The sequence below is a fragment of the Xyrauchen texanus genome, chromosome 50 (assembly GCF_025860055.1).
Source record: "Xyrauchen texanus isolate HMW12.3.18 chromosome 50, RBS_HiC_50CHRs, whole genome shotgun sequence".
In the NCBI taxonomy this organism is placed as follows: Eukaryota; Metazoa; Chordata; class Actinopteri; order Cypriniformes; family Catostomidae; genus Xyrauchen; species Xyrauchen texanus.
Genome location: NC_068325.1, coordinates 3,798,963 through 3,920,226, shown reverse-complemented (window position 1 = coordinate 3,920,226; position 121,264 = coordinate 3,798,963). Strand labels below are relative to the sequence as shown.

Genomic DNA, 121,264 nt, shown 5'->3' with positions numbered 1-121,264 from the left:
GAAGTTGTTATCTCTTTTGATTTCCTTTCTCTTCTTTGAGATTTGTAAAACTGAAACATTGACATTACAGAAATAAGCAAATGAATCAGTACCCAAACATTAACATATGCATATAGTAAATAAGTATTCTAGCCTACACATGACTATGTTATTCACAAAGTATAAAGCAAGCACTGTACAGCAAAACACAGCTCAACTACCACAACAGCTAGAACAAGCTACAAAGAAAATCAGAGCTAGCTACATAAGTGCTAGCTAACAGAGCACGTTTTACCAAAATTATAGAAAGTCTCTAACATGACATGTCCTAAAAATGCGAGTGTTTGATAATAATTTTCACATCACTTACAGACAAATAGTCTCCAAGGCAGAAGCGTATCAAAAATACATTAATCAGAAACATGAATCCAGCACTGTCTGTCTTGTCTGGCTGTGTTCAACTGAAGTGAGTTACACTGATTATTCACTTCTGACCAGTAGAGGGCAACACATAAACATAAACCAATGCAATTTGACACAATGTTATTAAGCTCACTTTCTAACTTAAGTAACTAATAACTAATTTAGATTATTAACTTTAAAGACAGCACATACCCTATTCTTAAAACGTATACAAATTGACCTGGAATATTCTCCCTGGTTCATTGAAGAGGTTTGTGTAATAGCGTTTTGAATTGATCTCAATAATGTGTTGTGAGCAGAGTAATAGTCTGTGTATTTGCAAGGATTTGCTTGTCACCAATATAACATTTAATTTTGATGGAAGTGAGTAGCAGATGGTTTTGAGTGAAGTGATTGATATTGACATGGAAGCTTGAGGATTTTCCAAACAGATATGCAGATTTGAGATTGTGTTTATAGTTTATGGAATATAGGTAATTGTTTCTTGAAATGTGTCAGTCTGACACTTGTTATTTTTCACCAAGATAGAACTACACATGGCACCCAGAGTGTCAGTGTGGAAACTGTACAATCTTATACCTAAAATTGGATGGAAACTTGGTTATTGAGATAAATTAGAGAAATGTTATAAAGCTAATGATGTTCTTGATTCTTCAAGAACATTCTTGTAGTTATCTGTCACACAATCTTCTGTTGTACAGTCAGGAGATGGCCAGATGGCGGCAGACTCCTCAAGCAAGAACTTTGAATCAGTCATGTTGTCTGCAAAAAGTCAAGGAAGGCATTTCCAGAAACAATATACTGAACATGGAAAAGTGGCATGTACAATCCATGATCTAAACTGTTTAATTGTGTACTTTGTCTGAATAGATAAATGAAACTCATGTCCACTCATCTTCTCAGTTTATAAACCTAAAGAATCTATTTAGATGTTGACAAACAGCTTGATTGTGTTGATTGATTGTATATGTTTGTTACACTTTTACTCCAGTGAATATTTCTAATGTTGGGTTTATTTTTGAAAGTTAATTTCTGGATAGACACATAACTTAAATCTTGGCTACAAATAAGCTATCAAATATGTCAATTGTTATTTTTCTCTAAAAGATCATTTAAGTTTGCTGAAGACACATTGAACTTTTGTGACAACATGCCCCACTAGTTCCAGAGCTGGTTTAATAAAAGTGGACTGACTAGATATGCTTTAAAAGCATTTTAAAAGTTTCAGCTGTCATTTTCAGGCCTGAAAATAGTATATTATACTAGAGATATTATATACACTGATGAGCCAAAACATATGCTGTTGGCCCTCTGCATGCTGCCAAAACAGCACCAACTTGCTGAGGCATGGACTCTACAAGACCCCTGAAGGTGTCCTGTGGTATCTGGCACCAAGACATTAGCAGCAAATCCTTCAAATCCTTTAAGTTGTGAGATGGAGATTTGTGGATCTGACTTGTTGGTCCAGCATATCCCACAGATTTGGAGGCCAGGGCAACAGCTTGAAATCTTCATCATGTTCAACAAACTATTTCCAAACAATGTGTGCAGAGTGGCAGGGCGGATTATCCTGCTGAAATGCCATCAGGGAATACCAATGCCATGAAGGGGCATACTTGGTCTGCAATGGTAAATGGTCTGCCCTTTTTTAACCTTACCGGTATTCAAAGCGCTTTTCACTGTGGCTCATTCACCCATTGCCGTCTGCACTGTGTGGGTGGCCGCTTTTACTGATTTTTCTCTCCTCTTTATTTTGCAGACCGATGCATCTGACAGGGGCCTGGGCACGGTGCTCTCACAGGAGCTGTTCTTGACCTCTGCTACTACCTGCTGGTGCGGGCCTTCACCCTCTGTTCCGATTACTCTCCTCTGCATGAAGGATACTGTAACACTATACTAGTGAAGGAGGACAGAAAACAGGTCTTCCTCTCAAGGTACGTCCTTTTTAATTATGTTTTGCACACACAAATACACGAACACACACAAACACTGGGTCTGCTTGTCTTCTCTCCCTGTCTGGAGGCTCTGTTTTTATGCCGCTCTCCTCGTGCTCACTGGAATTAGAGACAGGTGTTTAGGCATAATTTAGCTCAGGTGTAAGCGCCCTTACCGCTTTCCTCTCCCGGACGGGCGCTTGACCATGCCCCCGCTGCCACATACCCCCACCGCCCGACTCAGGCCGGGGCACCATCTGGCCTGTCTACCACTCCCCCCCCATTCCTGGAGAGAAAGTTGGCGACAGCCATCTGCACCCCCGGTCTTTGGACCACCTTGAATTTAAAGGGCTGGAGAGCCAGATACCAACGGGTGATCCGGGCGTTAGTATCCTTCATGCGGTGGAGCCACTGGAGTGGGGCGTGATCCGAGCAGAGGGTGAAGGCCCGCCCCAGCAGGTAATACCGGAGGGTGAGGACCGCCCACTTGATGGCCAAACACTCCTTCTCCACAGTGCTGTACTTAGTCTCCCTTAAGGAGAGCTTACGGCTAATGTACAGCACCGGCGCTCCTCCCCTCCACCACCTGCGAGAGTACGGCCCCCAGCCCTCTGTCTGAAGCGTCTGTCTGCAAAATAAAAGGGAGAGAGAAGTCAGGTGCATGAAGAAGCGGCCCCCCACAAAGTGCGGCTTTAACCTGCATAAACGCCTGTTGACACTGCTCCGACCATTGAACCGGATCTGGAGCCCCCTTTTTAGTGAGGTCAGTCAGCAGGCTGGTGACGTCCGAATAATTAGGCACAAACCTTCTATAATAGCCAGCCAGCCCCAGGAAATGCCTCACCCCCTTTTTGGTCTTCGGTCTAGGGCAAGTCGCAATCGCCGCGGTCTTATCAATTTGGGGCCGCGCCTGGCCATGACCCAAGTGGAACCCCAGATACCGTACCTCCACACGCCCAATCGCGCACTTCTTAGGGTTTGCCGTGAGCCCCGCCCGCCGCAGCGACCTCAGGACGGCCCTCAGATGTTGCATGTGCCGCTGCCAATCATTGCTATAAATGATAATATCATCTAAACAGGCAGCGGCGTACGCGGTGTGCGGTCTGAGGATCCGATCCATGAGTCGCTGAAACGTGGCTGGTGCCCCAAACAAACCGAAAGGAAGCGTCACAAATTGGTGTAACCCAAACGGCGTAGTGAAGGCTGTTTTCTCACGGGACATTGGTGTCAAGGGGATCTGCCAATAACCCTTTGTTAAATCCAAGGTCGAATAAAATTGAGCAGTGCCTAACCGATCAAGCAGTTCATCAACACGGGGCATTGGGTACGCATCAAATTTAGACACCGCGTTGACTTTTCTGTAATCCACACAGAATCGAACAGACCCATCACTCTTGGGAACAAGAACAACCGGGCTGGACCAATCACTGTGGGATTCCTCTATTACGCCCATATCAAGCATCGCATCTAATTCTTCCCGAACTATTTTCTTTTTATGTTCGGGTAAGCGATAGGGTGGCAACGCACCACCGCGCCCAGCTCGGTCTCGATGTGGTGCTGTATGATGTCTGTACGGCCCGGTAGAGGGGAAAACACATCCGCAAATTCCTTTTGTAATTCAGAAACCTCTGTGAGCTGCCGCGGTGAGAGTTGGTCTCCACAAGTAACCGGAGTGTTGAGATTGTAGTTTTTGTTTACCTCCGGCCCGAGCTCCGCCCTCTCCGGAACTACCGTGGCCAACGTCACAGAGGCTGCCTCCTCCCTCCATAATTTCAGGAGGTTGAGGTGATAAATTTGACGTGCGCCCCCTCTATCGGTACGTTTAACCTCATAATCGAGATCCCCGACTCGTCGTGTGACCTCAAAGGGCCCTTGCCACTTGGCGAGTAATTTAGAGCTCGATGTTGGGAGTAATACAAATACCTTATCTCCCGGTGCAAATTCCCGTAGCCGAGCACCCCTGTCATACAGCCGGCGTTGGCGTTCTTGAGCTTGGAGCAAATTCTCCTGTGTTAATCGCCCCAGTGTGTGGAGTTTTGCTCTAAGATCGAGAACGAACTGAATTTCATTTTTACTATTAGAAGGTCCCTCCTCCCACGCTTCGCGGATGACGTCAAGGACACCGCGGGGGCGTCGCCCGTACAGCAGCTCAAATGGGGAGAACCCGGTGGAGGCTTGTGGGACCTCTCGTACTGCAAACAACAGGGGGTCTAGCCACTTATCCCAATTTCTAGCGTCGTCGTGTACGAATTTACGAATCATGTTCTTGAGCGTTTTATTAAATCGTTCCACTAGGCCATCTGTCTGCGGGTGGTAAACGCTAGTGCGAATCGATTTGATGCCCAAGAGCTCGTAAAGTTCGCGAAGTGTTCGTGACATAAAAGTCGTGCCTTGATCGGTGAGGATTTCGCTTCGGAATCCCCACCGGGAGATTATCTTGAAGAGTGCCCCTGCAACACTACGTGCAGAGATGTTGCTCAGAGGCACTGCTTCCGGATATCGCGTCACGTAATCCACTAGGACTAACACGAAGCGATGTCCGCGTGCTGACCGTTCTAATGGCCCGACGAGGTCCATCCCAATTCTCTCGAAGGGGACCTCGATTAATGGTAGAGGGCGCAATGGTGCTTTTGGGGTGGCTGGTGGGTTTACCAGCTGACATTCACAGCACGCCGCACACCACCTGTGGACGTCACCGCCAATGCCCGGCCAATAGAAACGGGCTATTAGGCGGAGAAGTGTTTTCCGTTCCCCTAGGTGACCGGCCATAGGATTGTAGTGAGCCGCCTGGAAAACCATTTCCCGGCGGCTTCGTGGAATCAATAATTGTGTCACTTCCTCCTTTGTTTGAGCGTCCTGCGTCACTCTATATAACCGATCTTTAATCAACGCAAAGTATGGGTATGCAATGGCGATGCCCGGCCGGAGCTGTTGACCATCAATCACTCTCACTTGGTCAAGAGCATGTTTAAGAGTTTCGTCCCGCGACTGCTCTAGAGGAAAGTCCCCTTCAGGGAATTCCCTGAGAGGAGGGGCGGCCACCTCGCCCCTTTCCTCGTCATTCCGGGCAGCCGAGGACGGTCCCGGCTCCGCCTCCCCTGCCAAAGCATCGCACACCGCACACCTCTTTATGCAGGACCCATCCGCACAAATACCCTCTAATATATCTTTAAAATTCGACCAATCAGTACCCAAGATTAGCGGATGGGTGAGGCGGGAACTAACCGCTGCCTCCACACTATGTTTTTTTTCCCCTAAATATAATCGCCAACGTCACCATGGGATATTTGTGCACATCCCCATGCACACACCTCACCCTCAACAGTTTAGATAAACCCAAAGCCCCGGGTTGAACCAAGCGTTGGTGGATGGTGGTCTGATTGCAGCCGGTATCCAGCAAAGCTTGGTAAATACCCCCCCTGATCCTTACCGGGAATCCGGTATGCTCCAGCCTGACAGGGGGCAGCCTGCGGGACGTCGGAGACCCGCACCACCGTCCCCACCTCCATCAGCGGACACTGATCCCGGAAGTGGCCCGGGTCTCCGCACCTCCAACAGGCCGGCCCAGGCGTTGCGGCCGCACTTGTGCTGGCGGGCGCCCCCACCTGAGGAGGAGAGCGGCTGAAAGACGGGGAATGGGAGGGCGCATTCTCCCACGGCCGGGGAGCAGGTCTCTGGAAGCCTCCACGCCTGCGCGGGGCAGTAACGGGCCCTGGGGAGAGAACAGAAGGAGAAAACACAGGGGAGGGGCGAGGGCATGGGCAGATACAAGGGAAGGGGAGAGAGAGAGAGAGAAGAAGAGGGCTCGTCCGCCCTCGGGATCGCCGCCAAGTGGTCCTCCGCTAGCCGAACAGCTTCCTCCAGCGACGCCGGGCGATGGCACTGGACCCACCCCGCCGTCTTCCGAGGCAGCCATTGAACGAACTGTTCCAGTACCACCTGGTCAATCACTCCCTCGACGTCATGGTCCCCCGCGAGCAGCCAGCGCTGACAGGCGTCCCGGAGCCGTTGGGCAAACGCGAACGGGCGATCGGACTTCTCCAGCTTCATGCCCCGGAAGAGCTGCCGATTCTCTTCCGGGCTCCAACCGACCCGTTGCAGAATGGCCCTCTTCAGGTCAGTGTAAGCCAGGAGATTTGTCGCCGGCAGTTGTTGTGCCGCGAGTTGAGCTTCCCCGGACAGGAGAGGAATTAGACGGGCTGCCCACTGTTCGGGCGGCCAGCCCCAGATTTCGGCCGTCCGCTCGAACAAGTCGAGGAAGGCCTCAGGATCATCTGCTGCCCCCATCTTATGTAACGTGGGCGGGGGTAGCGTAGCGTGGCTGTCCGGGGTCGCGGCTGTGGCCGGCTCCGTCTCCTGGCTGAGGAGGCTCCGGATGGCGAGCCGGTCCTCTGCCTGAGCCCGCATGATCTCAAAAAACCGGCGATCTTGGTCCTGCCGGAGCTCAAGCAGGGATTGCTGGTGGCCTTGATGCAGCGTCGCGAGGGATTGGAGGACTTCTGCCAGCTGGGAGGACTCTATGGGGCGACTTTGCTCCATAATTTCCTGGGTTTCGGCACCAGTGTAACACTATACTAGTGAAGGAGGACAGAAAACAGGTCTTCCTCTCAAGGTACGTCCTTTTTAATTATGTTTTGCACACACAAATACACGAACACACACAAACACTGGGTCTGCTTGTCTTCTCTCCCCGTCTGGAGGCTCTGTTTTTATGCCGCTCTCCTCGTGCTCACTGGAATTAGAGACAGGTGTTTAGGCATAATTTAGCTCAGGTGTAAGCGCCCTTACCGCTTTCCTCTCCCGGACGGGCGCTTGACCACGCCCCCGCTGCCACAGATACTAACACACGGATCGCCTGTTGGTATCTGGCTCTTCGGCCCTTTATGTTCAAGGTGATCCACAGACCGGGGGCGCAGATGGTTGTGGCTGACTTTATCTCCAGAAATGTTGGGGGGAGTAGGCAGACTGGATGTTGCCCTGGCCTGAGTCAGCAGTGGGGGCATGGCAGTATCAGTCTGCGGGAGAGGGACAGCAGTAAGGCTCGTCACCTGGGTCGTAATTATCTCTAACAACTGTCTCTCATTATAGTGATTGCAGAGAGAGACATGAAAAGGCACGCCAGAGCATCAGAGAGAAGAGAGTGACCAGAAAGCACGACACCCTGAATAGAGAGAGAGTGTTCATTATTTTAGAGTGCTTTCATGTATTTACTATTTTCCTTTGTTATCGACGGTTACCATCGATTGTGTGTAAAAAGAGAGAAAATAAAAGGACTGACCTTGAAACTGCTTCGTTGTCTCCTGACCCACAAACTTAGAACGTTTCACAAATACTTTATCATATCCAGGTATAAATCATCAACACTTTAACAATGTTGCTTGTTAATGTGTCTTTATAACAGCAAATATGCTTAAATCTCTTCAATAGATTCATAGAATGATGAAAAAGTGAAACACTCTTATTTTACTGTTTCATTGTTCTTATGAATATAGGCTACTTAACACAGTTAAAGGATGGGCAAGGAGGAGGCGAGAACCGGCTTGTCAACATAAATAATATTTAATGAAAACTTAAACCAAAAGCACAAACATAAACACACATGACGGACATGCCCGTATTTCTGTCTCTCTCGAGCCATCGTCACTGGCCGCCTTTATCCCTCGCGCGCCTCATCAGGCCGATTGGGGACCGGGCGCACGATATTCCGACCCGGCCCCGCCCCCCCTCCACTCCACAATACTGTAAGCTGTCATGCATATCTTTTTATGATCTCAGTTAAAAAAAAAATATTATTCACAGGTATTGAAACACTATACGTTATGTTAGATTATAATTTTGGCATATTATAATATATTTTAATTATACATTTAATAATAACAACACTATATAATTAATAATATATCTGAACAATCCCTCTGTTATTGTCTTTCTCAGCAGTATGTTGACAAACACACATATAATCAATTATTTATAGCCATGATTTTGTGATGTTAGTATTCAGGAATTTAGTATTTTACTTGTTTCTTTATAATGCAGTATATTTATATTATATATTAATATCAAGTTAGAAACAACAACATTCAGAGTTTGTTGTAGAGTAAAATAAGGGAAAATATTTTTCAAACAAGCAGTTTAAGACACTCAATTTGTTTACTTGTTAAGAAACTAAATGTGCTAATGTTTTTACATTGAGTCAAAAGTTAAATTGTATATTTATTTAACACTGCATAAGGATATTTAAAAGGAACAAAGAAACACATTGGTCTTTTTAAGGAAAGGTTTATTTACAAATATGAATGCATTTTCATCACAATTTGTTCATTCCAGTCCTTTTGTTGTTTACACAATCACACCACGTAGTCTGGATTACAAATGTCAATGTTTTACGTAACCTTAAAGTACAATTAAATATCCTACACCAAACTCCACCCTCCCAATCCAAGGAGGAATTTCATAAATTAATGAATCATTTACATGTACCAGCAGTTTGTTGTTTCACAGTTTTAAAGTAAACCCTCTACCAAACGCATCTCAAGCCTATGAGAAAATCAAATAATCTGTTACACTTCATATGACCATAAAGGTTTACATTCCTTCAATTGTATGTTAATAACACAATGCCATGTAATTTGAGAGATGTACATCATTGCATCACTAGTAACATGGTACATTTTCTGAATGCACTTTAAAAACAAATGTTAAGATAACATTCCTCCACAGAGGGGCAGCTGAAACAAAATTGGTGAGGTAGACACTACGTTTCCTCCTATTTGGGACAATCACATACTTGGTGAGGTCTGAAGCCTTAATGTCCTTGAAAAAGTTTGAATAAATTCCATAAACCCTTTAAACATTTGCACATATTGTGCCCCATTCATGAAATGTGAACAGAATTAATTTCTGAGTAAATTGCCTGTAAAACCAGTGTTCGAACTGAGGGGGGGATGGGTGAGTTAAGGGATCCCCCCAAAAGGCGTTTCATTGAAACTAGATTACTAAAAACATAAAACTATAATGTTTTTCAATGTATTGTCCTGCAATAACACAACACTGTCTATGATCCCACCTATTTTAGATTTTTTTAATCGGAAAATGCTTTTGACAAGGCATGTCGCGTCCTGTCAAAAGCAATAGAACCCTATTATAATCAGTGATGCTGTCCACACCGGAAGCGTCCATCGCGCCGACAGTAAACGGGTGTCCCGTTCCATTTTGAACTGCATGCGCTGGCTCTACTACTGCCAACAACACAAATAAATGGTTTCGAATGTTCGAAACGACGCATCCAGTGTAGACAGCCTCAAGCTGTTGCGGTGCATCGCGTAGCATCAACGGATGCGCTCGGTGTAGACAAGGTGTGAAACTATAGAATGGATCCTCATTTAATGAAGCGTTCACGTTATGTCGGAATTACCGTAATTATGAGATTTCAACTTGTAAAAAGCTTTCACGCCTATGTACAACTCACAATTCCATGTTGTAAACTCTGAATTCTTTCACAAGATCATTAATTAATGTAATGATATTTTGGCATTATGAGTATCGCCATTGAACTAATATCTTCCCAAAGACATGAACAGCTCCAAGCAGAATTTCAAGAGTTGTCATACTGTAATAACAGTAATTCCGACACAAAGTGAATGCAGCATAAAGGCACCACCAAGAGCACAATTTGAACACTGCATAAAACCATTCTTGAGTAAATTATGTGACAATTTACATAATAATGGTTTTGCAAACTATTTTAACAGAAATTCGAAATTTGTGAATCAGAACCATCATTCACATTATTCAAATTACATTTCTGTTCTTTGGTACATAAATTAGGTTAAAATATAGTCCAGTAATATCCTCAAAAAAGGAATACTTTGCATTTGAGTAACCTCAAATTTCTTCTTGCACATTCTTCATTTAGTTTCCTTTGATTATCAATTCAGAGACTCGGTCTTGATCTATAAAATGTCAATTTTTTCCGCACAGACCAAGTCACTATTGACCAGTTCCCACATGTTTATGAGATCTGGAGGGAGCAATTTATGTACCACTATCATGCTCCTAAAAAAGCATGGCTCTCTATTCAGCTTACTGGCTTTATTCTTGACCAGCCCAAATGTTTTGAAGGCATCGTGTTTTATTGGGGCCACTGCAAGCACCTCCAGACACATCCCAAGAAACACATCATCAATGGGATAGAGGTCCAGAGTTTCACATGCTCCGTAGAGTTTACGTGCAAGAGGGCCGCCCATCAAGAAACCGCCTCCACCAGCATACGGTGGGTAGTGGGTCTTATTATACAAGGCATGTGGGATGTAGTACTTGTTGTCCTTTTTGCGAATGGGCTTGGCTTTTAAGAGAACATCGCCAACAAAGATTTTGCCCATGTCTTGGCTGTCTTCCAGGTACTCCAAGATGTTGGGAACGCTGACAAACACATCATCGTCTCCTTTGAAGATGTAGCGGGTTTTGCTGCAGTAGGTGGTGAACCATTTCAGGAAGTGGATCTCCTTGAGGGTAAGGTTGAAGAAGCTATCCATGAAGTCCCATTGTAGGATGTCTCCAAAAATGTAATCCTCATATTCCAGAAGCTTCTGGTGGTTCGCCCTCTCTTTGTCATCGGAAGATGTCCCAAGAAGGAAGAGGGTTTTGATTCTTTTGCCGTTTATTACTTGCTCTTTGCCCCAGGTTTTCCTAATCACCTCCCTTCGATCGTATTGCGTTATTACCGATTTGATGACCATCAACAACTCGATATCCCCAGCACACTTTTCTGGATGATTCATAAGGATAGGGAAGTATCTGCAGTGCCTGTAGAGCAGGAATTGCTTGAAATTGGGTTCAAGTCCTGTGAACCACTCAGAAGAAGAGAAGTTGAGGTTGGCGCTGCAGTTGGAATAGGTGATATCCCAGGTTGTGGGACCTTGGTCTTGGGTGATTCTGGTATGTTCTGTGGTGGCCTCCACTTTTTGCACCTTATTTTTCCAGAAGTTCAATGGAGCCAAAAGGTGACCCTTTTCCTGCAGATTGTTTTCTGCCATGAGCTCCATACGTGTCTGTCTCTCAATGCTTTCTGTCTGTAAGTCTTGTAATGAGTTGATGTTTCCTTTCTGGACGACGGTAAGTGTCACTATGGCCAAGAAGAACATGAGGCTAATGCGCCTGTAAACTCGCCATCGCTCTCTGGTGGTCATCCTAGTTAAAAAAAGAGGAAAGCAAGAAACGTAAGCTCCTTCTCACAATGAACAAACATCCTGAACATTTCTGACTCATATTAAATGCCTTTAAACTAGACATGGTATCAACACCTTTTTCACGCATCGATAAACTGAAGATTTTCCTGTTGGTTATCTAGATATATTGGCCAAAGTTGCATAATAAACATTGCCATTTCTAATCGTTCAGTCTGCGCATTTAAAGAATTGAAGAAGTAAAATTTGTAAACTTTCGTAAATTTGGACTGCCATCTAATGTGCTGCTTCAAGTCATCCTGTGTGTTTGTATGTGTGTTGGTGCTTCAGTCTATCGCCCTCTTGTGGTCTCCCAACACAATTATGCCAGACTGTTATACAGAGCCCAACTGAGTGTTTAGAAAGCAAGCAAATTGGGCTTCTAATTTAAATGTCGGCAAATTTTAATATATATATTAAAAATATATCAATAAAATAACATGCCAATCAGTTATCGATATATTTCGTATTTTATGACATCCCTACTTTAAGCATATTCTGGTAGATCACATGACATTTTTTTGTCCTGCGGTGTGACACTCTATACTCAGCATTTTGCTTATTCTTTTATAACTAATATGCATGCAGCTAAAATTACCTTAAAGTAATTGGGAGACTACATGAACAACTAATGAAGACAAAAGGCACCTTAGATGACAGGGAGGGAATTTATTTTCTGAAATAATTTTACATTACCTTGCAATAGTTTGCGTTTCCATGCAATATGTTTTGTTTTTATTTGTAATATACAATTAACAATGGTTTTACTACAGTAATATTGTAGTAACCATAATTGTTGGAACCATGTTATTATTCATTTATTTATTTTAGCAGAAATAATGGTTTTGAATAATTTCATCATGGTTTTATTACAGTAATACTGTAGCACCCAGGAGTTTTTGTATTTTTTCAAGAATCCATGGTTTTGATATAATTAACCATATTTTTCCTACAATAAACCTCTAGTATCCACAGAGTAACCATAGTTTTATCATGGTAATATTATAGTAACTATGGTTAATCTTGTGGTTACTATTGTTTTACCACAAATACCAAGGTTAAACTACGGTTATTGTAGTAAAACTAAATTATTCATTTATTGCAAAGGGAAACTCAAATAATTAAGGACTGAAAAAACTATTTTCGAAAATTAATTCCCTCACTGTTCTCTATGTGGCTCCCTACAAAGGTGATTACATTGATTAAACATTTTATTAAAAGAACACACAAACCAAGCAAACACTCACAACACATCAGTGGGATTGATTCAAAACACTACTACAAAAATCTTGATCAACCAGGGAGAATTGTGCAGGTCAATCACTATATGTTTTGCAAATATATACCATAATACGTAGTATTACTATATAATATATGGAAGTGTTCAAAACGTTTATTTGAGAGTAAACCAACATACAGTAAAGAGATGCTGACTGAAAAATGACTGCCAAAAAGAACTTTACTGATTCAACACTAACAAATTGTTTTAAAGTACAGAGAGATTAGAATAAATTAAGGAATATAATATGCTGTAAAACTAAAAAGTAAGAATACTATGCATTTTAAGATGCTCCTCAGTTCTACAGTAGAACAAGTACTGTCGGGTTAGACCAAGCAGACATCCGTTTTCATAAATGATCAGAGCAAGTGATTATCACTATCATGAACATGTAATACATTATATACACTACACAGTCCAGTTCATGGCTTCTAAACTGGAGTAAAGTAGGATTAGGGGTGTAAATCACAAGTTTCATCACGATACAATCTTATATCGATTCTCTTAACCAGCGACCTGAGTTTGCCGATACCTCAAAGTCTGCCGTGATGCGATTTCGATTCGGTTCAGGGGGCTTTGATCGATATTCTGATATTATGTGCCAATTTTACACAATCAATTACATTTATACTCTCACAAATGCAACCAAACTATTGAGTATTTTATTGAGCTCTCTGAAAAGTGCAAATCCACAACAAAACCAGGTACTTCAGTTCTTGAAAAAAATGATAATACAGAAAAGTAAATGACATCGCATCATTGGTTATTTGATCAATATATTGATACAGATCGATGGAGCGTTATACCCCTATTTCGTATCAAAGCCCTATATATTACATATTTGTCTGCAGTCAGTTACTGTAGCACCTGTTTTCGTAATGATAGATATCCAGTAACCGTAAAATGATTCAGATTTAGCTGGACTTGTTGCAGGCATTGCTGTGCCATGCTGATGAACAGTAAAATAATGTAGAGCAAATATTATCTGCAACAGAGGTTATATTGTATTTTTTTTTTTTATCTCATATTACATCAGTATCAGTATTAACCAGAAATGCTAAAGTGAAAACAAAAGCTATACTCACATTTTGAGACTTAGTCTTGTCTGTGTTTTATTCATTTTAAACAGGTCTGCTTCTCTTGCGATGGATGGATGGTCTCTCATCAGGCAGTCCGGTGTGTGATCGTAGGAAATAGACATTGATAAAACGAATTAGGTTAAAGCCTAATTTACTTAGAAGATGACTTTATTGAAGGATGTGAAAGATCGACATCACTGAAGAGTCCGGCTGCTGCGCGAGTCATTTAAAGCGTGAGTGACCTATATGCAAATGAGAGGAGACATGGCCCCGCCCATAAGACGCATTTTGTCACATCCGAATCCAGCAGGACATTTGCATCTGCGTTGAATGTTGTGTTTAGGAGACTTCAAGCTTTCTGCTTCATGCATGTTTGTTTAAGATGATACATGTCATCTTTTATTAATGCTATTATTCACATCGCAAGTATCTCTAAAAGTTAGCATTAGTCAGCAAAGTGAATGTCTGTTAGATTATTAATATTTCCCTCCAGCAGTCTAGAGTAGAAGTAAACATTTAAACCATATTTAATATGCACTTACGTCAGGATTTATGGACTGTCAATCAAATAACAAAAGGCCCTGCCTCACATGCAACATGAAACATCTTTTCACCCAGAAATAAACTCTGCCCTCTTGGGCGTAAGCATAATTCATCTCCCTGAAAGGAAATGTCAACACTTGTGATTAATCAGGGAAAAATGTAACACGTGCATAAAAAGTATGATGTGGAACACTAGCACAACTTTTCACTTCAATGAATTCTCATTTCTATCAGGAAGACTCGCAGACTTGAGTGAAATTGAAGATGAAATTTATTTGATGAATATAAAACAGAAAAGTAATGTCTCTCAAAAGTAATGTCTGGCGTAGGCCCCGTCTGGCGGTCCGAAGTTGTAGTACACGGACCCGTCATATCCTGCCAGAGATAGGAGGCAGGGGCGAGGAGCCTACCCCTGTGCAGGACGGGACTCAACTGGTGGTGGTGGGGTGGTGGAGGTTGCCGTGTTAGCACACTGAAACAGCAATGTGATAGATTGTGAGCAGACTTATAAAGCAATGACTTACATGTGATTGGCTGGGAATTACCCAGCTAATGCTGCGATGATGTACAGCTGCTAGTCTTCCTGCTAGAATTACGCTGCACTTACATTTAATTCAGTTTTAGATTTAGAATAAGCTTAATGTTATGAATACCCTGTCTTGTTTCACTGTTGCCCTCTTGTTTGCCATCTTGTCACTTTTTGCACTTCTTAGTTTTCACTTTAGTCCCTTATGTAACTCCATAGTCTCTTTGTTAGCGTTCGTGTTTCCTCTGTTCATTGTTTTCACCTGTCCTCATTAGTTTGCCTTTTACTTCTGTTAATCACCTTGTTATCTTGTTTGAGTTCTGTTTGTTCATTGGTCCCTTTTTCCTATGTTCATGTATTTATACCCTGGCTTTTGGTTCAGTCCTTGTCTATCGTTGTTTGGTGTTAACCCGGTGTGTGTTTCCTCCTCGAGTCCCCTGTTTTGCTCACGTTGTGTGTAGTTTACCATTTTATGTTTATTTCCCCATCGTGGGTTGTTCCTTTGTGTTTTCCTGTTTTGGTTCGTTTAATAAAGTTCAAGCTGCGTTTGGATCCGCATTTCCTCGTCTGCCTCGTTACTCAAGCATAACAGAACGATAGACCACCCATGGATCCAGCAGTCCAAAGAGCGAACTACGAACTGCTCTGCCTGAAGCAAGGGGACCGACCGATAGAAGACCACATCCACGACTTTCTTGTCCTGGCAAACGTTTCAGACTTCCCTAATTCCTCCCTTGTGGTCTTCTTCCGAGGCAACCTGAGTGACGGGCTGAAGGAGCGGTTGCCACCGCCAACGCGCGACTGGACGCTCCGCGCGTTCGTAGAGGAGACCCTACTGACCTGCGGTTCTCCTCTAACAGTGGACATCATCGAGGAGAACCCCGTAGCGCCTCCCACAGTATTGACCCTCCATTCGCCCGTGGTTCGTCCTTTCACGCCTGTCAACGAGCCAGCGCGGCCCTCTTCGTCTGCCCGGAGGAGGAGGAGAAGACAGGCTTCCGCCTCCCGGCCCACGCCTGCCCCGGTCTGCGAGCCAGAGCCCACGCCTGCCCCGGTGAGCGAGCCAGCGACCACGCATGTCACAGTGAGCGAGCCAGCGGCCACGCATGTCACAGTGAGCGAGCCAGCGGCCACGCATGTCACAGTGAGCGAGCCAGCGGCCACGCATGTCACAGTGAGCGAACCAGCGCCTACGGCCTCTACCGTCAGCAAGCCTGAGCCCTCGTCAACCACGGTCAGCGAGCCTGAGCCCTTGCCAGCCACGGTCAGCGAACCTGAAGCCACGCTGACCAGGAACAACATCCCAGCTTCGCCAGTCGCATCAGCCCGGAGGAAGAGGAGAAAGGGAGAGGTCTCTGCACTCCAGCCTCCGCCTGCCACAGCCCCATGCTCTGAACCCCCCTTGGCTCTGCCCTCAGCGCCCAGCGAACCCAAGCCGGCGCTTACCACGGTAACCCAGCCAGAGCCCGTAGCCTCAGACGTCAGAGAGCCAGTACCAGAAGCCTCGATCGTCCAAGAGCCCGAGCCTGAAGCCATGACTGTCCAAGAGCCAGTGCCAGTAGCCATGACCGTCAAAGAGCCAGTGCCAGTAACCGTGACCATCCAAGAGCCAGCGCCAGTGGTCGTGCCCATCCTAGAGTCAGCACCTCCCGAGCCTTCCAGGGCTCCCCCTCTCGAGCCTACCAGGGCTCCGCCTCCCAAGTCTCTCAAGTCTTCCAGGGCTCCTCCTCCCGAGCTTTCCAGAGCTCCGCCATCCGAGTTTCCCGAGCTTTCCAGAGCTCCGCCATCCGAGTTTCCCGAGCTTTCCAGAGCTCCGCCATCCGAGTTTCCCGAGCTTTCCAGAGCTCCGCCCTCCGAGCTTCCCAGCGCTCCACCTCTCAAGCCTCTCGAGCCTTCTAGGGCTCCGCCTTCCAAGTTTCCCGAGCTTTCCAGAGCTCCGCCATCCGAGTTTCCCGAGCTTTCCAGAGCTCCGCCATCCGAGCTTCCCAGAGCTCCACCTCTCAAGCCTCTCGAGCCTTCTAGGGCTCCGCCTCCCAAGCCTCTCGAGCCTACCAGGGCTCCGCCCCTCAAGCCCCTCGAGCCTTCCAGGGCTCTGCCTCTCAAGTCTCTCGAGCCTTCCAGGGCTCTCAAGCCTCCAAGCTTCCAGAGCCCTCCCTCCAAGGCTCTTCCCTAGAGCCTTCCAGGGCTCCACCTCTCGAGCTCTCTCCAGAGCTCCGCCTCTCAAGCCTCCAGCTTCCAGAGCTCTGCTTCCAGGGCTCCAGCCTCTCGAGCTCTCGAGCCTGCCAGGGCTCCGCCCCTCAAGCCTCTCGAGTCTTCCAGGGCTCCGTCTCTCAAGCCTCTCGAGCCTCCCAGGGCTCCGCCTCTCGAACCTCTCGAGCCTTCCAAGGCTTCGCCTTCCAGGCCTCTCGAGCCACCCAGGGCTCCGCCTCTCGAGCCTTCCAGGGCTCCGTCCCCAGAGCCTCTTGAGTCTCCTACGGCTCCGCCCCCAGGGCCTCCTACGGCTCCGTCTCTCGATCCACTCAAGCCTTCGACGGCACCGCCCGCCGAGCCTCCCGAGCCTCCTACGGCTCCGCCGATCGAGCCACTCAAGCCTTCGACGGCTCCGCCCTCAGAGCCTCCCGAACCTCCTATGGCTCCACCTCCCGAGCTTCCTCCGGCCCCGCCTCTCGAGCCACTCAAGCCTTCGACGGCTTCACCCTCAGAGCCTCCTACGTCTCTGCCCCCAGAGCCTCCAGAGTCTTCCTGGTCTCCGCTCCTAAAGCCTCCCACGGTGCCGCCTACCTCGGCTCCGCCTCCTGAGCCTCCCTCAGCCCTGCCTTCAGAGCCTTCATCGCCCTCGCCTCCTTCGGCTCCGCCTCCTGAACCTCCTTCAATTCCACCTCCGGAGCCTCCCGAGCCTCTCCCGGCTCCGCCTCGAAGCCTCCATTGGCTCCGTCTTCAGAGCCTCCTTCGCCCTCGCCACCTTCGGCTCCACCTCCAGTGGCTCCACCTTCTGAGCCTTCTACACCATCGCCTCCCTTGGATCCGCCCAACACTGTTCCGCCTCCTGACCTGCCCAAGGCCTTACCGCCTGAGTCTGCCACGGCCGTGCCTAAGCCTCCTTTGGCGCCGCCTCCCAAGTCTTCTACGGCTCCGCCTCCGAAGTCCTCCTTGGCTCCGCCTCACACGGCTCTGCCAGCCTCTGTCCTGTGGCCTCTTCCCAGACCTCCTGACCCAGTCCCAGTCCCATGGCCTCTTCCCAGGCCCCCTGACCTAGTCCCTGTCCGGTGGCCTCCACCCAGGCCTCCTGACCCTGTTCCCGTCCTGAGGCCTCCCCCCAGGCCTCCTGACCCAGTCCCTGTCCAGTGGCCTCCTCCCAGGTCCCCCAAACCTGTCCCTGCCCGGTCGATACCACCCCAGCCTCCTAATTGTCCCTTGTGCCCCCGTGGACGGTCTCATCTCCCTTTGTGCCCCCCGTGGACTGTTTCATCTCCCTTTGTGCCCCCGTGGACTGTCTCATTTCCCCTCGTGGCCCCCCCGGACTTCCTGCCTGCCCTCTGTGCCCCTTGGACTGCCTCCTTGTTCTTATGCCCCCCCTGGTCTGCCTGTCTGCCCCCGGTGCCATCATTTTGTTCTCTGTGGGTTTTTTGTCTTTTGTCTTTGTCTTCTAGGATCGTCTGGAAGCCGATCCTTTGAGGGGGGGCTCTGTTATGAATACCCTGTCTTGTTTCACTGTTGCCCTCTTGTTTGCCATCTTGTCACTTTTTGCACTTCTTAGTTTTCACTTTAGTCCCTTATGTAACTCCATAGTCTCTTTGTTAGCGTTCGTGTTTCCTCTGTTCATTGTTTTCACCTGTCCTCATTAGTTTGCCTTTTACTTCTGTTAATCACCTTGTTATCTTGTTTGAGTTCTGTTTGTTCATTGGTCCCTTTTTCCTATGTTCATGTATTTATACCCTGGCTTTTGGTTCAGTCCTTGTCTATCGTTGTTTGGTGTTAACCCGGTGTGTGTGTTTCCTCCTCGAGTCCCCTGTTTTGCTCATGTCGTGTGTAGTTTACCATTTTATGTTTATTTCCCCATCGTGGGTTGTTCCTTTGTGTTTTCCTGTTTTGGTTCGTTTAATAAAGTTCAAGCTGCGTTTGGATCCGCATTTCCTCGTCTGCCTCGTTACTCAAGCATAACACTTAATAACACACCGCAATAAAGATACTTTGCTGTTTGAAATTCAGATTATGATTGATTATAAGCCCGCTATGCACTATTTTAAATCACATACATACATATGTATGTGAATTTATTTTTTGAAACTCCATGTACAGCACTTTAGTACCCAGTGTGGTTTTTGAAAGTGCTCTATAAATAAAATTTAGTTGAGAGTTGAGTTGAGTTGTAGACATGTAAATAATGTTGCATGTTATTCTTCATGATTTGTGAATTCAGATGACATCATCCTCTGCTCTGGAATCAGTCATTTAAATTGAACGACTCTTCATATTCTAATGAAAATAGCTCCAAAATTTGAACATCTGAAAGCAGGGCCATAGCAAGAAATTCTGGGCCCCCTGACTATTGCTCTGGGCCCCTTACCTATTAAAATAATACAGATTGGAATTTATTGTGGGCCCCCCTGGAACTTTGGGCCCATAGAATTGCTACCACCTTTCACCCAACTGGCTATATCCCTGCCTAGAAGACTGAAAACACTCTCATCTTGACCAGTCTGATTTGTGAATTATTTCACAGCAGTTTGTTTTTCTGTCAACATTTTTAAAATGGGGTCCATGAGTCAGGACGGTGACAAATAAGCGCTCTTCACTTTCACATTTCCAGTTGCAACTGTTGGCTACAATTAACTAAATTTACAATTAAATGTACTTGTTTTAGATAGAGTCTGATTTGGGAAATTTTTCACAATCACATTTGATCACGTTTGATTGTGTTTTACTGCTCTACCCCCATTGTCTTGAGTAATAATAGGAAATAATTGAAAAAACATTTCATAGATCAGTTTTTGTCTTTGTTTGAGTGCTTGAGTCAACAGTTTACCTGACAAATCAATGTTATAGGCTTTGAGAGGTCACATTCTTGAAACACAATAATTATGATGGAAAAACACTATTTTCACACAAAACTGAATTTGTGAAAACTTTCAGATTGATTTTACTCAGTTTGATGATTTCATGAATATTGGCATATTTAATAATTCATAAACTAATCCATAAAAACCAATAAACTTCATAGAATTCTACAAAATGACAAACTAGACGGGTTACACTAGGCTTAAATAGACCATCTTGATTTGGGAATTTTTTTTCACAGATAAGTTTTTGTAATTTAACCCTTTTTTTCAGCATTAAAGGGGCCCAATTACACTCTTATTGTAAGTTATTACTGGTTTTTACTAAGAAAATTATATCAAACAAGATTTTTAAACTAGCTTGTAATGTGTAAAGCTACATTTGTTTAACAGACATGAATGAAACCTCAAATCGTGTAGCATATTGAGAAGACTTTTCTAAGCCACCAGACACACAGTAGATTTCGGGTAACACTTTACAGTAATATTCTCTTTGTTAAGGGCTTATAAAGGGGTTAATTGATAACCAATAAGACATTTGCAAATGCAGTATAAATAATTGATACGTGGTAAAAACAAGATGAATAAAAAGGGTGGCTCTCATACAATCCTTGCCAAATAGTGAACCATTTTACCTCACATTATCTAAATGCTTAATAAAACTTATTCAACATGAGTAACCTATGAAAAGGTACCTTAACTTAAAGTGGACATACATGAAGCCTTTTTGAATGAGTTGACAACATTAAAAACTACATACAGTAAAGTTAATTATGGTTTAATGCTCATCAGGCTTTATTATATTATATAGGTGAATGAAAAGTGAATTTGCAAAAAATCCCACAGACTATGGTCCAGTAAGCAAGTACCTGGCAACCACCAAGAAAACACCAAGCAACTGCATAGCAATGTGCTTAAACCATTCAAAACTCCTCAGTAACTGCTTAGCAATGTCCTGGCAACCACCAACTACACCCTAGAAACTACAGCAATTCCTAGCAATGTGCTAGAAAACCACTCAACATCCTAACAATCACCCAGAACAAAGTAGCAACTGCATAGCAACATGCTAAATACAACTCTAAGCACCCTTGCAACCACCTGCACTGTAACATACTTGTAACACAATAAATCAACTGCACAGCAATGCTGGAACATTGTGGCAATGAGTTTGACATGGGCAAACACCTCTCACATTTTCATAGAAAAATGCCAAAATATTGTTTATATCAACTATAGTTTCCACATGGCTAAACTGTTTTCTGTTTGACAGTGCTTTATCTTAATGCTGGAAGGGGGGTTGATGAAAAAAACAAAACACATACCTCTCTTCCTTTCATTCTCCCTCCATATCCTGTATTCTGGCTGTCATGGTCTGTCCATGTGCATCCTGTGGTTTGGGGTGATTTTTCCTGTCCCCCCACCTTTGGCCTTAAAGTTGAACATATTTGGACCAAAATTCCCTGTTTCTGTCCCCAAAAACAACACCTCCTTTGCCATCAGTTCCTCAGTATTGGCGTGTACACACACACACACACACACACACACAAGCATGGAAACAATGAAACGACCAACAAGGCTGATCTTGTTTTTGCAGATTCCAATATATACCAAAGGGCATCTGCCATGAATATGGCACACTTTATTGTCTCATGACTTGCTTTTAAAGCAATAAAGGTACAAATCCCTTCCCTTAGAAAAATCAAGAATGCATGGCAATTTCGCCACAAACACATTCGCCATTGATTATTTTCACATACAAATGAGCTTTGCGGCAAACTTGCAGAAAATTGTCCATTGGTGCCAAAGGTCTGCTGCAGGTTCAACACTACCGGGGAAGAGCTGCAAACTTCTGGCAAACATTTGCCGCATCTCAAGCTCATTTGCATGTGAAAATTATGAGTCTAAAATGTAATGTTACTGTGAAGCCAGCGTTACGTGCTATGACCATTTTCTAAACTATTATTTTTCATAAAATAACCTAGCATAAAAGGTAGCTAGTATAAAAAACATTAAAGGCTTTATTTTCATACTCGTGTTATGGGACGATGATGCCACGGTCCTGTCAGACCAAAACCCAGACTTTAAATTAACCTACCATGAAAAGTAGCAAGTTTAAAAAAATAAATGGCTCTTTTTGTATCTGTGTTTGGTGCAATGTGCTATGACAATGTGCTACGTTTCATTTTCGGAACTATTATTTATAAAAAAATTATCCTAGCATGAAAAGTAGCATGTTTTAAAACAGTAAGGACTCTATTTTCGTAATCACATTAGGCACAATGTTATGCCCTATGACCGTGCGCTACATCTTGTTTGATAAACTATTATTTAGCATTAGATTAACCTAGCATGAGTTGAAGCTAGTTATATACAATAAGGTCTCTACTGTTGTACCCGTATTAGGTGCAATGTTACACCCTTTGACCATGTGCTGTGTCTTGTTTGCTAAACTATTATCACAAAATTAACCCAGCATGAAAAGTAGTTAGTTTAAAAAGATAAAGGGCTCTGGTTTTTAATCCGTTTTAGAGACAACATTATGTGCTATGACCATGTGCTACATTTCTTTGCTAAACTGTTATATGTTATAAATTTAACCTAGCATGAATGTATCTAGTTTAAAAACATTAAGGGCTCTATTTTCATACGAGCTCTAAATCTAAGTGCAATTTTTAAACCCGGGAAGCGCACAGTTGGGAGTTGGTTGGATTGCTTGCGCTATCTGTGGGTGGATGCGCACGAACAGTGGGTGTATTCGCGAACATATATGGGAGGTCATGTTAAGAAAATGTTTTTTTAAAGCCTTTATTTTTGTGAGAAACAAACTGCGCTGAAGACATGTAAGAACCATGTCTTTTCTTGGCAAAAAGAACGCAGTCTGCACATTTGCACTTTTGGGATTCACCAGCAGGTGCCAATTTTGTTCTCAAAAAAGAAAATGAAGCCTTGCACCATTTTTTTTACATGAACTCCCATTTTTGCGCATCCACAGATTGCTCTTTGCCCAAGTTTAAAAAAAAAGATTTAGAGTTCATGAAAATAGTATGTAATTATAAATATAAACATCTAGTTTGAGCTCCTGAAGATGACAGTCAACACTTTCTGAAGGTTAAGTAACTCCTTTCACTGACCATTTGAACCCATATTGGTGGAAGGTGCTAAAGAGTTTGTATAGTGAACATAGCAGGAGATGTCCAGTTAGTTGAAGGATGGCAGCGTCCCTCTCGAGGAAACTGTCCAGCTTATTGAGAGCTGTGCACTTTGGAACTGAATTCCTGGCAAGGTTAGACATGTCTGCAGGGGATGAGTTTTCTGGTCATGTTTTTATGACTCAAGCTGAGCTGTTTTGCACTTGGACTGATGGAGAAACAATCATCCGAATACTCAGCTGTGCTGTAACTCATATTTTATTTTCAGCAGGCCTTGTCCTTGTGACAACCTCATTAACCAATGTTAAAAATCTTGTGTGTTGTTGATTTGCTCAATGAGAAAGAAAACATTTGAGACACTTTCACAAACTATTTCAATTCGCCTGCAGGACGACTGACAGTATTATCATGGATACACAGTCTGAGGGGTGATTAGAAAGAATTGAATGTAAAAACTCATATTAACAGTTAAAATATGTTATCATGTATTGAAACAATACTGATTGTATCTTATTGCAATGTACTGTACATCTACTTGTATTATATATATTTGCTCAAAGCCCTGTATGTTACGAATTAAACGTGACAAAATCGAAATGCTCAAAAAATAAATAAATGATGCACCATAAAGAAAAAATAGTTTTTTCAGAGCACAAATATTTGCTCCAGGTGTGAATGGCTTCACAGAAATCCATTGTTTCTATTCAAAATTGTAATCATGGTGAGAAATCAAAGACCTTAAGACAGCATTCTAACAGCAATGAAACAGCTTAAGAGACTGATTTGGAACCATCTACAAGGCAGCAACTCCAAACACACACAAATAGTGCTTTTCAAATTTGGCAACAATTGATTCTAAAAGAGATTGACGTTAGCATGTTGCTAAGCTAACAGCGTAATACTGTAATAGAGGGCAGCAATGGGGATCCAGAAGTAAAAATTGTTTTTCAAATTAAGGGGAATTTGATTATTATCGATAACTTACTGAACTTTAAAGACAGACCTACCGTGAACATCGTGAGGTTGTTGATATTATAGGCTTCTGTTGAAGCCATCAGTCCTTGTTATTTCAGCTTCATGTTTAATAGTGTAATCTTGTTGAAGAACTATACTACCCTTGATCCCAAACTTTACTACTCCACCAATCAAAGATTCACTCCAAACAAAGTGCACCAAAATAACCTTGCAGCGACCATCCACTACCATGATGCACTTTGATTGACACAATCGTGTCAGTCTCCCTACACATTAAGTACACAGTCTTGTAACTTTGTCTTTTTCTCCCATTTTTAAATACTTCCTGACTTCAAATTAAAGTTTGTTTTCATCTTGGAATTGGTTGATTTGGTTCATGGCCTAGAATACTTTAATTAAGGATTTAATGAAATGGAAGAAAATTAATGGGAAACATACTTCCAGAACCAAGACGGCTGAAAATGTGTGCGGGTACTGTTGCGTTCTATTGATTCTAATAGAGTTTGACATTAGCATGTTGCTAAGCTAACAGTGTAATAATCTAAAGGGCATACAAATTAATCTTACACAAATATTGTGGAGAAAATAGACTATTTTAATTAGATTCAACTACTTTTATCATTATTTTTCATTTTTTGGTCTCGTCTGACATATTGGATGGATTTTTTAACTCTTGCTCATAACTGGGATTCTGGGATTCCTTCTCTGGAAATTATCCACAGTTTTCCTGATCAACTACTGGGCAGTACCATAATGATTCTGATTGCCACTGGACTGTTTTCTGGGTCCGTTATCTATAAGAAGTAATGTAAAAACTACAGAAACAAGCTATCCTAATGGAGAACAACAACCTTTTCAAGTGTTAAATATGAGTACTAATGAGTTCAGGTTCAACTTGAGCAGCTGCTAGCTGTAATGACAACTCAAAGTAGTTCATGATATCAACATAACTAACTAACCATCAACCTTCTCAGGTGAGGCTCTGTCGAAACATGAACATTGCGACTTATTGGCACTAAGGAGCCATATGTTTTTTGTTTGGCAATTTAAATAAAATGTATATGGTAAACTTGTCTGCGTTCAGGAAATGGTGGAAAAATATGATGCTTCATATGAACACCTATGATGATGCCTCAATAGGCCGCTCACCAGGTTTTGAAACAGAGCTAGTGTGTTTATGTGTTTGTGCTATGCTTGCGTCATACAGAGACTGTTCAGGAAGTACCAGGGGAAGCCTCCTATGTTGAATTAGCAAAAAAGCCAAAAATGTTCTTATCTTCTTCCTTTGTGGACCACAGACCAGAGGCAAATAAAATCATAGTAATCCAGTTGTCCTTGGGTCATACATCCAAGATTTTTATGTGACCATCACATGTATCTTAACAAACTGTATTGAACTGAACAGTCTATAACAATCTCAAATACGTATTAACTGTGCTTGCTTAAGCAAGGTTAAGCACCACTGTTGCTTAGAGATGTTCCAAAATTCCAAAACCAATTCTTCTTCTTCCGTACAAATTTCGGCATCTAACGCACCCTGCACCATTTGTCGTATGGAATGGATTGTACTTTATTGTCCCTGTTGGGGGAAAATTGGGGTGGACTCAATTGGCAACATTTCTACATCTCAGCATCACCCGAAAAAGCAAGTAAAATAACAATACAATGGGTACATTAAATACACAATTCACCACAGCATACTTTCAATCATAAAAATACATAGAAATTCAAACATGATAGAAGCATACAATCTAAATCATTTGGCATCATTAACAATTTAATAGAAAAAGGCACAAATTAATTTTGAAATCTATTCAATTTACACCGAAGGGTTCTAAAACGACTGTCCAAAGGTAGCAATTCATAATTAACAAAAAGAATGTGAGATTGATCACTTAAAATTCTCCTAGCTTCCCTTAACGTGCACTGTTCATACAGAGACTGGATGCTATAATAGTCCATCTGTCCAGTCAGTTTCATCAGTCTAGATTTTGACTTCCCAGTAAGGTTTCCATACCATGTGGTTAAACCATAACTGATAACACTCTCTAATATAGCTTGGTAATAGCAGAAGGATTTTGTTGTTCACCCCATAGTATCGTAGTCAACGCAACAAATACAGTCTTTGATAAAGTCGACTACATACCAAATCAACATGTTTGTCCCAAGTGAGCGAACTATCTCTATAGACTCAGAGATACTTGAAGGACTGCACTTGAAAAATTTCCTGTATGGTCACCAATGCCTCTAGGATCAAATATAATCTGTTAAATTTAAATAATTGATATCACACCGACCAACAAACGACTCAATTTCAGAATGATAAATAGAAGTGCTATCATGATTGTTTAATAAACTTAATATTGCAGTAACATCGAAATATTTAGAATATAATTTTGGGAGTGCCTGTTCGAGCAATTATTCGAGTAAAGAGGACTGGAGAGGACTGGAGTGCTAACACAGTACACCCGTACTGCAGTATTTTGATTCTGACAGACTTTTGTTTAGTTTGACGCACTGAGTTCTATTTGTTAGAAAAGAATGATTCCAAAACATAATTGCAGGGTTGACACCCATTTCATTAATCTTTCTAATTATGATGTGTGGCTGAATAGTATTATACGCAGAACTAAAATCAATAAAAAGCAGCCTGGTGTAAGTATCTGACTTGTCGAGACGTTTTAAAATTTAGGTGCATTAAGCTATTGATGGCATCACCAGTTCCTCTGCCTTGCTGATAAGCAAACTTGAATGGATCCAGTTTGTTTGTAACATCTGTCCTTAGCATTGACACCAAACATTTCTTGACACATTTCATCACTACGGAAGTTAGAGCTACAGTATAGGTCAAAAGTTATTCTTTTCTAAAGGACGAGCTATCTTTGGCACAGGAATAATAAGAGACTTCTTCCAAAGAGATGGTACAGGTGGACCTGTATCTAAGGACTGTTGAAATATATGGCACCCATATTCCCATGACTGAGGTGTCAAACTGACTTTTTTTTGTTCTGCCGTGGTAGCCTATGACTTTTATAAGCGATTATATGCATGATGTCTGGGAAATCTTGCATCAGATTGTCATAGAGATTTGGGGGTCAGCTCATTTGACTCGGGATAGCAAGCAAGTGCCTTCAACTATAACCTTGGTAACTGCCTAGCCATGCCCTAGCAAGCATTCAGAGCACTCTAGTAACTGTATAAGCAACATGACCCAGCCATTCTTTTAGCAGCAAAACATAGCAGTTTACTTTGTCCAGTAGCGGGACATAGTGATGAAGAATTTTGCTACGGGAAGCACCACTCACATTTTTTTTCAGATATTGTACCCATCTAGTTTTATGCTAGTGGTGTAAAAATCACACACCTCACTCTTAAATTAAACACAAACAAATGTTACAGTGTTTAATATGCACTGCATAACAGGAATGACTCAAGCTAGTTAGTCAGCGATTTTTGACTAGAAATTGCTTATAAAATCATGACTTCAGTGTGTGCATCTGTGTTGGAAAGACAAGGAATTCATGATGGATGAATGCAGGGAGGGAGAGCGTTGGCTCTAGCATGGCATCGTCTGTTATCAGTAAAGCTCACCGCCGTCTCAAGATAAACATGGCTGATGGAGTGTTCATGAGCCCATTGACATTGAGGGCCCTCCATGGTTACACCACACATAAGGTCTAATATCCACAATAGTAAACCAGTGCTCTCAAACCTGTTTCTGTACTTCGAAAGATACATTTCAATGAAAAGACATAAAGATTTTTTTTATACATGCAAAATAACAATAAATCACCACCTGTCTTTTGATGAGCATAATTTTTTTTACATTTAATGAGTTTTGTTTCAAAACATAGTGAGCCGAGTTGTTGTCTACTACCTACATAAGGCTCCAATACACTCATGGTGAAGTTCTTCTTCATTCTGCACTAAATGCTAGAAAGAAGGACACAACGAATGAGCAACAGTATTATATCCATGTAGTATTATATAGAGATCACCTTATTCAGCCCTGGCCCTTTTCAGTGCTTCGTTCTTCAAAAATGTTGTCATCTAACTTCCTGTTTGTATTGAAACTACTGAGAAGAGTCAGATTACTTGTGGGAGCACAGAAAGTATTTTTTCACCAAGAGTAGATGAGTCTACAGCACCCCTTTACTGCGCGACATCGCGCTAGTCAGCGACACCATCCCATTCATTTTCAATGAGAGCACAGCGACTTCTGGCGACATGAGCTGTCATGGCCGTTGGCGACTAGATGTGGGCGTGTCCAGCCAAGTTTAACTTTATTCAAATGAAGAGCGACTTACGGGAGCGACAGCCAACACGAGAGAATACGGTAGAGCTCACGTGATCCTTCTCTCAGCTCCTGCAGTAATGGAAAGATCAGGGGACCCACCCTCTGTAGCAGCTCATCAAACTGGGTCCTGTCAAGCCTGAAGTACTGCTGGAACCGGACTTCCTCCAGCCGCAGCTCCTGCACCAGCCGGTGGTACTCACCGTGCTGACTCCGAGATTGAATGGTTTTGTGGACCCAGACAGACCGGCGTTTGCGTTTTCCCTGCAGATAAACAGCCGCTATGGCAAAGCGCACGCCTTGTTTCTCGTTCATCTTTGATATAAAGTATTTTATGTACTGATTCCATTTATATTTAGTCTTTTCCCTCCAAAATGTTTGTTTTTAGCAGCAAGAAAACTGATTCGCTGTCAACAGCAATGGAATGGCATCCGTGAATGTCATTTATAAACGTTACTAGGCAACCAGTAGTGGGAACTACTGTGGGAAAAATCTTGACATGAAGAAATTAACCAAAAATTATGTTAGGGTCAAAGTAGGTGAGGCACTGGGTCATACCCACCAATAATATGGACCAATGGCTGTTTTTTATTGCCCAAAACACCTTTTTGGCTAGATTTTGTCCGAAATGACATCACACACCATCTGTCTTTGGTTTCGCTATCTGGCCTTCATGGAGACAGTGAGAGGGACCCTGGAAAAGGTACAAACTGGGGATATATATATATATATTCTTGTTGCACTCTAAGCTGTCTTGGATACTACTATTCTGATGCCAGTGAAACTTTCTCAAGATGAATCGCTTATGATATATTATTCCTCTTTTGTAAGTCCCTTTGGATAAAAGCATCTGCCAAATGAATAAATGTAAATGTGGTTGGATGAGAGTCAGCACCTCTAAATCTGAGGCCATGTTTCTCTGTTGGAAAAAGCTGAATTGACCTCTCTGGATAGGGAGTGAGCAGCTTCCCCAGGTGGAAGTTTTTAAGTATCTTGGGATCTTATTCACATTTGAGGGTAATTTGGAGTGTGTGATCGGTAGGCAGAACTGTGCAGCTGTTGCAGAAATCCAGACGTTGTACCGAACTGTGGTGGTGAAGAGGGAGCTGATCCTGCTGGCAAAGCTTTCAATAAACCAGTGTTCCAATCTATGTTTCAACCCTCACCTATGGTCATGAGATTTGGGCAGTGACTGAAAGAATAAGGTTGCGGAAACAAGTGGCCAAAATGGGCTTTCTTCGCAGTCTGGTTAGGGTTATCCTAAGGGATAGGGTGCAAAGTTCAGACATCCAGGAATCTCAGAGTAGAGCACTGAAAGGAGCCAGTTGAGGTGGTTTGGTATCTGGTCAGGATTCCTCCTAGGTGCCTTCCTAGGTATGTGTTCCAGGGATGTCCAACTAGGAGGAGACACTGGGGCAGTCCAAGAACTTGCTGGAGATATTATATCTCTAGGCTGGCCTGGGAACACCTTGGGATCCCCCAGGAAGAGCTGAAGGATGTGGCCGGGGAAAAGGACAAATGGACTGTCCCGCTTATTCCTCTTGCCACCAGGACCTGTACTTAAATAAGCAGCAGAATATGGATGGATGGATAAAAGTACAAATATTTATTGTTATAGTTCTCGAGATTGCTACATATGTCCCTTTATACACAGTGGCTTGCATGTTTTCAGCATTTAACAATCCAAGTTCTTATGTGATCAATCAAACATCTTCTTTTGTGCGTTATCATGTTGTAAGCTTAGCAACATGCTAACCTCACACTCTACTTGTCCTTCATGGAATAAAAAACATGATCATAATAATTTGATGATAACAGTACAATCTGTTTAATCTATATTCATTATCTGAAAACAGAATATTTACCCAATTATTTGTATTTAATGTGTATTTTTATACTTTTTAGAATATTGTTTTATTAGCTTAGCAGCATGCTAACATCCAACTCTACTTGACCGTCACGTGTGGAGTGCTATTTAAGTGGTGCACATGGTTTCTGCCAATTTAGAGCTTTCTAAATGAGGGGTATGAGGTTCAATTTCAGTTAAGATGCTGTAGACAGCTCAATGTGATTTGAAACAAAGCTCATAAAAGGGGTAAATGATGTAAAGAAAAATTTACACTTGTTCATCTTCCTGTCTCAATCTATGACCATTGAAAGATATGGACGCTGCCATGCTAGGCGACTCAACGACCACCTGGATTGTGACTCATTATGTCATGTGCAGCTGGTTTCCTTGTATTGTTCGTTGATCCCATTTCCATGATTGGTGCATCAGTAAACAATGCAAAGCCTAAAGTACTCTAAAAACATGTTGATTCTGCTAAAGACCCACACAATAAGGTGCACTTTTGCCTTGATTTCACTCCATATGTGCGTTTAGATAATTAATGGTGTTTTCCAAGACAATCCTCACTTTTAAAACTGCTCACACTTATGGTTAGTGATTTGAACAAAGCCCTGACACTACGTCTTTTGCTTTCTTTCATTATTAAACTGACGTTGCTCAATACAAATCATTTACCAACAGTAAAACTGGCACTTGAAAGAGATTTTCGAGACTAGATATGTGTAATTAGGCAACACAAGCGAGAAAAAGGACATACAACACCAGCATTACAGACATGTATCCAGCAGTTCACTTGAGTTTTCAACACTGTTGTGCTCAGTTGGGTGTTGAGTGCGTTCAGATGTGCAGATGTTAAGGCCGGAAGGACATGACACACAGCAGGGCACTGATCAAAATATAATGAATCCAAAATCGGCTTTTAGAGCAAAGTGAAGTGCAGAGTAAAGTTACACACAACATACCTTAGGTGTACATATTACTATTTAAAAAATAATGACCTTGTTCTTGTGATTTCTCATCAAATGCATATTATATCATTTTAGGCTGCAATATCCTGACACCAAAATGTACTTTTCTTATATAAAATTTATTGCAATGTACAAAAATATTCACAATTCATAACTACGAATCCATTTCAAAACACAAATAAGACTAAAACAGCAACAGCTACAGTACTACAAATGAACACCACCTCATGCCAAACAATTATGGTTAAATATGGTTATACAATTTAAAACAATCCTATATGAAGGTAAAACCATAAGCAGGAAACCACAAAAGCTGAAAAAAACACTAAAATACCCATCACATGTGCAAATACAGTTCATAAGCACTATACATCTACATTCACTAAAACAAGCTTCATTCGTCTATGTTTTGAAATAAGTATGCTCCCTGTGAGTGAGGGTGATGGAGATTTAAGAGTAACAAAGCAAGAGCAGAGCGCCAGGCGTTTGGAGGCTTGTGGCATAATGAAAGTACTTGTTGTGATTATTGCTAAAGCGTGTTGTGTTACAGCCAGGGTTGAAAAGTCCTCGGGGGCCACAATCCTGAGCCTTGTTCCACCAGCCTCACTGTCATCTCTGTTGGCCTGATCCTGATAAGAACGCTGGATGCTGTTACAGGAAGTTGGATGCCCCTCTGGCGATAGACCCCTTCTGATGAAAGGTTCCCTTTTCACTTCCTGTTGGATTGACTGCCTGGAAGGTGAAAAGACTATCAAATGATTGAACATCAAAACAAGCATGTAGAGAACATATTAACTTGCTAAATAACCTATTTTATTTACAGATTACCTAGTTTATTCGTAACAAAGTTAAAAAGAAGAATTAAGTTTATACCTACAGTATAGTACAGCATATTGTATATGGATGATTTTCACAATACCAGTCAAGAAAATGTTTTACCATTTCCATTATTTCGAATTATGATTCTCATTATCATAATTCAGTATGTATATTTTTTTCACTGTATTACAGTTAAAAATAAAAAAAATTTCCACATTGCTGTAATGAGAAATGAGGAGTAAATTGTGAAAATGTGAAAATGTAAAAAATGTTAATGGCTCTAAAACAGGCTTCATTTTCTATATGCAAAATACAAATTAAAAGTTTGGAATAATGTACAGATTTTGCTGTTTCGGAAGGAAATTTGTACTTGTACTCAGCAGGAAACCGATGGAGTGCATACTCCAGGTAGGGAAGGAGGTATTGCCCCAAGTGAAGGAGTTCAAGTACCTCGGGGTCTTGTTCACGAGTGAGGGGACAATGGAGCGGGAGGTTGGCCGGAGAATCGGGGGCGGTATTGCACTCGCTCTATCGCACCATTGTCACGAAAAGAGAGCTGAGCCGAAAGGAAAAGCTCTCGATCTACCGGTCAATTTTTGTTCCTACCCTCACCTATGGTCATGAAGGCTGGGTCATGACCGAAAAAACTAGGTCGCGAGTATAAGCGGCCGAAATGGGCTTCCTCAGAAGGGTGGCGGGCTTCTCCCTTAGAGATGAGGTGAGGAGCTCAGTCATCCGTGAGGAGCTCAGAGTAGAGCCGCTGCTCCTTTGCGTCGAAAGGAGTCAGTTGAGGTGGTTTGGGCATCTGGTAAGGATGCCCCCTGGCCGCCTCCCTAGAGAGGTGTTTCAGGCACGTCCAGCTGGGAGGAGGCCTCGGGGAAGACCCAGGATTAGGTGGAGAAATTACATCTCCACACTGGCCTGGGAACGCCTCGGGGTCCCCAGTCAGAGCTGGTTAATGTGGCTCGGGATAGGGAAGTTTGGGGCCCCCTGCTGGAGCAGCTGCCCCAGCGACCCGACTTCAGATAAGCGGTTAAAGATGGATGGATGGATTCACCAAAGTGGCATTCAATTGATCACAAAATATGGTCAGGACATTACTGATAAAAACAGCACCATCACTATTTAAAAAAAGTTATTTTTGATCAGTTCTAGACAGGCCACATTTCCAGCAGCCATCACTCCAACACCTTATCCTTGAGTAATCATGCTAAATTGATAATATGGTACTAGAAAGCTATTTGGTTCATTAAATGAAGCTTAACATTGTCTGTGTTGTATTTGAGTTGTCACAGTATGTAATAGACTGGCATGTCTTAAGGTCAATATTAGGTCAAAAATGGCAAAAAGGAAATGGCTTTCTCTAGAAACTCATCAGTTTTGAGGAATGAAGGCTACACAATGCTTGAAATTGCCAAACAACTGAAGATTCCATACAAAGGTGTACATTACAGTCTTCAAAAACAAAGGACAACTGGCTGATTGACTGATGGACAAATTGACTAAGAAATCCATTGTATGTGTACATATTACAATAAAAGTTCTCCACTATTATAAAATTACTCAGATACTGTGAACGATGATTACATTTCCCATAGAATCCCAATACTGGCCAATGAAGAGCTAAATCTTCCTCATATTTCAGAAAGCCATTCAAGTACAAGATACACAATATGTGTCATGTCTGTAACACCAAGACCTTGAAAGAAAAAATGCAAGCATATTTGACTCCAGGGTAAAAAGAAAACACAAAGAAATATCAGGGTCATATTTCATATTTCAATTTCAATTGATCAGCTTGTGGTCAAAACAGGCATTGTGGATGCACTTTAGTAAGATTAGTAAGATAAAATGATGGCCCACTTACAACAGGAAGTAAACATAATGTGGACCATGTGTGCATTATAGAGGATAATTGACTTTCTACTAATGCATCAACAGGAAGGAGTCACCACCAAATACAATATGGACAATAAAGACGAGTCTAATTTCATCTTATTTCTGAGAAAAGCAAGTTAGATGGCCTGACCTCACAGTGGAGTAAATATAAAATGTTAAAAGAGACAAGATAAACGTTTAATGTATTAGAATCATAGAAAAGAAGAATAGAATCATTTATTTTGGTCACACATTATACACACAGTTTTTAAGTGTGCCATTTTCAATATACGCCTGAAGCCGGCAGCTGCAGAGGGACGCACGAGGGAGGTGCATGAGGATGGGGTAGAGTGCAGATATTTGAGGAGGATTTGTCGCCGGCCCAGGTTTGCATGACTCTCTCCTCCAGCCAGGGAGCACGCTGACACAGCGCTCGATGAGATTGTTTGTGAGTGCATGAAAACTTGAGAAGCTTCGCTTTCGTTTTCGATTTGAATAAAGAACTACACTCCACTACGTCCATAGTAACGCCACTCACTCATCAGCTGTCGCCTGGATACGTGTCCTCTGTGCCACGGTTGTTTGTTAGGCATGCTCATTAGCTGACACAACAACACACGTAAAAGTACTAACACAGGAATGAAATGCATTTTAAAATGAATTCTACTTAATTCATATTGTTATATAAAATTTGTCATCCAAATAACGTAATTTATTCATGTCTGTAACTGTAATCAAATTACTTAATTTGAAAAGTAACTAGTTACATTACTGAATGACCCAAAATTGTAATTGGAGAAATGCAGCCTTAACACCAAAAAACCAATTAGCTGGCAAGACTGACTAGCTAGCACCAGGGCTAGAATGGAAAGAGTAATTGGCCCCGGATTTTACATAGCAACTAGCCCAAAAGGTGTTCACTGTCCTTTTCGGCGTTTTGTGGTGCTGTTTTGTGGTCCGTTCTGCATAACGCGGTGGCTCATTTGAGCTTATTGCAGCCCATTCGGCCCGTTTCGCGGCCGACCCACCGGCCTGCTCAGTTCTCCCGAGGGCCAGTCCGCCCCTGATCGGCCCCAAAGTGCGTCGGCCCACCGGGAAAATGCCCGGTATACCAGATTACCAGTCCAGCCCTGACTAGCACTAATGTCCATTGCTAGTGCTAACACTATTTAACCCTTACCAATGCTGTTTTATTCCTTCATGTTAATTGAAGGCAGACTTCTAGATAACAATAGCTAGTGAACTCGCTAACGGTAGTTAGCCTAGCTCGCTAACTGGCTGCTGACTAGTTATGCTTTTCCACAAAAGTTGCATGTCAGAACTTCTAATATAGAGGTACTGTATAGAAAAATATGTACAACTAATATTCATTTCACTACTATTTACACAAAAAATAACCCAAATACCTTTGACTTAAACATATATAAACACGTTCTACAACTAAAATGCAACAAATGACACCTTTGATACTCTTAAAGACATGCTTTGACATCATAAAGACCCTCAGCTGTTCTGCAGCTGTAGTTCTCTTACGAGAGGTTCTCTCGTATTATGTAAGCTAGCTTACGCTACGGGAAAGATTAATCTTTTCTGAGATATTGAAGCCAAAACATTATCCTTAATTTTGTATCCATTGTCAACGCAGTGCGGCAGCTGCAGACCTTGAGCGGGCTAGCTAGCGAGCTCATTGGTTGCTCTGCGGCAACTGCTGCAGCCTATAGACGAGCTTGGGCGAACTCGCATCCAATGAGAGGCGTCCGCGCGCTCACTGCATCAAAGCCCGCCAAAAAGGGCGTGACTAGAGTGCATATAAGCTTAGTTCGTAGGCTGGAACCCTGATTTTCATCTCTTCAGCGAAGCTCTTCGCATCTCTGAACTGGAAGCTGCGTCGCCGTTCGAGGGGCATCTAGCAAGCGTGGACAGCGCTCGAAGAAGCCGGCCGTCTTCGCCACCTTCAGCCATCCGGCGACGTATCCTTTTTTAGAGCAAGCCAAGTTCCTCAGCGAACTTCACAAAAGAGTATCGAGCGTCTTTTTAAAGATGCCTCGCACTTCCTGCGGCTCATGCCGCGCTCCTCTCAGCGCCGGAGACCGACACATCATCTGCGCTCTCTGCCTGGGACTGGGGCATGCAGAGCTCGCCCTCGCTGACGGCTGATGCGACCTCTGCGAGGAGCTTCCGATGTCGACCCTGCGGGCTCGACTCGAAGTATGCAAAACCGGAGCTGCCGCGCCGCCTTCTGTTTCGCCGCGCCGGAAGAAGCGCCGCACCCAAAGGCTGCCGGAACCGGTTATAGAAGCGACTGTCTCGCCGGAGCCCCTCCCTCGAGCATCGCGTTCACCCTCCCCGCCCCCCCGGGACGCGCAGTTGCCGTCGAGCGGCCGCACTGCTGCCACCTCGAAGAGCGAGGCGGAGGACAAAGGCTGCTGTTCCATCATGGCTTCGGACAGCGAGGAGTGGTCACAAGCCTCCTCAATGGCCCAGGAATCCAGCAGGACCCGCGCCGGAGTCGAAGGGGAACTGATACGCCTCCTCACACAGGCCGTCGACCGCCTCGGGCTCGAGTGGTCACCGCCCGTGAGCAGGCTCCCAACAGACTTGACGGCTGTTTTCTTCAAAGCCGTCACCGCGCGGCGCCCGCGGCCCGGGCCGCTCCCTTCCTGCCGGAACTCCACGCCGAGCTCTCTAAATCGTGGAACGCGCCTCTCTCGGCCAGGACTCGATCCCACGTCTCCACCGCTCTCGCTTCAGTGGACGGCGCCGCCGAGAAGGGCTACTCTTCCATCCCCCCCGGTCGAGGATTCGGTAGCAGCACACCTTTGCCCGCCCTCCGCGAGATGGCGGTCTAAACCAGTGCTCCCGTCTAAGGCCTGCAGAACCACTTCCACCTGTGTTGGCCGCGCATATTCCGCCGCCGGCCAAGCCGCATCTGCTCTGCATTCCATGGCCGTCTTGCAGATCCTCCAAGCGGACCTTCTTCGGGAGTGGGATGAGAGAGGCAGGCACCCAGAGGCTGTTACAGATCTAAGGAGCGAGACAGACCTCGCCCTTCGCGCCACCAAAGCTGCAGCCCAAGCTATAGGGAAGTGCATGGCCTCGCTGACTGTAACCGAGAGACACCTGTGGCTAACGCTAGCCGACATGGGAGAAACTGAGCGCTCCACGTTCCTCAACGCGCCGCTCTCTCCGTCCGGTCTCTTCGGTTCTGCGGTAAGTGGCATTGTTGACCGTTTTTCGGAAGTCCAGAAAGCCACCCAAGCCATGAATCTCTTCCTGCCTCGCCGCGCTAGCTCCTCTGCAGCCCGCCCACGTAACCAGCCTCCTGCACGAGCATCTTCACAGCGCCCAGCTCAACAAAGCCAGACTTCCCAGCGCCGACAGGGCGGCCGCCTCAGATTGTGCTCAGACAGCCGCCGTAGACCACCGCCCCCCCCGCGGGCCTCGGCCTAAGATTGCGCTGAAACCTGAACAACCGAAGTCCTCCTAGCTTTGTTGAACAAACGACGGCTCAGTCCCGCCGCGGCCGGACCACCGTCAAAGCTTCGCCCCCTGTCAGTCCCCTTCTCTCAGGCTACTGCAGTGGTGAATTTAGCAGCCAACAAGCCGGTGACACTGCCCGCTTGCCTGCACTCAAACGCCGTTTTCACGGCGACCCAAATAAATCTTGTAAAGAGCAAACATGTCTTATGTGTAGAAAATGTGCCCACAACCCTGTGTTCGCCCCTACACACAAGCATAACACATCCCGTGCCCCTATCAGAGCACGCTCTCATAAAGCGGTTACGAACCGCTCGAGCGTCAGAGTCAATGAAGGCGCCCACAAATGCGTGCGCGCGCCCATTCTCTGGCCGCTCTGTCACACGACCAGCCCTATGTGTAGAAAACGTGCCCACAATCCAGTGTTCACTTCTGCACACAAGCACTGCATGTCTCAGGTCCCCACCAGAGCACGCTCACATAAAGCGGTTACGAACCGCTCGAGCGCTAGAGTCAATAAATGCGCCCACGAATACGTGCGCGCGCCCATTCTTTGCCCGCTCTGTTACACGGCCAGCAAACATTCCTCTGTGTGTAAGTCCCGTGCCCATGACTATGCTTGCGCATCACGTAACAGATGTGACTCTTTCCCCATTCATTCCAATCGGGAAGTCACTCACAAAACAGCCTGTTCATGCTGTTTAAGCAATCATGCATAAACACACTAAACGCGCTCACACATTTTGTTCAGCGCTCTGTGTGCGGCAATCAGAGCGAATTGGCCATTCACCCTCTAGCGTTACGCTTCAAAGCGTGGGAAGCTATTCCAGGGATATCCAAGTGGGTGTTAAGCACAATACAACAGGGCTATTTGCTACAGTTCGATCGCTGCCCTCCTCGCTTCAGAGCGCGGCTCGAAACCACTGTGAACACGGAAGCAGCGTGCATGCTTCGTTCAGAAATAGCAAGCCTTCTGTGCAAAAGGGCCATAGAGAAAGTGCCACCCTCTCTGAGCGAGTCGGGGCTTTACAGCCGTTATTTTCTTGTTCCCAAGAAAGACGGCGGCCTCAGACCCATATTAGATCTCAGGGTTTTGAACAAGGTGCTTGCAAAAAGACCGTTCAAAATGCTTACAATCAGGAAACTCCTCGCGCATGTGCGCCAGGGGGACTGGTTTATTTCTCTCGATCTGAAAGATGCATACTTTCAGATTCAGATAAATCCCCGTCACAGGCCATTCTTGAGATTCGCCTTCGACGGCCAGGTTTATCAATACACCGTCCTTCCGTTCGGCCTGTCCTTAGCGCCCCGTACTTTCACGAAGTGCATGGATGCGGCGCTCGCACCCCTGCGGAGTCAGGGTTTGTGAATTCTGAACTATTTGGATGACTGGCTGATTATGGCTCAGTCACATATGGAGCTTCTGTCTCACAGAGCAGTTCTCCTCAGCCATCTGAACAGTTTGGGTCTTGCAGTCAATTGGACCAAGAGCTCACTACAGCCCAGTCAGACAATTTCCTTCCTTGGGATAGAACTAGACTCCGTGGCAATGACGGCTCGCTTATCTACACAGCGCGCGCGCCGTGTTCAGCGACTAGCCGCATCCTTTCAGATGAACAGCCTCACGCCTCTGAAGAAATTCCAGAGAGTGCTAGGTTACATGGCCTCAGCCGCAGCAGTACTTCAGCTGGGTTTACTGCACATGCGCCCGCTACAGCAATGGCTAAGCACCAGCGCGTCTCGCCGGGCTTGAGCCACAGGCCGCCAGCCCATCAAGGTGACTCAGACCTGTATTTCAGCTCTGCAGCCTTGGACAGTGGCCGAGTGGTATCACCGAGGAGTGACAATGGGAGCTGTATCTCGCCGAAAAGTCATCTCGACAGACGCGTCCAACACGGGTTGGGGCGCGGTCTGCGAGGGCTCTCCGGTTTTCGGCCTATGGTCAGTTCAGGAAAAGCTCCTTCACATAAATTGTCTGGAAATGATAGCGGTCGAGTACGCGCTCGTGCGCTTTCTTCCGGTCATTCAGGGTCACCACGTCCTGGTCCGTTCGGACAACAGATCTGTGGTATCCTACCTAAACCGTCAGGGCGGTGTCAGATCCAGGAACCTTTTCCATCTGACGGAACGCATACTGAGTTGGTCCCAGTGCCACCTGCGCTCGCTGAGGGCGACGCACGTGCCAGGCCACCTGAACGACGGCCCGGACAGACTGTCCAGAGACAATATTCCCCCAGGGGAATGGTCCCTGCACGCTCAAACAGTCCAGTATGGCACCTATTCGGCAGAGCAGAGATAGACCTCTTTGCGTCAGAAGAGAACTCTCACTGCCCGATATTTTTCTCGGAAAGCGAGGACGCGCTGGCCCAGGCGCCCGCTTTACGCCTTCCCCCCCGTCTCGCTATTGCCACAGGTAATGCAGAGGATCAGGGAAACGCGTCACTCGGTGCTCCTCATAGCCCCGCGCTGGGAGAATCAGACATGGTTCCCGGAGCTTACGCAGCTGTCACTAACAGCGCCATGGCCCATCCCAGTGAGAGCAGATCTCCTCTCTCAAGCTCGCGGCACAATCTGGCATCCCCACCCAGAGCGCTGGGCGCTGCATGCGTGGGTGATCAACGACTACCCGTCGCTCTGCCAGGAGTAATAAATACCATTATACATGCTAGAGCCCCTTCCACAAGAAGACTCTATGCGTCAAAATGGTCTGTGTTCTCAAAATGGTGCACCGACAGAGACCTGGACCCGCGGACATGTGGGGTGTCGTCGCTGCTCGTATTTCTACAAGAGCTGCTGGATAAGGGCAGATCCCCATCCACGCTCAAAGTGTATGTGGCAGCCGTTGCGGCGTTCGCTGAACCCCTGCACGGCCAGTCATGGGGAAAAAACGAGCTGGTCATCCGCTTCCTTAGGGGAGCTAGAAGGATGAACCCCCCCGCGCCCCCCATCGGTTCCTATCTGGGATCTTTCTATAGTTCTCGAAACTATGAAAGCCCCCCCCTTTCGAACCACTTCAATCCGTGGATTTGAAATACCTTTCACTCAAAACCGTTTTTCTGACTGCCCTGTCATCAGTCAAACGTGTGGGAGACCTTCACGCGCTGTCTGTCAGCGCTGCGTGTCTTGAGTTTGGACCAAGTGACTCCAAGGTCATTTTAAAACCTAGACACGGCTATGTTCCCAAGGTGATCGGTACTCCTTTCAGAGCACAGGTCATTTCCCTATCGGCACTACCAGCATCCGATAGCGAACGCGACGCCAATCTCCTTTGCCCAGTCAGAGCACTGAGATTGTATACCGCGCGCTCCGCCGCTTTCAGACGCTCTGAGCAGCTTTTCGTTTCGTTCGGAGGGCGCACCAAAGGTCTCACCGCCTCGAAACAGACACTATCTAGATGGATAGTGGACGCTATTGCTGCTGCATACGCGTCAAAACACCTGCCATGCCCGTTGGGCATTAGGTCTCACTCCACTAGAGGCATGGCATCCCCGTGGGCATGGTCCAGCGGGATTCCCATTCACGACATATGTGTGGCAGCGGGATGGACTTCCCCCTCCACATTTGTCAGATTTTACAATATGGAAGTGCCCGCTCTGCAGGCAAAACTACTAGCGGTTTAATACGCTACAGCTCCCCTGGTGAGCTGCACTGATGGGACACATTCCACACAGACCGGCACCGCCGCTCTGTCGTTCCCTTCCCACTATGTGCTTATATATTACACAAACACTGACCCGCATTCTTGCCGGCCAAATCTTATTTCCCCACTCATAAGGGCTCCCCCGGGTTCCCCCTTAATTCCCTGGGGCTCATACAGTGGATGCTTGGCGCGCACGGCGTTGACAATGGGTTCCCGTAGCGTAAGCTAGCTTACGCAATACGAGAGAACCTCTCATAAGAGAACGTATCGGTTACCTAACGTAACCTCGGTTCTCTCTAGATGAGGGAACGAGTATTGCGTAGCCGGCCGTGCTCGCGCCACGAGCGACTTTTCGCTTCAGTCAATGAAAACCAGGGTTCCAGCCTACGAACTACGCTTATATGCACTCTAGTTACGCCCTTTTTGGCGGGCTTTGATGCAGTGAGCGCGCGGACGCCTCTCATTGGATGCGAGTTCGCCCAAGCTCGTCTATAGGCTGCAGCAGTTGCCGCAGAGCAACCAATGAGCTCGCTAGCTAGCCCGCTCAAGGTCTGCAGCTGCCGCACTGCGTTGACAATGGATACAAAATTAAGGATAATTTTTTGGCTTCAATATCTCAGAAAAGATGAATCTTTCCCGTAGCGTAAGCTAGCTTACGCAATACTCGTTCTCTCATCTAGAGAGAACCGAGGTTACGTTAGGTAACCGATACGTTCGTACTGCTTGACAGCTGTTCCAATAAAAACTAGAACACTCAAACAAATGAAAGAGTAAATAAACAGACATCCCAAGTCAAACAACACCTCTGTATTTGCATTTATAATAATCTCTTGTGTCTCCATTTCCTCTCTTTGTCCCCCTTTACCTTTGATATTTCTTTTGTATTACCAAAAATTCCACGTGCAAACAAGGTTAGCTAAAACTGCCACCAGCTTCTGTAACTTAAGCCTTTCCCTCTGAAATCAAACACTCTGGGAACGCCAGCCACCTTAAAGTGCAACATTTCCATTAATCCTTCTGTTTTCTTTGTTCAAATGGGATTTATATGGGGTAAAGTATGTGGAGAAACCTGCATAAAAAACAGAATGAGTCACAAACAATGCGTAACAACAATAAAATCAAGGTTTTGGCCATCAGACAGAGTGGCACTACAGCACATGGGCATGAGAAAAATACTTCACTAATGCTACCACTTACAGGAAGTACTAGAGACACACAAAAACATGGAAGAGTATGTTAAAAAAATGTAACTGGCAGTAGAGTGCACAAAGTAATTCAGATACAGGTCAGGAGCTTCAGTTTGGACTGTGGCATGATTGTTGGTGTCAGACAGGCTGGTTTGAGTATTTCTGTAAATGCTGATCTCCTGGCATTTTCACACACAACAGTCAACAGTGTAAAGAGAATGGTGCGAAAAAGAAGAAAACCCCCCCCCAAAAAAACATTAATTGAGCGGCAGTTCTGCAGACGGAAAAGGCTTGTTGATGAGAGGTCAACGGAGAATGGCCAGACTGGTTTGAGCTGACAGACAGGCTATGGTAACTCAGATAACCACTCTGTACAATTGTAGTGAGCAGAATAGCATCTCAGAATGCACAACACGTCGAAACTTGAGGCGGATGGGCTACAACAGCAGAAGATCACTTGGGCATATTATTAGGAACATAGTGTTCCTAATAAAATGTACATTTATGTACATTTAAGCTTGTCTTGCCAAAAAAGCTTGATATTAACTGAATCTGTTCATGTGAACCTTAAAAATGTCCCCTTTAAAACACCAAAAGATTTTGTCCATTGGTTTTATGGCATGTAAATTTATACTTGTAGAGTATGTAGATTTATACCAGTAAAAATGTACATATTAAAATAATTAAAATAAATGATGACAAACCAGTTTCTTCTTCTTTGAGACACATTGTAAAGTAAATACATTTATGATGTACCATGATTAATCACAGAAAACTGTATGATTAATTAGTTAATTCGATTCACAGCCCTTATATAGTGTATATGTATGTATGTATATATATATATATATATATATATATATATATATATATATATAAAATGAATAGTTCCAACTTGAGTCACGTTTGAAGCTGTTGTAAAATGACTATTCAGGCCTCCTGAACCCTGAATATTCTTTAAGGTGGTTTTGCATTGCCCCTAACAACACTATTACCATGATAAAAAAATCAACCAAAAAAAAAATCACCGTAATCACCACGGCCTGATTGCTTTAGAATACTAGTAATGGCTTACACTGATGACACACACAACATATGGTGCAATTGCAAGTAAACGTATGTAACAAGGGCGTATGTACAGAAGACATATACTGTATGCATACATCACACAGTAAGAAAATCTCACAGACCCATCACATTGACAATAAGGGGACGATCTTTAAACATGGGTGGGATTAGTGTCTGATCCCAGAGATAAGATACATACACAATGATTGTTTAAGGGATGTGGTCTAGGTGTCAGTTTTGATGGGAATGTTGATACTCACTCTGTTGGCTGGGCCGCCCGCTCGAGCCCCCGCCCGAACCAGGCCTGCTTATGCTCTGCTGTGGCTCACTGTTGGAGAACTGGGGGGTGAGCAGGGGGAGACGGGACCTGCCAGTGCTGCCTGCGTCACTGTCAGGGGTGCGAGGAATCTTTGACCGGCTTGTAAAGCCCATGGTCTGCCCGCTATGGGAAGAAAATGAGATGACACAAGATAATTTACATTTACAATTAGATTTTTGCTGATTTCGAGTTATTCACAATGACAAATGGATTCATTTGAATCCAAAAGTTTGCATTTCACAAGATGTTTATGTCAGAGAAAGGTCTATGGAGCACAAATACTTTTTCCAAAACACACAGATCAGTGTTTTGGATATGTATATGTATTTAGGGTCTGCAAGAGTCACGATATTGACAGCGGCTACAGCAATTTGACACCACATTAAAGAGCATAAAAAAACAACATTTATAAGTGGTGTAGACATAATCTGAAAGCTGATACTTTATTAAAACAATAGAAAACTCAAAACAGCCAAGTTCGTAATAAATTTGAAGTTTTTCCAAAAATGGCCCATTGCAACTTCCGACTCAAATTGATAGAGCACATCACATTAAAGAGAGAAGAGAACAAAAGAGATTGCACCAATTTACATTTACAACTTGCCTTTCTTTAGAGTTGGTGTGACTAGCAGACTCATTTGCATCTAAAAGTTTGCATTTTACAAGGTGTTTGTACCAGAATGATGTCTATAGAGCTTACAGCACCACTATTTTAATGGGAAACAAACAACCTGTACAAGTGGCCGTTGGTGTCGTCCTGGCCTGGCGGAGGGAAGTGTCTCTCCAGGGACCCCGCAAGCCCTGACTCCACTGAGGAACGCCAGCAATCCGAATCTGTGGCTAAACGGAGAAAGAACAACAGATGTCACATATGCACCTCGCACATGACTGACATCATTAACATACACACTCCACACTGAGGAAATTGTGAACAATTCATTTTAACAAGGAGATGAGAAGTAGTCTAAGAGAGTGGTGCCACATAGTTGCCGATCATGCGGAAATTCAGTAGAAAAGCTGGTAACAAAAAAGCCACTGCCAGTGAGAAACAAATGATGAAGCTGTGCCAAAAATGAGTGCAAACCTTATATAAAATAAGATGGTTCATATTATATTTTTGTTACCATTTTTTCAAGGTTAATTACCCTCTTAGCTTTATTTTTTTTTAGCCTCTTTTTGTATCCTATTCCTGTAAATAATTTGCACTTAAAGCAATACATATCAGTCTTCTGGTTTCTGTGAGAGTATAGAAAGGGCAGAAGACTTTATAATATTGTGCTTAGATGGTAGTGTTTACAGACTAACCCTCGCCTGCAGGCACTGAAACCACATCAAAGTGATTTCATCCATGCATTAGAGACGGAAGAGAGGCATCGATGAAGGCTCAGCACATCCTAAAGCCAACGGAAATTAAATAATTTCACAGAAACACTGAAGATTTATTACAAATGGAACTGTGATGTCATTCTCCTGAAGAGTTATAAAACAGCCAAACAGGACAATAAAAGGATGAAATGACATTACAAAATGTTTATTTAATCCACTTTTGAGGTAAATGAAAAGGTAAATTAGGCAAAATGGAATGTAGATACAGAGGAGTCTTTGAGTTGTCACAAGATCTCACTTTAGAGTCTGAAGTCTACTTACACAAATAATGTTTTCTCTAGCAGTGGTTTTGTATGTACAAAGCCCCTTAGAGGACTTCTAGCAATAAGGTTTGCATTCCCTGACAAAAGTTTTAAGTTTCCTTAATTTTGCATTTCCACGCAATAGTTTTGCATCCCCTCGCAATGGATTTGTTCTCTTGCGATAGTTTAGCATTTCCTCAAAATAGTTCACAATAGTTTTGCGTTCCTTCATAAAACATTTAGTGTTCCCTCGCAATAAGGTTTGTGTTATCTCGCAATAAGTTCTACATTACCTCGCAATATTTTTGGCATGTCCTCACAATTGTTTGGCATTGCCTCACAATGAATTTGCATGCCCTCAAATAATTTGCCTTCCCTCGCAATTGCGTACTTTCACAATAAGTTGTGTTCCCTCGCAATAGTTTGCCTTTCCTCATATAAGTTGTTCTCTCGCAATAGTTTAGCATTTCCTCAAAATAGTTTTGTGTTCCCTCATAATACGTTTTACATTCCTTCGCAGTAGTTCTGCATTCCCTCTCAATACGTTTTGCGTTTCCTCACAATAAGTTTTGCATTCCCTCGTAAAACTTTGTTCCCTCGCAATAGTTTTGTGTTGCTATAAGGTTTGCGTTACCTTGCAATAAGTTTTGTTTTCCATCACAACAAGGTATGCATTCCCCTGCAAAACAAGGTTTCCACTCCTCACAATAAGTTTTGCGTTCCTTCATAATACATTGTGTTCCTTCACAATAGTTCTATATTCTCTTGCAATACGTTTTGTGTTCCCTCACATCAAGGTTTGCATTCCCTCGCAATAAGGTTTCCGTTTTCTTTTAATAGCTTTGCATTTCCTAGCAAAACGTTTTGCGTTCCCTCATAATCCGTTTTGTGCTCCCTCATAATCTGTTTTGCGTTCCCTCATAATCCGTTTTGCGTTACCTCATAATCCGTTTGCGTTCCCTCACAATCCGTTTTGCGTTCCCTCATAATCCGTTTTGTGTTCCCTCATAATCCGTTTTGTGCTCCCTCATAATCCGTTTTGCGTTACCTCATAATCCGTTTTGCGTTCCCTCACAATCCGTTTTGCGTTCCCTCACAATCTGTTTTGTGTTCCCTTGCAATGGCTTGCCTTTCATCAAATACATTTTGCATTCACTCACATGTTTTGCATTCCCTCGTAGTAGTTTTGCATTCCCTTGCAATAGTGCTGTGTTCCCTCACAATAGTTTTGCGTTCCCTTGCAATGGTTTTGTTCTCGCAATAGTTTAGCATTTCCTCACAATATTTTTACGTTTCTTTACATACGTTTTGTGTTCCCTCATAATACATTTTTAGATTCTTTGCAATTGTTCTGCATTCCCTCGCAATACGTTTTGCATTCCCTCACAATAAGGTTTCCGTTTTCTTTCAATCGTTTTGCATTTCCTAGCAATGTTTTTTTGTATGTCCTCGCAATAGTTTGCCATTGCCTAACAATGGTTTTGCATTCCCCTCACATACGTTTTTTGTTCCCTCGCAATAGTTGTGCATTTCCTTGAAATAGTTTTGCATTCCCTCGCAATACCTTTTGCGTTCTTTCACAATAAGTTGAGTTTACATTTTACATTACATTTACATTTATGCATTTGGCAGATGCTTTTATCCAAAGTGACTTACAGAGCCCTTAGTACAGGGACAATCCCCCTGGAGCAACCTGGAGTTAAGTACCTTGCTCAAGGACACAAAGGTGGTGGCTGTGGGGCTCGAACCAGCATCCTTCTGATTACCAGATTACCAGTTATGTGCTTAGACCACTCCACCAATAAAGAGCCTTTCTCACATAAGTTTTGCATTCCCTCACATAAGTTTGGTGTTCCCTCGCAATAGTTTTGTGTTCCACCTCAACATGTTTTGCATTACCTCACAATACATTTTGCATGCCCTTGCAACTGTGTTGCATTCATTGCATTGATTTTGTACTCTCGCAATCGTTTATCATTACCTCACAATAGTTTTGGATTTCTTTACATAAGTTTTGTGTTCCCTCATAATACATTTTAAGTTCCTATGCAATAGTTCTGCATTCCCTCACAATACGTTTTGCAAAACCTCGAAATAACTTTTCGTTCCCTCGCAATATGGTTTGCGTTACCTTGTAATAAGTTTTGTGTTACATCACACCGAGCTTTGCATTCCGTCAGTTCCCCCAGAGTTTTTCATAAAAGTCAGTTCATGAAAAGTTATCATCTTGTAACTTTATAATTTAGAAATTAAACTATCTGGTAATGAAAACAATGGTGTGATAATTATGTATATAATCTTTTCCATTTTTGCTGTATCTTTGTTTTCTCCTTCCAAAAAAAAAATATATAGTTTTATTTTCTCTGAAAACGCATTAAATTGTCTATAATAGACTTTTTAAATGGCTGGTTCCCCACATAGTGTGAGAACGGTTCTGGGGAAAGTTGTCACAAAAGATCAATGTCAGCTCAGTGAACATTATCCTTTTCCCGGTTAATAACAGTGGAAGATTTTAAGGTATTACAAGTACTCTGAGGAATATTCACTGGAGTAAAAGTAGTGTGACAACTATTCCTGGACTTCCATAGTTTAAGGCTTGCAAGAGAAGACATGTAAAGATTTGACAATGCTGCAAGTACCCAATGTTTGGTGCATGTATTCAGCAGTGCTGGGACGGCTGCCAGTGCGGGTAGGTGGTCGGGAACTGAAACGCGAGTGGGTAGGGCTATCTTCACTTCTCTGTCTGCTGAGTGGGTAGATGCAGTCTCCTCCAGCTCTGCATATACAAACATACACACATTTACAAATCTATGATACAAAAAAATATTTTGGCTTTGATCATGAAACACGAGCAAAACATTTTGTTAAAATGAAGTAAACTGCTTGTAAAACCATTGTGTGGCAGAAGGGGGCGTGGTCAAGCATCTGTCCGGAGAGAGAGAAAGCGGTAAGGGCGCTTACACCTGAGCTAAATTATGTTTAAAACCTGTGAGCATGGGGAGAGCGGCATATAAACAGCCACGCCACCACCAGAAAGAGAGAGAGAGAACGGCATGAGTGACCAGTGACTGATGTGTTTATTGTGAAGCTGAAGAGTTTATATTGAAGTTTATACATACTGTGAAGCTGAATTCTCAAGAGAAGTTTATGTTGACGAAGTTTGTGTGACACTAATCTGATTGAACTGAGAAAAGCTCTGAGAAGAGTGCACGCAGAGGGATGAAGGCAGAGAAATAAAGAGCCTTATATGACTGCATCATTGCTCTCCATCTCTGAACGTGGAGATCTTACACTGGTGCCAAAACTGGAAGGATCTGGAAGTACGCTCCATGGAGTCCTCCCAGTTGGCCCTACATCAGAGCCGTATCGTACGTAGCTGTCCCTATCGCTTGCCCGAGCACAAAAAGAAAATAGTTCGGGAAGAATTGGATGCGATGCTTGATATTGGGGTAATAGAGGAATCCCACAGTGATTGGTCCAGTCCGGTTGTTCTAGTTCCTAAGAGCGACGGGTCTGTACGGTTCTGTGTGGATTATAGAAAATTCAAAGTGGTGTCTAATTTTGACGCATACGCGATGCCCCATGTTGATGAGTTGCTCGATCGATTAGGTACTGCTCGATTTTATTCGACATTGGATTTGACAAAGGGTTATTGGCAGATCCCCTTATTGGCAGAACCAATTTCCCACGAAAAAACAGCCCTCTCCATGCCATTTGAATTGCACCAATTTGTGACACATCCATTCGGTTTGTTTGGCGTCCTGGCTACATTTCAGCGTCTCATGGACCGAATCCTCAGACCACATACAGCTTACGCCGTAAGCTTACGGCACATGCAGCATCTGAGGGCAGTCCTGAGATCACTGCGGCGGGAGAGTGGGGAGATAGGCAGGCCGGATGGCACCCTGACCTGAGTCGGGCGGTGGGGATATGTGGCAGCGAGGGGCGTGGTCAAGCATCTGTCCGGAGAGAAAGCGATAAGGGCACTTATACCTGAACTAAATTATGTCGAACACCTGACTCTAATTCCACCGAGCATGGGGAGAGTGGCATATAAACAGCCACGCCACCGCCAGAAAGAGTGAGAGAACGGCACGAGTGACCATTGACTGGTGTGCCTTATTAAATGTTTATTGTGAAGCTGAAGTCTCAGAGAAGTTTATACTCACAAAGTTTGTGTGACACTGATCTGACTGAACTGAGAAAAGCTCTGAGAAGAGTGCACGCAGAGTGTCGAGGCAGAAAAATAAAGAGCCTTTCTTGACTGCATCACTGCTATCCGTCTCCTCCCTTCCATCTCCGAACGTGGAGTTCTTACACATAGTTATTTTTTTGTAATTAACATTTTTATTGATTCAAATATACACCACAATGAAAAACCCAACACATATACAACGAATCAACTTGTCACATTCAAAACCCACTAATATTCCCTCCCCATTCACCAACCCACCCTGACCCCCAACGAACACCCTTGTGGTCACACATAATAAAACACACACATTCCATAGACATAATGATTTTTATACTGTACAAACTATAGCTTATATCCCCTTAACCTAACACAACCCCTAAACCTAACCCTCACAAAAAAATTTCAATAAAACATAACTGAATATGTTTTTTAAGCTATTTAAATAATGGGGACACTAGAAATGTCCTCATAAACCACATTTATAGCATAATACCCTTGTAATTACCAGTTTATAACCTAGATAATGGTCCTCGTAAATCAAATAAACATGCCCACACACACATACAACAAACCCCAAAAAACTAAAAAGAAAATATAATAAACATACATAATTAAACTATACTACACTCTCCACATCCCCTACCCGAGAGTACCCCCAAAAACTAAATAATTGCCCCCTTTTTTAACAAATACCTCCCAAAACCCCAGCCTTCTACTTACCACTTCCACAAAAGCAGTCACCCTCCCCATTTCCACACACCACTCCGAATAAGAGGGTGCTCCAACCGACTTCCATCCCCTTAAAATTGATTGTAATTGATTTTGGGTGAGACTCGAGCTTAAAATCTGACGGTAGGGTCGGGCAACGGTCTCGTGAATGGGTCGGGTTTCATTTTAAGGCCTGTGCAGACCTCCACGGAGGCTATACTGTCTGGTTCGAACCAACAGAAGGTCTACTGTGGCACAAGTCACAAAGAAATAAAATTATGGATACGGGAGGAATGTGTCAAGACACAGTCCATCGCAGCCTGCTGCATATGGGGCTGCAGAGCTGCAGATTGGTGAGAGTGCCAATGATGATCCCTGTCCACCGTCAAAAGTGCCTAAAATGGGCAATTGAGCATCTGATCTGGACCTTGGAGAAATGGAAGAAAGCTGCATGGTCTTGTTTTCTTTTACATGACAAGAACAGCCGTATATGTGTGCACCGTTTTCCTGGGGAAGTGATGGCACATGGATGCACTGTGGGAAGACAACTTGCCGTGGGAAACCATGTGTCCGGCCATTCGTGAGGACATAAGTTTGACATGTGGTTTTAGGACAATAATGAAGAGTTCAAGTCTGATCCATGGTGGCTCCACCTCACAACTTACAGGACTTGAAGTATCTGCTGCAATTGTCTTGGTGCCAGATACCACAGGACAACTTCAGGGGTCTTGCAGAGTCCATGCCTTGGCGGATCTGCACTGTTTTGGTAGCACACGGAGGACCAACAGCATATAAGGCAAGTGGTCATAATGTTTTGACTCATCAGCGTGTATATATATATATATATATATATATATATATACACACACACACAACTCTGGAAAAAATTAAGAGACCACTGCAAAATTATCAGTTTCTCTGGATTTAATATTTATAGATATGTGTTTGAATAAAATTAACATATTTGTTTTATTCTATAAAGTACTTCTCCCAAATAAAAATATTGTCATTTAGAGCATTTATTTGCCGAAAATGACAACTGGTCAAAATAAAAGTAATACTCTGACAGCTTTGTTTGATGGCTTGTGTAAAGAAAACACGTTTTCTCAGATAACCACTCTGTACAATTGTGGTGAGAAGTACAGCATCTCAGAATGCTACTATGAGATGCAGGTTGGCACTGTTTTGGGGGGACCTACAACCTACACAATATTAAGCAGGTGGTTTTAATGTGGTGGCTGATCTGTTTGTGTAAATATATAGTATATAAATGTATTTATAATATTATTATCATTATATTTATTATACATTTATAATTATTTTGATCTTAATTTGGGGGCCTTTGATTCATTTCTTAAATCAGAATATTATGTAATTAATTAAATTAAAATGTTCAATTGATTGACAATTAAATTTTCATATCACATAGCCTCATACGAGTTTACACTTCAGCTTTAATAAACCTTGGCTAAAGTCTTAAATTTTGCCCAATCTATGTCATACTGTCCTTTCATAACATTTCCAAGCATTTCACAGGCTTTACTGCACAGGAAAACGTCAATGTCAAAACAATGATAAAGACATCCACAATTGTTTCCATCACTGATCCAGTACGCCTCAGTAGAAATAATGAGGAGATCCTGAGCTCGGAGTTCCTGCTTGCATGTTAACACACTGTTTGCATTAAGGGCAGAACTATTGACTTCTTTACTCCATTGACGACAACTTACAGTGCATCCGGAAAGTATTCACAGCGCTTCACTTATTCCACATTTTTTTATGTTACAGCCTTATTCCAAAATTGATTAAATTCATTATTTTCCTAAAAATTCTACAAATAATACCCCATAATGACAACGTCAAAGAAGTTTGTTTGAAATCTTTGCAAATGTATTAAATATGATTTTTTAAATTTTTTTATAAATCACATTGTAAAGGGATTTAGACGGGCAAGGAGGTGCTGTGAACCGGCTTGACAATATAAATTATATTTTAATTATAAACTGAAATAAAAGACACAAACACACATGACGGACATGTCCGTAAACTATCTCTCTCTCCCGCACAATCCTCCACAGTCGGCCTTTATCCCTCTCGGAGGCTTGATTAGCCTGATAAGGGTGTGTATGATCACGACCCGTCCCCGCTCTCCGCCCTGCCACACACATGTACATAAGTATTCACAGCCTTTGCTCAGTACTTTGTTGAAGCACCTTTGGCACCAATTACAGCCTCAAGTCTTTTTGTGTATGATGCTACAAGCTTGGCAAACCTATTTTTGGGCAGTTTCTCCCATTCTTCTTTGCAGGATCTCTCAAGCTACATCAGGTTGGATGGGGAGCGTCGGTGCACAGCCATTTTCAGATCTCTCCAGAGATGTTCAATCAGGTTCAAGTCTGGGCTCTGGCTGGGCCACCCAAGGACATTCAGAGAGTTGTCCCGTAGCCACTCCTTTGTTATCTTGGCTGTGTGCTTAGGGTTGTTGTCCTGTTGGAAGATGAACCTTCACCCCACTCGGAGGTCCAGAGCTCTGGAGCAGGTTTTCCTCGATCCTGACTAGTCTCCCAGTTCCTGCCGCTGAAAAACATCCCCAGAGCATAATGCTGCCACCACCATGCTTCACTGTAGGGATGATATTGGCCAGGTGATGAGCGGTGCCTGGTTTCCTCCAGACATCATGCTTGTCATTCAGGCAAGAGAATTTAGTTTCTCATGGTCTGAGAGTCCTTCAGGGGCCTTTTGGCAAACTCCAGGCGGGCTGTCATGTGCCTTTTACTGAGGAGTGGCTTCCGTCTGGCCACTTTACCATACAGGCCTGATTGGTGGAGTGCTGCAGAGATGACTGTTTTTCTGGAAGGTTCTCCTCTCTCCACAGAGAAACGCTGGAGCTCTGTCAGACTAAGGCCCTTCTCCCTGATCGCTCAGTTTGGCCGGGTGGCCAGGTCAAGGAAGACTCCTGGTGGGGTTCCATTCTTCTTCCATTTATGGATGATGGAGGCCACTGTGCTCATTGGGACCTTCAATGCTGCAGACATTTTTCTGTACCCTTCCCCAGATCTGTGCCTCAATACAATCCTGTCTCAGAGGTCTACAGACAATTCCTTGGACTTCATGGCTTGATTTGTGCTCTGACATGCACTGTTAACTGTGGGACCTTATATAGACAGGTGTGTGCCTTTCCAAATCATGTCCAATCTACTGAATTTACCACAGGTGGACTCAAATCAAGTTGTAGAAACATCTCAAGGATGATCAGTGGAAACAGGATGCATCTGAGCTCAATTTCGAGTGTCATGGCAAAGGCTGTGAATACTTAAGAACATGTGATTTTTTTTCGTTTTTTATTTGTAATAAATTTGCAAAGATTTCAAACAAACTTCTTTCACATTGTCATTATGGGGTATTGTTTGTAGAATTTTGAGGAAAATAATTAATTTAATCCATTTTGGAATAAGGCTGTAACATAACAAAATGTGGAAAAAGTGAAGCGCTGTGAATACTTTCCGGATGCAATGTATGTTGAACTTCACATGTTAGCTGTGGGTATCACTGATAGGCTTTGAGTTAAGTGTATAATCATCTCAAATTACCACATGACTACAATTCAATCACATGGGTAGTTGATGTTCATTAGATTTTTTTTGTCATTAACAAAACATTTTGGTTAAAATGTGTATCAATGCAAAAGGGAAAGTTAATATTTTTATAACATTTTCCCATCAATTTAAATAGTCCTGCGGTGTGAAAAATGCATTTTATGAAGTATATACAGTATAGTATATATGGCATATCACACCACAGGGCATGTCAACTTCCCAAGTATTTAGTGTCAACTACTCATTAACAAAATTAATTTGCAGTTACTAAAACAAGGAATCAAACAGGTCTAGGAAAACTAGTTGTTACACTGCATTGCACATTAACCCTTTAAGCTCTGAGGGTGTTTTTAACCCTTTAAAGGGCTAAAGCCTAAGAAACTGATGAAAACTTCAGAAATTGGGATATACACCTAAACATTATGACCACCTGCCTAATATGCCCTTGCTCCTTCTGTGTGCCGCCAAAACAGGGCCAACCCGCTGAGGCATGGATTCTACAAGACCCCTGAAGGTGTCCTGTGGTATCTGACACTAATACATTAGCAGAAGATCATTCAAGTCCTGTCAGTTATGAGATGGAGCCACCATAGATCAGATTTGTTGGTTCAGCACATCCCACAGATGCTCAATCGGACTGAGATCAGGGAAATTTGGAGGCCAGGGCAACAGCTTTAACTCTTCATTGTGTTCCTCAAACCATTCCTGAACAATGTGTGCAGTGTGGCAGGAGCATTATCCTGCTGAAAGAGGCCACTGCTGTCAGAGAATACCATTGCCATGAAGGGGTGTACCTGGTCGGCAATGATGTTTAGGTAGGTTGCACATGTCAAATTGATGTCCACATGAATGGCCGGACCCAGGCAGATTCCAAGAAGAACATTGCCCACAGCATCACACTCACTTCACCGGCTTTTCATCTTCAAAAAGTGCATCCAGGTGCATCACTTCACCAGGTTAACACTGCACACATACACAACCATCCACGTGATGTAAAAGAAAATGGGATTCATCGGACCAGGCAACCTTCTTTCACTGCTCCAAAGTTCAGTTCCGTCGCTCGTGTGCCTGTTGTAGGCAATTTTATTGGTGGACAGGGGTCATCATGGACTCTCTGACCAGTCTGCAGCCACGCAGCCACATACGCAGTAGGGTGCGATGCACTGCGTGTTGTGACACCTTCCTCCCGTAACCATCAATATCAAAAGTCTGTGACTTGTGCCAGAGTAGACCTTCTGTCGGTTTGGACCAGACAGGATAACTTTCGTTGCCCTTGCACATCGATGAGCCTTGGGCACCAAACACCCTTTTGCCGGTTTGTAGTTTGTCCCTTCTCAGACCACTGTCGGTAGGTACACACCACTTCTGACCGGGAGCACCCCACAAACCTTGCTGTTTAAGAGATACTCTGACCCACTATTCTGGCCATAACAATTTGGCCCTTGTCAAAGTCATTCAGGTTTTTATTCCTGACCATTTCTCCTGCATTCAACACATTTACTGAACATGTTGATAAGCACGTTGAAAAAACTTGTTTTTACAAGGTGACGGACGAGTTTAAATTAATTTCTGTGGTAATCGATAGAGCTTACGTTGTATTGAACATTCCTTTAAAGGAATGCTAGATAAACACTTCTGTAGGATCAACTGTATACGAAAAGTTTACACACACACACACACACACACACACACACACACACACACACACACACACCGAGTAGTTAATATCTCCCTAGATATTAATATATCTAGACTTTGAACATTAAAATATTGTGAACTTCCTTATAAAACAGTGTGTCTTCAAGTTGGAGTTTCAGTTTGTCATGTTTATTGATTTAGAATGAAGTTCTTACATGGTGTTTTTGTGGGAACTGGGTGTAACGGGCCTCTGGAGGGGTTCGTCTATGCTGCGAGAAGATTGAGGACATGATCTTCTTTTCATCTTCACCATGTTGGTCATAATCTTCAAACCAAAAGAGAAGAATTTGTTACAAACAAAAAACAAATAGCATTTCTGTCCAAACTAGTCTAAACTAAAGCCTAAGCAGTTATCAAAGATGCTTTAAGGACTAATTTACAAACGTATTCATATATTTAGCCATTTAGCAGATGCTTTTCCAAAGTGACTTAAGGGCCGTTCACACCGAACAGGTTTTTGTTGTCCTTATGCAGTCTTTTCCTATTGTTTTTCTATGTAAATTTGAGGAAGATGGACATCTTTGACCGTTGCACTACTTCAGTTGTTTTTTGTAGCATTTGTAGTGCCACATTTCTTAGTAGCTATGTCAGGTTAAAAAGAATTGTGCCTCGAGACACTTGTGTTCAGTTAATGTGTCACACTATGTTTAGCTTTTTTTAGTGCTAAAACGTGTTCGGTTTGCACGGCCCCATAAACCGCATGTACACTGTAATCGTATTAACGTCCATCTTTCTGTTTTCATGTTCAATCAAATGTGCATTGATGGTTTACCCCTAAATACTCTGTTGTCAATAAAGACTCCCCAGTAAGTTCTTTTGGCTGAGGCTGCAGAACTTCCTCTTTATCCAGATCTGCCTCCATAACATCCTCCTGTTAACCATAAAAAAGAAAAAAAGCTCACATGTGTACTTTCACGTACTCTGTGAGGAGCGCTTGCAAGTCACTCCTCGCAGTCATGACACCTAATGCACTTCTAGGCATGAGATATTAATGTTAACACAGTCAAGTGAAACAGGCCGATTTCTCAGTCAAACCCTGACAGCATCATATCTATATTAGTGTATATCTAATAAACATCAAGAACGTCAACAACAATTTAGGTTATTTTTTCTTATTTTGTATGTGATTCCTATTGTTGCTTTTTTCAACTTCTGAATGTTTGTTTGAATATTTAAAGTAATACTACTGTAATATACCTGAAAACCCTCAAACAGTTTACCTTTGTTCTTTATTCTTTTATTACTGAATGTTTACTGGAGAGAAAATTGAGAAATACTGTACTGGACAACTGCCATTATTATAATTTTATTTGTTAATAAAGGAACAAATAGTAGTGAGTTCAGTAGCATATTAGTTATTGCAGTGGTGTCAAAATTGGTATTGAGAATTTCACTAGCTGTGTTTCAATCCACTTATTTTTATGCAACTCTACCAACTGTGGCTCAGTTGGTAGAGCGGGTCGGCCACTAATCGCAGGGATGGTGGTTCGAATCCCAGCCCACACAAGTCCACATGCCGATGTGTCCTTGGGCAAGACACTGAACCCCAAGTTGCTCCCAATGGCAGGCTAGCACCTTACATAGCAGCTCTGCCGCCATTGGTGTATGAATGTGTGTGTGTGAATGGGTGAATGAGATGCAGTGTAAAGCGCTTTGAATACCGTTAAGGCTTAAAAAGGCGCTATATAAGCGCAGACCATTTACCATTAAACACATGGCATGGAAACACTACTTTTTTTGCAAGTTGTTATTGTGATATTCAGATTATTCGCATACATTTAATTAACATGACTACTTTTATTGGTATCAAACACTTACATTTTTTTACCATTAAAAGCCTACTTACAACTAATGCTAAAATGCATAAAGTCATAGCCTTTCACACAGACACAATGTGAAATCAAACGTCTATGTCTAAGGAATTTGTCTTAATGTTGAGCAATAATTCTATCTCTAACCCTCACTTAATCTTTGTAAAATACCTCATCATCATCATCGTCATCATCCTCTTCATCATCTGACTCGATTTCATGTTCAGGAACGTCCGCTGAAGAGCAGAATCATAAATGAAAAGGGGAGAAAGATTTACTTAATTAAGGGGGAGGGGTTTTCCTCAACGTTTTCCTCATTGATTACAGGGGAAAAATTGTATGCACTGGGGTTTTACATTTTGCCAGCTATGGATGTCTTTAAAAGAAAACAACCATACAATTTGGGAAAGCATTTATATACATATGCAAGACTTGTGTTGCATATCCGACTACACTTTGCAAATGAACAGACAAGGGGCGGGGCATGTGTATCATTTTGTTTGAATTGTGCACAAATCTGGAATCCGGTCTACTGCTTGTGAAGATTCAGGCCACATCCTTACTGATACATTTAAGTTTGAATTTGGCCAATTTATGCCTCTCTTCCACACTAGAATGCCGTTTTCCTCCACTGAATCAGAGCGTTTAAAAAATGGCTTCCATTACAGTCTACTTTGAAAAACGATAATGTTAGAAAACTGAAAACGGTTTAGTGATGAGTCTGTGGCTTTTGTGTTTATTCTAGGATGTCCATTTTCAAGAATTTTCATAGTTCATTGTTATTTTGCAAAACAAATGGAATAGGACTCCAAATATGTATGTAGCCTATTTTGTTAAACAAATTAGATGAATCTAACTATTTTATTACACTTAAATATTTGTACCCATATTATATTACTATTAGGTGTACCTACTATGTACTTAAGCATTTGATACTATTGTATGTACTTATCATGTTCATACATGTTGTTGCATTGTATTTACACTTAAAGTACCTGCATTTAATTACATTTGTAGTTACACTGTTAAACTTCCCCTTACCCAACCCACACCACAACCCTTACCCTAAACCAAACCAAACCCAACCCAACCCTTACCCTAAACCTAACCCAACCCTTACCCTAAACCCCAACCCTTACCCTAAACACCTACCTCAACCATAAACCTAACCCTAAACCCAACCCTTACCCTAAACCAAACCAAACCCAACCCAACCCTTACCCTAAACCAAACCCAACCCTTACCCTAAACCCCAACCCTTACCCTAAACACCTACCTCAACCATAAACCTAACCCTAAACCCAACCCTTACCCTAAACCAAACCCAACCCAACCCTTACCCTAAACCAAACCCAACCCTTACCCTAAACCCCAACCCTTACCCTAAACACCTACCTCAACCATAAACCTAACCCTAAACCCAACCCTTAACCTAAACCCCAACCCTTACCCTAAACACCTACCTCAACCATAAACCTAACCCTAAACCCAACCCTTACCCTAAACCCCTACCTCAACCCTAAACCTAACCCTTACCCTAAACCCCTACCCCAACCCTTATTCTAAACCCAACCCTTAGCCTAAACCCCTACCCCTAGCCATACTCCTAAACATAACCGTACCTCAACCTCAGCAACAAATTTGAATCTTGTGAGAATTGCACAAAATAAGTTAATTGTATTGGATGTAAATGCCTTAAATCAGTGTTCCTTTTTTGGTGTAAGGTCATAAACGGTTTAAGCAAAAACCGATGAACACATACATTTTTGCCCATTACCTACGATTTTGCGTTACATGAATACATCTTACCGCCACCCTTACCAGCTTAATAAGTGTTGTGGGCATGCCTTTTTATGTTTTGCTGTCAAAAACGAATAATAATCAGATGATTTCAAGTCTCATGCAAACACAGTTTTCTTGCATTGTCAGATTTTTTAACTAAACTGCTTTTTGCTCATTATCAGTGTATTGGTGTGCATGTAAATGCACCCGTTGAGATATTAGCTCAGCAGACCTAAAGTACTATATTAAGCTTAATCTACAAATTAATAATTGTAATGAATCGATCATCAATGATCATTAACTCCCCTAGTTTGTGGTTGGATAAGAATAAGGAAACTTTCAGAAGTTTTTAAAAGGTGAAGTGTTAAAATATCTTATCCCACCGAAATATGCAGAGACAGATATGAATAGGCCAGTCTTAATGATTAACGGCTAGTGGCGCAGAAATTATACTCTTCTGGTAAAGTTGCATATGAAAAGTGTCTTATGAGGCATTAAATGCACTGGAGGCAAAAGGCAGCAATCCAACAATCTTCTACTTGTTTTCAAAAACCCTCAAATTCTCATTTAACACTGACTGTTTATTTCAGTGCAAATAATAAGCTTTAGTTATGTATTATCTTTGGTCATACCAGAGTTAAGCTGTTTGATGATAAACTCAATCTGCCTGTTGAGTTCAGGGTTTTCTTCTTTAGTGTAACAGCGCAAGATCTCCTCCATACTCTGAAAACACCAACAAAAACTTTATCACCTCACATTATCTGCTGCCTGTAACCAATGGTTGTTCCAAACCGGAAAGTTCTTTCTTCTATGGAACACAAAAGTGGAACTTCTAAAGAATATCCTTCTAAAGAAAAAGAAAAACCATCACAAAAAGTAAAAGGAAATGTTTCTTTATACCGAAGCTCTATAATGGGGTTAAAAATGGAATTAAAAATGGTATTGACATTTACTTTTACTATATGGAAAAGTGGCCAAAATATTCTTTAAAAATCTACCTTTATAGTACAACAGAAGAATGAAAGTAAAACAAATTTGGTATGACATAATGTTGATTAAATGATGACAGAATGTCCTTTTTGGGTGAACTTTTCCTTTAAAAGACAAGTTCAATTCAGTTCCAACTTTTTGCTAAGTAATACAACCTTGCATAGTTTGAAACCTGGAGTCCAGGCAATAATATTGTGAAACTGTGCAACTGTGAATGAACTGTGATGAAACACACACCATCTGTTTCGCCTCCTCTCGTATCTCTGGTAAAGACAGGATGCTGTACAGAGCTCCATTTACATAGTACCGGATCTGTATTCACACACACACACACATATATATATATATATATATATACAGTATATGAACAAATACAAGCTGAAAACTGATTTATATGACTTACTATATTTCTAAATGGAGTGCAGTTTATGTTTGACCATAGCTAGTGTTGAATCAACTTCAAAAGTATAACACTTTTATCTTTTTAAAGGTGCAATATGTAACAATTTTCAATTAATATTCACCTATTTTTTGGCCAATGTGTGAACGGCTTGTAATGCAACTTAAAAAAATGGGCCCTTCCCGGACTTCCTAGGTTGCCTATTAAAGCCTGTATACTGATTTTCATGTGAAGGGAGCGGGTCACTTTTGCCGAGAAAATCCAAAGGATATGACGTTTACGCGCGCTCCCAAAAGCCTTGCCTCAGACAGTATTCCGCTATTCAACAGCGACGACAAACTACTATTATTTTAGCTAATGCTGATGAATTGCGAGCTACCTTGCTTCATAACTTTCAAATAATTTCAACGTTCTTCTCTTTATATTAAAAGTCAGGTTAATGTCAATGTTAATCTGTAATTATTCAGCAAGGTAAACTACAATAACACATGAAATGAATGCTAGACAATGTTCAAGATAATGTAAAAAGCTCCACTCATCAGTGTAACGTAACTATTATTATAAAACAATAGCGCATCGATATATCAAAATGCCAGTTGTGATGGAATCACATAGATACTGAATTGTGTCAACATATTTATAATGTACATTATATTTCATAAACAGATACTGTCATCATCCACCAAATTTAGCTAACAGCTATTGATAAAGCTGGCTAGCTAGCTAACGCCGACATAGGCTATCGTATAACTACAGTCAATGTATCATGCAAAGAAAAGTGATTATTCAAACTGCAGTCTCGCATAGTCAGACGTATATCCACACTTTATTTAAGCGCTGTTCCAGCACTGGAGAGTCAAATATAATATACAGACTCAAAGTTAGTTTTAAAAAAAATCATAAATGTGTCATTTTAATTATTTTACTTCATCTATCAGCATGATGTCGGTTAATCACGTTCAGCCTCTTTGTAAGTTATGTCATTGTTTTGGTCGATGCTCGCTCGCGTCCCTATGGAGTGTGTGCACGAGCAACAGGCTGCAGTTCACTTAATGGCCACAGGTGTCATTAATAACAAGGGTTTCTGAATCATACATACTGCACATTTAATGTTTCATTTGTTTCAGTTTAGAGGCTGCAGTATACATGATCAAAATCTGCTGCTATTCAACCAACAACAACAAAAAAAAAAAATGTTCAGGGTACACTTGCAAGGTAAACTGTTTAATCCAAAGTTGACAAAAGCCCTTATTACGTCAAGTGTATCTAATAAGAGATACACTTGACGTAATAAGGAGTAACCTTACTGATGCTTCCACAGGCTATTCACTAATCGGTTAGGCGGTGGTTAAAGACAGGAAAGCTAACTCAAACAACACACTTTGTTTGCAGTTAACAGTTGAGTAATTATAGATTTACCTCTTGGTTCTCATGTCCCAGGAGCTCCGTTAGAACTTTCAGGACATGCTTGGCCTGTTCCGCGCAATTTTTCTTACCTAGAGTGATACCATTAAATAAATAATCGCACTACTTACATTCCTGTTTAGACCTTTGCTAATCAAACTGTTAGACAATAAATAACACTTTCCATAAATAATAAAAAAAAACAAAAAAATTAAACATTAGGAGGCCCAAATCCCAGGTTTCAATTATAAGTGAGAGCTATTAAACAATTCAATATTATGTAATATAATAATTATATAACAGCATGAAATGCAGCTAGTTTTAAACATGTTAAATATCTGTACCCACCTAAAAATGGCGATTTTGTCCTGTCTTACAACCAGTTACCATCTGTATCCAACTATTAATATAATATAAAGTAATTGTAGTAAAAACATTTAATAAATACATTTTAATTGCTAATTAAAATAAATTAATAATTAGTTTAAAAAAGGTTAATAAAGAATTTAATCATTTAATATATATTTATTTATTGTTTAATGTTTAGTTATGGGTTTAAACTGTAGCAGGGTTGCAATATCGACAAACCTTACAAATAATTTACAAATATATATATACACACACACACACACACACACTGATGAGCCAAAACATTATGACCACCTAGTTAATAAGCTGTTGGTCCATTGCATGCCGCCAAAACAACGCCAATCCGCCAAGGCATGAAGTCAACAAGACCCCTGAACGTGTCCTGTGTTAACTGGCAATAAGACATTAGCAGCAGATTCTTCAAGTCCTGTAAGTTGCCAGGTGGAGCTGCAATTTATCAGACCTGTTGGTCCAGCACATCTCACATATACACAATCGGATTGAGATTTGGGGAATTTGGAGGCCAGGGCAACACCTTGAATTCTTCAAACAATGTGTGCAGTGTGGCAAGGTGCATTATCCTGCTGAAAGGGGCCACTGCTATCAGGGAATACCATTGCCATGAAGGGGTGTACCTGGTCTGCAATGATGTTTAGGTAGGTGGCACATGTCAAATTGACAACCACATGAATGGCTAGACCCAGGTTTTCCCAGCAGAACATTGTCCAGAGCATCACACTCCCTCCACCGGCTTGTCGGCTTCCCTCAGTGCATCCTGGTGCCATCACTTCCCCAGGTAAACAGAGCAAACGTCCATGGCCGTCCATGTGATGCAACAGAAAACACCCGGCGACCTTCTTTCACTGCTACAAGGTCCAGTTCTGATGCATTAGATGTTTTTGATGGTGGACAGGGGTCATCATATACACAGCAGGGTGTGATGCACTGTGTGTTGTGACACATTCCTCCAGTAATCATCATTAACATTTTCTGTGACGTGCCACAATAGACCCTTTGTCTGTTCGGACCAGACGGGATAACCTTCATTGCCCTCGCGCATCAATAAACCTTGGGCATCCAACACCCTGTCGCCAGTTTGTGGCTTGTCCCTCCTCGGACTACTGTCGGTAGGTACTTGCCATTTCAGAGATGCTCTGACCCAGTCATCTGGCCATAACAATTTGGCCCTAGTCAAATTCGTTCAGGTATTTACTCCTGCACATTTCTCCTGCATTCAACACATTGACTACAAGAACTGATTGTTCACTTACCATCTAATCTACCCAGACCTTGACATATGGCCTAATTAGGAGATGATCAACGTTATTCGCTTCACCTGTGACTGGTCATAATGTTTTGGCTCAGTGTAAATTAAACAAATAAAACAAGCCATATGATTTTTTATTTGACTTCCTGAGGTGGGACATTTTCTGAAGTTTAAGAATCTCCTTTCAATATTTTTTCATGAAATGTGCTAAGTGTTTGCACTTGAGAAAATAATCAAACAAAGGCTGATAAACAATAAAATGACTCCCCTTAAAATGTATTTCCTTGATATATGTATTAATAATTAAATAGTACGTAGTGTGGTAATGTAGTTGTTACCTTGAGTGCGCAGGCAGAGGTTCATGAGGAGGGAGATGGCATATTCTAATGTGTAGTCAGACAGACAGTCAAAGTCGTGGAGCTCATTGACCAACCAGCCAATCAGACCATCTCTGATCATAGAAGACTGTTGTGCTCGTCTAGACAAAACACAAAATGTAATCTTTGGCATTTTTACATGTCTCGAAATTAATGACTTTGGTTGCTTTGTCACCACAAATCGCTGTCAGTGTGAACGCCTTAAAAATAAAGTGACAAACAACTTAAAAACCCACAATTACAGTCTGTAGGATTTATTAACAACATGAATACTGTAGTATGTTTTTGAACTAGCTGCGCGTCAGCCCCAAATGTCGTACCTGAGGCTGAGTTTCTGCAGCGCCGCCAGTACGTTTTCTCGAGTTACAGACTCTTTCTCTTCAGCTTTCAGACAGTCGAGCAGAAACCTCAGTAGAGAGGGGATCTGTGCCAGGTACATCCGCCCTACATAAGGAGAATGTGTTACATCAGTTTTTCTCAAACTGTATTGTATGATGTACCCCTTCAGCTCAATCTGTAAAGCGCAAATATTCCTTAATTGACACCAAACCACAAATTTGTTCCTGTTAACTCATAGGGTTAATTAGGGTATGGTGGGACACCTAAGCTTTATGTTAGTCTATGCTAAGTCTATGTTAACATTATCAATGTATAACATTATATTCTAACTGTGGTTTTAAGTGGTAGAGGTCTCATCTGTTGGCCTGAAGTGACAATCAGAGTAAATTGCGGATTTTGAAAGTAAATTTTGCTTAAAAAGGAACCAAATTAGTTAAATACAAAAAAGAAAATCATGAGATTAGTTGTGATTATATGACTACATTTAGGCATAAAAATATGAATAGCATTCTATAAACTTGTTGCAAGTTAGCCAATCACCTTGCATGTGATCTGTCAAGCTGACAGGTCCTTGACGTGTAATCGGGTAACCAATCAACTTGCGTACTCTCGGGGTTTTCTCTGAAACCCTCCTCCTCCCCAGCACCATGTGTCTAGATCAGCTACATGGGGATTGCATTTATGCCTAATTGTTAAGCAGCATGTCATACATGATTAATGCAGCATGTCTTGTGTTTTTCTAATTATGCAGCAGCAGCACATCCATATGCTTAACTCAGTATGTCTGTGTATGTTCTAGCAGTAGCAAGTCTCCATACTTGCTCTTCAGCAACGTAGCAGATCAAGTCCGCCTACACCAATGTCATACAAATATGTCATACTCACACTGACATGCTAAATCTTTCTGATCTTTAAATCTTTAACCCTATCCATAACCCTGGAATATTCCTTTAAGTACCCACTGGTTGTGAATCACTGTATTACATGATCTGAATTAAAATACAAATGAAAACAAAACCATGCATATTTTCAGTAATGCATGGACTTAGTGTGGCTATATTCTTACATGTCTAGTAGCTAGTATTTTTTTTAAATTAATTTTTGATTGTAATTTTTATCCACCTTTGGTCAGTTCTCAGGTTATTAATAACCAAAAAGGTTGACATGTGGCTTTATGTTGCACATACATTGATGTTTTTAATTATGATTTCTGATAGCCTCCTAATTGTCATAAATGTTAAGGCATACAATAATTTAAGATTTAACATCACCGTTACACAAAGACAGACAAGTGATCCAGAGTAAAGTGATACTCACAGTGTTTGCGTTCGCATTTTTACTTACCGCCACACAAAGAGGCAAAGGTGTTGATGAGTCGTGCCATATACTGTCTGACAATCTCATTCTTGGATTTTATCAGATGAAGGACGGTTTTCTGTTAAATAAACAAATCTGGTTTGGCATCAAGGCTGGTTTTGATGGAAAGCTAATATAAAGTCTTACTTACTTAACAAAGACTGAGTGGTTAGATAAAACATGTATGTGATTATCTGACATGTGTGCCCTGAACATTTACACAAAACTGGTAATTGTGGAAAGGGAATGGAAAGGGTGACTCAGGATGCTGAAATCTGATCATTAATATTCAGATTCTTTAGAAATACCAGAGATAAATATAAACCAGGAACTATTTTGGTATTGGCTCAGGTGACTCAATTTATTACGTTCATATTTTTCAGCCTTTGATGATATTCAATATATTGATATTTATGTATTTGCTCTGAAATAGATTAAGTTTTTCTTTGTTTGTTTTGTTTTTAATCAGATGAACCATCATTTCAACCAATCAGTAACTGTTGGCAATTAGATTCAAAAGGGTCAAAGGTTAGAAGTAAACTAATATAAAAATCTATTTAAAAATAGAATGGTCCACTAAAGTAACCACTCAATGCCCATTATTACAATGCACAGCAATAAACAGCAATATTTATCTAAATATATTTCAATTAATTGGCATTTCATGTAATTAATATGATTAAAATGTAATCGATGGACATTCCTAATTTAAAAAAATGGAACATCCCATGAAAAGATGGCAAGCAGTTTTGAGTGATGCTGAATCAATTCACTGAAACTGAGACTATGAACTGATTCACAGAAATGAATCAAACCTAGCAATTCTACTGTCACTTTTGCTACTAAAGTGTTTAAATCAAAAACATTATTGTCTTAAACACACTCCTACCCATGAGTTGAGAGGCAAGAAACAATTGCGAAACTAGTCTAAAGAAAAAAAGGCAATACTGAATATACATCACAAATACATTGTTAATATTCAAAATATGCAGGTTATTCCATAAATGTGAAATAGGGTGTGTAAGAGTTCATAATGCACCTGTCTGGTACTGTAGCGCTCCAGAAGATCATTGCTAAGGAAAGCCTGAAGTACTGTGTCTCTTTGCTCACCATGAAGGGATCGAGTCAACCTCTGCAGACAAGACAAGAAATCACACATGCAATTGTTGCATTCAACAATTTGGTGGTAGTAAAATATCCAAATAAAATGATCGTTGTCGTCCCTTCCAAAAATGGACAATGGTTACCACAGTTTCCAACCAAAAATCATCTTTAAGCTACTGTTACTACTGTTAAGCCATAATGAATTGACATTGCAAGGTTTTTCAACTGACAGAGCATTGCAGTTGCCATGCAAAGAAGTCGACAAGTGAGTTGAAAGTGTCAGAGGCAACACAAATGAACGTGGTTGCCTCAGCAATTGCGTTTTCCATCTCACATTTGCATTTTATGGCACTATCAGATAGGTTTAGGTTTTAAGGGTACTGAGGTCACTTTGTTGATTAAAAACTCGATAGAGCATTGACCATTGAACTACGTAATATCATTAGATCAGGCTGGAACGGCCCCTCAGAAGTAGTGCCAGTGCTGGTTAAAACCAATTTGTTTTATTGTAGTATCAATAACTGTTTTTAATACGCCATTTTGGTGGACACTGTCTACCATGGTACATTTTTGAAAGGGACTGTAAAATCTTATAAGCAATGCTTGTTGGAACATCAGAAGTGAAATTTCAATATCTCCCCAATTGTGCTGATGTTTTAAGCTTTACTTAATATACTTAATTACATAATTTCTGTTCAGATTTACCCAGCGTAAAGCCTGGAGCAACAAAGCCTTTAGTCTATCCGATCCATTCACTAAGTCCTTCTTCAGCTTTTCATAGTCCAGAGAAGGTAGCAAAGGCACATCTTTGGGTCTCCTGAGGAGGGGGGTTAATGGTTTCATGATGAATCAGCACATGAGATCTCCTTCAAAGCATTCAATCAATCTTTCAGTCTAATCTCATTTACAAAATTAGTTAGGAATGATCAGACTCCAGTGACTCCAGCCAGGTTTCCTAAGCAACCAAATTGGCCCAGTTGCTAGGGAGGGTAGAGTCACATGGGGTAACCTCCTCGTGGTCACAATAATGTGGTTTGCTCTCGGTGGGGCGTGAGGTGAGTTGTGCGTGGATGCCGCGGAGAATAGCGTGAAGCCTCCACGAGCGCTGCGTCTCCGAGGTAACGGTCTCAGACATGGAGGCAACTGAGATTCATCCTCCGCCATCCTGACAAAGGCGAGTCACTACACTACCACGAGGACATAGAGTGCATTGGGAATTGGGCAACCAAACTGGGTAGAAAAAAAATATAAAAATAATAACATTTCATCGGGTCCTATTTTTTGATGCCTTGCAAACTTAAATATTTGCATTTTCTTTGAAGTCATAAAAGTTGTTGATGTATTAAATATCTAATTGTGCTCATTGAAAATTGTCATCAAAATGGTGATTTGGCTAAATATTATTTTCTATGAGAGACAAATGTGTCTTCCTGAAGGGTGCGGTGCGCCTTACTGAATTCTACGTTGATCAGCATTCAAATCTTAGGACTTTTTTTTATAATGCAGACATCTGTACTTTACATTCTGTGCTTGAATCATTTTACTACAAGGACTGGTACCTGAGATACAAATCCACCCCTGCAATATCTGGAAAATTATTATATAAAATGCCCTATTCAGTAACCTTAAACTACTGTTAATGTTCCATCCGGCCAACGCTGAGAGAAGTAACACGTAAGGCACTCTGATTTTTTTCAAAGTAAACGCTCTGGAACCCAGGACCAGATACCCAGCTAAGGCCATCCGGGGGGCCCCAGGAGGCAGGGTCCGGGACAGGCGGTGGCTTGCCTCGCGCCGGACCGCCAGCCCAGTCCCGAGATCCAACTATGAGCTTTTTAACCACAGCAGTAACAATGTCGCTTGTACTCTTCAGCAGCATAGTAAGGACAATGAATTTTAATAGGCACTGAATTGGCAAAATATCATATAAAGTCAATAATATAACGTTACATGCTCTTTTCCATTTCTGTTTTTTTTTGCCATTTCATCACTGTCATGTGACGGTGGTGATGTGCTGGCTGTTTCAAGAGCAGGACTGTTGGACTTTCCTTCTGGAATCTGAATTTAATGAAAGATTTATAGTAGGTCCACTGAATTGGCAATAATGAGAACAAGTCTGCTCATAAAGCTTAATAGGATGGACTAAAGTTACGTTTCAGCAATTAGAAAAATCTCTTACGACATATATATTAAGTAATAACTGCTTTAATAGTAACTGTTACTAAAAAAGTAACAAATGCATTAAATTTAAATGTAAATCCAATTAATTACAGATATGATTTCTTTATTTACTATGAATTCATGCCATGTTAAAAAAACATTATCAAACTGCCTATAAATGATCTGACCATTTGCTCCATTTAATGCATTTGCTCTCATGTAATGCGACCTTGGGTTCAAGAAAGGTACTATATAAAATAAACATATTTTATTATTATTAATCTCGAACCAGTCTTCCTGTTTGAATTGCAAATGTCAAAACAAGAGAGAAAACGGCACCTATTGAGACATTTCATGGGGTCTATCCCACAATCACAAAGTAAAGCAAACCAATCTCACAATCCAAAATGCTTTAAAGGACTTACTGAGGTGCCACAGATGCCCGCAGCATTGAGGATGCCTAAAAGGAAATAAACACACCATAAAAAGGTTTGAGTATTGTACTTGTAAGCAGGCCAACATGGAATCTGCCCTCACAGAATATCCGTCATTAACAAATTCCTACTCATCGCCGCCCTGTGCATGTTTGTTTATTAAAAATACCAGTGAAATACTCTCAGCTCCAATGAATATGTTTTAACATGTTTAAGAGGCACACTATGGATTTCCTGTTTGATTGTTTGTTAGAAATGAATATAACACCATGATTGAGCTAGTACATAAACACGGTGTTCAAAAGCACATTCTAGCCTTACCTCATTCTCTATGGTAAGTCTACAATAATGAGTTCACATTCAGAGCTGTCGGGTTTGATTTGCCAGGAAATTTCATTCTTCCATCATTTGTCTTTGCTCATTTATGTGATATTGGCGTGTATCAATACCAGATTTCGATAGAGAGCCCAGAACTCCGTAGTGTACCTTTAAATTTACATTTAGTGCTTTTATCCAACGCGACTTACAGTGCACTTATTACAGGGACAATCCCCCCGGAGCAACCTGGAATTAAGTGCCTTCCTCAAGGACACAATGGTGGTGGCTGTGGGGATCAAACCAGCAACCTTCTGATTACCAGTTATGTGCTTTAGCCCACTACACCACCACCGCTCCATTTTGCCATTAAATCCATTCTCCACTCACCATCTCACCACTCTCTATTAAATCCATTAGCGCAGATAATATAAACAACAATCAGCAGATTCCGTCTGGGCCTGCTCATGACTAAAATCATTACAGATGTATGACTTGGATCTGTAAGTTGATACATTGACTTACAAATGCCTGTGTGTTGATTAAATGATAGATGGTTATTCTACAAATGTCGATCTCAATACAAACAAACCATTGCATGAGCTGTTATTGCAGTTATATACTAGCATGCATTCTATGACACTTGTGACCACATGCAAAACTGTGGGGCGATGTTTACATTTACATGCAATAAATGACCTGTCTGTACAGCAGGAAAGTTCCAGGGGGGATGGAGGGGAGAGGGGGGTTTGAGCGAGGAATTCCCAACGGTCATTATAGCACTGCACCTGCGGGATCTAGTTTCCTGGAGAGCCAATAAGTGCTGCAAATTCTGGCATCTCAAGGATACAATAAGAAGCTTTTCCAGGGGGGAGGGTTACACAGAAATTCAAGAAAAGACGGACTGTGTGAGAACAGGTAAAGGATATTGTATTATGTGTAAAATGAGGCATGTTGATTTAATTTTGGTTGACTACTTTTGCAGGATATGGGTAAATAAGGACATCTTTTGATTAAATATTTAAACATCCTTGTCTGAATGTATGTTCACACTACACTGGTTTAACTTCAAACATGTTTGAGAATTGTCGACTGGGAAAAGTTACGTATGTGAACAATCTCAAGTTTGGCAAAAAAGTGTTTGCTTATAATATTTGCTGTCAGTCTGTGTATATGGCTTTCACAATAACTTTGGTTTGCACATAATAAGTGTATCCTGTTGCAGTCCAGGGTTTGGTCATATGGGCAGGGCTTTATTGGTCCACTTAGAATGTTAGTCAAGGTTTTTTTCGCAACAAAACGAATATGTACTAATTATGCATAAAAGGCATTTGAATCAATATTAATATTTTGTTCTGCGAAACACTAACTCGGTTTGAATTTGCTGCTACTGAGATAGGGGTATGGGTAGGGTTAGGTTTTAAATGAAAGTACAATGTAATGACACGTATGTACACGATAAGGACATTGTACCAAATGCTTAATTTAATGTCTAAATATATGTAATTAAGCTAAAAGAATGTTCCAGGTTGAATACAAATTAAGATTAATCAATGGCATTTGGAATAATGTTGATTACCATAACAAATAATTTGGACTTGTCCCTCGTTTCTAAAAAAAATAAAACATCATGGTTACAGTAAGGCACTTACAATGGTGAATGGGGCCAGTCCCTAAAAGGTAAAATACACACTATTTCAAAATTATAGACACAAGATATAACATTATACGTGTTAACATGATTATAGTGTGATAAAATCACTCACTAACAATATCTGTTTAATGTTAAAATTAATATTACAACTTTTTGACATGACGATGAAACACCAGTAAACCTTGTAGTCTGGTAAATGCGGTTACACAGGTAATCCCTTATTTTTAATCACACTAAAATCGTGTTAACATGTAAAATGTTTACGTCTTGTGGTTATACTTTTCAAACGGTGTGGACTGGCCCCATTTACTTCCATTGCCTTACTGCAACTGTGATTTTGAGGGACAAGTGGAAACAATTTTTTGTGGTAATCAACATTTTGCCGCAATAAACTCTGATGTAGGAATCGGCTGACCAATCAGAATTTCAGAGAGGCGGGTCCATTTTTGTATTACCGCTTGATTGAAAAATTATCCCACTGCATCATCAAAATGCATTTTCTTTCCTTTGTCTTCTTTATAGTGTAAATCTCATATATTTTAATAAGGTTACAAAAATTCTAAATTAAAAAAAAGTCTGTTTGGTAAGAAAAATGAAAGGGGTCTTGTCATGAGGAATCACATTTTCCTTGATATTTTAACATATAAGAGGTCTGTCTACTACAAAAACATACTGTCAATTTCAGAACTCAAAACTTAATCCCCAATGCAATTGTCATGCATTCCTGATTTTTGTCTAGAATTTTATGTTGAAATTCTTGTTTAGTTCCCCGTTCCTGTTACCTGTGTACCTTTGTAAACCTTTGTAGTTTTATTTCTTGATTGATTATGCCCTGATTGTTTCCCAAGGTGTTCCTCGTTTCCTTGTTTTCCCTTGTGCATTTAAGCCCTTGTTTCCCCTGGTTTCTTTGTCAGTCTTCACATGTGTTGTTATGCTCTGTAATTGGTTCCATGTATTTTGTTCCTGGGGTTTATTTATTTATATTCAGAGTACTTTGTTTATCTTTTGATTCATTAAAGCTGCGTTTAGATCCTCATTCCTCGCCTGCCTCGTTTCAGAAAGAATGACCAAAAATGGATCTAGCGGCTGTCAAAATTCTGCTTCTGAAGCAAGGGGACTGCCCAGAAGGCTCTGGAACTATGAGGATCCCTTTACACAGTGGATTATGTTGGGAACCCTGGGCCTAAACCTGCATCTTCAGCTCCCTATTCCAAGCCTTCCATGGCTCCGTGGCTCCTGTCTCCAAGTTGAATGATTTGCCACTGATGTCGGTGCATAGGGCCCTGAAGACCCTACCTCACAAATTGTCAGCGCCCACACCTGCCACGGCCAACGAGCCAATGGCCATGCCTGCCACGGCCAATGCCCATGCCTGCCACGGCCAACGAGCTGGAATCTTCGTCCATCCCATAGCCTGCGTTGACAGCCTCGTCCTTCCCAGAGCCAGCGTTGCCAGCCTCGTCCTTCCCAGAGCCAGCGTTACCAGCCTCGTCAGTCCCAGAGCCAGCGTTGCTAACTTCGGCCATCCAGAGGAGGAGAAGAAAGGATTCTGTTCCCAAGTCTCTTCCCGTATACACGACCACAGTGGTCATTCCCAAGGCTTTGCCCATGATCACGACCACAGAGGTCATTCCTGAGTCTCCACCCATGCCCACAACCACAGAGGTCATTCCCAAGTCTCTTCCTGTGTTCACAACCTCCTCAAGCATTTCATGGCTCCGCCTTCCATGGCTTCGCCCCTCGAGCCTCTCCCAGCGCCGCCCATAGAGTCTTCCACGGCTTTGCCCGCTCCCCCGGTCCTCCTCCAGCGGCTCTGCCTGCTCCCCCAGAGACTCCTCCTCCAGCGGCTCCTCCCGCTGGAGGGAGGTTACAGCAATAAACACATTTCTTGAAACAAAGCTGCATAAACGCCTCGCTCTCTACTTCCGCGACTACCCTATGTCACAGGGGTACATTATTTCATGACTGCCACTACAGCGAAGAAACATCAATGCCTCCTTGGCCCTGCCCACTGGTGCTTCAGTTCATCAACTGAGAGAGAAGGACAAACAAGGCCTACTGTGGTCTAACTATTCCTGACCACCAAAGGGGACCCATCTGGACTATTTTCAATTATTTTTGCATTTAAACATGCACAGACAGACGTATTTGAAGTGCTGCAACAAACGCTTCCATAGTAGACAGCATTATTTATTATAATGGGTTCTAATGTTTTTGATGCAACATGACTCTCGCGTCCGGTGTAGACAGGGTGTGAATGTTAATAGTTGTGCTTGAGATGAAAAGTTTTAGATATTCTAATTCAATGTGTTGGATGCGAGTTATGTGTAACCCCTGAAATTTAGTTTTATAATGTTGTGGAGCTTGTTCATACTCTTCTGATTGAATTTCAAATATGGCTGATTTCGAGGGGCTGCATGGAGTTAGCCAATCATAAATGTGGGCGTTTACGTAAAAGTTTTAAGGAGGTGCTTAGGCCAAAACTGAGCATTTCAGACAGAGGGCTAGAGATTATCATATATTACTAAATTAGGACAACTTTATCAGTGGACCTCAGGGAAGATAATAAAACATACATACACACACACATATATATATATATATATATATAAAAAGAGCATTTCATGACCCCTTTATCTAAAACAATAAATAAACTCAAGATATATTCTTTGAAAAATTAAAGCCTTAACATGCAATTTTGCTTCTTAAGTAAATGTATCTTGTTTTAAGGACGTTTTTTCAATTTATTACTGGAAAACGATGCTTTCATACCACTTTTATTTTAAAAGATCAAGGTTAATTTGCTTTGACCCATTTAATACATTACAATATGCTATAAATGCCTTAGTTACTTCATTTTTAAGGCATTGCAGTCAAGATTTTGGTTGTATACAGTCCACTCTAGTGAGAAGAACTAGAAACAGTAGTAGTCTTTTAAAGTAATCATTAAGAGGTACATCTGGTGGGATTCAGCTTCAATGTCGGTCAAAACGGAGCACTCTTATCGAACAAGGACATGCGTCCCATGAAACTAGGGCGATCTAATGGGAATTAGATGAACTAAAGGGTTTTGGGACATAATACAAAGGAACAAATGTAAAAGAGGAAGAAGTCAGGCAGAGTTGCGGTTATACAGGCAGAAAGACGATGAAACATTCAGCAACTTACATATCCATCATCATAAGGACTCATAGAGTAATATCCCTTCATGAACAGTTGGTCAGACACACAAACACACAAGAAGATATGATTGAGGACACACTTGTTGCAAAAGCATGTAAATACTGGAACAATTTAGGGAATGTCAGAATAAGTATGTGCCAGTCCACATTGGACGTGTTGGGTTTTATAGCCAAAAGCCTGGAAAACCTACTCATAATATGCTACAATTTTCAAATTTTAGAATAATAAAAAAAGTCATCAAAACTATTATTAATTAAACAAATCAAAACTTCTTTTGAGCTTCTTCAAAGTCGTTATCCTGTAGTTATGTTTGTGTTCGATTTTGCTTGCTTTTAGTTAAATAATCATTATAGGGTCATTAATATAGGGTCAACTCAACCTGCGGTCACCAGATCAAATTTCAATTTTGATCCTTATTTATTTATTTGGTTAAAGTTAAATGATGATGAAATACAAAATATCAAATGCTATCAATATAAAAAAATTGTTTAATAAATTTACATTTACATTTATGCATTTGGCAGACGCTTTTATCCAAAGCGACTTACAGTGCATTATTACAGGGACAATCCCCCGGGAATAACCTGGAGTTAAGTGCCTTGCTCAAGGGCACAATGGTGGTGGCCGTGGGGTTCGAACCAGTGACTTTCTGAGCAACAGCCCTGTGCTTTAGCCACTATGCCACCACCACTCCAAATTTGATTGCCTTTATAAATAATACAACATAATTGTATATAAGAACTAATTACCTAGAAAATACAACGAATAAAAGTATGCTCTCTCTCTCTCTCTCTCTCTCTCTCACTTTGCACGATCCTCTCTGCCCACATTTGGATGACTTTCACTACTGGTTGCAGCTATCTAAATCCTTATACGATTGGTTTAGCATTCCATGACACTGGACAATGTACTACATAATTTCAAATGCAGTCATCTGATGCAGGAATGCGAACATGTTTTTAGCCAGATAGGACATTATGTGCTGTGTGCACATTGTGCTTTGTATGGATTATCTAATGATCTATGCATATGATTATATTGTGTGTGGGCTCCTTTTAACGGGGATCCACTGATTAATCCACTGATTAAGTAACGTGATTTTATTAGTTGAGTTTATTTTTTGTGAAGTTATAAGTGAAAACACGGCTTACAAGCAACACCTGATTACATGTAACATGTATGTCAAAGATATATACTGTACTTAGCTATTACTCGCTATATTTTTGTCTGTGAGTAAAACAAATAGGCTACATATGACACATGGCTATTTGATCAGTTTGATGTTTTTAACGATTACAATAATATGTACAGTGTAATTATTAATAAATGATCAAAAAGCAACACTTCTTATTTGTCTGCAAATGTTAAAGCACTTGTTCAGTTTTTAGGGATGTAAATTGTATCTGCCACTATTTGCACCAAGGTGTAAATGGCATCTAACACTATTTGCACTTAACGCAAAGATGCTTTCGGTTGCTATTTACACTTTGTGAATAGCAAGTTTACACTGTGAAAATAGCATCAATCTCTATTTGCACTAAGTGTAAACAACATCTATCACTTGGTGCAAATAGCTCTCTCCAATGTCTGTACTCAAACAATTAGTGTATAAAGCAACAAGGAGTGCTAAACTCAACTGATATTAGTAACAGACCTGCATCTCTTAATAACCTTAGTAGTAAAAATAAAATAATGATGCTGCCACCTTTCTAAGGATATTCTTATTTTTACCTGTTGTTTTGCTCCAAAACATAGGTGAAAATTGACATTTTATCCCCCTCTACAAAATAATGTATTACTCAGTATATTTTGTTCCATGACATTTAATATTACAGCTTTCATCATCATTTAGGTTTATCCTTCTTCAGAAAAAAACTAAAAATATTAATAAAATCAAAACTTCAAAAGGAAAACAAAAGGAACAGATTATGAAAATGTGTTGTACAATTTTTTCAAAGGCTTTAAGATTTTAGATTTTGCTTGAGAAGTTGTTTGTTTGAAATGTATACAAATCTTATCCAAACCACATTCATATTTATTAGTGTTTCAAGTCTAACTGATCAAATCGGATAAATTTTTTTTTATTCTTTGTCATATGGGATGCAAGAATTGTTCATTATATGTAGAAGAGTGTCCAGAATATGACAAACAATTTCATGTTTGGTCAACTATTCTTTGAAGACCAAAGCACCATTGTAATGAGGAAACAGGGCCTGGATTTGAGAAGCAAAATCAGATATGGGTGCAGTGTGAACACAGCCTAAAATGCAAATCAGTTTAAGAGAAGTATTGCCACTTCTTGAGATTAAGACGAGGCTGGGAAATGATATATTTTAAGTACTTATATTTAAGAATTCTATTCCCATCTGGTTTAACGAAACCCCATATGTATGAGCAGAAAGACCAAAGACATGTCCAGTGACTCACAGTGCCGGGTCTGGTGAAGTCTATACTCTGAGCAGCACTTTGTCTCATGTGACCGTTGAAGAGCCGCACACACACGCCCTGCAGGTACTCTGGGGAGATCTGCCAAAACAGTGACTTTAACTTGAGTATACTGGGAGGAAGGTTGTCAGGTGTAATCATCTATGTTTAACCCTCTGATGCATGAATTATCAGATCACAAAGGAAAATCTATCTTAAGTGACTGGAGGTGTAACTTAGGAGTTGACGTTTGCTTGCCATCTTTCCACGGACTGTGGCCTCCAGTGAATCAACCAGCTCGGCCGTGACTCCGATGAGGTTGTGATGGTCGGCCTGCATTTTAGCAAATCTCCTCATGTAGCTAGCAGATTTCCTCTCCGCCTCGGCCAGATGGAGTTGCATTTGCTGAATCATCTCTACGTGATCCAACAAAACACACAAACAAGCAGTCAAATACATGGTCAGCTACTCTGCACGATGCAAAAGAGCCGCATTGCCATGATAGGTTAAGTTAGTTTTAGGCATGGCTGAGGCCTTATGTTTAATCAGGGTCCAAAATGAACATTCATCAAGGGCCAAATGTGACTTCAGCAAGTATCAAACGACTGGCATTTTGTGTATTTGCCAATGAACACTACAAGTCATAAGCTTGAACACATTTAACTGATTATTTGGTTTTGTTTCTCATGACCTTCATTTCTGGGTGACTAACCCTCTAAGGAAAAGCAGTCAACAAGTGTCCATACATGGAAATCCATTCAAATCTGTTTTAAAAGCATCTCAGGATGCACCTCAAGAAGTTGATTGAGAAAATGACAGAGATGAAATCTAAATAAAGCGTGAATTCTTTGAAGAAGCTCAAATATAACATGTTTTTGGTTACTACATAAATTCCTACAAGTAGAATTACTACTAGTATAAATGCACATTTTTGAAAACAGTAATGTTAAAACATTCGCACTAAATAAAAATAAAAAAAGAATGAAAATACATCATCATTACTAATGCAAATGTTCTTTTTTTATATCAACAATGGAGTTACAACTACAACAAATTTGGTATACCTGGAATTTGTAAGTTTTTTTTTTTTTTAGTTTTTTTTACAAGTGCCAATGTTAATTTCAGATATCAATAAAGTGAAGAATAATTAAAGATATAGTAAAAGGCTTTCTTACTTGTTACAAACACAGATTACAGATATCACAAATCTACATTTTTAATAGTTGTAATTTAGTTGTTGATATCAGGAATGGCCATTAGCACACATTCCTTGATATCAGGTAAGAAAAATAATAATAATATATATATATATATATATATATATATATATATATATATATATATATAAGGTTAATACCAGCATCTGTGGTTACCAGAAATGTTATGTAAAAAATAGAGTTACCATATTTCAGGCATACTCTATGTCATTTTTATGCTTTTATATTTTACAGTTCACTTCGTTTATATCCTAAAATGATATAAATTTATATACTAAACTTCTGGAACTATAAAAGTCTACTTTTCACATTAAAATGTATTATTAAAACATAACTATACCTGTAAAATATCAAAATATGTTATGGGTCATGCAGGGACTTCTGGGAACGCCTGATTATTGTTTTCCACTGTAATTGTTTTACAATGAAAAAACAATAGTTTACAGGAAAAGTACATGTATTCTCTTGCTAAACATATCATAGATTTTTGCCATTAATAGAGCTGTTCAGCTTGTAGTCCAAAAACCCGGAAGAGAATTTGCCATGGCTTCCCTGGATTTTCCTGTTTTAGAACTTATGAGTTAAATAAGGTCTTAACGAAATTTAATTACATACTTTAAAAAAACAAACAAACAGCCAGTATCAAAATTCACATTTGAGGAGTGCCATTTATGTTGTTGAACAAAATGGCCATGTTTAGTCAAGTAATGTTTACCACATATCTGAAAGTTTGAAATGTTTGGTCACGGCTGAACAGCTCTATTATATAGTAAAATCATACTTTTTACATAAAAAAAATTAAAATAATATTTTACCTTCAAACTACATTTATTGTCTGGGTAAATATTTTATCATAACTATACGTTAATCAACTAACAGTATTTTACTGTATAATTTTTACATTCTTTTTTTTTTCAGTAAATAGATATTTGTAAGAGTATTTTGAACAGGAGTAAATGACAGATCATTCTGAAATTTTTCAAGCGATATAAAAACAAATGTTTTTACTAGATGAAATATCTAGAATGGGTTTCACTCTCTGTTCAAGCTGACGTGCCAAACAACCTATGGTATGCAAGTTTCACATGTTTATGGCACCATCTAGTGGTTATTTGTGAAAAAAGTGGTTTCAATGTTTATATCGATCCATTTAAAATGGTGGAGGACTTGCTCGAAAAGTGACTCTTATGTTGGGATTAATCACTTATTTATGCTTATTTTAATAAAGTAAAAGTGTCCGTATTTATTATATTGTGACCGATATTTAAAAATGAGTATTTGCTGAATATAAGCAACTTGTGCTTGGTTAATCATTTTTATATTATTTTATTGAAAAAAATCCATCAAACATTTTGTATCTATGAAAAGCCCAGGGAGTCCTCTGATAATACCCCAGGATTTACCTCTGTAGCATGTATTGGCTAAGATAAACTTAAATAACTAATGTCCTACACAAAAATGAACTGCTGGGCCGCAGAAGGATAATGACCGTTGTAAGAAATATTGATTTGCTTTCAGTTTCAGGCCTACTCTTTCATTTTGGGCCTCCATTGTCACTTGTCTTTACTGACACGTAGCACTTGTTTTTCTGTTCCTTCTGCTCTCCTTATCTGAAGCACAAGAATTTCTTAGGCTCGTCGTTTAGTACAAACTGGTATTCTGATAGCAGAGAGTGCTGCTTAGACTAGCACATGTCTGTTATTAAAGCATGATGATTTTCCTTGACACACTTTTCTGGTATAAATATGTTTGATTGTCATTAATCCTTTGAAGATGCTTTGATATCAATTTTGTGTCAGAGTCTCTTCTCTTGCAAGCATATTCCTGAGCGAGAGGACAATGGAGAGTGCTGGGAGCGAAAACTACATGTAAAAAAAATTCATGTAAGGCTTTACAAGGTTAAGAATTACCATTTTTAACTAGTGAAAACTGAAGTGTAGATGTCTATAATGCATATAATTAAATGTCAAATGGGCTTGCGTTAGCACATATGTGGAATATTCCTTGCATAAAGCCACCAAAATGAAAATATGAGGAACAAAGTTTTATCAGGTGCAGTAGCTGGTAGGAGATGGTGCATGCAACACAATGGCCTAAACTATTTTCACATAATAATGCAAAATATACAAATTATCAGGAGCAAATTTTAAAAAGAAATAAATAATAGAACATACTGTTTCATGGCCGGTCAATTTTCTCAGTTCACTCACCATTGGGAAGTATGACAAAAAGTACATTTTGGACCCAGCCTACAATACTACAGTCAAAATCTATGAGATACTTCAGACTACTTTACCTTTGTTGCCTTTTCCACCTTCTCTCTGGTTAACTGGTGTTAAGGAGCCATGTGAACGAATCATTTGTCATCTCGGAGGATTAATGTCAATTATTTGTCCTCGCCCTCATGCAACATCAAGCAAAGATGTCCCAGTTTGCTCATTGAATACAACATTTATAGAACACATTTTCACAATCCGCTGACCATTGTTCTGACACAACATTGGTTCTTGACAATGCACAAAGAATGTAACCATTTATTTGTTCCATGCAATCTTTAACTCCTATATATTCATACTCGTCAGTATTTCCTGGATTTGGAGAAATGTCTTGACATTGATAGGAATGTTAGGAAGCACATACGTTGAGATTATTGCAATGCAGTTATTGTTTGATGTCATCAGTTCCAATATGTAATATTCAACTGCATTCAGGTTTTGAGTAAAACTATTTTAAAACATCGGGAATGACAAAACATAGCATTTTCTGAATTTTTTTTAGTAGTGTTGTAGTTTGGGTTTTGCCCTCTTAACCAGCTAGTCTACAAGCCTGACCAGCTTACAAGTGCCAAAAACACCAGACCAAACAGACCATTGGAAACCAGGTTGATTCCACATTGGGCTGGTTTAAGATGCATCTTTCAGCAGGGAAATAATAATGAAAATGATATAGGATTAGAACGAGATGAAAGGATACATATAACGTCAGAAGCCTTGGTGCGTTCGAAGCTTTTAGCGTTGTTGAAAGAAACTTCTCAAGCCTTTCCCTCAACTCTGGCATCCAGGAGTTCTACAATAATTGACAATACATGAAGACATCTGCTATTTCCATCAAGCAATTAGTGCGGTTTATTTGAGGTTTACCATACAGAATTATCTCAAAATATGTTTCAATATGCTGCACTATAATGGACCTATGAGGCAGTTTAGTCTAGATTGAAATAGGGGGCAAGGGAATTACCTGGAAAAGCTCCTGGAAGGACGGATGCAGCATGGGATTGGGCACAAAGGGCAGGGCATAAAATGGCAGGAATTCTGTGGTCTGACACAATGCTGCCCCTCTGGTCTCCAGGTAATGTTTGAAATGAGGGATCCTGCTGTCAAACTCTGCTTTATCCTGCAATTAACAATTCATTTACTATTAACACTGAGGTTTAAAAATTGAAAATACTGAACAACAAGGCTAGTGCCATCTTAATATAGATTTTGCTAATGTATTATACTGAACAAGAGGTTTGGACGCTTGAATATTTGATGTTGTGGGGACATCTGTTGGTTAAACAGGATGAGTTGCACTTATGGGTGCTTCTTCAACTATTGGCAATTTCATGTCACTGGTGTTGATTTTTGTTATATGAAGATCACCTTGGAAACTTTTTACCAGTCCTTAGTCATTTATTTAGTTACTTTCAAATGTGTTTTATTTATAGATTTGATTGTTTTAGCCTTGTCCCAGAACCAGACTTTCAATATTAAAGAAATAGTTTACCCAAAAATGTAAATTCTCTGATCATTTACTCACTCTCATGCCATCCCAGATGTGTTTGACTTTCTTTCTTCTGCCGAACACAAATGACAATTTTTTGAAAAATATTTCAGCTCTGTAGGGTCTCACAATGCAAGTGAATGGTGGCCAGAACTTTGATGGTCCAAAAAGCACATGAAGGCAGCATAAATCCATATGTTCCAGTGGGTTAATCAATGTCTTCTGAAGTGATCTGATAGGTGTGAGTGAGAAACAAATCAATAATTAAGTCCTTTTTAATTATAAATCTGCACTTTACTTTAACATTCTTCTTCTTCTTCTTTTTGTTTTTGGCGATTCCCATTGTGTTCATATCGCCACCTACTGGGTAGGGAGGATAACTTATAGTAAAAAAAAAGGACTTAAATATTGATTTGTTTCTCACCAACACCAATCATATCGCTTCTGAAGATATGGATTTAACCCACTGGAGTCATTTGGATTACGTTTATGCTGCCTATATGAGCTTTTAGACCTCCAATGTTCTGACCACCATTCAGATGCATTGTATGGACCAACAGAGCTTAGATATAATTGTTTATTTTTTCTCCCCAATTTGGAATGCCCAATTCCCAATGCGCTCTAAGTCCTTGTGGTGGTGTAGCGACTCACCTCAATCCGGGTGGAGGACAACGAATCTCTTGCCTCAGCGTCTGAGACCGCCAACCCACGCATCTTATCACAGGGTTTGTTGAGCGTGTTACCAAGGAGACATAGTGTGTGTGGAGGCTTCACGCTATTCTCCAAGGCATCCACGCACAACTCACCACGCGCCCCACCGAGAGCAAGAACCACATTATAGTGACCATGAGGAGGTTACCCCATGTGACTCTACCCTCCCCAGCAACCGCGCCAATTTGGTTGCTAAGAAGACCTGGCTGGAGTCACTCAGCATGCCCTGGATTCAAACTTGTGATACCAGGGGTGATAGTCAGCATCTTTACTCACAGAGTATAAATTCTTAAAATCTTCATCTGTATTCTGAAGAAAAAAAAAGTCATACACATCTGGGATGGCATGAGGGTGTGTATTTTAATTTTTGGGTGAACTATCCCTTTAAATAATGAAAATCAATTATAATTTGCTTAACAGTTGGAGTTGGAAATTATGCAGCATTTGTCCTCCAAACATTGGCTCATTGCGGCCAAAAAGAGTCCACAGGACTCGTTACTAAAATGCATCAGGCTTGTTTAGATGTTCATTTGCAAACTTCTGACGCTGAAATTTGTGGTGAGGACGCAGGAATGGTTTTCTTCTCATGACTCTTCCATGAAGGTCATATTTGAGCAGGTGTCGCTGCACAGTATAACAGTGCACCACTAGTCCAGAATCTGCTAAATCTTCCTGAAGGTCTTTTGCAGTCAAACAGGGATTTTGATTTGCCTTTCTAGCAATCCAACATGCAGTTCTCTCTGAAAGTTATCTTGGTCTTCCAGACCTCAACTTGCTTTCTTGTTAACTGCCATTTCTTAATTACATTATGAACTGAGTAAACGGCTACCTGAAAAGTAACACTTTGCTATCTTATTATAGCCTTCTCCTGCTTTTTGGGTGCTAGGCATCTGCTTAGAGGAGCCCATGGCTGATTGTTGGGACAAGGTTTGAGGAGTCAGAGTATTTGTAAAGCTGTGAAATTTGCATCACCTGTCCCTATCAATGAAGATTGTGAACAAGCCATAGCCCTAACAAGCTAATTCTAAGAGAACTTGGTAAAAGTTATCAGAGAGCTCAAATCTCTTGGGGTGCCCAAACATTTGCATGGTGCTCCTTCCCTTTGTTTCACTGTAAAATTGTGCAAAACAAAAATAATCCACTTATCTTGCTTAAAATGTTGAAAAGAATGTTTCATCTTTCGCCTTTTGGAGATCAATTCATCTTCTACTCGCTTAACAATTCACAGCAACAGGAATTTTGGCCAGGGGTGCCCAAACTTTTGCATGCCACAGTATATATATATTAGGGAAAACCAACCATCCCGTAAAATACGGGATCATCCTGTATTTAAAGATAAAATTGTGCATCCCATATCGAATCAATATGGGATGCAATTTGTCCCATATTTAATCTGGTCAGATGGTGTCACGGTGAATTCATTCCAGATCGCTAATTTAACATTGATATAAGTTGGACAATTTGCCTATGGTGGGTAAAGGACCATCCGAAAAGTCAACAAATGGTGCTCTGTGGATTTTTTTCTATATAAATGTTCAATAAGATCAAACAATGTATGAATACAATAATATAGACAAGTACAGGTGAAAGAAGAAAATCAAATACATATAATGTACACATAAATAAGATAAATGAGACAAATAATCGAAAAGATAAAAATAAATATATTTTTAACATATAAGTCGGGGTCAGGATAGTTTTAATTTCAGTATATAAGAATTGAATACAAAAGAAAAGAATAACATTTTTATTAGTAACACATATTAACATCTATTGCTAAAACTGTGAAGGATGTGGTTAGTGGCCGTGATTTATATATATATAAAATTGTGCCTATTTGGGATACATAAAATGTTAGCTATGAAATTAGCAATTTATTTCAAAAGGATTAAAACATTTTAGCATTTAAAAAGTTCTGTAATTTCATACAGTGCTGGACAATGTTAAACAAATGAATGTAAAAAGTGTGTGTGTAAATTTATTATTATTATTTTTTCAATTATAAAATCCACTTACGTGATTTCCCACAGGTGTCTTCAGTGGAAATATGGTGAAATGAATCTGTAGGTAGAATTCGAGTTTCTGGGCAACTTGGTCAAAATCTCGGATCTCTGGAGGAATATTTTTAGCCCACAGCTCAAAGAACACCTTGTAGTCTCCATCATTAAATGAGCTGACAAAATCATCCTAGAGAAAATATTTGTTATTGGGTCATTTTGGTCCAAAAGTCTGAGACTACGATTGAAAAAGCTTCTTCATATCTATTGTTTCTATTTTGCATTTTTACAAATGATATTGTGAGCATATTAATTGAAGTAATAAATTGAATCACAAACAAAATACATACATTTCTGGACCCACTTTAAATCCGGTGTCATTACCTACAATGTTTACATACCTGAATTGAATTACATCTGTAGTTACACTGTTAACCTGAACCCTAACCCTAACCTAACCGTGACATAACTAAAACTACTCAACCCAACCCCTAAACCTTCCCATACCTCAACATCAGTAGCAGCAAATGTGAATCTTGTGAGAATCTTGTGGACCGTTTCAGATAATCGTCACTGGTGTTGGCTATGAGTGGGAATCGAACTCAGGTCACCAGGTTCGTAGCGCAGCGCGCTAACCGCTACTCTACCGCTCCACACCCCCATACACACACACACACACACACACACACACACACACGCACACGCACACGCACACGCACACGCACACGCACACGCACGCACACGCACACGCACACGCACACGCACACACACGCACACACGCACACACACAGTTTGCTCTTCCTGTTATTTGTGAATGATTACAGCAGAAACACTCTCACATGAATGATGATCCTTTTGGAGTCTCGGGGTGAGGATGATGGAGTTTTGAGTGCAGGTTTTCCTTTGCGTCTGACTTCCTGCTCGAAGACTTTCGCCGTCTCTTCAAACTCACCAAACTTCAGATACTGTAAAGTTTTAAACCGATATCATTGACCTGCGTTTGTGAGAGAATTATCAAAAATATATATAATATTCACCAATAAACGTGTTGCACTCTCACCTCGCTGATCATTGACAGCAGATCACTTTCACTTGCCAGATTCTCACCCATCTTTTGAGACTTTCTGGAGTTCATGGAGTCCACAATATAATTGCCTGTCCACAATATTGGCGATTTGTTATGATTTGTATCAAAAAAATATGCACATAAGGAATAGATTTACTATGATTGTGAGAAGAAAAAAAAACAATATATGATATCAAGATGATAAATGCACAAAATGTCATGACTAAATACTAAATAATACAAATTCATTCACTGGTGAACAAAAGTTTGGAATAATGTACAGATTTTGCTCTTATGGAAAGAAATTGGTACATTTATTCACAAAAGTGGCATTCAACTGATTACAATGTATAGTCATTTACATTGACTATACATTGTACTACTTAAAGAGAACTCTTCAAAAAATCCTCCACATGCAGCAATGACAGCTTTGCAGATCCTTGGCATTCTAGCTGTCAGTTTGTCCAGATACTCAGGTGACCTTTCACCCCACACTTCCTTTCTTTTCCAATTATCTGTTGTCCAATGTCTGTATTTCTTTGCCCACTCTAACCTTTCCTTTTTGTTTTTCTGTTTCAAAACATGTCTTTTTCTTTGCAATTCTTCCTATAAGCACCCCTGAGTCTTCTCTTTACTGTTGTACATGAAACTGGTGTTTAGCAGGTAGAATTCAATGAATCTGTCAGCTGAGGACATTTGAGGTGTCCATTTCTCAAACTAGTGACTCTGATGTACTTATCCTCTTGTTTAGTTGTACATCTGATCTTCCACATCTCTTTCTGTCCTTGTTAGAGCCAGTTGTCCTTTGTCTTTGAAGACTGTAATGTACACCTTTGTATGAAATCTGCAGTTTTTTGGCAATTTCAAGCATTGTATAGCCTTCATATTCCTCAAAACAATGATTGACTGATGAGTTTCTGGAGAAAGACATTTATTTTGCCATTTTTTACCTAATATTGACCCTTAAGACATGTCAGTCTATTGCATACTGTGGCAACTCAAAAACAAACACAAAGACAAAGACAATGTTAAGCTTCATTTAACAAACCAAATAGCTTTCAACTGTGTTTGATATAATGGCAAGTGATTTTCTAGTACCAAATGATCAATTTAGCATGATTACTCGAGGATAAGGTGTTTGAGTGATGGCTGCTGGAAATGGGGTCTGTCAAGATTTGATAAAAAATGACTTTTTTCAAATAGTGATGTGCTGTTTTTATCAGTAATGTCCAGACTGTGTGATCAATTGAATGCCACTTTGGTGAATTAAAGTACAAAATTCCTTCCGAAACAGCCACATCTGTACATTATTCCAAACTTTTGGCCGCCAGTGTAAAATATAAAAAAGCATCAACACAAAACAAACATTTGTCTGTCTGCGTTGACTTATCTGTGCCTCCCCACATAACCCCAAGCTAAATGTAAACAGAAAAATACAATGATAAAACAAAGTACAATTCATGAACCAGTATAAATATCAAACCATTTTTGTCAATCGAATATTTCCCGTGTGACAACTAGCCCCAGTCTTCATTATTTAAAAAAGAGCGCATCATAAACAGGTATAAATATAAGAACGCAAGGTAGCGTGCTAGCTTTCTGATCCGTTTGTAGTCTAATTATTATTATGAAACTCACCTCAGCAAAGTAATTTCATGTGAAACAATCGCTGAACATATCTGATGTGCATTTAATGTCCAGTGTGTAGAAATATATACAATGTAGGATAAACAGAAGCCGTTTGGCTAACGCTGCTCGTAACCATGAGGAGACGCTTTCTCCTAGCAACCATACCGGAACTGCCAGTTGACGGATGGATATGTAGTAAAAACATTGTAGTTTTACTTTGGATTTGAATTCAAATATTAAACATTAAATAACACTTTTTAAATTTACTACGTCTTTATGTATATTTAAACTTAAAACGACATAATTTATACGAAATATGAGCAGACTCATTTTTACTTTGCTGTTAATATATTTTATTTTGTTCATATGACCCGGATATAATAGGAAGTCACGTGGTCGGAGAAACAGCACATTGTCGGGCGGCATGATTCATATTTGTGTTGAATTAGGAGTATCTAGTTTATTTTCACGCCTGTTAATTCTCTTATTTTAACTGAAACAATATTGCACACGATATACATTGGGTAAAGTATGTGACTTTTGATCAGATTGTTTGTTTTAATGTTGCTTCAAACAACGATAGTAGTTGCTGTAGTTCTTATTAGTATTTAGGTTGCATGAAGCTAGTATGGACAGATCATAACTATTATTGACCCTTGTGCTTCAATTAACTCAGAGGTCCAAAATGTCAGTGTCAAAAAACTGCCATAATAATATTATAATTTAATATTATTTTCCAATTTCAATGAGTTCATTTTTTTAAACCAATATCAGTCCTGATCATAACTACCAAATATTCGTTAATTTTCTGGATTTTAACCCTAATGCCCGTTTGTTTATATAATGCCACTGTCGTTTTTTATGAATATATGTATTCTAAGGGGATTCTATTTTGGGTGTGTTATTACTGTCTGGGATATGTCAATGATTAACAACAATGTTGATTTTGATGCATTATTATTTTTTGTGCAGTGTCAGATAAAAAAAATACATAATTGCACTGTTGTTGTTTTTACACACACACAGACACACATTTCTCAATATACACACACAAAACATACTCTGACATCCATACCAACGCACCCACACGATTTTAGCTGCATCATTTATTCAATCAGTGTTCTATAATACAGGAAAATTAAAATAGGCAAAAAGCATGTATTTGCTCCATAGGCTAAACATGAAAAATGGTGGAAAATCTAACAAATATAGATTTTGAAGGAAGGGCTGGGTAACGAAAGCATAACATCATAGAAATCATATTTTTATGCTTTAATGGCACTAGGATCAAATATTGACACAAGGTCCTGAGTGTAACTTTTGTGTACACAGTGTATTATAGATGCATTATAGCATCTGAGGTTGAACTATCACCCCCCACACACACACACACACAAATACACACCTTATGCTACATTTATTTTGTTGCCAAAAATTATCAAAAGACAAATATGTCCCGAAGGTCGCACAAGGGTTAACTGTTCTCGTTTTTGTTTTGGCAGCATACTAACACACCACCAGTTTCAGAGTTTATTGCTCAGTTCCTGCAGAAATGGCTGGAATTCTGTTTGAGGATATCTTTGATGTAAAGGATATTGATCCAGATGGGAAAAAGTTTGACAGAGGTGAGCTGATGGTACTTAACATACTTGAATCATTGAACTAAACAATAATAAAGATCAATGAAAGGACCCTAACCCTCTTTTTGTTGCTAGTATCTCGTCTTCACTGTGAAAGTGAGTCTTTCAAAATGGACCTCATTCTTGATGTTAACATTCAGATTTATCCTGTTGATCTTGGTAAGTCATTCCAGTTTGCTTATGGTTGACACCTCAATGGGTTTTGTTGGTCTTGTATTGATGTTTCATCATCACTTAGGTGACAAGTTCAGATTGGTGATAGCCAGCACATTGTACGAGGATGGAACTCCAGATGATGGGGAATACAACCCTCAAGATGATAGACCATCCAGGTAATGTGGGACGTCTTTTAATGAATGAATATGAAAGAATAGGAGTTCCACTGTGTTTAATACAATGTACGCTCAATTTACAGCATTTTTGGCATAATTTTATGACTCATCCCTCGTATGTTTTTGTAGAAACATCAAAAATTGCGAATCCAGTAATGAACCTACAATAGAAGTAAATTGGGCCAGTCCATAAAGGTAAAAATACAGGTTGTTTTAAAAGTATAGCCACCGGACGTAAACATTATATGTGGTAACACGATTTTAGTGTGATAAAATTGCTTACTAACCTTTTTTGTGCAAAGTTATATCCAATAATAACAACGTTGCCATGATTACAATGGCGGTAAACCCTGTGATTGATTTTATTGCCCTAAAACATGAACGTTTATGGACTGGCCCCTTTCACTTCAATTTTAAGCAACATCCTGTAACTGCGTAGATTTTTGTAGAATTTTTGATGTCGTCTTTTTTTTTTGTTTTACAGGGCTGATCAGTTTGATTATGTCATGTATGGTAAGGTTTATAGGATCGAAGGTGATGAGACCTCAACAGAAGCAGCCACACGCTTGTGAGTGCCCTTTTATTCACTTTTATTCTTCCATCTATAGAGAATGAGTAGTTGTCCTATAGGGTGATTCTCACAAAACCTGTTAAGAAAATGTCCTGGTCATATTTGACTCTAAAATGAAAAGAAACAAATAAGAAATTACATTTTGCATATAGAAAACCAAAATCACTTATTTTTAGGGACATTCAATTCTTTTACATTCTAACATAATTTTTAAGACAATTGCACATATTTTAGTCCCCAGTTCTCATTATTGCAATGCAAAAAAGGATCATCATTTTGATATTCTCATTACAGCAATGTGACATTTTTGTATTTACTTATTAAAATTAATTACTAATCCATCCATCCATCTTCAACCACTTATCCGAAGTCGGGTTGCTGGGGCAGCTGCTCCAGCAGGGGGCCCCAAACTTCCCTATCCCGAGCCACATTAACCAGCTCTGACTGGGGGACCCCGAGGCGTTCCCAGGCCAGTGTGGAGATGTAATCTCTCCATCTAATCCTGGGTCTTCCCCAAGGCCTCGTCCCAGCTGGACGTGCCTGAAACACCTCCCTAGGGAGGCGGCCAGGGGGAATCCTTACCAGATGCCCAAACCACCTCAACTGACTCCTTTCGACGCAAAGGAGCAGCAGCTCTACTCCAAGCTCCTCACGGATGACTGAGCTCCTCACCCTATCTCTAAGGGAGAAGCCTGCCACCCTTCTGAGGAAGCCCATTTCGGCCGCTTGTACTCGCGACCTAGTTCTTTCGGTCATGACCCAGCCTTCATGACCATAGGTGAGGGTAGGAACAAAAATTGACCGTTAGATCGAGAGCTTTGCCTTCCGGCTCAGCTCTCTTTTCGTGACAACGGTGCGATAGAGCGAGTGCAATACCGCCCCCACTGCCCCGATTCTCCGGCCAACCTCCCGCTCCATTGTCCCCTCACTCGTGAACAAGACCCCGAGGTACTTGAACTCCTTCACTTGGGGCAATACCTCCTTCCCTACCTGGAGTGGTGGACACTGGTGGTCAGGGAAGCCGTCCGACTAAAGAAAGAGGCCTTCCGGGATTTGTTGTCCCGGAGGTCTCCGGAGGCAGTTGCAAGGTACCGACAGGCCCGAAGGGCTGCGGTCTCGACCGTGAGGGAGGCAAAGCAGTGGGTGTGGGAAAAGTTCAGAGAAGCCATGGAGAAGGACTTTCGGTCCGCACCAAAGTGCTTCTGGAAAACCGTCCGCCACCTTAGGAGGGGGAAATGGGGAACCATCCAAGCTGTATACAGCAAAGATGGGACGCTGTTGACCTCAACCGAGGAGGTTATTGGGGCGGTGGAAGGAACATTTTGAAGAACTCCTAAATCCCAACACACCCTCTATGCTATGAATTATTAATAATTATTTAAATTTAAAGTATTTATATAATTAAAAAAAATCTATTAAAAAAACTGTATTTGCATAACTGCTGATTTGAATTAAGAAAATCAGTGTACATTAGCATATCTTTTATTGTAATGCAGTAAAAAACATGAAAAAGTATGTGAAGCCTTTGTAATGAACTTTTTTTTATAATAATTTATTATCCAATTTGTTTTTTATTAATTGCTATTATAACACTTTATAATCCCAGTGGACAAGTTGCCACATTGATGATGTAATATATGAATGAAAATGCATCTCTGCACAGATCCGCATATGTGTCTTATGGAGGCCTGCTGATGCGACTTCAAGGGGATGCCAATAATTTGCATGGATTTGAAGTTGACTCCAGAGTCTATCTATTAATGAAGAAACTTGCTTTCTGAAGAAGCAACATCTTGCTCTCCACACTTGTGCTGATTGTTTTCCCTCCTGTGGAACTTTTAGGGACGTTCACTTCGGAGAACTGAGGAAACATTTGAAAATAACATCTTTTATAAGAATAGCATAGCTTTCCTTTAACAAGAGAGTGACATTGCTGAGAACATCTGGAAATGATCTCAAAATATTTGGGAATATATGCTTAAATTAAGTGTTTATGTGACTGCTCAATTGTTGAACTGTTTCTTTCATTGCTTCCAGTGCCTGTGCACTGTTGACCAAGAAATGTACATTAGTTTCTGGAATCACATACATGTAATGTTACCTCTATGGAAGTTGATTTTCTTTTAAACCATTTCTCAGTAAATGAGTTTTGTTTGTTTGTTCTATGGGGTCTATAGTAATGAGCTTTTAGAGGCAGTTTTCAGCATTCTGTATAGCTGTGACATAATATGTAGAATGGTGTCCTTCACCGTAATTGGTCAGAACTGCTGAAATATATTTTTCTGTATCACTAATCTGTTGCTCCACTGCTGGGTACTTCTATTATGAGGAAGAAGCAAATATGTAGAAGTACATCCCAGCTCAGATGGAAATCAAATTTAAACTGTATGAAAGCGCCAGTGTGAGGCTCATAATGGAAATCACAAGACAAAATAATTAGCAGTGGCACAAGCTTGCGGGACCTTAATAAATAGTTGTTATTATCAATGTATTTGTATACTGCCACAAATAAGTACACAACATCATTGCCAATACAGAATCATAATTTGTCTATTTTGCTGCATTTTTTCACACACACACACACACACACATATATATATATATATATACACACACATATTACAATTTTAAAATAATATAATTGGACTATAAATATATTATACATGTATTACTATATAATATATTTCAGTATTTTAATACATTTATATATGTTTATGAAAGTTATTCATATATATAAATTTTATTTAATACAAATAATAAACAATATGGACTATAAAACAGAGATAGTCTATGTAATATTTTGAGTATATTACATTTTGAAATACTCATAATCAGATTACAGTTACTTATATGTATTTTACAATTTTTTTATGTCGATTCACAAATACAGTATAACCGGTCTGATCTGTTACTACACATTGAATTGTCCGAAGGACATTTTAATTGCCTTTTTTACATCACTAAAAAAATAGCAAGGAAAACACACAAAAATCACATAAAAAAGTTTTTTAACTTTACATTTAAGCAATATTATGTCAAAATGGTACAAGCTTATCCTACTCAATGTATTTTGTAAACATTTCCAGTTTACAATTATGAAGTAATCTGCCCATCACTGTTTCGTGGATTTCTGTTTTATTTATCTGCTAGTCATTTTTTCCGAGGCTTCAATCAGTCTGAGACTTTTGAGTGTGCCTGATCGTTTCATGGCCTTTTAATTACAGCGACCGGAAGTGACGTCACACGGAGACGAGCAAAGGTGCATCCTGTCTCTGGCAGCTGTCAAAATCAGTACGTTCATATAATGCACTGTGACATGTCATCAGCTGCTTGCATTTATGAAAAATTGACTGATTTGTATAAAAGGCAATCGATTTGGCCGATTCAGCCGTGTGGTTTGATCATTCGGGATTATCAGTGCTGAAAGTGTACTTTGTTTTTCGTCAGAGTGAATGTGCTCTAGTGTGCAGAATGCTGCAGTAATTGGTGACGGTGTCCTGTGCATTACACGCAGCGGGACGCGATGAAATGGGTGAGAATCGCTGTTATAAGTTATAAATCGGGTTGACAGTGAAAATGGACTACAGACGCAAGAGAAGACTGACATTCTTCACTATAGGGCTTATCTTCTTACTGAGTGGGATTGAGTATGGTAAGAGGAGTTTGCTATGTAACAAAATATTGTCTTAATAGTGTTGTGTAACCATAAGCAATGGTGGTGTCAGATGGTAAAATCACAGTACTTTGAAAAACACTATGGTTAGGTTATGATTGTGTGATATATATATTTGAAGTGCAGTCTTCGTTTGACTATAAATCCGCCGTTTCCTGTAGTAAACATGCTGTTTCCATCCAAAATGTTTCACATTTATAAAAATTCGACTTTGTTGCGTGTTTCTATCAACAATGTAATGGGCATTATCATGATGGAGCAGCTGAATGACCTCTCCCTGCTTTGGGGACAGTTTTATTCGCAAGATTGGAGCAAGTATCTCATACTGCACTCACAGGTGCAGTATGTAAGATTCAGAAACCCTTGTTATTAATGACACCTGTGGGCCGTTAAGTGAACTGCAGCAGCTACCTGTTGCTCGCGCACCTGCACAAACTCCATAGGGACGCGAGCGAGCATCGACCAAAACAATGAGGTAAATTATAAAAAGACAACGTGATTTACTGGCATCATGCTAACACAGGGGTGGGCAACTATTTTGGTAAAGGGGCCACATTGTATTCCTTTTGAGATACAATGTTCTGCATTGATTAGGTTTTTGTATCTTTTAAGCCCAGAAATAGTGTACAAAATTTTCTGAAGTGTATCTAGGCAATTGCAGATTAGTCCCATTAGTCACAAAGTATTGTATTGCTCTACAAAGATAAAAACTGAATAAAGGCTGAGTTTATACATTTATTTTACCTCTACTTCCCTGTTAATTTATTATTCAATTATGTTTTAATAAATAAAAAAATTTAATTTATAGAACTTAAAATGTTTGTCGCAAAGCGGGCGAGTTTACTTGTTTTTTCTAAAACAATACCCGTTTACATGCTAAAAGTGTCATGATGCGTGTCTCCTCGATGGTTTGACTTTCAGCACACAACTGAATAACACGCATGACTATGATAAATTATTACTGTAAGAGTTAGATTAACATACAGGTGTGAAGGGACTTTAACCTTTATAAATTGGAGTGGTGGTGGTGTAGTGGGCTAAAGCACATAACTGTTAATCAGAAGGTTGTTGGTTTGATTCCCACAGCCACCACCATTGTGTCCTTGAGCAAGGCACTTAACTCCAGGTTGCTCCGGGGGGATTGTCCCTGTAATAAGTGCACTGTAAGTCGCTTTGGATAAAAGCGTCTGCCAAATGCATAAATGTAAATAAATGTAAATGTAAATAAATTACACAAATAAAAAATACATATACATATTTGTCTCTGGCTTGGTTTTGCTCGCATGTCAGTGATGCCGAGATCTACTTTTATATTTAGTTTAATTGCACTTGAACTGCAAATTAGCATCAAACATCACAAGCAGCCTCAAGAATGGACACAGAGTAGCCGTATAACACTTTTCTTTGAGCAGAATATTGCAGTACAGATCGCAAAGTTTGTTCAAAGGGGAATGCGAGAGATAGAAAAAGCGCACTCACTGCATGGTTGCAAGATTGCACAAAAATAAGTATAACATTAGGCGGAATATTTCTTTCGGAGTATAGATCTCAAACTGAGGGTGTTTAGTCTCTTAGCTGGCAACCCTGAGAATGTTAAACGCTTATGGAGATGCGTTAGGTCCCAATACAAGTTAACTGAAATATCCAATAAAAAAAAACCGCTTTTACGATAAATGTGCCACGGGCCACATTAAACCATGTGGAGGGCCTGATCCGGCCCGCGGGCTGTATGTTGCCCATATCTGTGCTAACAAATGAGGTAGCATAATTAAAATTACACCATTATGATTGTTTTACTACAAACTTTGAGTCTGTATATTATACAGGTGAAACTCGAAAAATTAGAATATCGTGCAAAAGTTCATTAATTTCAGTAATTCAACTTAAAAGGTGAAACTAATATATTATATAGACTCATTACAAGCAAAGTAAGATATTTCAAGCCTTTATTTGATATCATTTTGATGATTATGGCTTACAGCTTATGAAAACCCCAAATTCAGAATCTCAGAAAATTAGAATATTACATGAAATCAATAAAAAAAAAGGATTTTAAATACAGAAATGTCGGCCCTCTGAAAAGTATAATCATGCATATGTACTCAGTACTTGGTTTGGGCCCCTTTTGCATTAATTACTGCCTCAATGCGGCGTGGCATGGATGCTATCAGCCTGTGGCACTGCTGAGGTGTTATGGAAGACCAAGATGCTTCAATAGCGGCCTTCAGCTCTTCTGCATTGTTTGGTCTCATGTCTCTCATCTTTCTCTTAGCAATGCCCCATAGATTCTCTATGGGGTTCAGGTCAGGCGAGTTTGCTGGCCAATCAAGCACAGTAATACCATGGTCATTGAACCAGGTTTTGGTAGTTTGGCAGTGTGGGCAGGTGCCAAGTCCTGCTGGAAAATGAAGTCAGCATCTCCATAAAGCTTGTCTGCTGAAGGAAGCATGAAGTGCTCTAAAATGTCCCAGTAGACGGCTGCGTTGACTCTGGACTTAATAAAGCACAGTGGACCAACACCAGCCGATGACATGGCTCCCCAAACCAACACAGACTGTGGAAACTTCACACTGGACTTCAAGCATCTTGGATTGTGTGCCTCTCCATTCTTCCTCCAGACTCTGGGACCTTGGTTTCCAAATGAGATGCAAAATTTGCTCTCATCAGAAAAGAGGACTTTGGACCACTGAGCAACAGACCAGTTCTTTTTTTCTTTAGCCCAGGTAAGACGTTTGACATTTGAAGCCCATGTCCAGGACCCGTCTGTGTGTGGTGGCTCTTGATGCAGTAACTCCAGCCTCAGTCCACTCCTTGTGAAGCTCCCCACACATTTGAATGGCCTTTTCCTGACAATCCTCTCCAGGCTACGGTCATCCCTGCTGCTTGTGCACCTTTTTCTTCCACACTTTTCCCTTCCACTTAACTTTCTATTAATGTGCTTTGATACAGCACTTTGAGAACATCCAACTTCTTTTGCAATTACCTTTTGAGGCTTTCCCTCCTTGTGGAGGGTGTCAATGAAGGTTTTCTGCACAACTGTCAGGTCAGCAGTCTTCCCCATGATTGTGAATTCAACTGAACCAGACTGAGAGACCATTTAAAGGCTCAGGAACCCTTTGCAGGTGTTTAGCTGATTAGAGTGTGACACTTTGAGCCTACAATACTGAACCCATTCACAATATTCTAATTTTCTGAGATTCTGAATTTGGGGTTTTCATAAGCTGTATTTGATATAATTTTGATGATTATGGCTTAAAGGCTTGAAATATCTTACTTTGCTTGTAATGAGTCTATATAATATATTAGTTTCACCTTTAAGTTGAATTACTGAAATTAATGAACTTTTGCACGATATTCTAATTTTTCGAGTTTCACCTGTAGTTGACTCTCCAGTGCTGGAACAGAGCTTAAACAAAGTGTGGATATAGGTCTGACTATGCGAGACTGTAGTTTGAATAATCACTTTTCTTTGCATGACTGCATTTATACGATAGCCTATGTCGGCGTTAGCTAGCTAGCTAGCCAGATTTATCAATAGCTGTTAGCTAAATTTGGGGGATGATGACAGTAGCCGTTTATGAAATATACTGTACATTATAAATATGTTGAGACAATTCAGTATCTATGTGATTCCATCACAACTGGCATTTTGATATATCGATGCGCTATTGTTTTATAATAATAGTTACGTTACACTGTTGAGTGGAGCTTTTTACATTATCTTGAACATTGTCTAGCATTCATTTCATGTGTTATTGTAGTTTACCTTGCTGAATAATTACAGATTAACATTGACATTAACCTGACTTTTAATATAAAGAGAAGAACGTTGAAATTATTTGAAAGTTATGAAGCAAGGTAGCTCGCAATTCATCAGCGTTAGCAGGCAAGATCAAGTTAGCTAAAATGACACCGATCAATCCTTATGGCACTATATTTCACATACTTTGCAGTTATGTAAGCTTACCTGTCCAATAAGAAGAATGCCAATTCAGGGTCGGTTTTGATCCCCTAAACCGAACGAAGGTCCCTCCAGGAATCAAATGCCCTGCAGATGTTCACTCTAGTTTTCACTCAACCACGATCACGTTTCCGCTTAGCCAGACGGGATTCAGTAGATAAATGTTTTTTTGGCCTACTCTGAGTTTGTGTAGGAGTCGGTGTTGTGCTGGGAGCCTGACGTTTGCAGGATTCCATCTCTAAGATAACGTTATCTAGTGTTTCAGTTTGTCACTGTTGAATTGCGGAAGAGAAGCTACAACACCTGCACAAGATCAGTACATTTGAATATCACACCTGTGGGACAAAAACAGGACAGCAACAACAAATGCCCGAGTTACACGGGAACGCACCATCCCTCCATCAGTGCTCAGATTGTCCGCAATAGGCTGAGAGTGGCTGGACTTGAGAGGGCTTGTAGTCCTGTTGTAAGGCAGGTCCTTACCAAACGTCACCGGCAACAACGTCGCCTATGGGCACAAACTCACGTTTGCTGGATCAGACAGGACTGGCAAAAAGTGCTCTTCACTGACTAGTCTTGGTTTTGTCTCACCAGGGGTGATGGTCGGACTCAAGTTTATTGTCGAAGGAATGAGCCTGTACTCTGGAGCGGGAATGATTTGGAGCTGGAGGGTCTGTCGTGGTCTGGGGCGGTGTCTCGCAGCATCATCGGACTGAGCTTGTTGTCATTGCAGGCAATCTCAACGCATTACAGGGAAGACATCCTCCCTCATGTGGTCCCCTTCCTGCAGACTCATCCTGACATGACCCTCCAGCATGATAATGCCACCAGCCATACTGTTCGTTCTGTGCGTCATTTCCTGCAAGACATGTTCTGCCATGGCCAGCGAAGAGCCTGAAGAAAGAAAAAAAAAGAAGCAATACCATGTTAGATCTACAAAACAAAACATTACATTTAAATTTAAAACTTTAGTTATTATTCTATATTACCAATGTACACCTCCAAAATTCAGGAGGGCTGAACCATGTAATATCAATCTCTAATAAAATTACAATTTTAAGGAGTCATTTGTAAGTGACTTGAAGAGACTTGTTGGTTATATGGTCTGCTTTGGGCTATTAATTACTTGAAACTGAGAACCATTTATGTGACTCCATAATAACAAAGATCATTAAATGCATATTTGTGCTGATAATGGTAAATCAATTGTTTCTGAGTCAGACATTTGTCATGATTTCCAAAATATTTGTAAAATGTAATTTTTACATTTGATCATCTCAGAATTGCTCTTTAAGGGATTCTTGAGATTCAAAGTCCAATTGGTAAGACTTGTTCTGTCTAATCTATCCAATTATCAAGATATTAGCTAAAATACCAGTGAGGTATTACCAATACGACTGTTAAGAGTCACACAAAAAAAATCAAAGGATACAACTTTATCAAAAATACAAAAAATATGAAGACTATATATTAGACAGAATTCAATTATTCTAAAATAATTTCTCACATGCTTATATTTTAACCAAACATTTCATATATGAATATTTTTCCATTGCAGCACTGAAATAAATCTGTTGTTTTCAGCTGTGATTTTGCCCACAATATGGAGGTATCTGCAGACACTAAATGCTGCACCGTACTTCCTTGGTCTCAGCCTATCAGCATTCAGCTTTAGCGGTCTTCTCACTGGTCCTTTGTTTGGCCACTGGTCAGATCGGACACGCACCACCAAAAAGATCATCCTGTTTGCCAATCTCTTTGAGATTGTTGGTAAGTAGAAACCTGAAGATGAAAATGTTTTAAACCTCTGTTTTCTGCTAGTGAAATGGCAAACGTGTAGTTTAAGCTTCATATCTTTTTCTGTTCCCTCATCTCCCCATAGGTAATTTCATGTATTTTATGGGATACTCAAAATGGTTATTGCTCGGCAGTCGTCTGGTTGCAGGTAAGGTTGAATCTTTCTGCATGGCATAAACATTTATGGTGCTCTAGTGTGCTAACAATGGTTTACTGTTCTAGGCATCGGAACTGGTGCTGGTTCATCTATATTTGGCTTCTTGACAAGAAATACTGCGCCTGAAGATCGCTCCACCGTTTTTGCTGCTGTTATGGCCTGCCGTCAAGCAGGACTGCTCATTGGTCAGTGCTATAAAAATGATTAGGGACATACATGTAAACATATGGTCAACAAGAATGCCTTTAAGTATCAAGCCTTATCACAAACTATCCGATTGTCATAGTTTTACACTTATTTTGCTACCATTTCTTATTTCAAAATTGACACTATATGCCAAATGCAAGTTTGTTATGCTTGCCCTCCAGTTTTTTTTTTTTTTTTTTTTTTTGTAACTTTCTTTGAAATTACAAAATAATGCATGGTTGAAATAACAATGTACGTAAAGAACGATATTCCGATCCTCGTTTTATTATTGTGAGCAAACCAAATCAAAGACATCCGCAAGGGATGGATAAAGCTATTACAAGGAAGCCCAAAATAATTTCAAGAGAAAGCAAAACGATTGCAAGGGAACACAAAACTTGTTATGAGGGAATGTAAAACTTATTGAAAGGGAATGCAAAACTATTGTGAGAAACTTCAAAACTTATAGAGAGAGAATGCAAAACCCATTGCGAGGAGAACGCTAAATGATTGCAAGGGAACGCTAAACTTATTGCGAGGGAATGTGAGAGAATGCTAACCTTATTGTGAGGGAGCGCTAAACTTGCAAGAGAATGAAAAACAATTGCAAGGGAATGCAAGAGAATGCTCAACTTATTGCGAGGTAGCGCAAACCTTATTGCGATAGAATGCAAAACGTTTTGCGAGGGATTACAAAGATTGTTAAGAGTACGCAAAACTATAAGAAAACATAAAACTTATCATGAGGGATAATTTATTGAAAGGGTAATGCAAAACGTTTGGAAAGGAACACAACTATTGTGAGTGAACGCAAAACCTTTTGCAATGGAATGCAAAGCTTTTACAAGGGAACACAATATTTTCATTTTACGTTCCCTTGAAAATAGCTGAGCGAGAATGCAAAATGTATTGAGAATGCAAAACTATTGTCCTCTAAGGGGCTCAGAAAAATGCAGTTTCTTGGCCGGTACCAAATATTTATAGTAAATGTTGTCAATTTATTCTTGCATTAATGACAAAGATCATTTTTGACCCTGATAACAGAACTGTATGTATTGTCTACCAGGTCCTGCATTTAATATCTTTCTCAGACTCTGTAACTTTGAGGTGGGACCTTTCATGGCGAATAAATACACGTCTCCAGGGGTAAGCTTCTCAAGAGCTACAGTAGGATGTTTGAAGCATCAGCAGATGTTTGTGAACATGCGATAAACATTAATATTGTAATATATTTTATTTCAGCTCTTCATGTGCGTCCTGTGGATCCTCCTGCAGTTCATTGTGATGTTCATGTACTGGGACATCACTCCGCAAGATGATAGACATCAGAGGAACAGTGTGGTACAGGAAGAGGTGGAGCGTGAAGAGGAAGAGGAGGAGGATGAAGAGGTCAAACCATTGGTTAGGCCTCATGAACTCACTGGGTCATATGGTACAGTCACCAGTGTCCACTCCAGAGCTGCTTCAATGGCCAATGGTGACGTGACTCACATTTCTCCTCCACCCTCACCTTCTGAAGACAGCAGCTCCAGTCCCTTAAAGAACTTCAGTGCTAGCAGAGGTAAGAGCAAAAACGACGTAGAAGTCATGTGTAGGGCTGGGTATCATTCAAAGAGTGTAATGCGTGTTAAACTTGATCAGTTACTGTCAACCTTAAAGCATTTTTAGCATCGATTTAGCTAGCTAGCTATGTATAGCCATTCATCCAAACGATATCTAATGTTACGTAGGTCCCAGTTTATAGGACTGTCACCGCGCACAGAAACGTTAATTTAACAAATACACAAGCATGTACCACTACAAGTTAGCCGATTTTGTTTGTTTGCTAAACGTTAACCTTACCTGCATTCATCAGTAGTTTTCGAGGACTCGTGTGGTGGGCATGTTAAATGAAGCTCTGTGGCCGGACGCAGAGATGATTACTGCACCGGCTCGGTCTTCTTGCAGTCGAAGACGGAGCAACTTTCTGCTCTTAAGTTGGTTCCATGCACTGTCAAGTGCTTCATCAGATTTGTCGTATTGCCGGTCTTGGCAGCAATTATCTTGTCGCAAATATTGCGCGCTGTTGGCATAGAGCCTGGTGAAATGTAGCCACGCTTTTGATCTTTCCATCTATAGGTGTTGGGACTCATACACACTAGAGCCTCACGTGTGAGCCGCGTCTCTGGGCGTAAACTAGTGTTTTTCCTTGATGCCTAAAAACAGCCAATCACCGGCACCTTTAGGGCACATCTAGCATGCTACATGCTCATCTCTGACGTTGACGAGATTAACCCCTTAGGTATCGAAATTTGGTACCGAACGACAAGACATTTTGATACTCGATAGGTTAGAGGCAATTCGGTCCGTGCCTAAAATGTGTCAGTGCCTAAAATTAATCGAACTCTATACCCAGCCCTAGTCATGTGCAGTGCGCCTTGAAAGTGGGTGGTCGCTGCAGAGCTCTTTTGCTGCAGTTTGTTTGCCTTGTAATTATTCAACACAATTTCTGCAATTATGGAGTGGTGGCGTAGTTGGCTAAAGCACTAAACTGTTAAGCAGAAGGTTGTCAGTTCGATCGCCACAGCCACCACCATTGTGTCCTTGAGCATTGCACTCAACTCCGGGTTGCTCTGGGGGGATTGTCCCTATAATACGTGCACTGTGCCACTTTGGATAAAAGCATCTGCCAAATGCATAAATTTAAATTTCAACGTTTTGTTTTCTTTTGAAATAAAACAGATTTGTTGATTCAACAGTAGCAAATTCCATTTATTACCAACCTTTGAGCTCATGGTTGACCTGTCTTTTAAGGTTCATAAGTTATTTTATTATAAATTCTCTATGAAAAATAATAAAATTTATAATAATGAGATTTTTACTTCCAGAACACAACTGTTGTGCTCCGTTATCACATGTACTACATAAATAGATAATATTTAGTATACACATTTATGGTAGGGATGGGCGATAGAAATGTGTCGAATGGTATCATTTCTATCGCAGTTATGCAAAATGTTGCCTCATAGTGAGAATGCTTGTTATGCATTTACTCAACATTTGGAAAGAAACTGGGGAAGAGCGAAAACTAAAGCACCATTACTGAGCCCCCCTATTCGTAGTTGCTGACACTGATGTCAGGAAGTGATCTTAACGAGTAAATTACCTTTTGGTTATATGATTAAATGCACCATTATCGGCTGTGCATTTTATATCTAGAATGAAAGGCTAATTCCAAATCAGATGCTTGTTGGAGTTTTCTTCAATGCAAACACTTATGTTCAACTAAAGAGCAACGTTGCTTTCTGCTTGTTTTGGAAAAACAATGCTAATAAAATAAAATATTATTTGGATAATTATTTATTATTAATAAATTGTTCATTTATAAAAAAAATTGGAAGGCACTTGTACCAATTTTGGAAAATTTTATTCTTTTTTTGAAACCAAAATTTTTTATTGAAATGAAATGAAAATATTATCAAAATAGCAAAGTGATAAAAAAAAAATATTATATCGCTCAGATAAAACATGCTTTTGAGACGTCTTAGCGCAATTACCTATTTATCAGGAAATTAGCAAATTGCAATTTTCACTCATGCCCACTTGCGATTTGCGCCTGCACGAGAATTTCACCTAGAATTAATGTTCTCATGAAAATTGGATAAGACCTGGCGCACAGTTGTGCACTCATGAAAATAGAGCCCATAGTCTGCGTGTGTTGCGTTCTTCTGAATTAATGTGTAAACCCGTTCATACACTGAAAACACCTTGTGTGTGTGTGTGTGTCTCATTATCATTCATAAAGCATGCAGCACATGCAGACTATATTTTATTTAGTTAAATTGCAGGCTTTTGTAGTTTAATAATCGCATCTAGCCACACAGCAGACTTATTATCTTGAGGAGAAATCATTCAATTTCATGGGGCTCAAGTTGTTGTATACCGTTATCGACCAAACATTTTCGTGAAATATCATGATATAATTTTTTGCTTTTATCGCCCACCCCTAATTTATGGTAATGCTAGAGGACTGGCTCCCCCAGCTGAGTCTATTTCCAAAATGTAAGAATCTAGTTGTTTTCTATTTTCAGAGTTCCTCAGAGAGGAGGTGGTTGTCCTTTTGGCAGCTCAGTTCATCACACTGTTTAATCAGACTGCTCTGGAGGTAAACACACATACGCAAATATGTATAGCATACATGCATGCATACATATATATGCATTGTGTAATATTGCGTTTTATAATATTCCCCATGCAGACTATGGTGACTCCTCTGACACAGAAGTTCTTTAACTTTGGTGAGTTGGAGAACAGTATCATGTACTGTGTGTGTGGTGTGGAGGTGATCGCCGGTTTTTTCTTTGTACGTTGGCTGAGCAAGCGTGTGGCGGAGCGAGTGGTGCTGGCCGTTGGACTCATCCTCTGCAATATCTCATGTGTCTGGTGCCTAATATTTCTGGCCAATCCACAGGGTATGGACAGGCACTAATGATTTATAATTCTAGCATGTGGCAAGCTGTAAAACCACTCCCAAATGAACTTCTTTTTGTTGGCTTAGGTGGATTTGCATGGCAACTGGCGGAGTTCATCATTGGGGTTTTCCTTCAGGTCCTGGGCCTCCCTTTTGTGGCGGTCGCCCAGGTGTCTCTGTTCTCAAAAATAACTTCAGAGAAGACACAAGGTCAGTGCTAAGAACATTATTGTAAGAAATGCATACATTTAGATATATTGATTTTGCATAAACTGGCAGATTTTAACTCTGAATACTGTATCTCACAAAAATGCGAAAATAAGGATTCAATGTTGTCAGGATTCAGCCAGGGAATTCGTCGTTCTGTCGGAGGTCTGGCCACCATTTTTGGGCCTCTCTGGGCAGGCGGGTTGACCTCTAACCTGTATGTGATGCTAGGGGTGATGATGGGTCTACTTGCACTGCTTACTGTGAGTATAGCACACGTGTTTGTTTGGAGCATGCTCTATTTGTACATGAAATAAGTGTTTGTTTGCAAATGTCATATTTATTTATTTTTGGTCCATAATGTTAGTCAAGGTTTTTTTTTGTGTCATGTAGTTGGTTCATGATGATCTTCCACTACTTTATGCAAATATGCAGATGTGAGTCCAGTTTAACATGCTCAATGTGTGTTTTTGTGTTGCTGTGGCAGTAACAAACCTCAGTACTCAAGGGGGCAATAGAGTTCCCTTAAAAAGTCTGTGCCATTAAACCGGATGTGTTATTCAAACAACTTGCGATTTTAAACATACCCTCCGGAATATTCTCTTCAAACTGTTACTCCGCCATGACAGTAGTTAAGTTGAAAGAAAAAACTTAACGCTTTTCACATTACTGTGAATCACATTCACATTAATGTCCGCTGTAACAGCCCTTGTGGTGATGTTGAGAATGCAGCGTGTACTTGCATTGTGTTGTGAATTATGATTTGACTAATTTTGGAAGTTTGCTTTAAAGTAAGCTTACCCTCTGGAGTTTACTTGTAAACAAACAAGTTATGTTAAATTCATTCTTGAGGTCTAACAAACATGTGGAATGCAGTTCTGCCACCATTAATGGTATGAAATGTATATCGTGATAAATATTGAACAATATGAACAAAATACTGTGCTTATTATTTTTAACCATATTGCCCTGCACAAAATCAAGCTTGCTTAGCTCGAAGCATCTGCGTTCACATACTTGTGTGTAGTATGTTTCGACCTTTTGAATTATAAAGGCCATTTTATTCCTACTGTCCACTTAACATGTGAAATGAGTCACCGTGTGGTGTTGTAAAGATTTTAAAACATTGTTTTAGAATACATTTGAATATTTATTTATTTTTTGTTCCCCAATGACTCCTTTTGTGAATGTTCGACAGGTCATGATGGTGGTCTCTTATGAGCGTCTGGTGGAACCCGTTACAATAGACAATCCAACAGGCTCCGAATCGGAGGAATGACATGAGGTAATCACTTAATATGATTTGGCCTGCTGCTGTATCATAGCAGCCTTAAATTATTGGCAGTGAGTAAGATCATTATTGACTCATTCTATGTGTGCATTCAGTATTCATATTATGTAGCTAGAACATACTTGGCCTATTCAGTGGAACTGTTGATAGTAGCAGGGGTATGTTCAGAATGGAATGCGACTCTTCATTGTACGGGTGTTTCTTCAACTTCAGGTTCTTCTATGACCCAGGAGTTGATTTATTATTTTTAATTTAAATGAAAAGACTTCATTTTTTCTTTTTGTTATATGAAGGTCATGTTAAAACTGAATTGGAAACTTTTTACTAGGTCCACAGCATTATTTGTGGTACATTTCAAATGCCAAGAACAGAAAGATGAAGCTGCATTGGGCACAGGCTCACCAAAACTGGACAGTTAAAGAATAGATTAATATAGTCTGGTCTGATGAATGTCGATTTCTACTGAGATACACAAATGGTGGCCCCACAGCAGCTTCAGCTTTCTGTTCTTGGCTGACAGAATTGGAACCCGACGTGGTCTTCTGCTGATGTAGCCCATCTGCCTCAAGGTTCAACATGTTGTGCAATCTGAGATGCTATTCTGCTCACTACAATTGTACAGAGTGGTTATCTGAGTTTCTGTAGCCTTTCTGTCAGCTCAAACCAGTCTGGCCATTCTCTGTTGACCTCTCTCATGACAAGACATTTCCGTCCACAGAACTGCCACTCATTGTTTTTTTTTTTGTTTTTTTTGGTTTAGTTTTTTGCACCATTCAGAGTAAACTCTAGAGACTGTTGCATGTGAAAATCCCAGGAGTCAGCAGTTCCAGAAATACTCAAACCAGCCCATCTGGCAACAACAATCATGCCACGGTCCAAATCACTGAGATGATAATTTTCCCCCATTTTGATGTTTGATGTGAACATTAACTGAAGCTCCTGACCCGTATCAGCATGATTTTATGCAATGCATTGCTGCCACATGAACAAACGGCTAATTCTTTAACATTGTTCTTTTGTTTTTAGGTTTGATGAGATCTAGAATGTGCCATTGTAAGTGGTAAGAGTGGAGCTCTCACACTGTTTTAATGGATCGTTTGACTCCAATAAAATGTTTTGGAGCCTGTCTAGGGTCTGGTCTATAATACAGGTTTATTAATGTATATTCCACCAAACTACAACCAGTGATTTTGAACTGTAGATTTAACACGTGACACTGAATGGAGACCAGGAGCAGCCTGAATCCAAAATATCAAGTGTGATTCAGCTAGACTACCTTGCCTAAACAACAAAAGGAAACAAAGCGAAAAAGAAGGTAATGTCTTTTTGATCATCAAAAAGACTGGTAAATTTGAATAAATGTACATTCCTACTACATTTCCTGTGGGAATTCCAGTAGATCATACATTTTATGAGTGATTACTGATATAATAAGCCACATTGAGAGGAAAATTCCATTCATGTGTGCCATGATGTTTATATATTTAAGAGAATAATAAAATAAGCTTAGTTCGACAACTATAAATGTGTTCTATTATGCTAATTGGTTAATTCATAAAACTTGATTAATGATTACTGATGTTTATTTGAAACATTGAACTTCATATGGGTCATTTCAGGAGTTACTAAACATCTGGGTATAGCCTTGTAAACTACACATTATTTATCATTACTAATCTTAAGCCTAACACTAAAGAGTCTATATTCGTTGTGTAAAGAACCTTAACATAATGTACAGATATCAACTGTGTTGAATAATGTACAGATTTTGCCCTGAGTCTTCTCTTTACTGTTGTACATGAAACTGGTGTTTAGCAGGTAGAATTCAATGAAGCTGTCAGCGGAGGACATGTGAGGCGTCTATTTCTCAAACTAGAGACTCTGATGTACTTATCCTCTTGTTTAGTTGTACATCTGGCCTTCCACATCTCTTTCTGTTCTTTTTAGAGCCAGTTGTCCTTTATCTTTGAAGACTGTAGTGTACACCTTTTGAATTAAATCTTCAAGTATTTGTATAGCCTTCATTCCTCAAAACAGTGACTAGTTTCTAGAGAAAGCGGTTTCTTTTTGCCATTTTTGACCTGATATTGACCTTCAGTCTATTGCATACTGTGGCAATTCAAAAACAAACACAAAGACAATGTTAAGCTTCATTTAATTAACCAAATAGCTTTCAACTGTGTTTGATATAATGGCAAGTGATTTTTCAAGTACCAAATGATCAATTTAGCATGATTACTCAAGAATAAGGTGTAGGAATCTAGTCAAATATTGATGATGCTGTTTTTTACATCAGTGATGTCCTGACCATACTTTGTGATCAGTTGAATGTCACTTTGGTGAATTAAAGTACCAATTTCCTTCCCAAACAGCAAAATCTGTACATTATTCCAAACTTTTGGCCACCAGTGCAAGTCTGAACTTAAACACAATTTCATATTTTAATATTATTTGATTAAAAGAAAGATTAATATTTCCTCTTTTTAATAACATTGTAGTCAAATGGATTTTAAGTGCATCCCGCAAATACAATGAGACATTTTGGTAGATTTATTTTTTATTATTATTCTATATAACCCATTATATAATTATGATTAACTGGGACATACAATTTTACTGATATTCAAAATAAATAATTTTCATATAAATGGGAAACACTTTACAATGAGGTTCTATTCGTAAACATTAATTAAACGCATTAATATTAGTGAACACAATAGCTTACATGAGTAAACAATAAAAACAACTTTTACATCCTTTTTAATTTGTATTTATACATATACGAATACATATTAAAATTTTGATATGTTCATTTTATGCATTCAACCTTTTTTATATAAATAAATATATATATATATATTTGATTTATAAATACATTTTTTATTAAATATTTCTAAGTTTACTAATTAATTGTATTTATTATGTTAAATTAATCAGATGTTTTTAAATATATGTAGTTTATAATTTAATCAAGATTGAAAAAAAAAAAAAAAAGATTGTTTGGTCTTAGTTCATGATACGCATATCTATTTAATATGCATTAAAGGGACAGTTCACCCAAAAATGACAATTCTGTCATCATTTACTCACCCTCATGCCATCCTAGATGTGTATGACTTTCTTTCTTCTGCAGAACACAAAGATTCTAAGAATATTTCAGCTCTTTATGTCCATACAATGAACCAGAACTTTGAAAGCTCCAAAAAGGACATAAAGACAGCTTAAAAGTAATCCATATGACTGCAGTGGTTTAATCTGTTTTATGAAGTGTAGGTGAGATCAATATTAAGTCCTTTTTATTTATTTTTTTGGTTTAAATTCTCATAGAATGTTAAACGCCAGAAAACAAAAGAAGAAAGTGAAAATGGAGATTTATAGTAAAAATGGACTTGAATATGAATCTGTTTCTCACCCATCCCTATCATATCACTTCTGAAGATATGGATTAACCACTTTAGTCTTATGGATTACTTTTATGCAGCCTTTGTGTGCTTTTTGGAGCTTCAACGTTCTGGCCACCATTCATTTGTATTGTATGGAGCTTAGATATTTTTCTAAGAATATTCATTTGTGTTCTGCAGAAGAAAGTCATACACATCTGTAGTCATACACATGAGGGTGAGTAAATGATGACAGAATTGTCATTTTGGGGTGAACTATCCCTTTAACTAACGTTAACAAATAGAAGCATATTATAAAGTGTTACCAATAAATAAAAGGTTTTATTCTAAAGTTTACTTTTCATTACACACTAACTTTAGTCAAATCTATCCAATAATGTGACAAAATTCTGTGTGGTGTTAATAGTATCAGGGGTTAGTCATGGGTACACACACACACACACACACACACACACACACACACGACACACAAATGACTGATGAGAAAGACCCATATCACCACTAATAATAGACTGTTAAACCAAACTCTTAAGGCTCTAATCTATGATTATATTTCTGCTGGGAACTTGCATATGATGGGTTTTCTTTACATATTTTATCTGTCCATTTTCATAATGCTGAAAATAGTTTTTATTTATATGAGCAAATATATAATGGGCTGCAATACAGCAGTGCATTTACTTTACACAAGAGGGGGCCCTTAACCCACTTAAAACAGAATGCAGCATGTGTGAATGTTGAGCACAGATACAAACATTCATTGGCGACACAACAATGACTGACAAATTGAATATAATTGTATTGAAAGCTTTTTTTTTTTTCTTGTCTGTTCTAGTAAAATTGTAAAATGCGAGTGATAGTTGGTTACTGAATATTAAACTTTAGTCACACTACAATGCATTATTGAGGTGATTCTAGTTTTACACTGCTTAAACACTTTGTTCATTTTTATAGCAGAAGTGTTTTGTCCTTTTAGTATTTTCTTGATTCATTCATAATTATTTCATATTTCATGTAAGTGTAATTGTACATGTGCACTTAGTGTGTTTGACAGCCATATGTTGATATGTGATACCAAAGTCTGATTTACAGATTCTTTTGTTGTTGTGCAATTATCAATACATTGCCAGTGTTATTCAACATAATACTGAATTTTGAAATGCTTGAATTATAGTTTCTCGACTGCTTCCTGATTTCTTTATTTTATTTGTCACTCTTGATGTTTTAAAATCTTTTTTTACATTCAATTTGTTTAGTGGGACGATTTGTCCAAAATGAGGTTTATCCAAACCTCATAAAAGTGATTGAATTCAGAAATGTATGATACCATGTTACTCCAAGAAACTACCTTGATATTACCATAGTTCTATGTTTTGTTAGATAGTCTTGCTGCATTATCTGCCTAATGCTTTAACACATGATCAGAAAACAAGACATCTGTTTAGCCGTATTCTTATTTATATTGGACATGGGATCCGTGTTGGCCAGGAAAATTCCAAGTTTGACTCGTCTCTCCATTAGAGATCTTTTTGAGGTGCGTTTGACAAAGACAGACAGGAGTTGATGTACTACTTGGTTTGCGGTGGTTTCCGTTATGTTACTCTCCCATGAAGCTTATTTTTACCCCTCTCAATAAATCTTTCTTCATAAACTGTGACCTTTAGCTGAGACAGTAAACCATATTTTAGGGTCCTTTGTGACTTTACATTGTCGCTTGGATAAATGTTGGCAGGACGGGTACATCTGATTCACCTCCATTTAAAGATTATGAACATATTTTTATTATTATTCTTTTTTTTTTGTTTGTTTGTTTTTTTTGTATCTCTTTACAATGTTGGTAATTTAATTTTGGAATGTAAAAATAAGATTTTATTTATTTTTTTCTCACTCTGGTTCCTTTTAATGTAATATGAGGTTTTGGTTTGACATTAAGTTGAATAAAATTAACATTTTATATCAGTAGAGTGTGGTTTATAAGTCTGAGACCACTAGTGAAAATGCTTCCATTATGCATTTTTGTAACTAATTACAAAAGTTGTTTACAAATAATATTGTCTGTATAATAATTTGAATAATAAATGTATAGAGCATTTTCATGGCCAGTGTCACATTTGCTTATTCACTTATCACTGTGTCTAGTGACCTATTTTTTTTTTTTTTTTTTGTGATGGTTAATTTTCAGAGTAATGGATCATTAATAAATATTAGGCAAATATAGTTCTCACTTTAGACTAGATTAGGTCACGTAAAAAAAAAAAAAAAAACATATGACCTTTGTAATACATAAAACAGTAATAAACACATTAAGTATACATTATTTTATTCATTAGGTGATTTCATGAACTACTAATGAACAATATATTTTACAGCATTTCTTAATCCTTGTTAATGCTAGTTAATAAAAATACAATTGTTCATAATGCATTAACACATTTTTACATATACAACTTTTGATTTTGAAAGTTATAATATGTTGAAATTAACAATAATTTTGTGTTCATTGTTAGTTCATGTTAACTATAATGTTAATGAATTTTAATGAATGGAACCTTATTGTAAAATGTTACCATCATATCTGTAATAAACTACTGTATATTCAAATATGAATGTAAAAATATATATAGTATATATTTATATATATACATTATATGGAAGTTTCTAGTGAATTAATATTAATTTCACATTTAAAATTTCTAACTTAAATCTACATTAACTAATGATTTATTAATCATTATTTGTTAATGACTTCACAGATCAATAGTTTCTAGTTTCTAATGAATATATGAACATAAATATAAATTTTTACATTAATAATAATTCATCATTTTCTATGTATGTATCTATCTATCATTCTAGCTATCTGTCATTCTTTCTATCATTCTATCTATCATTCTATCTGTCTGTCTATCTCTCTATTATGAATTTATGCCTTAATGTTATTATAAACATTTGGTTTGTATAAACTGAAATACATGAGTTAAATATGGTTTACAAGTTGTTTACTAAGGATGAAAATTATTATTAAACTGGTTGCTTATGGATTAATTTATTAAACTATAATTACTTGTATGCTATGGTGAATATTAATAAATAACATGCTATTTAGCTTAATAATACATGAACAATGTAGGAACCATCATTTATAAATGAGCAATTAACTAGAAACTAATATTATAAAGTGTTACTCTTATCATTGAGATTTTAATGTCACGATTTGCTTTCTCTCGCAAATCTAAAATGTTTTCTAATATTATTATGCATTTTAACATTCATTGACGTGACATTTTAGAGTTCGGATGCTTAAGAAGACTTTAAATCCGAGTTCTGTTATTATTAAAGGCCACGGAAAACCTGGAAACAACAGGAGAATTTGTGATTTCCAGGCCTGGAAAAGTTCATTCTAATTTCTATTGTGAATATAGTTTGTTCTAGATATGCTCAGCTGTATAATATTTATTGCTGTTTGTGGGTGCAATCTCTATAAATTGATTTAAAAAAAACAGTTAAGAAATTCCTAGAAAAGTAATTGGAATTGAATCAGTAAAAAGGTGTGGAAAAGTGATTTCCATTAGGGTATGTTCATATATTAGTGCAAAATTAAAAGATGTTCTGTGATCTTACCTTAATTATAGAACAGTATATGTTAAAGAAATAAAGTTATGCTTTAAAAGAAAAATACACTTCAACACCAGCTCTAGACAACAGGGGACACTGTGTTTCTGTACTGTTCCAGTCAAAGCCCCGCCCCATGTCCGCATATTGGGAGTCGCTAAAGGATGGGCAGGGCAAAGAAGTGTGCACTCCATAAAGTTCCTTGTCAACAAATGACGTTTTTTTGGAGGGCGGGGGCAAATTTGGTGGCCTTTCATTGAACTCTTGATTCTAGACTGGGGAGGGGGCTGGAAAGGATGAAAATATAGCATATTGGCAATGGCAGGGTATTTCAGTCATGTTTTAGTGCACCAACCTCTGGCCCGCAGGACAAGTCTGACCGAAAGATGACCTGTCGATTGGGGTCAGGAGTTCAGAAAATATCACATGCATATCTAAAGTAAGAGTTGGCAGCTAGCTTTGCGCTCATGTCCCTGATAAACTAAACCATCACTTTGGCTCAGATATTTAAAATATATTGCCTAGAGAGCACTGCACTATGCAAAACCCTCAACTGTTCAGTAGCCTCATTCAGGCAGGCAAAATTGCTGAAAAGAGTTGTGCTTTGTTAAATATTAAGGTTATACAACAGTGTTAGAGGATGCTTTTAAGAGCTGTAAATCACGTAAGTGTCAAAAACTGTATTAATAATATATACTGTGTGAGGTAATATATTGTGGTGGCATGCATGTTTGGATGGAGTCTGCTTTCATATGTCCTGTATGATAATGCATGTGAGATGCATGTTAAATTCAGAAAAGGATCTATATCTTCTTAAAGACACATATCACTGTAAGAAATTTTTTTTGTCTCATCTATCTATCTATCTATTTATCTATCTAATGGAGTGGTGGTGACGTAGTGGCTAGAGCACAGGGCTGTTAATCAGAAGGTCGTGGTTCGAACCCCACAGGTTGCTCCGGGGGGATTGTCCCTGTAATAAGTGCTCTGTAAGTCGCTTTGGATAAAAGTGTCTGCCAAATGCATAAATGTAAATGTAAATCTATTTGTCTGTCTGTCTGTCTGTCTATCTAACTCTCTGTCTGTCTATCTATCTATCTAGATGCCTGTCTGTCTGTCAGTCTGTCTGTCTGTCTATCTATCTATCTATCTATCTGTCTGTCTGTCTGTCTTTCTAACTGTCTGTCTGTCTATCTTCTGTCTGTCTGCATGTCTATCTATCTATCTAACTGTCTGTCTGTCTATCTTCTGTCTATATCTGTCTGTCTATATCTGTCTGTCTGTATGTCTATCTGTCTGTCTATCTATCTATCTATCTATCTATCTATCTATCTATCTATCTATCTATCTATCTGTCTGTCTGTCTAACTGTCTGTCTTTCTGTCTAACTGTCTGTCTATCTATCTATTTATCATCTGTCTATCTATCTATTTATCTATGTAACTGTATCTGTCTATCTATCTTCTGTCTATCTGTCTGTCTGTCTATCTTCTGTCTGTCTGTCAGTCTGTCTATCTATCTTCTATCTGTCTATCTATCATCTGTCTGTATGTCTGTCTGTCTGTCTTTATATTAATCTATCTATCTAACTGTCTGTCTATCTATCTTCTGTCTGTCTGTCTGTCTATCTATCTATCAATCTATCTATCTATCTTCTGTCTGTCTATCTATCTATCTATCTATCTTCTGTCTGTCTGTCTGTCTATCTATCTATCTATCTATCTATCTTCTGTCTGTCTGTCTATCTATCTATCTATCTATCTATCTATCTATCTATCTATCTATCTATCTATCTATCTATCTATCTATCTTCTGTCTGTCTGTCTGTCTGTCTGTCTATCTATCTATCTATCTATCTATCTATCTATCTATCTATCTTCTGTCTGTCTATCTATCTTCTGTCTATCTGTCTATCTATCTATCTATCTAACTGTCTGTCTGTCTGTCTATCTATTTTCTGTCTGTCTGTCTGTCTGTCTATCTATCTGTCTATCTTCTGTCTGTCTATCTATCTATCTATCTATCTATCTATCTATCTTTCTATCTTCTGTCTCTATCTATCTATCTATCTATCTATCTATCTATCTATCTATCTATCTTCTGTCTGTCTGTCTGTCTGTATTTCTATTTATCTATCTATCTATCTAACTCTCTGTCTGTCTATCTATCTTCTGTCTGTCTATCTATCTATCTTCTGTCTGTCTGTATTTCTATTTATCTATCTATCTAACTCTCTGTCTGTCTGTCTATCTATCTTCTGTCTGTCTGTCTATCTTCTGTCTGTCTGTCTGTCTGTCTGTATTTCTATTTATCTATCTATCTAACTCTCTGTCTGTCTGTCTATCTATCTTCTGTCTGTCTGTCTGTCTGTCTATCTTTCTGTCTGTCTATCTATCTGTCGTGTTTTGTCCAACTCTAAACGCTGTATAGATCGTTGAGTTTTTTAAACATCACAATGCATAAATAACCCTAAAACTTTAATATTTTCTAGGCTGTTTTAACTCTCAGGCAATGCTTGACAAGCCAACATGAAAGTTTGTGTTGTCTTGCCTTTTCAAATTAAGTGGTTGATATTTGAGAAGCACCACATCTTGTTTTATACACTAGAGGCCAAAAGTTTGGAATAATGTACAGATTTTGCTGTTTCGAAAGGTGCTTTAATTCACCAAAGTGGCATTCAACTGATCACAAAGTATAGTCAGGACATTACTGATGTAAAAAACAGCACATCACTATTTGAAAAAAGTAATTTTTATCAAATCAAGACAGACCCCATTTCCAACAGCCATTACTCCAACACCTTATCCTAGAGTTATCATGCTATATTGATCATTTAGTACTAGAAAATAACTCACCATTATATGAAACACAGTTAGAAAGAGATGCGGACGTCCAGACGTTCAACTAAACAAGAGGATAATAAGTACATCAGAGTCTCTAGTTTGAGAAATAGACACCTCAAATGTCCTCAGCTGACAGCTTCATTGAATTCTACCCTATCTAGAATTGCAAAGAAAAAGCTCATTTTGAAACAGACAAACAAAAAGAAAAGGTTAGACTGGGCAAAGAAACACAGACATTGACAACAGATAATTGGAAAAGAGTGTTATGGACCTTATGGGATCAGCTAGACTATAAGGTGCGTGAGAATTGCCCGACAAGACAGTCACATATATGGCAAGTGCTACAGGAAGTGTGGGGTGAAATGTCACCTGAGTATCTAGACAAACTGACAGCTAGAATGTCAAGGATCTGCAAAGCTGTCATTGCTGCACGTGGAGGATTTTTTGATGAGAACTCTTTGAAGTAGTTTTAAGAAGTTCTGAAAAAAACAAATCACATTTTAATAGTAATTTTTCATGATATTAATGTCCTGACTATACTTTGTGATCAGTTGAATGATCACTTTTGTGAATAAAAGTAACAATTTCTTTCCATATGAGCAAAATCTGTACATTATTCCAAACCTTTGGCCACCGGTGTTAGTATATACTGTATAGAGAGAATGCATGCGTGTTAATTTGCATCTTAAGTAAAGAGCCTGGATTTGTATTTTTGCTTCAGTGCAACAATGTTACAGAGACGTCACAGCCCTTTGAAATAGGGCATAACCTTGTTCTCATGATTATGGGGAGTCTACTTAATATAACAAATTTGTTCTTCTCCTTTTGTCTTGTGCCAGTCCCAAAATGTCCCATAATGTCCCAGGTATGTGGACATTTGTGTTCCAAAATGCCTTAAAACAGACACAGTTAAATCACATTCATTACAGGAAGGAAGAAAATATTTAATAACACATTATTATTTTTTTTTTTTTTAATCAAAGCAAATGCATATTTTTTGTCATCATGATGTCTATCTTGTACCTCCTGTTTATATTGTTGTAGTTTCATTTAGTATAACAGTATAGAGAAGCCAGCTTTAATGCACTATATAAAATAATAATGATGATAATAATAATAAAAAACAATAATAGTTATTATTATTATTACTACTACTAAATAACTACAAAATTCATTATTATTATAACAATACAAATTGGAAGTCTCCTTTGTTTCTGACAACAGGTGTCCAGTGCCCAAATCCAAAACACTTTGGCTATTTGTGAACAAAACAGCATAGCATAGATCAGGCACAGTTAAATCACATTCATTACAGCACAACCCCTCCCCACCCCCCCTTAAAATAACAAAAAGCAGTTTGTCTGAAGTCTATACTTCTTCTGCCCTCAGTGCGTTCACTTCAGTTTAGTGGTCGTAACCCCTCCGCTGACCTGACTGTCCCTCAGTGCCCCATCCTCCCTGTGTCCGTCAGGATTATCACCCCATCTGTGTCACCCGCAGAGGGCCACGCTAAGCCGCTGGCTCCTCTGCTTAGCTAGGCACCTAGATTGTTAACCCTGATTAAGTTGATGTGGCATTCAGAGGAGAAACAGTGTGAAAATCAAACGCATGGCATGACCCAGTGCCCCGTCGCTGAACCCAGCACAGATTACAGCAAGAGAGGGAGGGAGACAGAGGGAGAGAACAGCTTCACAGAGCAAGAACAAACTAAACACGTAAAACCAGGGACAAACATGCCAGTCTGAGCGGGTTGAAAAAGGTCAGTTTTCTCTATGAATTAGATTTGCTGGATAATAAGCACTTTTATGATATGGGTTTAAGTCAAATAATCTGAAATCATTTAACTGTCACAATTAGAGATATTGCATTGGCATTCTTTATTCGTAATGAACAGTGTGTGAACACAGTACAGAAAGTGTTTATAAGGACCAGACACATTATGAATTAAGCTGCTAAAATGAAAATGTTTCCCCAACAATAACCCAAAGAAATAAGTGGTCATTAGCTGCAGCATAATGACCACTAAACCCACCAAAACCTTCTTCCTGCTGGCCAGACTCCTTTGAGCTACTAATGCTGAAAACCAACTTTCTCCCCATGCGGACTCAAATCTCTGTTATCCAACTGCATTATGTGACACTTGTCCTGTCTTATCAGTGGCCGTACAGTATCTAAACCTGTGTTATCTGATGGTATATAAATCCTATTTGAAGGGTGTACACTGCGGGAAAACACTACTTTTATTAATATGTTTTATTAAAACAGTTTTTGTGTTATCTATGTATATTGTACATCATGTTTATCTTGTTGTAGTTTTATTCTGTGTAATGTTTGGACAAGCCAACTTTAAAGCGCAATATGCAATAAAATAATATAAAATGAATTATGTTTAATATAATAATAATAATAACAATAATAGTAATAATAATAATAATAAAACAACCTGAGGACTCAGGAAGTGTCCTGGTAGAAAGCCACCAGCCAAAAAGCTTAATCAAATAAAATAATAATAATTATTATTATTAGTTTTATATAAACATCATATCATTCATAATATAATAACTAGTGTTCAGAGTTCCAGTCTTCCAAAAAATAATTATTATATTATTGTACTTAATTCTTTGAATATCGTTTCATCAAATTGTAATAATAATAATAATAATAATAATAATAATAATAATAATAATAATAATAATAATGTAATAAAAATAAATAAATAAATGAAATTATAGTGGCCCTAATACAAATTATTTAAATGTATAATAATAATATTAACATTAAAAATAATAATAATTGTACATAGTTCTGTTGTTGGTGGTGAAATAAATAAATAAATTAAGCAAATTAATAAATAAACAAAGACATTGGTTGTGGTCTTGGTCCCACATTTTTTTAAATAATAGTTCATTATAAATATAGCAATAATAATAATGTAATAAAAAAAATTTGATAATTTTTTGTTGGTTGTGAAATAAAGTTAAATTGATGTGGACTTGATTCATTTGTTTTAATTATAATTATATTAATAATACTAATTTAATTACATTTTTTTAAAATATTTTTTGTTGAATGTAAAATAAATAAATAAATAAAAGAATGAAATTGATGTGGTCCTGTTTCCAAAATAATAATAATAATAATAATAATAATAATTTGATATATTTTCTGTTGTTGGTGTTGAAATATATTAAACAAAGAAAAACAAGCAAATAAATACACAAATAAATAAATAAAATTGTTGTGGCTTCTTTAAAAATAGTGAATTATAATTATACCAATAGTAATAATTTAATAATAATAATAAATAAAATAATAAATAATCAAATGAAAAGTTTATTATTATTAGAATATTATTTAATAGTGTTGTGGTCTTGGCTCCAAAAAACTAATTATTTCATAATTATAATAATAATACGAATTATGGATTATTATTATACCTGTAAAAATAATGAAACATGAAACACTTTAGCTCAATAAGTGTTAACTGAAGAAGAGAGGACAAATGAAAGCTAAACCTGAGATGATAGGAAAGATGAAAAGAGAGACAGATAGAGTGGTATTGAGAGAGAGAGAGAGAGAGAGAGAGAGAGAGAGAGAGAGAGAGAGAGAGAGATGATCTGCTTGTAAAGTAAACAGAAGTTGAAGAAGTGGAGGGGAGGGGAGGCTCTCAGGCCCTTCAGGAGCTTGGGCCGCTGTGTCTCGAGACATGCTCCTATTGCAAACCACTGACCCGAGATTAACTGGCCGGGACAGAGGCAGTTTGATTTGATCAGGCTGTGTTAAATCATTTATTAAATCCAATTAGTAGAGGTGATTTTAATCGGCCTCAGTGCTCCTGAAAGAGATTACATGTGTGTGTCGCAGTAGCCCTGTGCTCAATCCCTTTAAAAGAACAGAAGAATTACCTGCAAAAACACTCCGAGCATTATGAGAGATGAGATTTCTCAGTAATGATCCATAAATGCTGGAATGTATGCAATAGTCTCATGCATATGTCATTTATATAAATACAATAGAAAATGCTTTAAAATAATTTCTTGTGCTCACAATACTTACTAAAATAATGGAAATAAAATCTGTCTGGACATAAGAATTATAAGCGTCTCATTAGACTTTGTGTATGTGTGTGAGTGTGTGTGAGTGCTTGTTAAAGTATATGTGTCATATTTTAAATTACAGGACTCTACGTGTTTTTAAACATTTAAATTTCATAACTTTTTTTAATACAAAATATATAATATGTTCACGAAAGAAAGATCTGACTCACTCAAATGGCATTTACATATTTTACAAATATTTCTAGAATTGCATTAATGACATCAGAGTAGTTATTTCCTTTGATCCTAATGCTGTTAACACATGTAGTGTGAAATGTTTGAAGTGCTAATAAATATTAATACTTTATAAATAAATAAATCATGCAATAAACATGTTTTCAATTAGTTTTATCTTTTTGTAACATGCAATGCAATGCAATCTGCTCACAGATCTATTGTCTACTCTTTTGTCTATCCAAATGTAGTAATGTCAAAAATAAAGGAGATATAAATAAGCGTTAAAGCTACTAAAATTAGGACGATGACTCAACAAGTAATGTCAAATTTTCTGTCTTGTTCACATTTCTGTGGCATTTCATGGTCTGTTTTACTATATATGACTGAATACATTATGGTCCCTCTAGAAATGATTAGTGTCAGCTTCATGATATTTATCTATGCACACACAGATGCGATGTTTTCTGAAGTCTGCCTGAGAGGCCCATATAGCCAAATAAATCCATACCCGTGAGTATGATTACTAAAATTCTTCAGTGTAATTCTAGAATCTTAGGAATATAAAACCAAAATCTACAGTATATGGCAGATAATGGCTATGTTGGGAAAAGCATACCATAATATTATAATTTCTGCAGTATATATTATGTCTACTGTACAAAGTATGCACATTTTCTTTATGCATGGAATGGATAATCTACTACAGATGCCAAAATTAGCAGTAGTCTATACAACAGAGATTACTGTCATACTGCCATACGCCCAACATGACCACAATTTTTTAAATCTCTTTCTTAACTCATGTGATGAGACTGCCTAAAGTTATGACATTTTACACAAAATGTGCATTAAATATTCAAAATGTTCATTTGAATTTTCTAGATGATATCTGGACACCACTCACTGAACTAAACATGCAATGTGATGAGGTCATGTGGCAGCAATGTATAGCAAACTACAGCTATGTGTTTATCGTGCAATAATGCCTTCTGATTCAGTACTTTTTTTAAATAGTATGCAATATATAGTATATACTGTGCAATATTTAGTTGTTAGCTAGTATTCCATTCCAAACACAGTTATAATTATTGTAATGCTTCACGATACAGCGCACTAATTTTCAACAAGTTTATCATGCAATAAAGCCTACTGTTTCACTAACTATTTAAAAAACAGTAGGCAGTATAAATTATGAAGTATATACTACACAGTACTCTGCAAGTTTTAATGTAGTATTCCATTCCGAACATAGCCATGTTCATTTAAATGCTTTGCGGTGTAGCATAACACTCTTCAAAGAGTTTATCACACAATAATGCTTAATTTTTCACGTACTATTTTTTTTAAATTACAAATTATAGTAGGCATACATTTATATACTGTGCAATATTCAGTTAGCAGTATGCTAGTATTCCATTCCGAACATAGCCATGATTATTTAAATACTTTGAAATGTCGCATACTACTATTCGAAGAGTTTTAAAATTTGATCACTTACAATAAAAAAAACAGTTGACCGAATAAAGTATATACTTCACAGTATTTAACAAGCTGAAAACTAGTATTCCATTCCAAACATATAGCCATGCTCATTCAAATGCTTTGTAACTGAGTTATCAAGCA

General features: G+C 39.7%; 4 protein-coding genes across 6 annotated transcripts; 2 read left to right on the top strand and 2 right to left on the bottom strand.

Annotated features, from left to right (window-relative positions):
- Positions 1 to 8,642: 8,642 nt before the first annotated feature.
- On the bottom strand, positions 8,643 to 14,093 carry b3gnt7 (UDP-GlcNAc:betaGal beta-1,3-N-acetylglucosaminyltransferase 7). Its single transcript, XM_052124166.1, has 2 exons — positions 13,925 to 14,093; positions 8,643 to 11,525 (listed from the first exon to the last, which is right to left on the bottom strand). The coding sequence occupies exons 1-2, from the start codon at positions 14,038 to 14,040 to the stop codon at positions 10,289 to 10,291; spliced, it is 1,353 nt and encodes a 450-aa protein (XP_051980126.1). The 5' UTR covers positions 14,041 to 14,093; the 3' UTR covers positions 8,643 to 10,288.
- Positions 14,094 to 31,391: 17,298 nt separating this feature from the next.
- LOC127641488 (lisH domain-containing protein ARMC9) lies at positions 31,392 to 87,403 on the bottom strand. Of its 2 annotated transcripts, XM_052124521.1 has the most exons (26): positions 87,256 to 87,403; positions 85,612 to 85,706; positions 85,391 to 85,516; positions 84,571 to 84,741; positions 81,319 to 81,474; positions 81,055 to 81,147; positions 80,378 to 80,402; positions 77,123 to 77,280; positions 76,868 to 76,966; positions 74,426 to 74,461; positions 69,280 to 69,314; positions 67,400 to 67,511; positions 66,630 to 66,722; positions 65,579 to 65,669; positions 64,216 to 64,339; positions 63,857 to 63,996; positions 61,898 to 61,974; positions 60,316 to 60,390; positions 59,721 to 59,811; positions 57,478 to 57,542; positions 56,268 to 56,366; positions 55,651 to 55,760; positions 47,938 to 48,074; positions 44,402 to 44,510; positions 43,612 to 43,793; positions 31,392 to 32,014 (listed from the first exon to the last, which is right to left on the bottom strand). In XM_052124521.1, exons 2-26 carry the CDS (start codon positions 85,684 to 85,686, stop codon positions 31,992 to 31,994), a joined length of 2,502 nt encoding a protein of 833 aa, XP_051980481.1. In that variant the 5' UTR covers positions 85,687 to 85,706; positions 87,256 to 87,403; the 3' UTR covers positions 31,392 to 31,991. The 2 variants fall into 2 exon arrangements, with proteins under 2 accessions (XP_051980481.1, XP_051980482.1); XM_052124522.1 differs by lacking the exon at positions 74,426 to 74,461.
- A 237-nt stretch (positions 87,404 to 87,640) lies between these two features.
- polr2h (RNA polymerase II, I and III subunit H) lies at positions 87,641 to 92,334 on the top strand. 2 transcript variants are annotated; one of them, XM_052124240.1, is made up of 6 exons: positions 87,641 to 87,770; positions 88,749 to 88,871; positions 88,962 to 89,045; positions 89,125 to 89,218; positions 89,703 to 89,786; positions 91,453 to 92,334. In XM_052124240.1, exons 2-6 carry the CDS (start codon positions 88,799 to 88,801, stop codon positions 91,568 to 91,570), a joined length of 453 nt encoding a protein of 150 aa, XP_051980200.1. In that variant the 5' UTR covers positions 87,641 to 87,770; positions 88,749 to 88,798; the 3' UTR covers positions 91,571 to 92,334. The 2 variants fall into 2 exon arrangements, with proteins under 2 accessions (XP_051980200.1, XP_051980201.1); XM_052124241.1 differs by having other exon boundaries at positions 87,645 to 87,775.
- Positions 92,335 to 93,054: 720 nt separating this feature from the next.
- Positions 93,055 to 110,903, top strand: mfsd8l1 (major facilitator superfamily domain containing 8-like 1). The gene is made up of 13 exons (XM_052123565.1): positions 93,055 to 93,441; positions 99,008 to 99,193; positions 99,306 to 99,368; positions 99,443 to 99,562; positions 100,630 to 100,709; positions 100,806 to 101,124; positions 103,634 to 103,707; positions 103,801 to 104,014; positions 104,101 to 104,223; positions 104,353 to 104,483; positions 105,419 to 105,505; positions 106,538 to 106,571; positions 106,713 to 110,903. The coding sequence occupies exons 1-11, from the start codon at positions 93,366 to 93,368 to the stop codon at positions 105,497 to 105,499; spliced, it is 1,467 nt and encodes a 488-aa protein (XP_051979525.1). The 5' UTR covers positions 93,055 to 93,365; the 3' UTR covers positions 105,500 to 105,505; positions 106,538 to 106,571; positions 106,713 to 110,903.
- Positions 110,904 to 121,264: the final 10,361 nt, after the last annotated feature.

Bases quoted from the DNA above. Each gene is read 5' to 3' on its own strand.
- polr2h (XM_052124240.1), top strand. From the start codon at position 88,799: ATGGCTGGAATTCTGTTTGAGGATATCTTTGATGTAAAGGATATTGAT. The intron at 89,046-89,124 runs GTAAGTCATTCC...ATCATCACTTAG, and splicing joins GATTTATCCTGTTGATCTTG to GTGACAAGTTCAGATTGGTG. The intron at 89,219-89,702 runs GTAATGTGGGAC...TTTGTTTTACAG, and splicing joins CAAGATGATAGACCATCCAG to GGCTGATCAGTTTGATTATG.
- LOC127641488 (XM_052124521.1), bottom strand. From the start codon at position 85,686: ATGAACTCCAGAAAGTCTCAAAAGATGGGTGAGAATCTGGCAAGTGAA. The intron at 77,281-80,377 runs GTAAAGTAGTCT...TGGATCACGTAG, and splicing joins AGGTGGAAAAGGCAACAAAG to AGATGATTCAGCAAATGCAA. The intron at 57,543-59,720 runs GTATGACCAAAG...TCTGCTCTTCAG, and splicing joins CATCAAACAGCTTAACTCTG to CGGACGTTCCTGAACATGAA.
- mfsd8l1 (XM_052123565.1), top strand. From the start codon at position 93,366: ATGGACTACAGACGCAAGAGAAGACTGACATTCTTCACTATAGGGCTT. The intron at 99,369-99,442 runs GTAAGGTTGAAT...TTACTGTTCTAG, and splicing joins CGGCAGTCGTCTGGTTGCAG to GCATCGGAACTGGTGCTGGT. The intron at 104,484-105,418 runs GTGAGTATAGCA...AATGTTCGACAG, and splicing joins GTCTACTTGCACTGCTTACT to GTCATGATGGTGGTCTCTTA.
- b3gnt7 (XM_052124166.1), bottom strand. From the start codon at position 14,040: ATGTCTATTTCCTACGATCACACACCGGACTGCCTGATGAGAGACCAT. The intron at 11,526-13,924 runs GTGAGTATAGCT...TTTTTTAACTAG, and splicing joins ACAAGACTAAGTCTCAAAAT to GATGACCACCAGAGAGCGAT.